General features: G+C 40.7%; 2 protein-coding genes across 3 annotated transcripts; one reads left to right on the top strand and one right to left on the bottom strand.

Annotated features, from left to right (window-relative positions):
- Positions 1-31987: 31987 nt before the first annotated feature.
- Positions 31988-42416, bottom strand: ZNF330 (zinc finger protein 330). 2 transcript variants are annotated; one of them, XM_058803168.1, is made up of 10 exons: positions 42396-42416; positions 39552-39678; positions 39271-39290; positions 39075-39145; positions 38521-38600; positions 37094-37220; positions 36251-36355; positions 34210-34256; positions 33016-33133; positions 31988-32681 (listed from the first exon to the last, which is right to left on the bottom strand). In XM_058803168.1, exons 2-10 carry the CDS (start codon positions 39669-39671, stop codon positions 32404-32406), a joined length of 966 nt encoding a protein of 321 aa, XP_058659151.1. In that variant the 5' UTR covers positions 39672-39678; positions 42396-42416; the 3' UTR covers positions 31988-32403. The 2 variants fall into 2 exon arrangements, with proteins under 2 accessions (XP_058659151.1, XP_058659150.1); XM_058803167.1 differs by lacking the exon at positions 42396-42416 and having other exon boundaries at positions 39552-39804.
- A 16339-nt stretch (positions 42417-58755) lies between these two features.
- Positions 58756-130018, top strand: RNF150 (ring finger protein 150). The gene is made up of 7 exons (XM_058803621.1): positions 58756-59221; positions 100623-100873; positions 106283-106354; positions 106759-106841; positions 111601-111697; positions 115407-115617; positions 127952-130018. The coding sequence occupies exons 1-7, from the start codon at positions 58756-58758 to the stop codon at positions 128068-128070; spliced, it is 1299 nt and encodes a 432-aa protein (XP_058659604.1). The 3' UTR covers positions 128071-130018.
- The last annotated feature ends 2263 nt before the right edge of the window (positions 130019-132281 follow it).

The following is a 132281-nucleotide window of genomic DNA, read 5'->3' as shown; positions in this document are numbered from 1 at the left end:
ATGACATGGAGCTGGTCTGTAAAATGTTTACTTTGTTTATTTGTTTCATTTCTGGGTGCCTGTATGAAATCAATTCTAACCTACTCTCATACACCTGTCAATAGAAGCTTAGACCTAAGAATCAGATAAACACAGTCTTCTGGCATTCCAGAGGAGCAAGAGATCCATTTTCTCTTTGGCAAGGGGGAAGAACTGTGTCTTTGCACTGAATGTAGAAAAAGTGAACTGAAACGGATGATGGTGTGAGTTCTCATTTTCCTAAACTGCAAGGGCTTGGCGGCCTTTTTCACTGCCAGTCATCTCAATTAACAAATCATTATTCAGCAACTTTAAATCAAATCCTCTGTGCTCTGGCTGAAGTAGGAAGTTTAGCTTAAAATGAGGCTAATTTTTACATTTCTCAGGAGCAAGGTGAATATATGAGACTAGTGAACTTCTCAAGGCTTCTTCAGAGATATAAATGGCCACTGTGTGATTCCTGAGGGACAGGTAGCATAACTTGAGGTGTTAAAAGTACATATTAATATATTTTATCTGATAATTTAAAAATAACTATTTCCCCACTTAATAAAGAGAAAAGCTGGTTTTATGGCCATCATTGTGATTTTGTGTTGTGTTTATATGGAGTTTTCTCCCGTTGTACGTACAATACAATTTGGGAGTTACCTTTGTTCAAATAGATCAAAAACTGAGTTGTAAAGGATTTTTGACAATGTCTAGTCCGTCCTTCTGCCCTAAAGTGTGAGCACACGTGCCTAAACCATACCTAGTGGATATTTTATTAATGTTCTCTTCAAAATGTCCAGTGTGCTGAAAACCTTTCAGGAATGTGGCATAGGACGTGCAAGGAAGGTGCACAGCAAAGGGAAATGCACGAAAAAGTTTTTCAATGTTATTTTGTGGTCTGCTTTTCCCTTCCAGAACATTTCCTTCCTTCTGTTTAGTACTGCCTCAGGTTTAGTGGGCAGAGTTTTCATTTGATAGCTGCATCAGAAGTGAAGCTGCTTGAACAATCCCGACTGACCTACCCATTTTCCTTTCTTTAATTACACAAGTTCCTCTCTGTGCAGCGCTCCTGAGTCCCCCTCACAGGTGCACAGATTGTGCCCCCTTTATGCTGACTGAGTTCTTGCTTGCTTATATTAATTTTACAGGACAGGATGTGAAAAACATTACTGAAGTCGGGATGATGTAACAGCTACTGCTTCTCCTGTCTAATTTAGACTTTTTATCTTGTCACAAAAGGAATAATTTGTCAGAATTTGTCCACAATGAAATGTGTGGGCTTATTCCTCCTCCAATTTTCATTTTGTCCCAGCGCTCCTGGGACATTTCATTTACCCTCATGTCTTCAGTCATTTGTTCCTATGGTCTGTTGTGACTACCATTCTCCCTCCTTACCATTAGGGAGAATTTAGAAATTTTCACTTTTAGGAAAGCCACTTTTCTACCTGAAACAAAATGTTACATTACTAATTTCTCTGTTTTTATAATGGCTCATATTGTTGCAACAAATAAACAAAAGGATTCTTCTTAGCATGCATGGATTAGATGTTTATAGAAAAGGGTAAGTTTTCTAAGGTAATTTTTCACTTGGAAAAATTCACTTCTGTATTGCTGTCGTGTAGAAAGATGAAGGTACTTTTAAAGTGTGAATGTCAAGATTAAAGATCATAATTCAGCGGGTGAAAATATTAACACAGGCTTCTTGAGGAGGATTTATGGAAGATCTTCGCATCTGGGAATCACAACAACAGGAGAAAGCGCTGCCTGTAAAAGAACAGACAATTCCATAAGGTTGATTAACAAGATATGCACATGATATCTTAAAGCTTTGAAAACATTTGTGTTCCAAGAGTCACAACCAACTCAATTGATTCTGTTCTGTGAGAAATATGAAGCATGAAATAATAGAACATGCTAGTAAAACACAGGAGCATTATTGCAAAAAGGAAGAGAGATCCAAAGGACATGTTGAAAACAAGTAGGAAAATAATATTTCCAAGTTGAAAAAAGGGTAAATGTTGAGAAGAGCTTGGTGATTTAATGTTTTGGGATAATTCACTAAATTTTGTAAGTTTTTAGACAAGTTCCAGTTCAGTAAAAGTATCTTAACTATTCTTAGGCTAGTGAAGACATACAATGAATTTTTAGATAGGATGCTGGTTAGGATTTTTAGCTGTTTAGATAGCTGTTTATTTTTCTCATCTTTTTATGTTTTCTCCCACCACCTTAGAAGATGAGTAGATGGAGTGACTTGTTTCTTAACCTTTTGAATGAAAAATTAATTTGTTATGGCCATGGAAAATCTCCATCATAAATCAATTATTCTGTGGTTTGTGAGCAAATCTCAGCTTTGTCAAGATTACTTTATTTTATGCACTTGAAGTTAGCACTGCAAATTCAGTTGTTAGCTGTGTTTTACATGTAAGTGAAAATTACTGTATAAAAGCTAGGAATTACTATTTATTTACTGTATGATATTCACAGTGAGCAGTATGTGAAATTATGTGGTAATGTCTCCTCTTTACATAAGCTGACCTTTATAAGCTTCCCCTTCTCGACTAAATAAATCTTAAAATTCAGTTTTCCTTTGCACACCTGCAAATGAAACCACTGTCAGGTGGGGAGTATTAATGAATACTAAACCAAAAAAGTACATAGCTGAAGAATTCACTGCTTGCTCACTTACATCCATACCCTGAATGAATATTCTAGAATGAATATTAATTCTAGAATGAATTCATGAGGATTCTCAAAGGCCATATTTCACACTAGCATGAATGTAGTTTTTTATAATACTTCCATCAACAACCAAAAAGTGTGTTATGTAAGTGTGAACATATCATAACAACTTTCATGTTAATCCATGTAAGAGCTTCTCCTCACAGAACAATTTAGAAGAACTTGGGCAGAGCAAAGAGAGTGATATAGGAACAGTATAGTATATAGGAATAAGTATAAGGGAGCAGTTTTAACATTTCTATTGTGTTGCCTTCATTTGGGAATAAAGCAGCTAAAAATAACCCTAAAAATAAAGGTATACCTTTCTCTTCCAAAGGATTACAGGTAAAAATGTCTATGCCAGCCAAAGATTTTCATCTTTTGATACTATGTCATTTTGGTAACTGCTGAAATAATCCACCTCTTACCTTGCAAGATGCAGTCCCTTTGCAGGGTTCAATATGATCAATTTTACTGATGTTTTAAAAGTTTCATTCTGTCCAAATAACTGAGTATGGCTTGGAGCTTACTGGCTCTGTCAAGTACTGTGAAGCAAGGATTACATAAGGAGTTGTTTTTAAAGGAGGTTAATTATTTTAATCTTGGCAAAAGAGAAGTTGATGAAAAATTTTCTTTGGTTCCCAATAGTTACTGTGAAGAAAAGAATCTTGGCTTCCAAGGAATTTTAATTTTTGAGTCAAGGGATATGAGATCAATCTTTAGTTTATTTAGATCATCTCTTCCTACAAATTATCATTGTGCTTGTTCATATGTTGTCTCCTCCAGATGTTTTTAGCTATCCACAAAATAGTTTTGAGATTTATTCAATGCACTTTATTTTGTTTACATGCCCCAATTAAGGATGAAATATGTGTTTATCAAGATATTTTTATGTAGTGGCAAAGGAAGTTGTGTAACATTTCATGTGTATATTCAATAGTTTCTTGTTTATGCTACTGTGTTAGATTCTAGCTTAGGAGCCTGAATCTTCAGATTTGAGTGCTCAAAATTCTTTTTCATGACAAAATTTGAACCTTCCTGGCCCGTGAAAATGCTTATTAACAGAAGTTTGCAAGAAAATCAATCTGGTACAATTGCAGTAATGTGCTTCTCATCACTTTCTCCCTTCCATTTTTTACTCTCATGTTTTTCCTTGTAGAATATTTTCTCATCTCGCAGTTGCTAGTTAAGTAAATTCCTTCTGTAAAATTCTGCTTTTAAGTTTTTATTCATCACTTTTTCCCTCTTAGATTTCTTAAAAACTCCTGCAGTTTTGGCATATGTGCCACTATAACCCAAATTCAGGAATTTTGGTTGTCCTGTGGCTTACTCTTGTATTTTTTTTCAGGCCCTTATGTTTGCCCTTTTGCAGCCTCTGGGAAAATAACATTCACTTATTTGAACATGATAGGCCATTTAAGGTTATATTTGTCTGTCAGATAGCTCTTTTTGCTCTGCCCTTCACATAAGCAAATTTCACAGAAGACAAACCCATCCTGCTATGAACATCTTGTAAAATGCATATACGAATAACAACGTTGCAGAAACTAACCAGAGGCAAAGATCTGTCACAAGCCTGCTTAATTACTCCCTTACTCACCAATGCTCTTTGCATTATTGAAAGGCCTATAAAATCAAAACACTGCCTTCTAGAGCCTGAGCTCCTGACTAAAAGTAATGATAGCAGTTGTAAAGAATTAGACTCAGGACAAGCAAGATCCAAACTTGCAAATGTGGTTTTAATGGGCAAAGAAATTGTGACACATTCTTCAGCAACAGAATGAAGCCTAAACCATTCTCAGTGAGAAGAGCTTGCTATATCTAATACTTCTTCAGCTATAACATCTTCTTGTGAGAGTATCTCAATCCAGGAGGAACACCACCAGGATCCTTATAGCGCTGCGAGCACAGCCAAGGTCTTTGGACAAGAAATCTTAAACCACCATCAGGCTCTTCTGCCATTTATGGTTTATTGTAGTGCTCTCCTCACCAAGAGCCCTCATCATTCCCGCTCTGTCCTTGGGGTTTCACTGCAAGCACTGAAATGGTGACAAAGTGGCACACCAAGGACAGTCTCCTCCATCTGAGCCAGCACTGCTCCATCTGCTGAGCAGCAGCAGCGCATGGAAAAGGAGCGGCCCAAATGCTCCTATTAAAGGTGAAAATAATTTCATTTATGCATAGAACCACATTAGCCTTATCTAGCAGAACCATTGCTCCTCAGTGTGTGGGGAATGTGTATTTGTGCAGCAGTGGATCCCAGCAATGCCTTGTTTTTAGCCTCAGGCCATAGGCTGCAGTAACCATTGGCCTTCTCCCAGCTTTGATCAAACAATGCTACTTCCATGAGCTCTATGCACAGCTTTAGTATGGCAAAATTTCTCAAAACACGCATTTTATAGCTACTCTGTGATAATTATAACTTAATTTGGAGAAGAGGAGGGTGAGAGGGCAAAAGGTTTAATTGCTGCTACATGGCTGGAGCTCCGTACCATCGTCTGATGAAGTGCTGTATAATTTGCAGACTTTTACCTTGTAATATGTCTAATGTGCGATATTCCTAAATAGTTTTCCATGAATGTTTGCAAATTTCATTGTTAATAACAATCATTATCTGGTATTCATTAGCCTGTTAATTATACTGTCATTTAGAAATCCTTGCTTCCAATTAGCTTTAATGACAACATCAGAATACTTTTTCTGTGCTGCCATTTTTGTGCTACACTTTCCCATTTAAACTGCCTGCTGCTCTATATTAATTAAATTTAATAACAGTAGTGGTAGTTTATTGGGGACTTTTAACCTCATTTAATGTCAGACCATCTATACTGGTTTGAAGTAGGCACTGAAAAAGTTTGCATTAATCCAATTACTTTTAAAAGAAGCAAACTTCGCTTTTCAAAAGATTTTAATTAAGGCAAAATCCCTATGAAAGGTCAAACTCCCTACCTGTGCAAATGTGAGGAAACATTAAGGAGTTTTCTAGGTACAATGAAGATACATTAAAAAATCAACAATATCAAGAAACACTAAAGCACTAATAGAAAGAAGGAAGCTATAATTCTTTGTTTTAATAGAGGAGAAAAGGGTGGAAAAGCTGTCAGTGTCATTAGTGGCTCAGTATTGCCATTCAGAGCAAACTTAGGTAGGGAATAGTTGCAGCATTTTTTATCTTGGGAAAGCTCCACAGGGCCTGAATAATGTGCTTAGCATTATGCACCACCCTTGAAGCTGCACCATGAGACTAAAAGCATGGTTCTCATTAAAAATAATTATCTTTTTAGCCCATGCAAATTTAAAGCCCTTTGGAGAATCTTTCCAGGGGATTACAGAAAATCACAGAAAAGTAGATTGAAAGAGATGCTGGAGGTCACCTAGTCCATCCTCCTCCTCGAGCAGTCTGTCTAAACTGATACCATTCCTGAATAAAAGTTTGCTGGACCTTACAGTCCTGTTGGGATAAGAATTTGTGTGTTTATTACACACCACAAAGGTGGCACAGGCTGCTTCTGCTCAGCTTTACTCACTCATCTAAAGCTTGCTCTTAGGACCATGAGCCACCATTAGATCTGGGCAAGGGTTTCATGGTATAATGGAATCATTCAGGTTGGAAAAGATCATTAAAGCATCGAGTCCAACCATTAATCTAACACTGCCAAATCCATCCCTGAACCAGGGCCCCAGGTGCCACATCAATACATCCTTTAAACCCCTACAAGGATGGTGATTTAACCACTTCCCTGGGCAGCCTGTTCTTCCCTGTTGCAATGCTTGACCACCTTTGAAGTGAAAAAATTTCCTTACCATGCAGTCTAAATCTTCCCTGGTGCAACCTGAGGCTGGTTCTACTTCTCTTACAAGTGTACCTAATTTCTGGGCAGATATCCAGTCTTATTTACTTTCAGCTAGTAACTTCTCTTTGATTCTATATATCATATAGTATAAAAGTATAAAAAAGGCTGCCCATGTTGGTATAAATTCTGAAAATCAGAGGATTTTTTTTTATCTATGTGTTTTCCTTGTTTTGGTTTCTTGGGCATGAACATATAAGGTACTAACCAGGAATTTTAAGATTCTGTCCTCCTCAACATCTGTCTCTGTTCAAGTCCACAGCCTAGAACCCTCCACAGTTTAATTATATCCTCCTTTTCAATAAAAATCACAGTGTCCAATAAAAACCATCTTGCTATTAGAAGGGAAACAGTGTAAGAAGACTTTTTTGCAATTTTTTTCCTGCTTAACAAAAGAGCTCTTCCACTTTCCTAGTAGGTCTACTATGTCCTCAACCACTTTACAATTTGATAATGATGTAGGGACTGATGTCTCAGTGAGAAGTCATCCCTAAAGGGAAAACTATCAAAGGAAAAACAATAGAGAAAAACCACATGTAGCATTCATTGACTCACAACAACAGCTTTTGAGTCCTGTGAATCCTAATTTCATTCCAGGCAAAAATTGGCTTTCAAAAATGGATGTTAAAAGTCTTGTACATTAGGATAGAATTTATGTTGCCATTCAGTGGGAAAAAGGGCAATGAACTAAATGCTGTATAATTTTCCTGAACTGGGTTGTTCTAAGTCCACTCTCCTGCATATTGAAATGTTTTATAAGCTCCTTTACAAGGCATCTCTACTTTCAGGCAGTGCTGCCTACTCCAAGGGAGGCCCTGCCATGTATGTGCTTAAAACTCTGGCTTTCCCCCAAAAAGGAATTTTCATTTTAAGATAACCTTCAAAAAAACCAGTAGCAGTCTAAGATGTATAAGAGGAATAGAGACACTGAAGATAACAAATTCTGGCAATCCTGAGTCTCTTTTTTGCCCTTTGAAAATTAAGGTTACCAGAGAGGGAGCTTTTTGCCTAAGGCCTTTCCTTAATGTTTTCCAAATGTTGCTTCATGAGAGACAAATGGTCAGAGCCACTGAAGAATCCTATTAAAGATGCAGATTTTTTTTCATTTTTAAATATCTTTCCATGGTTAGCTGCATTCCTGAAGCTGTAACTGAGATAAAGCATGTATAAATGCTTTGCTTATAGAGTCCTCCACAGCTCAAAATCAAACCATTTTCCTTCAAGATGCATTAGAAGCAAGATGCTTCCAAGTGTGAGAGTGGCTGCTTTGCATAATAAGCTCTGAATCTGGTTCATGTAAAATATTAAGAAAACCTGTTCTTCTGTGACTAGCCTGGCAACAGCAGGGACCAGTGGCAAATTTAGGTGAGCCCCTACTGAAACACAAATTGAGAAATGCAGAAAATCAGTCTAAGTTTTCTGATCATAATTATCTGATTCTCTTCTTTTACAGCAACAGATCAGTTGGTAATATCAGATGATACCATATTAAACAGAGAAAGAAAAATGAGTTGGAACCTCTCCAACCATAAGCTTTATAATATTAAACCAAATTTCCTAGTGTGCAATAGGTTAATGTTTCCAACATACAAACAGGAGTCAGTTGGCTCAATAACATCTTTCTAAGCAAAACCAGAAAAACAAAACAAAGGAGATGACCGGGATAAATGCTTAATTTATGAAATGTGGTTAGTTAATTTTTTTCATGATTTGGAGAAACCCACAAAGGCAGCTGTAGTATCCATACACCACTCTCCAAGTCTATTGCACATGTAGTCAATATGTATTTAATCACTAGAGTATGCAGAGGGTAATGTCTTTGCCACTTGAAATATTTTAAGCACCAATTCAGCAACTTTAGGCTTTTTGAAGAGATACTAATACTGCAGCACATTCTCCTAAGGACTCTTCAAAAATGAGTCTCTAGTTTGGCCATAGGTGCTTTGCTCTGATTTAAAGTGAAGGACTGCCAAAAACATCTAAGCAAAAAAAATTGTCTCTCCTTAACATTTCATCAGGCCCTTTCATTCATGTCTCCTCAGCATCACTGCAAAGCCCTCTGCAGAGGATGGGGGAGGCTCTGCTCCAGATGTCTCCAGTGTAAAGAGTTTTCCCTTCCCTTTTGGCCTCAGGCACTGATCTCAAATAAGGCTGCTATTGCCAGAAGTGGTGGAGATTAATATCAAACATAAAACTTCCCTGGGAGACTGTTAAATCAGTGTTGACCTGATTTTATTAGCACATCGTATTTCCATGGATTTCAAGCAAGTAAACAAGCAAGTAAGCAAACACCTTGCATAAATGGACTTTGAAACAGAAAAGACTGTTAAAAATCAGTAAGGATACAGAGACTATTTTCTGAGGGGGAAAAAAAAGGAATTTTTTGTAGAACAGCACTTTGCTGATTTAGAAACTTCTTGTATTACTAATGTGCAGTTTCTTGTCTTGGACAGCTCTTAGCCATGAAATGCTATTGGAAAAGTTTCTTAAAAACATTAGTGTCATGTCTTGCTGGGATCCACTGGGAAAAATGTACTTCAAATGTATTTCAAAAATGTACTTCAAAAATCATGTAAGGAACCTGAAAGATCAGATGAAAGTTTGTCTGGGATTTAGTCCTCCTTTGGATTACACACATACCAACAGCTGCTAAAATTGAGATATTCTGTGTTAAGCTTTTGATGATTCTTCACGTGAATTACAGGAGGCAAATGGATTGCCTCTTCAGGTAAATTGTATTTGGAATCATGTGAACTTCAAAGCTGCTCCTCAGACTCCTGTTGGGACACAGAACTGTCACTGCTCATGTTGCAAAGTATGGAGTGTTTCAAAATCAATGTCTTGCTCATAGCATGCTTTTTAAGCTTTGTTTTACATATTCCAGTTTTGAGTCTATCCTCACATTACAGCCTCTGTTGGGAACCAATTGTTTTAAAAGCCTTACAAGTTGTGAGAGCCTTATGCAGTAGCTGGTCTTGTGGGTGTATAAATAATGGTTTCAATTTCTTCAATTTACCTTCTTACCTCTAACTAGTAGGCAGCTCAGTGGCTTTGGTTTGACAGCAGCTTTGGAGAAGAAGTTTTGGTGCACTGTCTCTGCAGCTCTGCCTGGCCTTGGCCAGACTCCATGTCATGAATCCTGTGCTTGGTCAGCTGGAATTGACAGACACAGAGGGCACTGCTTCTAAACTTAGTCTACTGTCCAGGAAATTCTCTCCTTAAAACTATAGAGGCTCTTTAGACCAATTCTTTTTGGGAGAAAATGGAGACTTCCTGATTAATGTTCTCTTCCCCCCCTGTATTTCAAATGAAATCTGGTGCTTAATTCATTGTGCAAGCCTGTGGCATCCTGCCCTGCTGGTCAGCCACAACGGACATTCTGTACATCATCCATAACGTGTTCTCAGTGATACGTTACTTGCTTTGCTTAGTTCTTTTATTGGCAGCCACACTTGCTGTTCAGCCTCAAAATGAAGCTAATTCTTCCATGTGCTTATCCAGCCTAGTCCTGCTGCTTTCCCAGTGAGTTTCCCATTCTCCTGAGACTGAGTGTCAGCTGCAATCAGCTGTCCATTGTTTATCCACCCGGGCTGCAGGAACAGCAGAAGGCTTCTGCATTCTGGCTGCCTGTGAGCCAGCATTGCTCACACCAGCAGCAACCTCCCCTTCCTATTATTGCTTTATAACATGGAGAACTCTTTTCTTTTCTTGAGGTGGTTGTGGTCCCAGAATTGCTGTTTCCCATAACTCTTACAAAACTGCCTCTCAGCTGCGTATTTATCTTCCTAGGAGGCATAGAATATTTCCTGGCCCTTGAGACAAGCATCCTCAGTATGAGTTCTTCCTCTTGTCCACTGAATCTCTTTTAGCTTTAGCCTGTGTACATGTTCCATCTCAGTGGTCCTTGCTGGGAAAAAGAGAAGGTGCATCACAAAATGCATTTTAACAAGCCCAGGGACAGAAGTTAAATACTATAAGAAAAACAGTAAAGGATTTAGCCATATGCTCATCCCTTTTCACCGTACTGGGATTAGGTCTTCCGCTGCAGCAAGAGGGAGAGCGACTATGGAAATTCCAGCTGTCATTGAAACATGCTTCTCTACTGATGTACTTAACAGAAGCGTGCCAGGTGGCTTGCAGTGCATTGAGCAGATTCATTTTCAAGAGTTCAGCTGAGGCTGAACTATATCTATTGATTATATAGTAAATAGAACACTCAAGCTTCTAAATTGGGATTGGAGAGCTTCTAGTTGCATGAAACACAGCAGTGATCCAGTGTAAATTCCCTCTGAAGATTCAGATTTGTTCAAATATGTTTAACTTGTAATACTGTTGTATTACACCATTGTATTAGCATGTTGTCAGATCAAGCATTGTTTGTTCACACCAAACCAGCATTAAGAGCACTCTGGACTCTGTACTCCGGCTGATCTGAAAGCACCTGATTTGTGTGAAATGGCAGCTGCTGGGTAGATGTTGGTAAAGAGGGAAACTCCATAGCAGCTTAATGTAGATATTACCAAATTCACTGCTATAGAGGTATGCTTGAACCCATATTTTCTAAGCATGTCACATCATAAGGTCCTTGTGCTTCCTCAGTATCTACACATATAGCCTTGCAAATTTTCCTGATCAGCTTTCTCATAGTTACTTTCTCTGTGACTATTTTCTATTAAACCTTTACTTGTGTTATTTACAGGCACACCTGTGTTATTCCCAAGGAGTTTTTCATGTTGACTTCTTTATTTGTAGTAGTTTATATTTTTCTTTCATGGCTGGCTATAGGTTTTCCTGAAATGACATTCCAATTTTAACATTGCCATATAATGCCAGCATTAAAATGTTTCTAAGAAAGAAATACACAGTGATAATTTAAGCCACAGAAGGAGATTGAGCAATTTGTCAACGCTTGTTGAGAAGTGGCCTTTGCTGCTTGATGTCCAGCTCCTTTCTTGCTGTCTTTTCTTCTCTTGCTTTTGAACCTCTTTTTCATTTCTGAATTGATGTTTGGCTGCATCCCTTCTCCTGCCTTTTTCTGCTATTTTCTGTTCTCTGCTTAACTCCTTCCTTCTTTACAGGCTTTACATATTTGCTCATGTACACAAACACACACAGAATTTAATAAACAGACAAATCTATTTCCAACAGACACCTACAGATCTACTTTTTTCTCTACGATTTCACAGTGTTGTATGGTCTATGGTTGGTCCCTGACTAATTATTATTAATTTTATGATCATGGCGAAACTTTTACAGCATCTTCTTTGCTGGAATCAGATGGGGTACACCTCTCCATTAAGGGCAAAAGGATTTTAGCTCATGAACTGGCAGACCTCATTGAGCGAGCTTTAAACTAAGCTTGAAGGGGGAAGGGGAACCAGCTGAGCTAACTGGAAACAGGCCCAAGAATTGTAAGCGTAAGATAGGGGTGAACTCAGTTGCCCAGATGAGGTGCATGTATACCAATGCACGCAGTTTGGGCAATAAACAAGAAGAGCTGGAGGCCATGGTACAAATACAAAGCTATGATGTAGTTGCCATCACGGAAACGTGGTGGGATGACTCATATAACTGGAGTACTACATTGGCTGGATACAGACTCTTCAGGAGAGATAGAAAAGGAAGAAGAGGAGGTGGCGTAGCTCTCTCTTTATGTTAAGCCAACCTTCGATGCCATTGAAATTGAAACAAAGGAAGAAGGTGTTGAATGTTTATGGATAAGAATTAAGGGGAAGGCCAACAACGCCGACATCATATTGGGAGTCTGTTATCGTCCACCCGATCAAGAAGAAGAAGTAGACGATTTATTCTATAAGCAGTTGTGCAATGTTTCTAGATCATCAACCCTTGTTCTTGTTGGTGATTTTAATCTACCAGATATCTGCTGGGAACTTAATACAGCAGTAAAGAGGCAATCCAGAAAATTCTTAGAATCTATTGAAGATAACTTCTTGTTACAGCTGGTAGATGAACCCACCAGGGAAGGGACTACATTAGATCTGTTATTTACAAATAGGGATGGGCTGGTGGGAGATGTGATGGTTGGAGATCGTTTGGGGCAGAGTGACCATGAATTAATAGAGTTTTCAATACTTGGCGATATTAGGAAGAGCACCAGTATAACTCGTACATTGGATGTACGGAGGGCGGACTTTGGCCTGTTTAAGAGATTAATTCAGAGCGTCCCTTGGGAAGCTGCCCTTAAAAATAAAGGAGTTCAGGAAGGGTGGGCTTACTTCAAGGCAGAGATCTTGAGGGCGCAGGAACAAACCATTCCTGTATCCCGAAAGATCAGTCAACGGGGCAAACGTCCAGCCTGGCTGGGAAAGGAGATCTTGGAGGAACTTAGGAATAAAAAGAGGACGTATCAGAGTTGGAAAAAGGGTCAGGTCTCCAAGGAAGTATTCAAGAGGGCTGCTAGAGTATGCAGGAAAAAAATTAGGGAGGCCAAAGCTCTGAACTCAGGATAGCGACTGTTGTTAAGGATAATAAAAAATGTTTTTATAAATATATTAATAGTAGGAAGAAAGGTAGGACCAGCCTTTGTTCCTTACTGGACAAAGGTGGGAAGTTAGTATTTGCAGACGAGGAGAAGGCAGAAGTGTTCAATGCCTATTTTGCCTCGGTTTTTAATGGGAAGATGACTTGCCCTCAAGACTCTCGTCCGTCTAGGCTGGTCGTTGGTTTTAGGGAACAGAATGGTCCCCACATTATCCAAGAGGAGGCTGTTATAGAACTATTGAAATCCTTGGATATTCATAAATCTATGGGACCAGACGGGATCCACCCTAGGGTAATGAGAGAGCTGGCAAATGACATTGCAAAGCCACTCTCTATCATTTACCAACAGTCATGGATCACTGGTGAGGTTCTGGATGACTGGAAGCTGGCCAATGTGATACCCATTCACAAAAAGGGTGCAAAGGAAGATCCTGGCAATTATAGACCAGTCAGCCTGACCTCTATACCTGGCAAAATAATGGAACAGTTTATATTACGTGCCATCATGCAAAATTTGCAGGACGGCCAGGGTATCAGACCCAGCCAGCACGGATTTAGGAGGGGTAAATCATGTCTGACTAACCTGATCACCTTTTATGATCAGGTAACCCGGCTATTGGATGCAGGGAAGGCTGTAGGTGTTGTTTTTCTGGATTTCAGCAAGGCCTTTGACACTGTTTCCCATAGCATACTCCTAGACAAACTCGCTGGCCGTGGTCTGGATAGGAATACCCTTTGCTGGGTTCAGAACTGGCTGGATGGCCGGGCCCAGAGAGTGGTGGTGAATGGTGTCACATCCAACTGGCGACCAGTCACCAGTGGTGTCCCTCAGGGGTCTGTGTTGGGGCCAGTTTTGTTCAACATTTTTATTGACGATATGGATGAGGGCTTAGAGTCTTTTATTAGTAAATTCGCTGATGACACTAAATTGGGAAAGAATGTAGATCTGCTAGAGGGGTGTAGGGCTCTCCAGAGAGATGATTTGGAAAGGTTAGATGCATGGGCAGAATCAAACAGGATGAACTTCAATAAGTCCAAGTGCCGAGTACTGCACTTCGGCCACAATAACCCCCTGTACCGATATAAGCTGGGGACGGAATGGCTGGATAGTGCCCAGGTGGAAAGGGACCTGGGGATGCTGGTTGACAGTCGATTAAATATGAGCCAGCAGTGTGCCCAGGTAGCCAAGAGGGCCAATGCCATCCTGGCCAGTATCAGAAATGGAGTGGCCAGCAGGAGCAGAGAGGTCATTCTTCCCCTGTACTCGGCACTGGTGAGGCCTCACTTGGAGTATTGTATCCAGTTCTGGGCCCCTCACTTTAGGAGGGACATCGAGTTACTTGAGCGTGTCCAGAGGAGGGCAACGAGACTAATAAGGGGCTTGGAACACAAGCCATACGAAGAGCGACTGAGGGAGCTGGGGTTGTTCAGCCTGCAGAAAAGGAGACTAAGGGGCGACCTCATCGCTCTCTACAACTTCCTGAAGGGTGGCTGTGGTGAGCTGGGGGTCGGTCTCTTTCTCCGGGCGATAACAGATAGAACAAGAGGACACAGTCTCAAGTTGCGTCAAGCGAGATGTAAGTTAGAATTAAGAAGGAAATATTTCACAGTAAGAGTGGTCAGATACTGGAATAATTTACCCAGTGAGGTGGTGGAGTCATCATCCCTTGAAGAATTCAAAAAAAGACTGGATGTGGCACTTGCTGCCATGATCTAGTTGAACAGTTAGAACATCGACTGGACTTGATGATCTTATAGGTCTCTTCCAGTCTTGAACTTTTGTGATTCTGTGATTCTGTAATTAAAATTATCATGACAACAAAGCAGCATGCACATGCTCATGCAATTATTTTTTATTTAGTTGCAGGTATTTGTTATTTCCTTTCTAAACCTTATGAGAGCACCTTCTGAGGGACTGTTTCTTTGAAAACTGTTGATGTCAGAGGACAATGGATGAGTGGTGGTTTGCTGTGCAGCTGCACTGCGTCCTCTACAAATAATAGTGAGAATACTTAAATTAAAAATCTTCACTTTTATTAGGAAATTTGCCTTGGTCACATGAGAACTATCATGTGGTGACAAATTCTATTCAGCCCCTTTTCCTGGATTTTTAAGGCAGTTTGCAGGTAGAATGAACGTGATTTGTGTTGAACGGGTTGCCTCTTCTCTTGCCAGCTGTGTGCATTAAAGAGAAGAATGCTTTTGCCATTCACAAGTTACTCTTCTTACAAAATTACTGAAAATTTCCATGCCCGTTGTTATTTAGAAACAGTTGCAATTAAGGAAATCCAATTATTTCAGTTCCCTCTGTTTTAGTTCCTCTTATTGCTGAAATTAGTTCCTCTGCTAGGATCTGCAAGCTTTTGCAACTTCTGTTTCACTCTATTCCCAATGTAACCATTATGTCAGCATAAAAATCCTCCCAGTTTGCACAGTGCTTTTATATAGTTCTGAAATCCTGAGAGAAGATTTTTGTTCATGAACCTAAAACTTTAAGGCTGTGTTTCTGAATTTTTATCTTCTTTTTTGTTGTGTCACTACTAAAAGAAAAAGCAAAGATGTGTAGAAAGGCTGCTCTTCCTTAAGTGCGAATTCAAGACACTTTCACTTTGCTTCTTCATGTTAAGTCAGTGTTTCTGGAATTACTCATATTAATCATATAAAATCTGAAAGTATCTATAGCCAAGACTGTGATGAGGATACCCCAAATAACCATCCTCAGGAAAACCTGCTTCAGTCCATAATAAGTCACTCCCCTCCTCCTGAGCTTTCTTGGATGAAATATCTAGAAGTAAAATGGAATCTTGCTGACTGCACTTTTCCCCCAGCTTCTCAGAAATAGTTCCACTAGAAGGCAATGATTGCAGCAATTTAAAACCTATATTTAGAGGATGCTGGAGGATTTGTTTGTTCTCCATGAGAATGTGCTTCAGGTTTCGCATGCAGAAATGGAAGTAAAAAGTCACTCTGGCTCATAGTCTGCTAATTGAGCAAATGCTGGGGAGACAGGCAAGTGTTTTGTGTTTTCTGGCTGTTTAACTGCCAAAAGAATAATCAGTCAAGTAAATAACACTAGAATTTTTTTATCTTTCTTAGATTTGGGTTTGGTAGAGACTACATAAATGTGTCCAAAACCATACTTCAATTTAATCACCTATAAAACTGTATTCTATAAAAGAGGAGGGAAAAAACGCCATTACTTTCCTTAAATAGATTGAATTTCAGTAATAATCCTGAAAATTCCTTTACCTTTGATTTAACAAATGCAGGAAGGGCCTGGGCAGTCACTAAATCAGCTCTGCACTGGTAGAAGGAACTTGGTACAGCAGCAGAGATGCAGTGCTCTAATTAAAAAGTCTCAGGCTATTGGAGTTTTCCATTATCAGAACACAATGTTTGCCTGCCTCACAATTATGATGCTATCTTGACTTGCCTCATACATCACAGACATGTAGAAAATAATTTTGGGGTAATTTAGAATGTCTTCTTTACAGCACTCTCTTTTAGGAAGCTTGGAAAAAATGTGCTGTCCATTTAAAGGCCCTAAAATTTGTTTCTAGTGTTCCTATATTGCATTCTGATACCAGACCTTTTTTTTTTGTTGTTATTTTCCCATGAGGAAAAAAAAAGGGGGGAAGAAAAAAAATCTGGGTTTCTCATCTTCTTAGTGGAGCAATTGTGTAGGAGCTTCTAAAACTTTTCTTATGCTACAAATTCTTCCAGTTTTCTGGGTGTAGTGCATTGTAGCACTGCCTGTAATTCTTCTAAGCAACCTATACCAGGTTAGTTTCCATTTCAAAAGAACCTGCTCCATTTAAAAGCACAGTTTCTTTTGCTTCTTTCTAAATATTTCATGGAGATCACATTCTTAAATTATGCAGGAAAGACTCCACAAAAAAAAAAGTTCTATCACAATCAAAACCGTAGAAATGGTTCAGTGGTATCTGGTCCTGTTCCTATTTAACATAAAGGCAAGAAGGTAATGCAGTTCCAAGTATTTAGGAAGTCCAGTGGAGAACAGGAGAACTGAAGAACAGAGAACATATTTGATGATTGTTTTCAGGGCAATCACAGCACAGAACTGTCCTACTGCAGTAATTGGTGCAGGGTTATTGGCAATAACAGTGTGCATGTTGAGACAAACTCTAAAAACAAACATTCCTGAAGCAGGCACTGCTTTTTGTAAAGCTCATTTCACAGTTCATTTCAGCTGATATCACCTTTTTCATATCTCCTGTGTGGCTGTTTCAGAACAGAGTTGTATCTGAATGGCAGCCTTGGCCGTGGTCCTGCGCTCCCAGGATGTGTGTACATCCAGTCCCACCCCAATACAGAGGTTAGATCCTAGTGCAGGATTTGTGGCAAGGTTATGATTTGAGAATAAATCTAATACTTTCAGTCTGAAACAACCTTGTCTGCATTTGCAAATTCACAAGGAAATTATAATTCTCTTATTATTAAATGCGAAGATTTAATATCAATGTAAGTATTTTCTTGCATTTTTTTTTTTGGTTTTTTTCTTTCTTGTTAAATATATACAACTTCTATTTTATCTGTTCTAAATTTTTTGTTTGGAAGAAACAATTTCCAAACAAATTCTCTGCCGCTGAATTTTCATCATGTCGCAGACATCTTTTTATGAAAATCCTTTTCTTGGGATTTCTTCTTCCTGAGAAGCTGAGAGGTCAATCCACCCTATTCCTTTGGATTTCACCTTTGGCTAAACACATTTCTCTTTGCTACATGGATGGTGTTTCTCCCCCTGGATGTAGTGTGGCTTTATCTTGGATGAGACAGTTATTTCTACAGCATTGTTTTCTAAACTGGTTTTGCAAGAAAGATGTGATCTTTTGTGCTGCTGAATGATGACAAAATTTTGTCTGCACACATGCTTATTAGATGGCAATAAAATATTACTTTTATGCCTGTGAGAATTAATTTCCATAATGAAATGTCATTATTAATATTTCAAAGGAAGTTGTGTTGCTATGTTTATATAATGTGGTGTTTAATCACATAAGAATCTAAATCAGAGCTTTCTGATGTAACCCATTACATAAGAATAACTCTGGAGATTTCACAAAGAATCAGGAGTTAATTCAAAATTAAATGAAGAGGAATAATGCTGCTATTATAAGTTTTTCCTTAGTTAATAGTAAAAAACATCCGAGATCATAAAAAAGAAAAAAATGCAACAAACTCCCAAAGTGAAAAATAAAAAATCTGCCTGTCAAAGTGAAATGTGGCCTAGTTACACTGTGGCATGGGCTTGATTTACTGGAATCCAGACAGTGTCTGTGGGTAACTGGAATTTTCCCAAAGAAATTCTTGCGTGTTTTATTTTTAGATCATTTGAATGCTTATGAATATGGACACCCTATAAACCAAAATACATGAAAAATGCTTCATGGGAAACAGCAGCACAGGCTTTCACACACCATCTTCACAACAGTGTCCATCTGGATTTAGTCAGAAGGAAAAGACAAGGGAAATGTTGTTCCTTGTCCTGCCAGAGGTAAGTTTCTGGGAACCTCTGTTCCTTCTGCCTGTTTAATTTTTGCAATTAGTTTTATATTAGCACACACTATCTTGGTATAGTAACTCCTAACTCTAGGCAATAAGGTGATTTTTGTTTTTTTGATTTCTCACTCTATTTAATAAATTTTCTTGTTTTTCAATGGAAAAGCTTGCCTGTCAGGGATAACAGAACATGTGGGCTCCCTTTGTAGCAGAGAAGGGAGCATTAAACAAGGGCCTCCCTCACTTTTTCTTTGCCTCTCTGTCCTGTTGGTCTCACCTTGCAGCTGATAATTTACAGGTTCTGGTTTTCTCATCTGTTGGGAAGTGTCTGTCATACCACGATGATAAATGGGGTGTTTAATCCTGAGAAAGTTAATTCTTGCAGCTAGACCTTTTTACCAAATCCTTTCTGTATTACTGCAGGTCAGAACAAACGTCCTCAAACTTCTAAGAAGTGTCTTATACCTCTACAGTAATTGAGGACTGGCAAAGAACAACTATCTGCCACTGAGGGGTTCAAGTGCAAGGCCAACAGGATCATTTGTGCCTTTGTGCAGTCAAAGCAAATAAGTCCATTGAATTTCCTGAGAAATAATGTGTAAATTTATGGCTGTTTTAAAATGAATTGCTTTTCACAGAAATAAAACCAGCAAATATATTGCTCCTCTGGATACAGCATCATTTTCCCTCTTAGTACAAGATGGATGCAGGGAAGTGAATGGGATGTGACCTGCTAATGCATCGCTTAGTTTCTAGTAATGCCTTCAATGATAAGGCATTAGTCTTGCAAGCCATTGTAAAGCTGAGCAAAAAGTTTCAGTGAAAAGGGGGGAAAGAGAATAAATAATTCCTGTGTTTGGGAAAATTTGTAATGTGAGAATTTCTTTCAGGCACAATGTGACCAAAAGTTACCACGCAGAGCCAACCCCTCCATCTTCCCAGCCCAATAGTGGTTCCCTCACATCCCAGAGGCACTGACCCACTGTTCTATCTGAAAACTTCAAGCTGAAGTTATAGTCTGATAAAATGAGCATTCCTTTCCTTAGGGGTATGTATTTCCCCCTGCACTTCTCATCGCAGCCTGATCTGTTTAAACATCAAAAGTGCTTGTGTAAATATATACAATGAGGCTAAGTGATTAGAATAATCTAATGCAAATTTCAAAGACTCTGAGGAGATCTGAGAAATCAACACTGTCATGAATTTCATTTCCACAGCATGAATGGAAATAATATTAGTAAAATACAGTCTGTATTTTATCAAAGAAAAGTGGTGTTGAAATGCTAATAAGTGAGAGGATTGCTGGAAGGTGGGGAGGGGAACATGGCAGGTGTGGGGTAAGCTCTTTCTCTAGCTGTAGATGTACTTTCTTTGTTCATAAATGCCTTAGAAATGTAATAACCTCTCTGTGAGCAATGAGGCATTATTTTCCATTAACTTTGCCACATACTTTTTTCATGCATCCTCATTCGTCTCCTGAGCCTGACTTGAACTCCACAGGCTGGCACTGCCCAGGGCATGGCCCTGGCCTCTCTTGGCAGCACCAGTGACAGCCACCACCAGGGCTGAAAATAAGAGCCATACAAAGATATGCCAGGGAAAGGAAGCCTTCTCGATGGCAGCACCCAGCCTCAGCCATCCTCTGCCTAGAGGCAAGGATGCCTTCCTCTTGGACAAAGGGGAACCTAGCAGGAAAGCAAAACACTCTGCTGTCCTAGGGTGATGTTGTGATGCTTGCATCCCCATTCATGTGTTCTGTTTATGCTGGATATCATGTTCTGTGCCTTTAAGGTGGTTCTGAAGAGTGAAAGTTTTGTTTGGGTTTTCTTATCAGCCTGATGGGACACAGAGACAGGGCAGTACATGGTGCGGCTTTTGGGTTTTTTGCTTTTTCTTTTCGCTTTGCTCTCTCTCTTGCTCTTGCTTCTGCTTTGTTTCTGCTTGCTTTTGCTTCTGCTCATTAGCTAGTATAGCTAGTTTAGCTAAACAGTCCAAATTTTTTTCCTGGAATGTTTCTCCTTTCCCTTTTTTGGACCTACTCAAACCTGCTCTGGGCTGGGCCTGGCAAACACCAAGAGTTTGCACCTTGTGGCCTAGCGGGGCCTGCTCTGGGCAGCAGCTGCCCCAGAGCCGGAGGGACTGATAACAGAGCTACCACCCCCAGGAGAGACTTTCTGAATTTGCCATCTTTTTCAGAGTGGTGTCATCTGGTATTGTTCATTCTGTGTCAACCCCATTGTTCAACACTGGGGTTGCTGTGCCTGTTAAATAAACAGGTTACACTTCTCTCCGAGGAATCCTCCCCAAACTGGTTGTGGGGAGGGGGCTGTGTGGGTTTGCTTTCTGGAGATTCTGTACCAAATTTGCCCTAAACCAGGACATCTGCCCAGATGATTCAGGCAAGAAAATGCAGTGGAGGTACAGCCCCTACAGGTGCCACCAGTCCGATATCTGCAGTTCTTGTTCAAAGTCTGAGCATATGCTCTGTCCCCATCCTGTCCCAAAATGGCAACGTGTCAGCCCTGGTGTGGGGGCATGGTGTCTCCTGTCTGATGGGGATGTGGGAGAGTCTCATCTGAACATCCCCTCCAGACTGAAACCCAGACTCTGCCAAGGCTGCACAGCTTTGCCTGCCAGCAGCCAGTTCATAAACAGCTCCTGGAGCTGACAGAACAAGAGCAGCCTCCTTCCTGAGACAGGGAGTGCCCATCTGGTCCCTGTCCTTTCCCTCCTTCTCCCTCCTCTTTATTCACTGGGTCCTAGTGCAGCTCCACTGCCCAAAGTGCCCATTCCTCCATCACCATCACTTGCACTGGAAGTGCCATGGGCAGCTCCTCAGGGATGGAGGCGCTCATGGAGAGGTGGCACATCAAGGCTAGGAATATGTCTTGTTTTTTTAATTCTGAGGACAGGCATTTTCATAAGAAAAAAAAAAAAAAGGTGCATTTTTAGATCAATAAGAGGTGAACAGTTCAGAAATAAAAGCTTTTCCTTCAGAAATGCAAATCATTTGGATTGCTATAACATGTCCAGGGCTCTAATGATCTAAAGCACTGTCTTTTTTCCTGTCTGCAAAGCAGCCATAACTTGACCTGTGAAGGACAATTTCATTTCAAGTGATCTTGGGAAGCAATAAAAATGAAAAGACAAAATGGAAAGGAATATTTATTTCTTCACTCATGGCACTATTTTTATTTGCATCACAGAGATCATAGACCAGTTCTGTGTGATGTTTCCATTCCAAATTGCAATGGCCCACTATAGCAAATCATAAAACAGCTACAAGTACAATTGAAGCCTTTGCAATTACCAGCAAAACAAGAGAAAAGGTACTTTTGTCTGGAAGACCTTTTTTTGCTGTGAAAATACAGTAATAAATTCGAGGGTTAAGGCTGTAAGGATCTAGAAATATGCATTCATTCACTGAGATGCTTTAAAAAGAGTACAAAGCTAAGCAAGTGGAAATAAAGTAGGTCTGATTTATACAGTAATACAGTAAAAAGGCTGTGCAGGAAAAAAAGCAAACAATCATTTTATGTATGTTTATGCACATTAACTTTCTAAGTGATTATACAGTCTCTAACATCTAGATTTTCATGGGGTTTTGTAATGCTTCAAAGGAATATAGCTACAAACAGACAAGTATAAGTTAAATTTCCTTCATTTCAGTAACAGCAAATGCGTATATTTTTCTTTCAGACACTGCCTCCTCTGTCAGTAGTACTTACATTTTTGTCTACTTTTCTGCTGATAAAATTCCACTGCTGTCAACTATAGCAAACATTCATGCTTGCTAAATGTGTGAACAAGGAGGGAATAAGGGCCACACTAAACAAACAAAAGTCAATCCTCAAGGAATAAATGGGGTTTTAGCCTGCTCGAAGAAAAGGTAGGTGGAAGGGCCTTTCTACAACTCTTCCTGCATGCTCAAAGGTAATACATAGGTGCTGCAATTTAAATAAAAGCTTATTTTTTGCCTTCTTTTTTCCTTGTGTGCTCTCAGAAGAAATTATTTTGAAAAGGCTAAAGCCACTGACATTTTGGTGTTGTGAAAGAGTGAGAATGTAAGCTTGGAATTAGTGCGAGTGGATCCCTAAGTATGTGATCTATTAAATTATGTTGCAACCCTGAGAAATGAAGCATGGAGCATTTTCTTAAAATCAATATCCTACAGGGGTGAAAGCAATATTAGGATCTTTTAATGCAATAGCCCAGTAAGTACCTAGGTATAAATACAAAAAGGGACTGCCCTGAATAAGCACCAGTGCAGCTGACCACAGCCCAGGGCCTCTAATCCCCCTGGATGTCCAGACCAAGAGAAACCTCTCAGCCATGTACATCTTTATAGCCAAAAGCTTTGCAAACATTAAAAGAAGTCAGTATGCTGCTGAAAAGAAAGTGAACTCAATCCTCAAATACTCTTTTCACGGTATTCTGTCTTCAGGTTCTGTGAGTGGCAGGTGAGATGAAACACATTTGAAGAACACAGGAGCTTCTCCATCATTCCCTCTGCATTTGGCACACTGGGATCTAAAAGCAGCAGCATTATGAAGCCACAACTGCCCAGCATAAGGGCTCTCTGCCCTCTGTCAGTTCCAGCAAAGACAGAATCACACAGTCACAGAATGGGTCAGGAAGGGACCACAGTGGTCATCTGGTCCCAGGGTCATCTCAGAGCACACGGCACAGGATTGTGTCCAGACAGTTCTGGAATATCTCCCGTGAAGGAGACTCCTCACCCTGTCTGGGCAGCCTGTTCCAGTGCTCAGAGCTCAGCAAAGAAGCTTTTTCTGGTGTTTCAGGTAGAACATCCTGCCCATCAGTTTTTCCCTTGCTCTGGGGCAGCAGGTCCATCTCAGACACACCCAGAGCAGCTTCAACCCACCTGGCTCAGGTGCTACATCCTCCTGCGCTGCTTTGGGCTGGCTTTTACCACTGCCACATTGACACCAGGCTCCTCAGCTGAGTTAAACCCACCCATGTGAACCACACTGACACACTCCAGTTTGCACCTCTTGGGCACTACAGGAGTTAAGCTGTAATTAGCAGGACTCTGGTGTGACTGGCAATGATGTGCAGGAAGGAGAAGGGTCAGAGTGTGTGTAATGTCACACACTTTAACTAACTCTGTCTTTCCAGCTCTGTCATACCCTCTTTGAAGCAATGATTATTAATTTTTCTTCTGGAAGTAAAACAGATGCTTTTAATAAGCAAGCAGAGCCCTTGGGTGCTGCATCTTTTTAACCAGATGACAGTGTCACCAGAAGCCATCTCTCAGTGTGATAACTTTTGCCTTATCTCTAAAGTAATACATTTGCCTGATCAATCAAATATAAAAAATATAATTTAGAGCAGCTGCATTTTGGATTTCTGAAATTCATCACATCTTTAGACTTACTGTTATCCCCTAAGCTGCAATATCATTTTAGTTAATAACCTCCTCCTTCACCTTACCTTCTCCTCCACTTCACAGTACAGCCCCATTTCATCCCTCACCTTTAAAAGCAATTTATTTGATTTTTATGGTGGCTGGGGAGGCAGGGGATGGGGGACAGGATGGCAGTGGGGAGAAGGAAAAGCTGAGTTTGTAGGGGAAACAGGATTGTTTTTCTGCCTTGCTTTTCTTTTTGCACATATAAATTTTAGGCAACAAGTAAACCTTGCCCATCTGTGACTGTGCAGAAGTAGGTTACACTGCCTAAAGCAATTGCAGTAACTCACTTGTCACTTTTATAGAACTCTCTGCTTTATTAGTTTTATGCTGATAACTTGGCTTTCCAGGCATATAAAAGGCAGGTAATTGAAATCACATAGGCAGTTTAATACCTGAGCTATCATATCATCAGCTGGATGGATCTGAAACCAGATAAACACTGTGTGCATTCCTTCAGCTGTGCAATAGTTTATGTGTCACATAACTGAGTGCTCTCTGTGTAAAAGGACAAGTGACAGAAGGACCTTTGCTCCTGACAGTGCAAGTTCTGAGATATTTAGAAGCACTAATTTAAGACCATCTGGTCGGAAGCTGCTCCTATACTAATAACGGCACAATGGGATACAAATGTTTGGAGTAGTGGCATTAGTAAAGCAGAAAATTTTACAAACTTTCTGGATCTTTGAAGTGTTATAGAACTCAGATTTATTCATATGAAAAACTAGTGCTTTTGTGGCTTACAGGCACAGATGGAGAAACAGCTTTCACCATTTCAGCCATGGTTAAATATTTCATGGTGGCTATCAAAATGCAAGAGCGAAGACTTCTCTTGCCATGGCAGAAATAAGAATGATGACCACAGACATCTGATGCTACCAGACCTCAGGATCAATCTGAACTGACTGATAGCATGCAATTAATTCCAACCCCTCAGAATATATTGCAGTGTACAGTGGACCTGGCAATTCCACCTCGTGCACTTCTACTTCACTACTGCATCTTCCACACCTCTAAAAGGTTTTCCTTCAGCCAGTCAAGCATGATCTTGGTTTCCTCTTCCCTGCAGAGTGTGCCTGTAGCAGCAAACAGTTGATCCAGTGTGCCAAAAATTCCCAATTAAGATGGCAGCCCCCTTTTCCCCCTTGGAGAAAAGGGGGCTCACAGGGGACCTTATCACTCTCTAAAAACTCCCTCACAGGAGGTTGTGGCCAGCTGGGGTCAGTCTCCTCTCCCAGGCAACAAGCCAAAGGTCAAGAGGAAACGGCATCCAGCTGTGCCAGCAATGGTTCATCAGGCAGCCGTGCCAGGTTGGACATCGGGAAGAATTTCTTCACAGAAAGTGTTGTCAAACATTGGAAGGAGCTGCCCAGGGAGGTGGTGCAATCACCATTCACGCATTGACACATTCACACCATTCACATTTCACACATTCACACAGCTCACTCAGTGCCATAGTCTGGCTGACAAGGTCAAAAATTTCATTAGATAATCCCAGAGGTCTTTTCCAACCTAATTAATTCTGTGATTCTGTGATTGCCAGTGGATACTTGTTATCCCAGCACATTTCTAGCTTTCTTTCCCAAGATCAATTGCACAACTCTTGTAATTTAAATTACAGGAAATTATTGTTTGCTGATTTCCTGCACTTAACACAGGCAATTTGAGCTAAGTCTTCAGTGAGGGCTTTTTAAACTGCAGCCACTAATGCCAAATGTGTATTCATTAATTTTGAATCTCAAAACTTGAGATTCCTGTTGTCTGCAGAAAGCCAAAGCACCCAAACAGCTTTCTGTGCTGGTCTTTCTGTTCAGCTTCAGAATGAAATGTTGTGTGGGTTTGCCAGGCTCTCAGCAGAGGCATCACCTGAGGGAGCATGAACTCTGCAAGCAGCTGGAGCTTGTGCTCTTTGCCTTGGTCCTTGATCAGGCTTGATTCCTTAGGCAGAAATGGCTCCCTGGAAACAGCAAGTGGTGCTGGTTGGGATTCCTGAGACAAGGATTGCCTCCTGCTGTTCCCCTCTGCCAGTTCTCAGTAAACAGAAGCGGGTTGTGCTTGGGCTCTCCATCACTTACCATGCTGCAAAAGCAGCTTCCAAGGCTTCACAGGTTTAATCTCACACACCAAATGGTCACTATTAGTGACAGGAGGAACGTTAATATTGGGAGAAGGGCAACACAATGGTGCAGACCCTGCCACAGCTGCAGGTGTGTCTGAAAGGGCTGTCTCAGGTCCCACAGGCTCAGAACACGTGGGAAGTTATCCAAGGACAGTCCACAGGCTGCATTCCACTGGCACCCAACCCATCCCAAGTCATGGTTTACTGAACTAGACATCAGCTCCTGCAGCTCAGCTAAACCTAAAGGGGAGTGGGCAACAGTGGGGCTTTGGCAGGAGGGAAGAGTATTGAAATTATTCTGAGCAAAGGAGCACAACCATAGAGCACTGCTCAGCACCTGGGAGCTGAAGGACTACAAGTGACAAGTACAGGAAAAACTATCCTCAAGTTTATTAGTAATGTAGTTTGGCAGTATTCCATATATCAGAACAAAATGCAATGCTAGACTTAGTCCAGCAAAGAACATGACAGATATTTTGGCTGTTGTTCTCACCTTAGGGTATTTCACCAAAGAACCTGAGCTTAGCTGGAAACAAAACACCGTGTCCTGCAACTTCACGGGTCAGATCACTGCTTGGGCTGAGCTAATTCTCTGTCACTGCAGCAGTGCCTGTCACCCCAGGGTAGGGCACACTCTCCTGCTGGGCTGCAGCTTGTGACAGCAGCCATGGAGCAAGGGGAAGACCTCTGTACTTTCTGTATAAAGCTGGAAGCAAGTCATTATCTGAGAACCAAACATCTCCAAAAGGACAAAGACTTTCAGATATTTTTAAATGGTACTTTAGGGACTCTGGCTCATTTTCAATGTTAATAATCTGATATAGCTGTAATATATTTTTTTTAATATCCAAGAAAAGATTACAGCACATAAAAGACCATGAGGTCATATTTTAGTTTTCTAGAAGCTGAGATAGTCATATTAATATATTATGAAGGCATTGTAGCAAGAGATTTTAAGATAAAACCTTCAGGGTCAGCAGCAAATATATATCATCATCTCCAAATTCATTTTAGATATAATAAAATAGCATAGCATAGGAGATCTGCCACATCTTAAATAGGATAAATGTTATTTATACTTACACAGGTTCTGACAGCCGAGGCAATGCTGGGAATCCAAACTCCAGCACCAGCAGGATGCTGGGCACATGGGAATCCATACTCCAGCACCAGCAGGATGCTGGGCACATGGCAATGGTGGGAATCCAAACTCCAGCACCAGCAGGATGCTGGGCACATGGCAATGGTGGGAATCCATACTCCAGCACCAGCAGGATGCTGGGCACATGCGAATCCATACTCCAGCACCAGCAGGATGTTGGGCACAGGTCTGCCCTTGGTTGACCAAAACTGCTGACTTAAAGCAAGGTCAGAAATGGTGCTTACAGGAAAGGATTGTTAAGCTGTTGATTTGCTGGTGACTTTGTGAAGTGTTGAACAGAAGAGCAGTATTTTTCTGAAGGTGCATCTATGCTTAGATGGAATATGCTACGTTTTATGTTGGCCCTGTCTGCTCAGAAATGCTTTTGACAGTAGATCACAGCAGTGTTCTTGTGCAGTACTAGCAGGTAAATGTCAAGAGGGAATCTTTGAAATGCATGTAACATCAAGAAAGCATGGAGAATGTGGAAGGAATGCAATTTATTGTCTAACTTCCGAATTATTTTAATGTTCCAAATCTGGCAGCACTGGTTGTATGTGCGAAATGCCTGGTAAGGAATTGCACAGTGCTCCACAGGAACTGTGAGTGCTTTGGCAAAAAAAAGCCCATCCTTGCCTCTGCCATCAAAACAAGGGGCTGAGTTTAAATCAGACAGGAAGCAGCCCAAGGGTTTGTGACCCTGACTAGCAGGGATTCGCTTTCAAAATAATCAACCTCTTACTCTATGCCAAAAATAAAACAGTAGGAACAGCAACAGGCAATTATAGTAGTAAAATACTTGTATTATCAGTTAAGGAACTTGTGGGGGGATTGGCATTTTTACACTCTAATAATTCTTTTTTTTAATTAGTGTTTTTGTAATGTGAAAATCTACAATAGATGTGATGTAACATCAAGATGAAGTTAAAACATTACTTGGGCCCTGAGGCACTCAGTATTTCTCATTTCAGAAGGAAACCAAAGTGAATTTCAAATTCCATTTAAGCTGGGAAACACTTTGGGAGAATCACAGGCTGTAGAAATGAGGTTTAAAATAATGCAACAAACACTTTAGCATACTTTAGTGTGAGAAAATAGTAGGAGCTACAATTGGGATAGCTACAATAGGTTTTCTCATGCTGAGCAGTTGTTTCTTAGCAAATGTGCTTATCTGTAGTAGCTTAATTTGGTGAGACACAGAAATGCAATTTATTTTCTCCCCGTTCCATATTGAAGTACAGGCTTGTGAACCTACTGTTTGTTTAGCAAAGGGAAACTAGTGGCTTTTCTATGGGTTATTCCTCACATCTCTGACATTGTCTTGCTGATCTTTGTCTAAACTGCTTATGGAAGCTAAAAACTAGGCTTTGCTTCAAATTTCCCATGTGTAGTAGCCAATTACAGCACACATAATCTTAATAAAGGAGAGTCATAAAATATGTTTAGTCTGGAGCTTCATGGGTAGGAATGAAGATCCGAGCTGCAGAGGGCTGCTGCCAGCTGGACAGGCTGTGATTTTGTCAACTACTGTGTTTTCTATTTATGTACCTAAAAAAGAGATGATAACATTTGTCTATGTCCTAAGTGCTTTGAGCTTTTAGAAAATATTTATTAATTGCATGAAGTCTTTTGGGAGATGACTAATTACATTTCTGCATCTTGTAGAATTGGATCTCTTCCTGCTTTAAGCAGCTTCATCTTTCAGTCTTGAGAGCACTTTCCTGTGCAACTGTTGAAATTTAGAACTAATATTTTCATGCTAATGGTTAACATATTGACCTCATGTTAAAAGCTTTGCTTCATCTTCCCCACTTCTGCTTAGGCTCATGTTGTGTTCCTTAACACCTCCTGACATTAAAGATGAACTGTAGATCCTGAAGATTATTGAATTGTTTCCACTTGGATAAAAAGGAACTTTGCCATTGGCTCCTCTGGAAATAGAATCAGGACCTGGAGAGATGCATGTAATGTCTTGCAAGACACACTAACACCTTTCTGCCTGAACAAAGAGGACTCTGAGCACCTCTAAGTTTGGCCTGTAACTATCTGTGACATGCCTGCTACTACTTTTTCAGCTGCTCAGTACATTTTAATGATCTTCCCATTCACTTTCTGGAAAGAGAATGAGCAATACTGGATTGATCAAAAGACTCCCAGTCACAGGTGCTAAATTACACCTGAGTTTAAAGGAAAATGCATTAAATCTACAGGAGCACCCAATGAATTCATAATGAGCTGGTGCTGTCACCATAATAAAGAAATGCAAGAGCTTACAGAGGTGACCACAGCTTTTTTTGTTTTTCAGGTTCTATAGGCACAATAAATGCTGCTGTGATTTTAATTCAAGTCCTACTTAAGCTTTGTTAAAATGATCATCACAGAGGTTAAAAAACTTCAAGTGTAAGATTTTATCAAGGTCTTAGCTTCCTGGAGTACAACACATAACTCATGGGTATCAGTGGTTACATGTTAGAACTGTCCCACTCTCAAATCAAAATGTCTTTTAACCAGGGACAGTATTCCTAAAGGAAATGTAAGCAATGAAGAAAAATTGAGCCAATATGATTTTGTACCTGACCTGCTTTTCAATGAAGTCAGAATACATGTTCATGTTCTGTTCCATCCTGTTCCTTCCATTTACCTTAGATAAGATAACCAAAGTTATGCACTTTCTCTGAAAGCAAGCCTATCCCAAACAGAGCAGCTGCTTTCAGCTGTACTGGATAAGCAAAGAAAACCCGACACATCCCATCCTATGTGGCCTGTGTTGCCACAGATTGACATGTTTGTCTGCTCCAGCCTGAGTCCACCAGATTACTTTAAAGCAGCTTAAACCTGCCTGTTCTGAGCCCTGGAAGGCCAGGCATTGCAGGGGTAATTCCTGATCCCAGTTTCCAGACAGGCTGACAGCACAGGCGTTTGCAATGGTCAGAACAGCAGTACAAATAAATGTCAACTGAGAAGTGACCTTGCTAAATTACAGCAGGTACCTTGAGCATCTGCTGCAGGCCCTGCTGTGACTCTCACTGCCAGTGTGCCACAGGAGCTCACATGAGCTCTGGAGTATTGATCTAGCAAGGATCAGTGCAAGGGCACTTCAATGAGAAAATGAATAATTCTTTATCCTGATTATGGTGATTAATTATGTTATGTCAGCAGCCTTTGGCACAGCCAGTGACAGCAGTAGATTTCAGAGGGGAAAAATCTAATTCAAGAGCCAAGAACCTTAAAGAGGGGTTTTGTGTGGCTAATATTAATAAATGACATACAAGCAGCCATGATTTTACATATATGGATAACCACGTGTATTTTCCTCAGTTCTGTATAGTACTTGCTACTGATGTAAAGGTGTTTTGTATTTGAAACATCAGCCAAGATTTAAAACCTGGCATTGTTGCTGGAATTGACCAGTCACAGATGGACTCAATGTGGAAGTTTTTGGACCACATGAAGCTGAGCAGAAATTCTCTCTCACATGCCAATTTCACAAATAAATAATCAGTGTTGAACTGGCAGGCGTCCCACTCCATTACTTCAAGTTTGGTTATGACAAAGACTAATGAAGACATCTCCCAGGTACATCATTTAAGATAGGCCTTTGCACACAATGTTGGATGTTTCAATGTTTGAAGGGGATTTGGCTTTCAGAAGTGCACTGACTTGTTTCCTCTCCAGTTCTCAAGGCATGCACTCACCAGCTGTGCCCCTCTCTCCTGCAGAGTCTCTCCCTCAGCTGCCATAACCAATTGTACTCTCTGGCAGTTTGCCTTTGTCCTGCATGGGCCCCAGCTCTTAGTAGGAGATGCATTTAGGAAGAAAGTATCAAGACCAGGTTTTCCAATCCTGTTTTGCTACAAAATGTTTATCTGGCAATCTTAACATCATTAAAAATGAGTCTCAACGGGGTATGCTCTGCTAAAACATGACCTTTAGCTGTTCAGAAAGGGTAGAGAAACACCACAAAAGGAAGTAATGGTATCATCAGTTCAGGTATTTGACAGATAACAAAAAGGGCTCTCTTGCATTAAGGCATGGCATTTACAAAGCTGAAGCAACACTTTAGGTTGGCTGCCCTTGTATCATGATCTGTCTGCTGTAAAACATTCCCCTACAGAGGGAAAATAAATGCCATCACTTAGATCTGTAGATGGGCAATCAACATGTTCACTTTCCAATCAGAACACTGCAAACACTTCTGCAGGTGTCACCATCTCAGCTCAGAGTGCCTTGAACTGGCAGCCTTGCACAGAACAGGATTTGCACCCAGCATTTTGAACCCCCCATGGTTTCTCACCTTCTCAATTCACATACAGAGTTGTTTCCTATCTAATTGTTTTTTTATCATATGCAAGGAAAAGAGTTGAAAGCTAGATACAGAAGAAACCAGTCTTCTTTTCATCTAATGGCAAACTGCCTTACAGATTTTTGTGGCAGAGAGGATACCAATATTTTACTTCCATAAAAGTTTTCATTATCTGGGGTGCTCTTATAGTGACTACATAGAGCCCCACCAATTAATATCTAATAATAAAAATACTGAAAAGGTGATGTGCAAATACACAAAGAACTACCTTGATCTGCCATACTGACATAAACAAGGAAGTAATTTCAGTGTCAATTTACACTTTGTACACAACCTGCTTTCCAGCTATTCAAGGGAGATCAATAATTATGACAGTTCATTAGGTAATGCAGTTGACTTTTATTGTGCAGACCAAAAAAAAATGCAGTCACCAACCCACCACTGCATAAAATCAGTTAATAAAATTATTGTAAAAAATAGCTTAGTTTCTGATGGGCAAATGGAAGCAACAGCTACAGCTTTCCCACATTCCTGTGTTGATAGGAGGAAATGGTATTGAACCATTATACTCAGTAACTCAAGGACAAAACCATTCTGTTGTTTAGGGGGATAAAAATATCTTGATTTTCTCCCCCCAATCCCCAACCTAACATCAGTTCATCTACAGGAAAAGTGTCCTTTGGAGTTACTGCAGAAGTCCCACATTCTTTGCTCTCTAACTCTGATACCTAAGTACCTGATAGAGCTATCCTACTAGCATGTACACAATTCAGTGAAGCATTGCTTGGCTCCTCCAAAGCCAGCACACTAAGCCTAATCTTCTGATTCCTCATAATGTGCATAGCCACTAGCATAGGTCCTTCCTAAATTCAAATTGCTGAATACATCCGTGGCCTCAGAATCTGAATCCTTCCCTCGCTCATCATTGTCATCTTCATCATCATCCTCTGCTTCATACTCATCATATTCATCCTCACGGTCACCTGCCTCCCCAGCCTTGCTGGAGGAAAGGTTTTTCCAGTAGGCATCATAACCAGAAGCTCCATCTGCATCTTCTCCTCCAGTCTGTCGGCCAAATTTCAATGAACGTGCTGCAGGCAAAGAAAAATCATCATGCTCCCACTAATCCAACATTTCATTTCTTTTTTTCACTACCTGAAGAGTAGTTTAAATGGCAATTATTTTTCATTTATCCACAACTAAAATCTCAAACCAGACAAAAGCTTTCATTTTCTTGGAATGAATGAATTGTTGAGAATGAGACTGCTCAGTTCCAGAACTCAGAAACACAAAGTTTTGCTCAAAACAAATGAAGCAAAACTGTGCAAAACAATTGAACATAGCCAGACGCTACTCAGTGCTCCTAGGTAGAAATGAATCACTGATGGCACTTGTATGGCTTGTTAGCTAGAGAAACTGGCTTACTTGACATGCTCAGATCCTTTGTCTGCTGAGTTTCATGGCCACACTTAGGGCAAGGAGGCTTTTTCCCCTTTTCCTGCTTGAAAACCTTACTTCGCACGTGATCGTCACAAAAACAAGCCTGTGTGGTGAAGGGAGAGTACAAAGGCCAAATGTTTTAATCACAGAAGCACATTCTTCAACAACAAGCAAGCCAAAATGTGTCCAGCAGCAGCAGGGTTTTCTGGCTGGCATTACAATTTAATGAGGTCTCTCTGCAGTGTACATGGGGTCTGTGCACAGAGGAAGCACTCTGTGTTCAGTGTGGTTCAAGGGTTTCTGGGGAAGAGGCTGAACACAAGTGCCAATAACCATGCAGAGATAGTGACATAATCCAGGGCTGGATTGCAGGGCTGCCCACAAGGAGCCTGGCAAGCTTGGGTTTGTGCTGACAAGCTTAAATAAACACAATGAGATGTATGCCAGAACAAAACTATGCAGGAGCCTGGAGGAAAGACTTAGAGATGGGAAGTTCACAGGCTGAGCACCAGGGTGCAGTGAAAATACCTGGAAAAAGGAACTGTTTGGAACAGGCCACCAATGCCATGGGAGAGTGCAGGGAAAACATATGGAAGGTAAGAAGAGCAAGAGCAGGCAATGAACCAGCACCTGGAGAAATGTGGACAATGCTGATGGTGCAGAAGGTGGAACTCTTTATACAAAATTACTTCTGAGTGTGTAAAAATGTAAGCCCAATGCCAACAAATCAGCCTGTTCATATGGATAACTGGATTAGCTGTGGGGATTACTCCTTTGGATGCAGCGGTTTCTAGTCAGATAATCACCTGACTGTTTAAAAGAACAACTTTCCTAATGGCTGCAGTTCCACACTGGATCAAAGCATTTTCCAAAGCCTTGGATTCTGTTCACCACCAAGGCTTTATTTTGTTGTCTTGGTTGTTTTTTAAAGCCCCAACACGTTGCAGGCCCAACTCAAAGAGAGCTGGGCGAAGAACACCTCACTCTGCCTTGTGGCTAACAGGCAAGCACAGGTATAAGACCTTCTGTACCCCACAGGTTTGACCCCAGGCTACAGGAACTAATACAAAAGTATGAATTTCCTTTTAATCATGGAGAGGAAGATGTGGCAAGGCCTGATACCAGCCTTGGAGGCCAAGGAGAATAAGCCTAAAATCAGCTCCTAACAAGTGTCTTTACCTTGCAACGCAGGCAGGAATGCTGCCCCAGCCTGTTACAGGAGACACCTGTTGGAGAAAAGCAGAATGACAAATTCAGTGCTAGGAAACTGCAGACCTGTCATGTTTTTAAAACCTTGTAAAAGTACGCAGTACCATAATTGAGGCATTTATTTTTAATTCCCTGACACATCTCTACTCTGGCAATGTGAATCAGTCATTTTACCCCACAGCACCATTTTACTACATTTTCTTAACTCTTAACCTCACTTTGACACAAAAAGTGAAATTTCAAGAAGGGAGAAGCATTTAACTATTTCTTGAGCTTCTAAACTTTTAAAACCTGAGGTTTCAGAACCAATTTAATTAGAGGTCTCATCTTGCTTTTCCTTTTCTCACAGCATTCATATGAAGGAGTGTTAGAGATATAAGAACACTTTAAGCTTGCCAACTTCCAAACCTAGAGAAGTTGTTAGATTCTGTATTTTCTGTCATATCCTCTGGAAATGTACTTGACTGCACAAACTTCATAAGAGAATCTACCTGTGTTAAAGAACTGGAGCTGGCACACAAGCTGTAAGGAGCAGAATCAGTGGCCAAAATTTAACTTGTCTTGAGCTCCAAATTGTTTTTATTATTCCACTAGAGGGAGTACAGTAAAGGCAAACACTCAGGAATTGGCAGGAACACGAAGCCTGGTCAATAGTTACTCCTCAAGAAACAGTAACACATTCCAGTTTCTGTGCAAGTACTCATTCCTTTCCTCCTTGTTTAACCCCTACAACAGCAGTTTTTCAATCTGAAGTAATAAATATTATGAGTTCTCCACATGAGCAGGACAGACATGGGATTTAGAGCTATGGCATTGTTAAAGATGGAACTGGAAATGCTGATGCTGAATATATATGCATTGTTTTTTGAGTACCTGAGAAAGGTTCAAAAACCTCTCTCAGATAGTGATGGAAAGTAACAGCACCATTTCCACAGCTCAAATGGATTTATACTACAATTGCACAACCACATTTGAAGTTCATGTCTTCTGTAAAAATACAAGTCTTATAATCTTGTTACCTCACTGACAAAAATCTTGTCTCTACGAAGTCTGCTCTGTGCCACAAAACACAGTGAAAACCCTCAAAAAAATTCTCCCTCTATTTAGGGTGTGATACCACATGTGTGAATTGAGAGCTTCCAACAATCACTGAAGAAACATTCTTATGGAACAGCTGTTGCTGCCTCAATATTGCTGTGCAGGAAGAAAATGTATTCTGGCAGAATACATCTAGGGAATTCTGGCAGAATACATCAAGACAAGCTAAGCAAGGCTCAAAAAATAGCTGGCTAGGAACAGAAGTATGGAAGATGAAAAGAAGATAAGAGATGTCTAAAGACACTGATTAAAATATTGAAATCACAAATATTCTGGACCAGGAGAAATCAATTAGGACAAGAGATTAGTCAGTTCAAAGGAAAACAGCATTATGATAAAGATACCTGCAATTTCTACACTAAGAATTGAAAATGTTGCAATAGTCAAGATACATGCATGCAAGTTTTGGGAAGGCAAACAAATGCTTGTATTGCAATAAATCCAATCCTATTTAATGGTGGGTAGGCAAGAAATGCTGCTAGAAAAATTTAGTTATTTCAAATATGCAAAGTCTTGGCTTGTTTTGTTTTATTGTTGTTCTTTTTTTTAACTTCCCTTGAAGACACCTTGTTTCAGCCAGAGATGAGTAATGGGTGAGCAGTGTCAGGCATGGCTATCATGTCCTCTTACAAACAGCAGTTCTGTCCTGTAAGAGCCTGGCAGGAAAACAACTGCCAGGTAAGCTCTGGCATGGAGGAAGGGCCATGAAAGAGAAACAAGTTCCAGTCTGGATAACTGGATACCAAAAGCCAGTACATAGAAAATAGACCCTTCCCTCCAGGGGTGGCAAAATCTACTTGGGAAAGGTGATGGAGAGTATTCTGGAGCACAGAGGAAACAAAGAGTATTCTGAAGCACAGAGGAAACATAATCCCTTTGCTGTGGTGAAAGGGATTATGAATAACTAACTTACATTTAAATGTCTCTGCTTCCAGAACTTGGCAGCTGGCTTGATGTTCAAACTGATCATCTTCACAGAGGAAATCATGGCAAAAAGAGCAGGCGAATATTCTGCCTCCTGAAAGATTTATCAAGGCAAAATAATCAACAATGGACAGAGGCATCAAGTCCTGCTCTGCAAACAATTTAGGACGTAGTTTTGACTGAAGACCAGTTCTCCCTTCTGTGACAAATGCTTCAAGATCCTAAATTAGACACCGCTATCCATTTTTACAATGAAAAATACCTCCTATGCTACAATATAAGACAGTATAACTATAAAGCAAGCATTACTTCTAGTACTTTTCTTCATTTTAATTTGACTGTAGCATAAACTACTTTTTTAAAATCAGATCACACTCTCATCCAGTCTTCTCTGCTCAGCTCTGATACACACTTGAAATAAACATTTTAAAAGATTCAGAAAAGGAGATCAGTATGGTTTCCTAAGCAACTGGAAATCCAAATACCAGTGCTAGTGCAGAAGCACGGAGTAAGAATGGCAGAAACCTGTGTTGGCAATTTGACGCAGTGCTTAATTATGTGAATAATTAAGCTGATAAAACCATCATAATTTAGATTACGTAACCATCCCTGAATTGAGCACCGTATGTTCTTGAGCAGGTAATTTACTTTCCCCACTGTAAAATGACTATTTTTAAAACAGGGAGAATCCTTGCTTTGAACAAACATACAGCAAGGACTAATTTAATGAAGACTAAAAAGGCTATATAAAGAATACAGGTGCACTCACTTAAGCAATGCAAGGAGAGCAGTGTAATGTATATGTTCTTATTTTTAAATGTGAGCAACCTACCATGGTCCCAGACACTTCTTTCACACTCAACGCATTCTGCATCTGCCAGAGGGCACATGCACGCGTGGGTGCTGAGACACTTCCTCCCGTGACACACCCAGGCTTCACAGAAATCACAGATTGCACCCTGCAATCACAGCGAGATACCATCTCAGCACTTCTGCAACACCAACAGAGACTTACCCCATAATCCTCAATGTATCCTGGTATCCCTTCTCTCCATGGGCTCACTTTGGCTGAGTGAGATATTGAACCAAACCTGCTTTCCGAGTGCTCCGACCAAGCTGCTCCACAGTTCATGTTTGTTTGTTATTCATTTCTGCAGGATTACATATGATGCAAAATAATTTGGTTCCCTATCTCAGTCCTGGTTTTTACATTTCTTATCACACACTTGGCACATGGAAAATTGTGTCCTCCAGTTGAAACCTGGGATCCATAAACGATAACAATGTTCTGGCAAAAATGAAATTTCAAAGACCTGAAAAATGCCTTTAGACTCTTAAAGCTGAAATCACTCACTTGGATTTTAAACTCTACTATATTAGAGCTCTGCAGAGAGCAAAGAACAAATAAGTCATTAGAAGTAAGTTAGACTATTTAGCTTTTATTTTGATTAAATTGTAAGATCTCTGCTTCAGCTATCCTTAACTGTAGCATTTAAGAAGCCTCTCAGACCATAGGTAACTGATTACTATGTGCATTACATGCACACAAAGCTAAGAAAACAATGGTGAATCCAAATTTAAGTGGTGATGTGTTCACTCCTGCATCAGTGAGTGCATGGGATAACACCAGCATGTAAAGGCTGGCTGTGTTACTGAGAACAGCTGATGGCCAGCTGCAGGCAGCAACAGGACAGAGGGTTAGATCATTAATCCAGAGGCTGTGACACTCACACCTTGCTTTCCAGAAACTAACTTGTCCTTCTAAGAACAAACCTTCAAAGGCCTGAAGCTCTGATTATCTCTGATTAAGAGCCCAAAAGAGGGGATTTGTTCATTAAAATTGCCCTCCAGTGGAACAGATTCCTCTCTGTGTTACTGACAAGCTCTGCAGTACTAAGACAACAGCAACAAAAGTCTGCAGGTTTCTGCAAAATAATCCTACATTTTAATGAAGGCTGGGAATTGTCTGTGGTGCATGTAAGGTCCAGTGCTCCTCGTGCATGTGCTTAGGGCCTGCCACCAACACAGATCCATTAGCATCCAGGACATGTGCTGGAGTCTGCAGGAGTTGAATCTAAAACTTCAAAATTTGGAGGTTTCAGTATAAGGTAAAAATCTGTTTGTTACAGAAAAGCAAGGAAAAAACCAAATTTGCCATGGTACATGCTATCATCCCACAAATCTGTTTTATCATTTTTCCAGAAGATTTGCACAGAATATTCTCACAGTGCAAAGAGGGCTGTAATTTTGTATACATACCACCATAGCTAGTCCAGTACTGTACACACCAGCATGTTTTATAACACAGTCAGAAGACTTCATCATGCATTTGGTTTTTCCTGTTTAAAATAAAAAGGCAAGCAACCATAAGAAAACTATGTAAAAATAAAATAATAATATATTGATGCTTTAATTGATATTGATCAGAAATTATATAATCCCTTAAAAAAGCAGTATTTATTAGTGCCTTGCTAGCAGTCAGAGCTTTTGTAGTTTTGCTGCTGTTATGAAACAATGCTCCACATGGTCAATCTATGGAAACAGTCAGATTTCTCAAACCTAAAAGGAAGTGAGACAATTGTTTCCAAAGAAGACAAGCCATGATCCAGGCTTGCAAACCTCTGGGGGTTAGAGGCATATATACTGATCAAAGAAGATCAATTCCCAAGGTGGATATTCACAGCAGATTCGCAAGAACCTGCTCCACATCACAGAGGTACTTTAAGATAAAGCTACTGTAACATAGATACTGAGAGTTTAACATCACAAACAGGACTGAGGACAGCTTGTTTTCATTCATCACTTCTACTCACCACATTGTGCACAAATGGGCAATTTCTGAACAGAATTACAGAAGTAACAAAAAGCTCTATTCTTCTGTCGTCTAGGCACATGGAGGTGAAAAAACAAAAATAAAGTATTACGCTTTAAAAGAAAGCATTAAAAATAACTGTAAAATGTCTGAAGCAAATACTAAACTATTGGTTTTAGAAGGGTAAAAATTCTTACCTTTGGCACTTATCGCATTCCTAAAAAGAAAAAATAAAACACTGGTTAATTATTTTCATACTAGGAAAAATATATAAAATTTGCAGACCTCCACAGGGAGTTACAATTAGGATTCAAACATTTTAATCAATATTCTGTCTGGTGCAAAGGTAACCTTAAATAGGAAGGATAGCAGGAAGAATGACATTCTAGTGGCATTAAATGCATTCAAGGTGTTATCACTGGGTTTACACAATCAAAAATTAGGTACTTTAATAAGGAATACTTAAAGGTCACTTTACCATTGAAGCATTGCAAGGGTGTTTGGCCAGGTCTATGTTGGCTCGAGAAGCCCTGATCTGCTTCTCACGCTCCCGACGGTTCTCGGCTTTCTTACGAGCACCCGTCTTCTTTTTAGGCATGTTTACTCTGTGGGGGGAAAAACACATTTTCTGTACTTACATAAAACATGTAAGTACATACATGGACACACATGACACATCCAGCACTAAACCTGGATTAGACAGTTCCTGCATTAACTGTGCTTCATCTCCATTCACCTCCTTGCCTGAAAGTTTCTTCTGAAATGCAGAATAAGGGGACAATCCACAAGGAAGAGCCATGTGATGAACCACAAAGAATCTTGTGATCTAGAAAACTTTGCTAGCCTGAACTTCGTGTTTAACTCTCTTTGAAGGGTTTTGCCTTAAAAAAATGAAACCATTACTATCTGCAGGTTTATTGGTTTGCCTTGCCCGTTTAATAAGCCACTGTAAGGACAGCTGCAGCATCAACAGGCAGTCAATTCTAGCAGCTTCAACTTGGAAGAAAAATTAGTATCTTCATTCAAAAGGTCTTATAAACCAAAGAATCCTAACTTTCCTGAACATAGAAATATATTGTCCTGACCAGATACTAAAATTTGCTTTTGATAGCACACATAAATCAGTTTTCCTGCACTGTTGCATTTTGCACTATGTTTAAATTGTATTAGTGTCATATTTTGTAGTCAAAATTATATTGCTGTGCTGCCTGCTGGCAACTGTCATTTTTCTAGAGTGTGACATTTCTGACACTGGGAGTCAGGCTCCACACTAATTTCCAAACCACTCAAATGCTGATTTAATGACAGAATCTAATGGTTAGTATTTATACCTTGACTTCTTCACATTCCCTCATAATGGAAAGCACCAAAATGACAAACTGTTTTCATGAAAAGCACCGCCCTAGCACCTCCTGAGGACACAGGCTATGGGAAATTTCAGATGGCAGTTTTCGGAAAGTTGCACTGAACTAAGTGACAGCAGAACTGCAATGTCAGGTCCCTTTAGCAAAGCTGTTGAGTGAATCAATGCTTTCAAACACCATGCAATAATAACAACATCCTGTAGATCAATATTCTTATCACTCTTTCCCTCTGAGCTTTCATTTAGGCTGTTTGTTGTCTTTGTCCTGGGATCAAATTTTTAAAGAAATTTACCGTATTTGTAATTTTTGGACTAGAGCTTAGTAATGCTATGATTCCAAAAATTATTACAGCATAAACCCTGTCTGCCTTCAATTCCTTTCAAAGCAGAGTATCACCTTTTGAAATCACTAATTAGTATTCAAATGCCTCTGCAGAGTGTTCTACCTTCACTTTTGGCACACTGTTACCAAATGCTCAGGCAGGAAAGACCCAGTGGATTCTGTCTGCAGCCCACACCCCTGAGGGAGAGAAAAGTGCATCTGAAGGATCTAAAATAAGAGGTTGTAGGTCCATGCCTGGTTCCCCCCTCAGCCCCAGAGGATACAACTGTGCTGCCCTACAGAGCACTGGAGCTCCTGCACGGGAAGCATTCTACACAAAGGCTGTTTCACCATTTGAAGCTTCCTCCTCAGAGTGAAATGCTGTGCCTGGGTCACAGCAGCAGCCGTGGGAGTAAGCATGGCTCTCCTGCTCAATGGCTGATGCTGTGGCACAAGGAGCAGAGCTCAGATATCGGGAGGCTATGCAGGAATGGGGTGAATAGTTCAAAGGATAAAATGCGGTATGTGAGAGTTGGGTTGCCAGCACTGTGTTCCCCCCTGTAAATTTTCACCTCCTGTTACTCTCCTGCTGCATTATTTGCTAAGGCAACCAGGGGCAAAGACTATGGATTTCCCACCACACCTCCAAAGAATGGTGGTTGGGCTGTGAGGTGCATTAACAACGTCCAGCATCCAAGTTCTGGTGAAGTCACGGGTTCTTGTCCTTGGTGAGGTTGCAAAGACACAGCCTGACTGCACCTGAACTGCAGGTTCCTGCATCGTCTGTGCCTTGCCTCATTGTCTGGTGGAACAGTGCCCACCCTGCTGTCACAGACACGGGGAACAGCTGGGATGGGCTGCTCACTGAGGGAAACAGTATTAACAGCACTTCATACTTAAAAGGATCATGAACTGAACGTCCTAATAACGCAAAAATTATTTTCCAGGTACCATGACTTACTCCACCTTTTAAAAGCAAGGTGGCTAAAAGCTGTGGGCCCGCAGCCCCGGTGGCTGCTGTGCTGTCGGTGCCCAGGTGTGCGGGGCTTTCCTCAGGCGCCCCCTGCCCGGCTGCCCCCTCAGGACCGGCCCTGGCACCGCCGGGAGCCGGGCCAGACCCGCTCCGAGGCTGTGGGTGAAGCTGTGGGGGTTGCCCTTGCCGTCGGCACTGCCGGTGCTCAGCTTTAGCGCTTTCCCTCAGCCTCGGTGCTCGGGTGCCCCGACCCTGCCACATCAGCCTTTGGCGCTTTCCCTCAGCCTCGGTGCTCGGCTGCCCCGACCCTGCCGGTGCTCAGCCCTTAGCGCTTTCCCTCATCCTCGGTGCTCGGGTGCCCGACCCTGCCGCATCCCGCTGCCGACCCGGACCGCCGCGCTCCGCGCTCCCCGGCACTGGGTTATGGGGGAGCCGGACACCGCTTCGCTTGCTCGGGCACGGAAGCCGTAAGGGCCCGGAACCGAGACCCTCAGCGCCTCTAGCCCGGCCCCTCTGAGGCACCATCGCCCTTCAGCGCCCCGGGCCTGGGCCTGCCCCTCCATTCCCATTCCCATTCCCATTCCCATTCCCATTCCCATTCCCATTCCCATAGCCGTTCCCATTCCCATTGCCGTTCCCATTCCCGCCCTCGCCCCGCTCCAACCTGGCTCGGCGGCCGCGCGGAAGCCGGAAGCGGCGGTGCGCCGCGGTGCGCTGCCCGCCCGGCCCGCGCCGCCCGGCGGGAACGTTCTGAGCAGCGGCCTGCCCCTCTCCCCTTTCTAACACAACACATATAACGTTCATTTTAATATCCGCGAAAAGCCATTCATATAATACATGCATTTTTTCACAGTGTGTATTTGTGATTGTGATATGTGTGGAGACCAACAATGGGACAGTTGCCAATTCTAATAATAACTGAGGAAAGTAAAGCATGGAAGAAGGCCTTTGAACCTATCTTTTATTGCAATTAACCCTGGTTGATTTAGGAGCATTGGAATTAAAGCGTTAAGGATGTTGCTCTTTGCTTGTAGTTAATCCTTAAAGAGTTCTGCAATAATAACCTTTTGAGGTATGATTTTAGAATATTGCTTGCATCCTTGAAACTATAGCTTTGGAATTATATAAAGGAAATATGCTTGTCTCATGCCTTAACAAAGCAGAGAAAAACAGCTTGAGAAAGGAAGATGAACATCAACTCAAGAATTTATAGTTTCGACCAAGGGAAGCTGGACATCACTGTTATGAGATTTATAGTCTCTGCAATTAAAAGGTGGACACACATCTGGGGAGCTGGACCCCACCAGATGGGATTCGTCTTTCTTCTTTCGGAAACTGGACCGTCACCATCTGGGGATACTCCTTTGAGATACATCCCGAGAAAAACTAAATCAAAATAGTGTATAGAATTGTGATGTAAAAATTGGGAATAGAAATTCTGAGAAAGCTGATGAGTACTCCTATAAATACCTGTAACCCTCAACTATCGGTGCACAGTTGGAGGGAAAACTTCCCCCACTGTACCCAGCGCTGTATTGTTCGTACTTTACCATATTAATTAATAAATTGATTGCTGCTTGAATATTGGCCGAGCCAAGCTTCTTATTCATAACAGTTGTAAGGGGCATCTGAAAAGTTATCTCTGAAATCTTTCGTCTGTGGCTTGAGCTGTTTTTAAAATGAAGTATTGATTAATCTGAAAGGCACAACTTTGCCAGGCATAATCCTGGTGAAGGCTGTGAGAAGTTCAGAGAAAAGAATGATAAACAATTCCCATCTTCACTTGCTGCCGTGTTGTTGTGAACATGTGGAATGTGTTATGGAGATTTCTCTTGTGTGACTGGGCATTTTTACACAAACTCATGATTGAAAAATAAGAACTCTAGAAAAACCCCAAGGAGATATGTAAATGCTAATATTTTTATCTTAGTTTTATTTTATCCTGTGAAACATTACCTGCCTCAAATATGTTTCAGCAACCACCTTCTAGATGGCAGGAGTTTGTCACTTCTCTCGTGAACAGAAAAACATCTTATTTTCCAAACCAATAGAGTGGCCTAAGGCTGTAATTTAAAAAAAAAAAAGGATGAGAATAGCCAATTTAGAGCTTACAGAACTTCCATTAGCAGTACTGGAGCAGTCTCTGGGGAGTTGTTGCAGACTTGTTTCAAGAAAAATGCAGAAAGTAATGAGAGTCAGCCTCATTTTTAGAGGTGTTTTCAGTGAGAAGCAGTGGAAGGACAGTGAGTGTGTCTCTGAATGGTTATCATTCCATATTTCCTGTCAGAGCATCAGAACTGTCACGTCTTCACTTAATGCCTGCTGTCTGGCTGGCCAAGATAACAGATGAGGGCCACGCCACACTGCCTGGAAAAGGTATTTGTCTAGTCAAGAGCTTTCAAAACAGCACATTGGTGACTGTCTTAACCCTCAGCTGAGCTGCCTGCAGAGGTCACTCGAGAGAAAAGTGAAAGTCACTTCTGTGAGCTAAGTGATGCAATGACAGCAGAGCTGCTGGTCTCCTCACGCTAAAGGCATAGCCCTGGAGCAGCATGCACTGATTCCCTCTTCTGTTCCACTCATGCATCTCATAAAGTTAGTTTTACATATACAAAGGGCCAGAGGATGCTAATGAAGCAGAATCTCTCAAAAATAAATGGATCTCCTGGACACAGAACTTTGAGCAGTATCTTTCCACCTCGCTCTCTTTTTTGTTCACCTTTCAGAGTCATGCGGCAAGTCAGAGGAGTGACACTCGGGATTGCATGGTGATTGCTGGTCAGGTACATATTTTCAAGGCAGTAAATTCACATTTCAGATGGGAATAATTCAGCAAAGAGGTGTCTGAGGGAAGTGGGCTTGCTTTTTCTAAGGTCAGAGCTGAGTAGTGCCATAGCAGCGCCGCATACCAGCTCACATGGACGCTAAACATCTTCAGGGCTGTTCTGCTCACTTCTTCCTCTGCTCATCTCTTAAAAATTCTTCCTTTACTGTGAGAGCACGTTTCAGGAATGGACATTTACTTATTCCTTACATTACTCGTGTAATAATAAAGGATTCGTGCCTTCTCACTTTTACTGCTGAAAATTATGGAGATCAGAAAGGAAAATCAGGAAATGAGATGTGTGCACAGCCTCTATCAGAATGGCAATATTCTGGGGCAGATAAGACCTTCATATGCAGTGACATCAGACTTTGCTGGATGAAAATGAAATATTTTTACTGCCTCTTGCTGTGATATCTCAGTCCTTTTAAAGATACAAGAAAGCATAGTATCTCTCAACTTGAAATAAGTACTAAGTTGTTGTCATTTACTTCTAATTTAATGAACTGAAATTTCTTTTTTCTCTTAGTAATATGTTCTGATCTATTTAAGCCCCTATTGCCTACCTGCCTATTACCATAATTATCTTCATTATTGCAATGTCTACTTGCAGCATTCAATATGTTTGCCTCCCTGGGGATTGCATTGTAAAATAGGTGCACCATACACCTTTCCAAGTGACCTTTGAAAAGGCATACTTCAAATTTAATTTGTTTTTAAATCCTGACCTTGCAGCAACAGACTTTAAAAGTCATGTCAATATTTGTTTGATGTAAGATAATTTTGTCTGACGACATTTATACTTGCTGATTTAACTACATAAAGAAACGGGAAACAAAGAAAATAACTTGAGGCAAAAATCTTCCGTGACGTCTATTGAATTGGAATGTTCAAATATAATATTTTAAAATAAGCATCCTCGAATTAGATGTAGAGATCTTTTGTGTGTATGTTTTCTTTTCCCCCTGCTATTATACCTGCTGCTTGCAGTCATTAATCTTAGCCCTGGAAAGTCATGCCCCAAGAAGTTTCTAGATGGTTATTTTGTCTGGTCAATGTTTGTATCAAGAGGGAAAAGAAGAAAGATAAGAGATAAAACAAAAAGAGAAATTTTGCTGTTAAGTGATTAGAGTCTTGATTCAGGGAGCTCACTCAGTTGTCAACTTCTTTATTAAAATCTATTAATCTTTCCTATGATATTCAAGTTGTGTTTTTTCACATTTCTTCCATGACTTCAACAAAATACTGAACAGCATTTTTATCATGGTATCTTACTGGGGCTTTTTATTTTGGTTTTTGAGATGAAAGATATGCAGTAAAGCTAATACTGCAATTTATGTGCACAATTAATGTGCCATCATATGTTAATTACCATATATTAATTAAGATTGCTGAGGTGAGAGGATAGTGCAGGACTAATCAGTTACTCATTTTGTAACATAAGGGGGAAGCTATAATTTTTTGTTATGGAGAAATAAGTTGCTGTCTGCTGGCAAGTTATTAGTATTGTTTTTCCATTATGAGATAGCAATATCATAAATTACCTTGTTTCTCTCCTCTCTGATCCCATCAAAAGGCTGGCACACAATGATATATTTGCTGCATAGGTGACACTAGGAGGCTTTGTTTGCGAAGAAGAGCAGGGAGATGTTTGATGAATGGCAGCACCTGTGTGACAGAAATGAAAAAGGTAAAAAGAAAAAAAATCAAGGTCAGACAGAGGATGACTGATGACAAGAACTTCTGTCTCAGTGCTGGAGGCTTGTCAGGTGGATGTGGCAGAGGAGAATGAAAAACGTGAACGTTTTAATTGGTCACAGAACATGGGAGTAATTCACAAAAGTGATCAGGAGATGCCAAGATGATCAGGAGATGCCAAGGTGATCAGGAAGCTGAGAAGCCAGTCCCATAGGAGGAGGCCAAAGGCCTCCATGTTTTCTTCTATTATCAAGCTGTGTGACATGTTCCTCTTTGGTGTCACTTCTTATCTAGAGAGCAATTTTTCTCCTTTAATTATGGCTTTTCCTTGTTTAGTAGAATTCTTTTGTAGAAATCTTAAGCAAATATGAAGTGAATGGTCTTCCTGTCTAATTACAGCTCCATTTAGATGACATTAATATGACATAATGCACTGAGCACTGGCTGAATTAAATAGTGAATTTATTCAGCTAATGAAAGCTGAAGGACAGATCATTTGTTTTATGACATACAACATGGGTGGCTTAGCTGTTGATTCAGAGGACTGAAAGAGAATTTTTGCATCAAGTGTTCACTTCCCTGACATTGTAAGGAGTTCTGTCTTATAATCTCTTTCACAAAATTACCAAGCTCCCATCTTGCTTGCCCTCAGCGTGTTTTTGAAAAGCACTGTGGACAAAGAAGTGCATTGCACCCAATGTAGCATAGCATCATACAGCAATCCATCATATATTGAATTTCACAGTGTAGGAGATGTAATACCTGTATTATAATAAATAAGATGTTTGAATGCAGGTAATCGAGTGTCAAATCAGATGCTTATGGCACTATGAAAAATTACACTTGGAACCATTTCTAGGCATGGGTATCAGTCCTCAGTATTCTGATTGCTTTAGAAAACCCATTTGTTTATGTTCCACTACTGTTTGTTGGTATTCTGAAAATAGTTTCTATTCATTCTCATTTGTGTTTTATTAGATTTCATTTATAGTCCAAAGTTGTAATAACAGTTCTATTGCTTCTCAAGTACCTGTACATTTAGACTTTTTGAAATTCCATTCTAAATAGTCATGTGCTCACTATGTGAATAATCATGTTCACTAAACTCCTTATTTATATTTATGGTGGAGTAATGAATCTCTAGTCCTACTCTGAGCTAGAGCTTATCCACTGGTGATATATTGTGAAAGACATTTCCATTTTTATAGTAGGTGTTTGAAGCATAGTGCTGTTAAAAAGCTGAGCAAAAGCCTTTTTGATGGATTATAAAGGGGAATGGAAGAGTTTGCTCCAATTGTTTGATTGTATTTAAATATTATTTAAAACACTAACAAAAGCTGCAACACTGTTGACAAGACACAAAGCAGGACAAAAGCAAGCAGTTTCTGAAAACAGCATTCTGGGCTGTGAGCTGGTTTCTTTGCTCATTTTTACTAGGTTATATCTCTTTTTGACAAGACAGAGTTCTGCAATCTCTGCACTGAGTGTGTGTCTGATGGGTCCGGGACGTATCAAGGTGTTTGAAGGTTGTTTGTTTGTTTTCCTGTGTTTCTTGTTGGTGTCATGTCTCTGGGCAGGCTGTTGCCATCTGCAGCTAGGACGTGGCTATGTATTTTATGTGAAGTTAAATATTTGTCTGCAAGGGCTTTGAGGATATGAATTTGTGATTTGCATTGTGATGAGTGAAGTTAGAAAGGAATAACTTTTGGCCACTGCCTGCTTCTCGTGGTCTGACCCACTCTGAGCTTGAAGACCTTCCAGGCATCCCACAAAAGCTAGTTGTGTAACAGATTTGGGCTGGAAAATGGATGGGATGCCCCTGGCAGCCAGTATGTTTTCCCAGCATTTTCATTTGTATCGTTACCCAGCTGAAGTAAAATGTTGCTTGCTTTTTTTTTTTTTTTTTTTTTTTTGCAAGTGGCTGCTTATTTGCAAGTGGAGTTTATTTGCATAGTAATGTTTTTGTCACTGGTCAGTTAATTTTAAATCTAATTCATTTCAGAAAGCTCAGACCTTTTAAATGAGCTCACTGTTTTCCTATGTTAAATCCAGCTAAAACAGCCTAGAATGAACTGGAGTACTGGCCTAGAAAGGAAAAGCTTCACAGCCCATTACTCATCCCCTGAGCCATCTCATCCCCTTTGCTGTCATGTAATGTTTGTTTAATGTAAAATTTCCATAGAAGCCAAACAAAATAAAAGCCAGAATGCAGAACAGCAGCTCTTTGCCATTCAGATATTAAAATGGGAAGGCAGAGACAATGAGATTTCCTTTCACAAATGCATCAGTGACCTTAGGGAGACCCTCACCAGGGAAATGCCGTGGTGCTGAGAGAAGGCTCAGCTCAGAGGAGGAGGTGGACAAGCCTCTTTTGGCACCACGGGCTGCAGTCATGGGGAGCTTTGCTTTCAGCAAGGATTTCCAAAATCAGTGCCCTGGGCCAGGCTGCCACTGTGCGTGCTGCCAAGTAAATCTGGGCAGGAGTGTGTCACTGTGTGACTGACTGAGGAAGCACATCATTCCACGAGTCACTGCAGATTTCTGTGCATGAGTGACTGTTGCTCTGCTCAAATATGAATAAATATCATTCAGAGCCCCCAGTCATTCCAAAAAGATTTAATCAAGGCTATCAAGTAACTGGATTGTCAAAAAACATTCCTTGCTGAATTTATTCATGAGGTTTCAGGGGCTAAAGTAAATTCAGCATCCCAGCAGTTTCTCCTGGGTCATTTAAAGTTCCCAGGAAGATCAAAGGAAGGCCTCGAATTAAGATCTTTGAAAATCTGAAGCCCAAATGGGATCACTTGTGTGAAAGGTGGAAATGATGTGTTCAGAGCCCTGTGCACATATCCCCTCTTGTGGGATGCTCTCCAGCTCAACAAGTGCCTCTGCAGCCACTGGTGCATCTGTCAAATTTTGCACAGCATTGGGTGTTGACTGCAGCATTCATCCATTGGTGAGCTGGGGATTGAAGTACTTGGCAACGAGGGGAGAGCTGTAAAATGGGAAAGGCAGCCTGAAAATACTTGCTGAAGGGAGTGAATTTCAGAGCTCCCTTGCTGAGCATAAGGTACAGGTACCTGTTTTCACATGGACCTGCTGAGTCTGGCGCTTAGAGCAGGACCCTCACCTGGCTTTCTGTCCTGAGCTTGTGGGACCTGGCCATTGCCTTGTTTCTGGTCCTCAGAGACATGGCCCTGCTCCAGCCCTTGGCCCTAACAAGTGCACAGGGACCTTGAGATGAGCCAAGATTGGTTGCACAGTTTAAGGTCACCATTTCAATCCCCTCTCAGCCCACATATCACAGGGCTGGAGTCCCTGGTCCCTTGTTGGTCAGACTTGTTGGCCTGTACACCTAATAATTTTTCTATGTTTTTGGCACTTGCCTTTCCTGATGCAGTTTTTCATATCTTTCATGCTGCAATTTCCATGGGAAATACAATAGAGATGTAAAACAATCAGAGTTGGTGTTTTTCCTCTACAGAAAGTAGCCATAATAAGTTTGAAAATTTTAGATGGCATATTTTTATCACTTTCCTCTATATACAACATAAAAATGGATTTTGTCAGGCCTTGTAATATAGCTCAAATATTCAGAATAGTTGAATGTTCAACTATAATTCATGTAGTATAAAAAAAAACTTTCTACATGAGCAGGACTATTTGGTAGGGCTACTCAGTATATTGCAGTGTCCAAGTGTAAGCCACAGTACAGTGATTTCCTTATGCATTGTGTGTATGCAATTATTAAGAATATTTAACATATTTTGTCTTTATTCCCCCAATGTAAAAATTAAAACGTTAAAAAATTTTAAAAACACTAAAAATTAAAGTACAGTGACAAATATTCTCTATAGCTTGAAAATTGGCATGTAATATATCCATGAAATCACTGAATTGGATTTCTTTCCTTTTGCAGTATTTGCCCCGCAAACGTTTAGTGTTTCAATAAATTGTAGCCACTTATGAGGATGGTCTGTCACTGGTGCTAATTGAATGTTCCTGGATGGTTAGGTTTGGTGTGTGATGAGGTTTCCATGCTGATATCCACAAATGATACTATGGCCACTACAACAATTTCTTTGTGCTGAACAATAAGGAAAAGCTAGTGGATGAATGTTAAAAAAGGAAGGAAAAGGGCCAAGATAAGATGATGATCTCATTTTAACACTACTCTGAATTGCCCTAAAAATGGCAAGTGCCCAGACAAGACCTAAGGAAGCTGATGAGATGGGCAAAGGAAGCTACACAGGCTGGGTGAAGTTCCTGCTATGACATGAGATGGGTTCCTAGATAAGACTTATAATGTACAAGTGTGGTTAAGAAAGCCTTAACCCAAATCATTTTCAAGAGATTTTGTGAAAAAGAATAGCAAGTTTTAGAAGTAATCAGGGTAAGAGAATCTTTGGAGTATAGAACAGTTTCCAAGCTTTTCTACCTCCTAATTCCAGTGAGACAGTCTTGGATCAGATAACAATAGAAAGGAAGCGTTTTTGTAATATTTCAACTTTTTTTTTTTAAGTTGAGAACTGGGCAAGGGGCAAGATCGATTGTTGAAGGTCAAAGGATCTCTTAAGGAAATATATGAGCTGTGATTTTTATTATCTCTTCTTTTGGATTGATAAGTAGCTGTTTCTCCTAGGAAGAAAAATGTCCCAGATAATATCCCCTTCCTTGGTCCTTGTGTTAAAGTTGAACTATGAGCATGTGGAAAGGTTCAAGAAAGAAATTTAAGGAAAGTGATTAAAATGTATTAAAGGCACATATTTTTAAAAACCACTTTGAATTTACTACAGAAACTTTTTTTTTTTTTTTAAATGACGAAAGCAGAACAATCTCAGTTGTGTCAGTTTTATGTTCTGTTCTGTAACTCCTGAAAGTACTGAGTAAATTCAGCACACTTGTGAAGACAGTTTTCCTCCTAGACTGCAGAGAAAGGCTTCTCATGGACCAAGGATGACCTCTTGTGGTTGGTTCTCCAGCAGAGATTCAGGCTTGGCCCATGTCTAAAAGGGGATGGACATTTATTAAGTGAGGGAGAGCCACAACATACACTATTCCTGTAGCAATCCTTTATTTAAGTGGGGAGTATGAACATTCTCCCTCCTTGCTGGAACTTCACTCATGTTGAGGTTAATGTTCCAAGCTGAAATGGCTTTTTTAAAAATAATCCATAAAGGTTAAACAAAAAAGCAAGTAAACTTTGTGCAATTAAAGCCTTCCAGGTAAATGTTCCTATCAGTCTAAATGGGTACAATGCAGAAGTTGTGGCACTGTGCTGGTATACAGGAAAGTACCATACTTTCATTGTTTATGCTGACTGAGGTAGAGACTAAATATTCTGCATCAGCTGGAGAAAATTGTATTTCTAATATATCTTGCTTGTAAGTAATCTAATTTTGGCTGTCCTAAAAGTTTAAATATAAATAATGATGTAAATAGCAAACTAAATAATTAAAGTTTTTCATATGCTTACAGAGGAGGGTAGAGCATTTTCTTTTTGGTGTGCTTCCCGTTCTGCTTTAAAAAAAGAGATGGAAGACACAGGTGATAGCTGCTCCAAGAGATGCCACTTTTCTAGAAGGCCTTTCAGCAACGTGAAAGGTGCCCAGTTCATCTCCCATTCTTCAAAGATGATTATGATGATGATAAAAAAAATATTTGCTATTATAATTATTAAAAACAGAAGATTAGCAGAAAACCACAAGTATGTCTGTCTGTCTATCTATCTATCTATCATTCATCTATCTCTGTAAAAAGAAAAAACTTTGGGGAATAAACTTCTGTAGCTTAGAAGTCAACTAATGAATTTCTACAAACCTTCTTTGAAAATCAAAAATTAGTTTCTAAAGTTTGAGAAGCATAATGAAATATAAACCTCTATGTACATTATTGAAATACAAACAAGTTGAAAATTTACCTTTTTTTTTTTTCAAATTTCCTATGAAACATGGAGCTAGGAATGAAAGCTGATATTAAAAACAAGGTTAACAATTGAAATGTTAATACTGTCATTAGCGTTGTAGGAAATCAGAGTAGGTGATTATAATGGACTGCCTTACAGGAACACTAATTAGTCTTGGCTATCTGTAGCAAAAACAAACAAACCCTTACTGGCTCCAGAAAAGCCTTTTCTTCTCCCAAGACGATGTTGTAATGAACCATTACATTGACAACAAAACTTTTAGTCTCTTCACAAAAAGCAGCTTTTAGACAACATGTTGACTGAGGCATATGCCAAATAAAGGTGTAATGTAACAAAGGGATTTCAGCAATTTAACTCTGTCACACAAACAGCAATGTCATTGCAAACTGCTGGGCTAAATCCTTTATTTAAAAAAAGTCTGCAAAAGAGATTAGAACTACAACTTGATGAACAAACTTTCTTGAATCATTTTTTGGCTGAAAGTGTACTTATAAGTCTCATCAGTTCTTCCCCCGCATGGGCCATTTCTCTGTCCCTCCAGCACGGCCATTTCTTTGTCACTGTAATTGTAGTGACAAACAGTTTATAAATGTACGAGGTAACAGCAATGCAAAGGATAGGGCTGTTACCTAAACCCTAATGCAATGTCTGAAGTACTGAGTGATGAGTTCAGAACACTTATTTTTGAAAACTAACCTTACAGGAGAACAGAAATCTAAAGCACAAAGGGGATGAGAAGAGGTAATAGCCCAACATTTAAAATCTGAGCTCTATCAATTTTTAAAGTAAACACTTTGCACACTTTTTCCTTTAATTCAGTTCAAAGTCTCAATAGGCTGTAGCCTGTGCTGCAGTCCAGCTAACAAATACCCTTCCACTTGATCCAAGGAAGGAAATAAGAAAATGAGACAGCAAAATCCTAGGCTCTCATTTTTTTACACGGGCTTGGCATTCGTAGGATTCATTGCAATTTTCATTCAAACTGGTGGTAAAAATACCAGTTGAAGTGGAATTTTAATATCTGCTTATGAAAGTGCTTCCCTGAGCAGTAGCACCTCTTCTGAGAACCTGTTCAGTCCCAGTTTTCAGCAGCAAACAATGTTAAGAAGTATATGTGGGAACATCCTAAACTGTGCTTAATGTGCCACAGCATTTTGGCTGTAACCTGCAGATATGAAAGTCTGGAAGTGCAGAGCTTGTGAATCTGTCTGTGACAGCACGTCTGGTGCCTTCTACTAATGCTATTTGTGCTATTTTTAGTGGAAGGAAAGGAAAGAAATATCCTGGCAACCTTTAAAGCTAATTTTGGATATGGACAAAGGGGATTTCCTGGATCATCCAGTCCAAACCTTGCTATTGCATGCCATCATTTAATAATTCCTTCACATCAGTTTATCATGTTTTCTTTAATTCCAGTTAGGCAATTAGAAAATTACACAGTTCTGTTAATGAAAAGCTTTTCTCTTTTTATTTTCTTTCATATTCATTTACGTATGATCAACTTACACTCTTTTTTTTAAGGTCCAAATCCTAAATTGCTGTTTTCCTTCCACTGCATTTAGCTTTCCTGATATACCTACAGAGACCACCAAATCCTGTTTGGTTCTCCCCTTGTTGCCAGGCTTTTAACTTTCTCATAAATAATTCTTTACCCCCTCAGTCTCCTCGATGCCCTTCCCTGCATCTTCTACAAGGGCAGTTCCAGGTGGGCTTTCTTGAAAAGATGAAAGAAAATATTTGTATGCTCCCCATCACTGCTGATCCTACCTGCTAATGCATTTTGGGGCCATATTTGAATGGGGCAGGGGATGTTAATGGGATCTTTGTGACACTGTCATCCTCATGAACCACTCTCCCAACCAAGAGGCTTCCAGTTAGGAGCAGAAATGTGTGTTTCAGTTCTGCTCTTCCAGTCAGGGGCAGAAATGTGTGTTTCAGCCTGTAAATTCATGACCTGGCATTGTGCACTATTGAATTCCATCACATCTCTCTTGGCTGGGTCAATAAGATTTTGCTGTATTCCACACATGCCTTTCCCTCCATTGCCAATGGCACCTTATTTTATGTTGTCAGTTAATTTCCCATTTTGTTTGTATGCACAGTGGTCATTTATGCTCCTGTTAACAGTGATCAATCCCAGGAATCTCTCTTGGGAAATTTCTTTTAGTAACCTCACCCATCTGTTTTAAGCAGAACGTATTGCTGCCTTCATTTGGCCAAGCATCTGTGGCACTGCTTACATCCTCTGTTTAAGGTCATCAGCAAGGTGTGCTAGTACAGAATGCCCAATTAATTCAGGTATATGCTTCCCATCTCTCAAGCAAGACCAGGAATCTCTGCATATGTTTGAATTGCCCAAAAAAATCCCTCTCATCATTATCCTGGACACATCTATTTTTCATTATTGCATTCAGAGGCTCGTTGGTGATTGCTGAAGGAGCAAGATGCAGGATGTCTGTTGAGCAAGTAACTTTGTGTGATTACTGCCTGTTCTACAGCATACTCACTGATATGTTTCAACTAAAATATTGCAAAGCAGAATTCTGCCACTAATTAGAGAACTGCAGTAATGGTTTTTATATATTGTCCACAATATACAGGGGGTTTTTTTTTCTGCACAGAGATTCAACTCTGTGTTTCTTTTAGTGCCCCCTTGGCTGCCCTGCAGACCTGGGACTGGGTTTTGCCTGATCTCTTTTTCTGTGAGACATCTGAACACCTCCCTTTATAGGAGAGCAAGGGAAATAACCTAATATCAGGAGAAAATTAACATTTTTATATTTTTACATTGCAAAGGAAAAGCCAATATTCTGACTAAGGGCTGACTAAATATCTAGATAAGATTATTGAGAAATGTGGAAAATGGTGAAAGTTTAAGGGGGCTGAGTGAGCTATTATGAAAAGAAAGAAATTACAGAAAGGGGACTCTTTCTTTCAACATATTTTTAGGAAGCTATAATAGCATAAGAAACAGGCAGAAAAGGGTTCATCAGTAGCCATCTCCTGGGGTGTACTTTACCAAAAAAAACCTCTAATGAGAGACACTAAACAAATATGATGAGACATGGCAGGTTTTGCCTTTGGAACACAGGGAGCACTATCTCACTATGAAAACTAAATAGAGATCAAAGAAGGTAAGGCTCCTTTCAACTATTTTCATAGTTTTTAAATTAAAATATCACTTTCCCTATAAATTCTATTGAACTTGTCCTTTAGCTCCAGTGAGCAATTTATTTTGGCTGTAACACAGATCCCTTTTTGTCTGGGACTTGGCTCAGAAACTTTCTTTAAAGTGTCAAAGTATTCTCAAGAACATTTCAAATTTACCTAAGTAAAGGAAACCAGAACTACAGTGGCAACTGTAGTGATACAGAGAATTTGTCTCACTGGTGTTTCAAGCAGAGCAAAAATCTGCTATTTCCTACGACTTGTTGCTCCTCTGAAATATCCAGGGACAGCTATATCCTTTTTATAGCTATATCCTTTTCCCTAGGAATAAGGACAATTCTTCCCTGCTCTGGCCCCACACTCTTCCCTGTGTGCACAGTAAGCCACACACTGCCCCAGCGTGGTTGGCATTTTGTCACCTGCAGATGGGTTTTCGCATTAAGCTCCATTAAAGCACATTCTGTTTCAGCTGAGTTCATCTTATCTGGTCCCTGATAGGCTACAGTGCAATGAGAATGTCATGTATCATTGAATAGCACACTTGTCAAAAGCCTGGTGTGGACATGGCTGTGTAACTTTACTAACCACACTGATAACTTCCTCACAAAAACAGGAATCCTGTTTGCCTGGCAGGCCACTTCCCATAAAAACACTCTGTCCATACACTGGATTTTTGTCTCTCTTGTTTCTCTCAGGTTGGTTAATGTCAGCCTGATCAGCCTGTCACTAACTGCTCACTGTAATTAGCTTTTCTGGACCTTATCAGGAAACTGAACACTATATCTCTCCAGATTTTCCTGTTATGCCAAGATTTACTTCAAGTGTTAGACAGATAGTTGCTCTCTCTCTCTTCTGTCCATTCTTTTGGTATTTTATTGGTACATATATGCCATTTTTCTGGGTCTGCTGGTTTTCATATGTTCTTAGAAGATACTTCTTCTTTTGTGAGTCCATAATCTGGCAAATATGTCCTCCCTTTCTTTCCAAATACAACCCTGAAGTATTTATTTTAAAATGGATATATTTTTCTTAGCCTTCTCTTCTAATAATACTCTTACACTTCTGAAATGCTTTGTTGCCCATAGCCCCTCCAGGCATGGATTTTCTCCTTAGGGCTTTTGCTTCCCTGATGAAATCTCAACACCTTCTAATTAGTGTTGATTGCCATCTACTTCTGCAGTTCAATGTTAGGTCTACACAGTAATTTTTTTTCTTCTCATTTGCTGACTTTGCTTATTTAAGAATGGACTCTCAACAAAACTTTTCCTATTGCTTAATGGTGGACTTCTTGGTAAATTACCATATTTCCCTGCAAACTTCTCTATTTTATTCCCCCTATTCACATTTTCCTCCCAAATGCAGGGAGGAAAATGTGAATAGGGGAATAAAACAAAGAAGTTTACAGGGAAACATGGTAATTTTTGTTCAGCTTTAGGGAATTGACTTTTTTGAAGCAGCACGTGTGTGTGTATACAGCATGGTTAAGGGTTGTTTGTTTGGATCATGGGCAGCTATGAACTGGAAAGAGGCGAATATTGACACGAGTGAGACACTGAGGCACTCAGTGAGTGAAAGTGAATGATATTCCAGCACAGGGGCTACAAAAGGCACTACCTATAAATCACGTAAGACTTTCGTTTGTTACTGAATACAGCCATAGAAAAGTGGAATTTTGGCCATCATTTGCACTACTATAGACAGACACAGAGCCCAGCTGGGTTTTGATCCTTTTGAAATGTGTCAGTCATGGCCAAAATTCTTTCGGGGTGTTTCATACACTGAAAATCCCCAAAATTTCGCCGAGCCAAAATTAAGCACATGTGCCTCCAGAGAGCAGCTCCACCATTCTTTGAGGCTTTCTGTGCTCCTGTCAGCCACATCTGATTTCGGTAAACTCGTCCGTCCTTCCCATTCCGGAAAGTACGGCCGGAAACGAATGCGGCGTGTACTTAAAATCCCCTGTACAAGCGACCGTGCCACCGCTACACTGTAACCCTGACACACGCGAGCTTGTTATGGTCTCCGGCAGCAGTCGGGGAAAGGGGGAAGCCAGAGAGCGCTGGATTTGTATCGGGCGCTCGGGGGTGCCGGGCTGCGCTCCCGGGCCGCGCCCGGATCCCGCACGGCTGCCCCGCTCCCGCATCACCGCCAGGTGGCGCCGCCGCGCCGCGCCCGCCGCCAGCGCTTCCCCTCCGCCGGGAAGCCCCTGTGCCAGGAGCCCTCTGACAGGACCCCCCTCTGGGGGAGCCCCCTGTGCCAGGAGCCCTTTGGAGGAGCCCCCTGTGCCAGGAGCCCTCTGACAGGACCCCCCTCTGGGGGAGCCCCCTGTGCCAGGAGCCCTTTGGGGGAGCCCCCTGTGCCAGGAGCCCTCTGACAGGAGCCCCCTGTGCCAGGAGCCCTTTGGGGGAGCCCCCTGTGCCAGGAGCCCTCTGACAGGACCCCCCTTTGGGGGAGCCCCCTGTGCCAGGAGCCCTCTGACAGGAGCCCCCTTTGCCAGGAGCCCTCTCTGACAGGAGCCACCTTTTCCAGGAGTTCTTCTGGAGGAGCCCCCTACGCCGGGAGCCCTTTGGAGGAGCCCCCTGTGCCAGGAGCCCCCTACGCCGGGAACCCCTCGACAGGAGCCCCTTCCGCCTGGAAACCCTTGTCCAGGAGCCCCTCTGGAGGAGCCCCCTTTGCCAGGAGCCCCCTTCGCCGGGAGCCCCCTCCGCCGGGAGCTCCTCCTGCAGGAGCCTTCTTTGCCAGGAGCTCACTCCGCCGGGAAACCCTCTGGAGGAGCCCCTCTGGCAGGAGCCCCCTCCGCCGGGAACCCTTTGCCAGGAGCCCCCTTTGGCAGGAGCCCCTCGGGCAGGAGCCCGTCTGGCGAGAGCCCTCTCCGCCGGGAGTCCCTCCGCGGGTCGGGCAGCGCAGCCCCTCTGCCCGGAGCCCCCACGGCCGGCAGGATCCCCTCCTGCAGGATCCCCTCCGGCAGGATCCCCTCCTGCAGGATCCCCTCCGCTCCGCCGGCCGCGGGGCCGGGCCGGGCCGGGGCGGCACCGGGAGCTGCGGCGCTCGCCGTGTGCGCGTCTGGAGCTCCCCCCGCGCCGCGCCGCCCCCTCCGCGCCGCGCCGTGCCGTGCCGTGCCGTGCCGTGCCGTGCCCGCCCGCGCTGCCAGCAGCGGGGGAGGCAGCGTGCGGGCAGGGCCGAGGAACGGAGCGAGGGAGGAGGAAGAGGGGACGGCAGAGGCGAGGCCAGCCCGAGGAAATCCAGCGGCCCCGACATGAATTAGGCTGCCAGGGCAGGGAGGGCCCCCTCCCCCGCTGGCGGGTCCGCTCGGCGCCGGGGGAGCAGCGCCGCCCGCTCGGAGCAGCGCACGCACACACGGAGCGGAGCGGGGCCGGCAGGGCGGGCGGGAGGGCGGGGGGCCGGCAGATGAGGATGGCAATGTCTGTGATCCAAGCGTGCCGCAGCCTGGCGCTCTCAACATGGCTGCTGTCCTTTTGTTTCGTGCATCTGCTGTGCCTGGACTTCACCGTGGCCGAGAAGGAGGAGTGGTACACGGCCTTCGTCAACATCACCTACGCCGACCCGGCGGGCGGCGGCGCCGAGCTCCGCAGCGAGAAGAGCGAGTGCGGGCGCTACGGCGAGCAGTCGCCCAAGCAGGACGCCCGCGGGCAGGTGGCCCTGTCCGCCTCGCCCGCCGACCGCTACGCCTGCGACCCCGGCACCCGCTTCAACGCCCCGGCGCCGGGCAAGAGCTGGGTGGCCCTGATCCCGCGGGGAAACTGCACCTACAAGGACAAGATCCGCCACGCCGCCGCCCAGAACGCCTCCGCCGTCGTCATCTATAACGTGGGCTCCAGCAACGCCAACGAGACCATCACCATGCCGCACGCAGGTGAGCCGGGCTGTGCCGAGGGCACGGAGCCCTTCTTGCAGCCCGCTGTGCCCTCCCGCATCCCTGCGGTGCGAGCTGCTGCGGGAAGGTGTTCTCGCACCTCCTGACAGGGAGCGGAATGGGCTCTGGGCATCGCTGGGTGCCCATCGTGGGGTCATGTCATCGTGCTGCCATGGCAAAGGATGGATGTGCTGGTAATGTATTCGCCGGTGCATCCAGGAGGGATGATGGAAAGTTTGGGACGTGCAAAGTTTGGGTGTAGCGGAGGAGTGGGCGCCGATCCCACCATGGGGCACCGGTGTGTCCTGAGAGTCCTGTGGCAGGATCCAGTGTGGTTGAGATTTCGGGAGAGGAGAAGTTGCAGTGATGTGGTGCAGGCTCATCAAGAGGTGCGGTGAAGTAGAGAACGCGGTGTCCACAGCCGTGGCTGCAACGATGTGAAAGCTGTGAGATCGAGTAGAAATGCCAAGTACCTGATTTGGTGAGAACGTGAGATGTGTTGTCCAGGACTGAGATGGGGAGAGTGTTTCCTCTCCCAGGTGAATGTTCTGGTGGAGTTTGTGCTTGCAAAGTCAGCACATGGGTGCCAAGGTTCCAACATGTGCTTGTCAACAAAACCCAGTCAAAATCCAGGCATTCCAAATAACCTAAAGCCCTTTTGTGGGCTTATGCCCACAAAAACACCCCCACTGTTTCCGTACCAGTGCTTGATCTGAAATAACGTCCTAGAAACTGTTCACCAGATTTCTATTTAGGGACAGTGTTTTCTGCCAGGGATCAGTTGTCTCTTACACCAGCTGCCTATGCCATGGAGATAAGATGCCGCCTATTGCGAAATCTCAGTGTGCTTTCCATCCAGTAACTAATCATGCCAGCTGTTTCATGCCAGCGGAGTCTTAGTAGAGTTGGAGTATATAGAAATACAGCAATGCTGCAAAACAGGATGTTATTCTAATGACATGTTACATTTCCACAGTAAACTAGCTAACTTGGATGTGCTGAAAAGCAATTTGTTGCCTAACCCTAGTGCTAGAACACTGCTGATGCAAAAGCAGAGATTTTGGAGCCTCTTGTGTCCAGCCTGTTTTGGAGATTAACCACTTGTATTGGGCAAATCAGTGTTTCTTTGGTAGGGTTGGTGAAAGATGGGGCTTTTTTGTGGTGTTTTCCTTTGGTTCTGTGAGTCAGGCAACTCATAACCTCTTGAGCTTCCTAAAACTATGTTTTATAACCTGCCCACGGTTTAGCAGCTGTTCAGATTGTACTTGTTGCTACTTTAAGTGTCACTGATTATATACTAAGAAGTATAAAGTAGTAGGAGCTTGGCATACTTATGCACCCTCACAGTAAAGCTCAAGCTGTTTTAAAACTTAGGATGCAGCATAGTTTATTATTCTCTAGTAAGTTTCTCCAAAACTGCCAACATGCTGGATTAATTAATGGTTTGCCTGTTTTTAAAGTATGCACTAAGCTCTTTTCCCACACAAATGGTGTTTTATTAAGAAATGGTGAGAGTAAAAAACGTGTGTAACCTTTTAGAATGTTAGAGCTTTGGTTTGTTTTAAAGTCTGAGATGAAGTAGGAAAGGAAACTTTCTTGCTGCGAGTGGCCTCAGATTTAAAAAATATGAACATAGTATCAATTGTCCTGGGAGCAGCTTCTTCTGTGTTCTATGATTCCACAGGATTTGTCCTGAGAATCCTTTTCGAGTACTGAATTGATGCTCAGCAGTGGGTTTGAAGGTTCCATTGATCCTCCAAGGTTATTGACTTCAGCACCAGTGGCTGAAATAAAAATAAACGTTCAGAAATCAACTTAGACTTGTGGGATATGATCAGTACTTTGCTCATAGATTTGATGAATTTGTCTTCCTTCTAAGGATTTTTGTTCAGCGAGGTTGAATCGTGGTTGTTGGGCTTACCTTAGAGAAAGCCTATCCTCTGCACGTGGTCAGAACTAAAAGGAGTTTTAGGCCACAGGTCTGATGGAACAGAAGAAAAAACAATTATTCTTAGGTATTTAGCAATCTAGCAGGAATTCAGGACTTTCCCTCTGGTACCGCTGTTACTCTGGGACAGAGTGAATGGCCAGGCTGTGTAAAATTGTGGCTCCTGCGAGTTTCTAACGTGGAGCCTTTGATATTTATTTGTTTGTTCTCAGTCTAGATGACAGCACAAGATTCAAGGGAAAAATGAATCAGTTTCTTGGTTTCTGAGTTCAGCAGCATCTGCAGTGCTCTGCCCACGCGAAATCCTGGAGTGAGGAGAAGAAAATTCCATCCTGGAAAATACTTGGAGGCTGAGAGGGAAGGGTGAAATATGACCTAAAGAGCAATTTTGAAGTCAAAAGAAATACGATGTTACTTCCTTATTATTTTCCATTTCTGTCTCACAGATTTTTTTATTTGAGGTTTCATAGAAGCTTACGATCTCTTCCTATACAGAAAAGTGCATCCTGTTGCATAACAAAGTGGCTTCTGCCCTATGTTCTGGAGCTATGACATCTGCATTCACAGGGAAAGGGGAGCTCTGGGATTCTCCTGCTGGAATGTCCTTAGCTTGGATATCATCTGCTACAAATGGCATCTTTATTGTTATTGGCTTTATATGGCATAGGAGCTGTGAGTGTGACTTTGTTTGCATTTTCACTAAGTAGCTCCAACCAGAGAAGGAAAAAAAAAAAGCATCTAGTATTTCTGAATGTCTATTTCAGGTGCTTTGCATTTCTTCTAGATCAACTTTCCTAGCAGGAAAGTACTCTGATAATATATAGGATGTTCTTTTTTTCTCCAGAAGAAATCCATGGTGTTGGCTGGAGTTTCTCACTGAAGTTTTTTCTTACTCAGACCAAATTAGCTGTTATCTAGGTTTGCATGAGGAGGGTATGGCCATCCCACTGCAGATTCACGTATCCCTCCAACACGTGCTGCTCAACCTGGGAGCATTCAGCTCAATAGCAGTCTCTTCCTTTGCGCTCAGATTTTTGTTCCTTGATCAATGACTAGTTGTACCTTTTGCATATTTTAAGATGTGTTGGTAATAGGCTGGGCTTTGGCCAGAGTGGTGAAGTATTGATTCACTGAAGATTCCATTGATCCTCCAAGGTTATTGACTTCAAAAGCAGTTGGATTTCTGCTTTGGTTATCTGCAGCATTTACATACAGTGGCATTCATACAAGTGCTGTCTCCAGATCTCTGCAGTAGGAAGTGACACAGCACGGAGAAAATCTTCCTCAGGAACAAAAGTGCATCCACATCCACACTAACTGCTGACTGGTAGTCTGGAGCAACTCCTTTTGCTATTTAGTCCTTAGGAGAATGGCTTGCTTTTGAGAAAGCAGAGGTTTGTCCTAGTCCCATCGATATTTTGTCTTTAGAATGGTATATCTTAGAATATACCATTTAGTTATTGGAATATTGTGGCAGTTTATGGCTTAGTGTAGCTCACTAATTGATGCAGATATATTTCTGTGCTGCCTCCCTTCACATCACAGAGGATGGGAACATTTTCAGCAGAAAGGGAGAGAAAACTAACTAGTTCAGTGTTGGCACTCTTAGGAGTCTTTTCCTGGTGAGAGAAGAGGACACTTTGTACTTTTCCCATGTAAGCAAGGGCCTAAAAGAGCCCGTTGTTTTGCAGCATTTGTCTGAAGGAGCTCCTGGTGCTTTGTTATGTGTTTCACTGAGTTTCCAGTGATGCCTGCCTCTGCACACCACCAGCCAGGCTGATGAAGGGTTAAGTCTTTATGAAGGGATAGCCCAACAGCTTCTCCACTTGCTGGTAGTTCCTGCATAGCTAACCTACACAGGAACAGCAGTCACTTCAAGACAAGCCCCACTTCTGCCCTTTCAGCTGCATTTGAGTAGCAGTCACTTGATGACTCCTTTGGTGCAGGAGGGAGTGAACAATGCAATCATTGACTCATAGAAATCAGATATGGAAAAGACTGAGTAGTCCATGAAATCTGCCACCTTACCAATGCAGGGCTGCTTCCCACAGTGTTACATCCACTGCCATCACAGTGCTTTCTTGCAAAGGAGAGGATTTTGTGCTGCTTCAGAAACAAACGCTGTCTGTGTAAGGAGAGCGGTTCTGAGGCAAGAGACACAAAGTGTACAAAGATGTTAATTAGGAATGCCATACCTTGCAGTGATATTAAATTCACATCACTTCCACAGAGGCACAGCAACTAAAGGAGAAGGCTAAAAGCCAGCTGTATCCATTGTATGTCACAGGGGAGTTATATGGCAGTTGTGAAGAAGAAAGAAGTGGCAAAATGTTTCACAGCTGGTTGTGTGCAGACAGGTTTTGCTGTGCTGTGTCTTTATTCTGCAGTGGGATGTGATCCCAGGCTTTGTTCATGGCCAGTGCTCTCCTCATTTCACTCCTCAGCATTTTGGTTTCTCTGGAACAGAAATCTGGGTGATTCAGCCTCAGGTCAGGCACTGCACAGCTTGACTGGGTCCTGAATGTGGATTAGCAGGGGTCAAGGATCCCTCAGAGTATCCTACCTTTCATTTGGATCTACTATCTCGTAATTCTCTTGAGAACTACAATTTCTCTTACCTGGAGAAGAAAACCCAAACCTCTTAGATGCAACCTTAACTTTAAAAATACACTGTATTAGATCTACCAGCTGTACATCTGCTATCTGATGCACTGGCCACACTAGTAGAGGTAATTCTTCAGCCAGATGAACATCTCTGAGTTGGGTTCTTACCAACTGCTGGGAACAATGTTTTTTAGTTCAAAAATGGATGGGGAAAGCACCTCTTCATTCACCAGTTCTAATGGACAGGTTGTGAATATTGTTTGCTTGTGAAACCTCAATACTATGCAGCTGTGTTTTACAGGAGAGGCCTATCAAGGGCATTCTTTACTTTCTGTCTCCTCTTCAATAAATTATTTGAAATAAACCTTAGAAAACTGAACTGAGGAGAAATGAAGGAGACAATGAAAAAATTTAACTGTTTTACTGCTGTTCCACACTGAAATATGAAAAGCTGGCATACTCTATTCTGTGCTACTTAAAGATAATAGCTTTTAAAAATAATTGTTTGTTTCTTTTCCCTCTCAAGAGTGGCCAATAAATAATGTCAATAAACTGAAGTGCTTGTTTATTTGCCTCTGACAGTATAATCATAGTGATATTCAATTATACTGCCAGACCTGAGAGTCTGTCAGAGTTTTGGTCTTGAATTTGATGTGTTTAACTGTGTTTATATACAGGATAGTCCTGCTGTAAATTGGAAAGGTATTTTCAGTTTGAGGCAAAATTAGAAGGAAAAAAAATTTTTCTTTTTATTTCTCAAACCCCAGAAACAGAAATTGCTGCTATGTAACTCCATAGAGTTCTGGCTTGAGAATGTCTTGTATATTTCTTAAACACAGATAGAAACATTGCATATGCACAGGAATGCAGTTGGGGTACATGGAACAGGGTGGGTGGCAAATGCTCCCTTGTGCTTAATAAGACCTGGCTTTTTACAAATAATTTGTATTCTGTGGTGTTGTGAGCCTTTATCATGAGAGAGGACCTCAGCAGTGGGGTGCTCCCTAACCAAGCAGGTTTTTTGTATGGTTTTCTGCCAAGACAGCCCTGCACTATTGACATATTTGTCTATGAGCCATCATCATTTGTCACAGAAATGAGTTTAATGATATAGGATTTTATTCTTCCTCATAATTTGTTTCAAATCTTAGCCTTCCTCCCTTCTTATGTGCTCTTTGGTTTGCTTCTTACTGTTCAAGTCTCTCCTTACAAGCCATCTCTTTTTTGCAAGTCATTGTAAGAATATCTCACCACATCCATGTTATTATATTATTAAGGGAATTAGACATCACATTAATCTCTGGCTTCCAGCTTTATAAATCACACATCACTAAATTGTGCTCCTCTATCTGCTGTTTCATTTTGCAGTCCTTGCCCAAAACCAATTTTTTTTTAGCATGGTCACTGTTATTTTTCATTGAATGTGCCTGACATTACACAGGCAGAGTATGGACACCCTAGCAGGTAATTTCATCTTTAATTAACACATATACCTAGCCTTAAGATTGCTGTAAGATGTGTCAGCATTAGTAGAATCTGTGTTGTGGGTTGCCTGGGTTCAGACCCAGCACAGTAAGCTCTATGCTTTTGTTGTTTTGGTTAAATTGACTTGTGGAGCACTGGAGAAGCTTTTGCACCTCATTGTTATTCACATAGTGGCAGAACATTTCCAGATCCTCAGGATCAGATCTCTGGGTGTCTAACAAGTTTCACTAGAAAAGATTTATTGCATTTTCCAATTATGCAAGGGTTCTCTATCAGTATCTGATAAAGATCTCTCCGGTTTTACATCCTGTGATGCTAGCTAAAATGTTCCTATTCTTCTTCCTTTGCCACTTTTCCATTTCAGTAGTTTCTGATAGAAGACAGAAATAATTTCTGCTTTTTCTTTGCCCTTTCAAAAACCCATGTCAGAGAATCTTAAATCTTTGGCCATATTTCTAGTACGTGTCTGTGTTTGTACTCAAAAATAAATCAGTCTTTAAAACAGGATGGTCTGATGCTGCAGACACATACATGATTGCCTCTTATACTTGCACAGAGATTGCTTTCCCCTCTTGTGCCTTTTTAAGCTTTTATTATGAGTTTATTGTCTCCTAGTTTTACCTGACATTATCATGTTCCTTGATGGAGGCAGCTTTTGTGAGATTCTGTAATCTCTGTGCCTGGTCTCTCACTGCTCTTCATGTGTCCCTGTGTTTGAAGTACCATCTGCTTGTGCATCAAATCCATACCTTTACTAAAGACTTCATCAAAATTTCTTATGCTGGAAAATGAGGAGCTGAGTAAAATGCATTATGTCTTTATTAATGCTGCCTTTGCCTTGCGTTATATTTCCTTCAATCCTATACCCCTTTATTTTCTACCTATTTTTTTCTCTCCTTTGGTTTGTTGGGGTTTTTTACATTATCATCCCTGCTTCCAGTAAATCTTTTCCTTGGACTTCTCACCCTTTTTTTTTTCTTGCCTTCCTTTATCCATTCTGCACCTGTTTTTCATCTCTACTATTTTGATTTTTTTTTCCTTTCTGCCTGCTCCTTCCCAGGTTGACAGAAGGAGCCAAAGGCTATTTGCTTTGCATAAGCACTGGCGGTAAGAGGAAGCAGAGCAGGATTACTAAAGCCCTTTTGGTGGCTTTTCCTTTGCAGCTGGCTCTGGGTTTAAGGAGCATCTGCTGTCAGGTAGGCTCAGAGGAGAGGGACACCAGAAATCCTCAGAAGAGTGACAGGCATAGCACATTTGCTGCTGAACACCCCTGAGTCTTTTCCATTAATTCTTAAAAGATTAAATTATGGCCTCCTCTCTTTCGTGCTTTTATGGAAGAAGATTTAGTTTCCCTGCACACTGGATGCTGGAAAAACTGATGGGAACTGTTTCTTATCACAACTGTTTTTCTTCTGTAGTGAAATGGATTTTCAACAGAAAACTGTTTTGGAAAGTTTTTGCTCTTTGGAAAAGTCTTACAGGTCTGGTTTGAATAAAAATTTTCTTTCAGTAAATATTCTGTGTGGCTGAATTTCAGTTTCAGAAGCAGTTTAGTTTCTCTTTTCCTTTTTTTGATGATATATTACATTTTAATCAGCTTCTGCCAGCTTTAGATACTAGCCCCCTTCCAGAGCACAGACCTGACTTTTTCCTGACTGGCTTTTCTCTGGTAATCTGTGCATGAATCTCATCATCATCATCATCATCATCAGTATTATTTGAAGGTACTGACCTGAGGTTTGCAGATTTCAGCACTGTGTTAGATACACATGGCAATGATACTCAGTGTGAGATTGCTCTCACAGAGCAGGGTGTAACAGGGATCTGTAGCTGCCCATGCAAGTGAAATAAATTCAGGCTTGTAGCATGAATTTCCTAAATGGTTGCCCATACCTTAATGTTATTTGCATGGGGCTTGATAGTCCCAAACCCTGGGGAAAATACCCCATTCTCTTTTCTCTACTGTATACCCAGGCAACCTTTCCCCCCCCTTTTTTTTTCTCCTGTCCTGGTCTAATGATCAGAACTTACTGAGGTGCAAGGTATGAGAGCCCACAGACAATTTTTAAAACAAAAATATGACTGCATAACTATTTATTTCCAAAATTATGGCTTCTAATGGTTGTTAGTGCAAGGAAATTTTTGATGCCAGAGAATTGGTGTTATCTGGTTTCTAAACATGCATGACATCACTTATTTCTGCAATAATTAAGAGCTTCATTCCCATTAACTAATTTATGTAACCATCTTTCTGCTATCAGACTTACAGAAAATGACAAAGCAAGCACTGAATTTTTAGTGGAAAATATCTCCTGTTGGGTACCTCGTACATTTGAAGTGTAGCATCTGTTCTTAGTTCTTGAGCAATGCTGTGTTGAATTAGCACAATGATTACTGTTGCCTTTCCATACTCTGGACACTCACCAGGATATTTTGGATATTTTTTGCCAATGCAAAGACAACTCTGCAAATTCCATCACAAAGCTGTTATCTTTGGCTCTCAGGAGCCAAATGTGCATTAGCCCACAAAACAGGAGGTACTGTGCATATGTAAAGCAATAGTATCCTTGTAGTAATGACAGCAGGGAGGCAATTTTGATGGGATCTTATCTGGACTAATACAGCAGCTCCTAAAATCTCTTCCTTGCAAATGAGACCAATACTTAAAAACCACTTCTCACATTAGTAAGCTAGTCATTTGGCTATCATCAGAATTGCTATATCAGAAGTTGGCTATATCAGAATTGGAGCCCATCCATGAGTGAATTATTGCAGGTTTGACTAATTTATAAATAAACCTGATGTCCATGCTGCTATCCAACAGTTCTCTCCATTGGTTGGCAAGAGTTTCAGGAGCTGAGAATGCATGAAGGCTTTATTCATAAAGTGCACGATATTCAGTCAACTTAAAAAAAAGTAATTCCAATTTCATTTTGGTTTCCATCTTTAATAATGGCAATGTCCCTGTCACTGAAATGGGTAACATTCACAGCATGTAAGCACCTCCAGGCTCTGGCAGTGAAGAGACTGGACCTTTTATTTCAGAAAGGATGCTGCTCTGTGCAGACTTGGTAGCATGAAAACTGAAAGAATGTATTAAGTTTTCAATAGGTGGGTGAATTTTAGGTCCACTTTTATAGCTACTTTGAAGAAGCACAATGGAATGTGACTGGAATGACTGGAAAAGTCACAGGAAGTTCATAGGAAAGAAAAACTTCTTTCACTATTTAAGGGTCTCCAAAGTTCCCATTTAATTTAATTATATTTTGCATGTTATGAAAAGAATTCCAGTAACTGTCCTGTAAATCCCAGCTCCCAAATCTTTCCTTTAGAAAAAGCATCCTGAGATTGCTGATTTCCACAAATGCACTTACCACTGATGCCACTGATTTGTAACCTCACTTCTGAAACCCTAGCCATGCTGAAGTCAATGGCAAAGCTTCCTAAGGATTTAATTGCCAAATAGTTAAATCAGGAAAATGAATACCTGAACTCGTTATATCTAGTTAAATCAGAAAAAATTAATAACTGAACTCATTATATCTTCTGCTGCCCTGTTAATATTTAACACTTTGTCAAGTGCAGAAGAGCCACCAAGAACCATAATAGCAGGCTTTCAGCAGCATTGGCCATGAGGCATCAGCAGTCAGCATTTCATATGAATTGTACACATCTGTTGGATTCAAGCAGAACATCAGACAGCACCAGAGCTTCATTAAGATAATTCTGTAACTGCATAAAATGATGGGTCAGCCTGTGAGTGCCTTGGGCCTGTAAATATCAACATTCAACAAAGGGTCCATCTGGCCTCAAGTGAATGTATAAAGTGTGTAGTCATTGTTACATTTATGATAGTGGAAGAAGTTAATTTTCTTGCCTTTTGAAGAGCTTGAGAATAACAGGTCCTGTCTTATGTGTATTTCTGACAGTGGGCTTCAAAACATCATTTTTTCTGAAATCTCCTGAGAGCTGAAATTTGGTTCCTGCAGGGCTTATGGCTTTTGTGTGAAGTGAGAGGAATTGGGTGCTGTTAGAGCTGTGTTAGGAAGGGGCTGAGAGGCTTGGTGTGCAGGATGCACATCCCTGCTAGCCTGTCTCCAAGGGCAGGCACAGAGGATGCTGCCTGACCAAAGCCACAGCTGAGATAAAATCCCCAGAATCTCAGCAGGTACTGGCTGGATGCACTGCAAAAATACCTGCTCTAAATTTGGAGAGACAGAGAGAGCAATGTGGCTTTCACACCTTTCTTCACTAGCTGGTACACTAAGGAGGAATGGCAATGATGACAGCCTCATCACAAGGGGAGTGCTTCCGTGGTGGTTGTTAGGAGAATGCTCAAAATTAGCATTCACTGTCTCCATGAAGGATGGGATCTGTGCTGTATGCCATCCATCTAGGTACCACATGGATGTGGACAGTTGTCATAGAAATGGCTACAGAGACAGTGCCTATCCACATAAAGCCTAGCAGAGGTCACTTCTAAACTGCTCCTAACATCTGACTAAGTTAAGATGCCATTTATTTAATATGGGCTGAATTTGCTCCAGACTGAGGTTTATTAGTTATGAGATCTTGAAATACATGGCTGGTTGGTGATCTTTTTTTCCTTTTTTTCATAATTTTTCTAGAAATACCATTCTGCTGAAGAGAGCACAGTGTAGGCAATACCACATGGTGGTTTCAGTGCCTTCCTCCTGACGTGCTAGTTGTGTTTTGAGTGATGCCATTCTGTTTTGAGAGCCTGTGGGATTTTCAAAACCACCATGTTAATCTCATTTGGGTTCTCTAACATACTTCGGATCACTCTCTCTTTTTCGGAGCCTGATTGCAGGGTGCTGAATGACGTTTTGTGGTGCAAATGGGCTGTTTTCAGGTTTTCACTGCACCATCCTTTTGGAACTCTTTAACTGTTTAACCTCTCTGTAAGCCTTCAGCGTGCCATATTGCAGTGAAATTCTCTGCTAATCAAGGTTGTTGCTAATGAGAGAATCGATGTCTCTCATTCAGCAGAGGCACTGCTGTATCCTGAAGACATCCTGCCTTTTGATCTCCTTGATCCAGATTAATTGTGGGAGGCTAAATCCAGACAGAAATATCAAATGCACAGCAGTGCTTAACAGAAATGTTACAATTACATACAAGCAGGAGAAATCAAAGGAGGGATCCAGGGAGGTGATGGAGCATGGAAATAACAGGGTAGCTGAAGTTCATGGTTTCAGCTTCCAGTTCTGATCTGCTCGTCCATAGACACTGAGTCATCAGAGGCAGGAAAGTAAAGAAGGAGAGAGAACATAAGCTGTCATACAAGAACCAAGGTAAAAAAAATTACCTGCCTTTTACGTCCTCAAACTCATGGGCTGAATTTGTCTCTGATGCAATCCAAAGACAGAAATACATGAGCAACACCAATATTACCAGCAGAGGAAAATTTTCAATAGTTATGACTGGTGTTCCTCCCTGGGAGCCAGTGTGTGTTATGTTTGTTGTTGGGTTTTGTTAGGGTTTTTTTGGGGTTTTTTGTTTGTTTTGGTTTGGGTTTTTTGGTTGTTTTTTTTTTTTTCTTTGGTTTGCTTTGCTTTGGTTTGGTTTGCTTTGGTTTTTTTAAGGGGAGAGGAAACAGGCATGTGAAATAGCATGTAAGTATCTGAAACTGCATGATACAAGATCTGAGTTCAATATTCAGGGGATAACTAGAAGCTACCATTGAAGATTGGCTTAAAGCAAACCTTGCTTTGGAATCAACTTAAGTACATCCCTTGACATCTTCAGCTCTTTCTTGTCTACTAAAGCTTGCACATTTGGGGCAAGATTTAGTTTCTGAACATCTTCAATCTGAAATGTTTCATATAAAGCTCTTGTTTCAAGTCATTTAAATAGCTATGAAATTCACATTCATACTCTGAACCTTCTGGCTGCAGTGCATGTTCAGATAATGACATTTCAGTAGGGAAATATAGCCTTTGCCCTATCTATTGCAGATAGATCCAGCATGGAAAACTCTTATAATCAGCAGGTACTGTAAAAAGATCTGCATGGGTATTCATTTGTGACTTAAAAAGAAAGAATCTAATTAGGAATGTACTGTGGTATCAGCATTATGTTAAGTGCTTTTGTTTTCATCATCCTCAAAGCATGCCTAAATCTCAGAGAGAAATGGGGAAAACCATATTATCAACCATACAAAATCAGTCACAGCTGTACAAAATGTAGTGTGGGCAAAAACATACCTTTTGGTGAAGCCTGAAAATGCTGACAGGTAACTCTGACAAAAGCTTTGTTTTATAGATGTGAACACGTGGAACACACACTGAGCATCAGCAGAGCATTGTGAATTTGCCTGAGAAGCATGTGCTTAGATAGAGGAATGTATTTCTGACTGAAGAGGAATTTAGTTCTGAATTTATTTCTGCATTGCCATGTTCTTGTCAAAGTACAGAGGAAGGACTCTGCCTGTTTAAACAGATTTGGGCCCATTTGTGCATATCACTCCCATGTAGGCGTAAATATCTTTATTTAGGGGTAGATGGCATGAATCTTTTGCCTGTGGGCACAGATGTGTCTGTGTGTTTTTATTCACATTCATGTATCTCGTAAAATGCTAACCTCCTCCAGGGAGGCCAGCTACAGCAGGTAACCCACACCTGGTATCAAACTCACAGAGGGGCAAGGATGTAGGGATCCCATGTCATTATTTGGCCAAGAATGATCTGCATAGACAAAACCAGCCCTATGTTTGATCTGCACGTGGCATGGTGATGGAACTTTTGCTGGTTTGCTTTGCAATTCGTTTCAATTGCAGTTCTGCAGGACATGGGGAAAAACAAAAATCTAGAGCTATTAAAAAAGTTAGAAAGTTCTAAGAAACCCCTCTTCTGTGTGCTTCTCTGATTCGGGGGGATTCAGGAGAGAGGTAGGGAAAACAAATTGTCTCAGCCAACCTGAGTCCTTAACCTTTCAGGTATTATAACGCAAGTAAAATGTGTTGTTCTGAAATGTGAGTAAAATGTGTTGTTTTGAAATGTAAATGGAATGTTTGACACAGGCAACTCATAATGCAATCCTGCAGCTTGTACATGCACAGGTGTAACAGAGTGGGGACAGGAATTTGCCTTCTATTTGTCAGCTTTTCAGAATGCTGAAAGCAAGAGATTCCATCTGGAGAAGAGTTTCTAAGTTTCTGAGATAAAAAGGAGATTAATGTTGTTCCTGTATTGTTCCAACTGCTTGATCAGAAATGAGTCAGAGAGTGATCTCCGTGTTCTTCTCCTTCTGGATATGTGTAGTCCCATATTTCAGATCTGAAATTAAAAATCCTGTTAGGAGTGTTCAGATCCTTAGGTAAAAGCTTTAACTAAAGAGACAAGGTTCCTTGTAGGAAAATGAGAGATCAGTTTTACAGTGCAGGCCCTCATGCTGAAAATACCCATGTAGGCATGTACTGGATGTAATTAACTTGTTTATCTATTTATAGTTTACTCAGGGTGTGTTTGTGCCCAGATGGTGCTCCTTAAATTTCACTGGGCTGTGTGTATGAGCAGCAGTTCACACTAAAGATCACAGTGCAGAACAGGAGGCCAGGTAGCAAACAAATATACTTAATTAAATAGACATTCGCAATTAATTAATACAATACTTATGACTTTTTTATGGTGCCTCTCTGCAAGAAGGATTTGTAACTTTCAAAATTGCTAGTAATTACTATCTTGTTTTTGTTTTGGATAGTTTTCTTTCCAAGGATAAATAAATAACACTCAGTTTTGAGAATGGAGAAATATCCAAAAAGGGTGGAGTAGCCAAACCTTACAGTGTGCCAGGAGTGGATTCCAGCCTACTACTGGATTATTCCTAACCCTACAGCACCTTCCTTCTCCAAACTTCCTATTTGATAGTTTGGGTTCCATATGTTCACTCTTTTCATATGCTTGAGCTCCTACCTACCACCAAGACTGATTTGCTTTCTTTTCCAGCAAGACTGAAATTTTCCTCCATTTTCAACTGAGGTCTATTTGTATTCACTTCTTTCATAAGGTACTCTTGTAATTATTTAATTTTTAAAATGTTATCATTTTCATATACATTCTGAAATTCTGCTTTAATCTACCAATTTGTAGTTTTGTAAATTAAAAAAAAAAAAAAGAAAAACGTGCCTGTAAAGGGAAATAATCCAGGCAATGACATTAAGCATGCTTACACCAAACTGTAGTTGGACCAAATGTCTTTCCCCATGTTCCTCCCCTCCTACTGAAATGATAGATTTCATGTTAAATACAATATTTGAATAAAACATATTTTTGGGTTTTTTTTTAACATCCCCAGCCACTGAAAGTTGTTTGATCCGCTGATGCCCTGATCCTTGTACAATGTATCTGGTACAGGCTGAAAGTACAGGAGGTTTTTGGTTTGGTTTTGTTTTGTTTTTCTCTGCAGCATGTGTCAGGAAACTGGCTTCCCTTGTTCTGTTTGTTACTTTAAAAGCATTTGAAAATACAAGTGCAATGATTTAATTGAGCTCAGTGATTGCCAAGTATTTTCTGTGACTTTTAACAGGTTCAATTACTAGATTGGGATCACATCAAAGGAACTGCAGTATTATTAGCATTACAAATCTGCTTCCTATCAGAACTACTCAGCACATTGAGTTTAAGGAGGGGAGATTAATGTATTTCTGTAAAATGAATGAAACCACCTCAAGTTCCAAAACAGCCTCCTGTGTACTCCATAAAAGTTCCCGCTGTAAAGAGCCAGGTTCTGTGAGGTATTGATTGTCAATTTTAAGCTAATGTTTCTAGCTTTGGAGGCTCTACAAAAAAAAAAAAAAGAGAAAAGCAGTGAATGTGGGAATAGTTCCCCATTCTCTCCTGTTCTCTTCCTTCCTTGTCCTCCTTCAGGCTGCTTGGTTCCCTCTCCCAAACTGTTGTTTGCTTCCCTTTTAGCTCTTCCAAAATGACTTGGGCTTCAAGAAGACTTTTTTAAGGTTAAAGAAGAAACTAGTCTTGTTTTTTTTTATGGACCCTATCAGACTTGATTCACCCTGCAGTCCCCTAGTTCCATGCTGGCCTCGCTGAAGGCTTGGTGCATGGCAGGGATGTGTTAGGAATGGCAGCCCATAACTCTGTAAAATGGCCTTGTTCCCCAAAAGCAGAGCATATGGATTAAGTCTCATGTTGAGCATCAAGTGCAGCTGTTTTTATTACACTGTCTGCAAAACAGAGCAAGTAGTGTGCAGGCAAAGCTCAAAAGCCCCTTAGCAGCTTCCTAATCTGAGATCAGTTGGGAAAGGATTCTCATCCCTGGATTCAACTTCCAGGGGAAGGCCCTGCATCTAAATCCTTTGTGCACTGAAATGTTGTTTGAGATGGTTTGGGCTGCAGAAAACCATTGGATGCCTTTGTTAGAGGAGCAAGGGTCTGGAATTGGTGTGAATAACTCACATGTGGAATGGAACTGTTGGTGTAATGTGTGTGCCCCAGCTTTCCACCCTCAGACTGCTGACATTATTGACATTATTGACATCCTGTATAGCCTTTGTTAGAGGAGCAAAGGTCTGGAATTGGTGTGAATAACTCACATGTGGAATGGGACTGTTGGTGTAATGTGTGTGCCCCAGCTTTCCAGCCTCACACTGCTGACACAGTCCTTTCCTGTCACACGTCCTTAGGCTGTTCATACTGTTGTTTGCCAGCATTTCTGTCACATCAGCTGCAGCTTCCCGCTCTCCAGGTCTTGGCATGCCCTGTGGGTTGGCTGGCTCGATGATATTCCCTGCTCCTGCAGAGCCATCTCTTCCTCTAGCTACCATATCCTTGATGACTCCTATCCCATTAGCAGTTCACCCCCACTTTGCCTCTTTCCTCTCTCTTTGGACTGTGATTTCAAGTCATGTCACAGCCACACTGTTCCAGGGCATGCATTTTCTCTTCCTTAGCCATGTGCTTGCCTGGTCATGTTTAATTAGTGGTTTTCCTAAGGGTGATCTCTGGTCTTCTTGCACAGTTTCAGTAACCACATCTTCTTGAAACTGCTTTAGTATTCTGTCATGTAGTGGAACTAAATGTAGAATGTCCATCTTCCTTTTGAAAATGTTGTGAGGGGCAGGGAAGATGCTCAAAGAAAGACAGCTGAGGTCAGGGAAGAGCAGTTACTTACACTGGGAAATCTGTGACTGCGTGTTGGGTAACTCTGCCTGTGGCTTCCTGGTGGTGGGGAGGATGTTCATAATTCCCAAGAGCACACACAAAGTTCATGCTCATCCTTCATGTGACTGCTGAATGACTGGTCATCTCATGTCAGATGTGAAGGAGCTAGAAGTGCAACTCTTCTCAAGGAAGCTTTTCTCATCAAGGCTAAGAGCAGCATCTTTCTCTCTATGCATTTCCCTTCTGTGCTTTATGACTTCAATAAAAAATTAGAAACAGGCTTTTTCTACATTTCTTTTGTGTACATATTGACCTACTTGGCCACTGTAGCTTCAAAGAGCCATTATGCTTTCCTGCTCTACCCTCCTATAGTCACAAGCCTCTCAGATCATCAGATGCTCTCCAGACCTAAGAGCAGAAACTGAACAATGCAAATCATGTCAAGGTTGTGAACAGCCTGAAACTCACAGTCCAGTTTAGTTGTTACCTGGAGTTATTGCTTTCTCCTCTGCAAAGACACAAACAGGTGTAGTTCAGTCTTTAAAATCAAGGTAGATCTTGTTTTATGGAATTGTAGTTCATGAGTACCCAGCTGCACATCTCTCAATGACAATGAATTAGTTAATTGAGTTAATTAATTTTTTATCTGTATTACACTGTCTAGGCTGTGGACAGCATCTTCTCCTTATTATTTTTCACATCTCTGTGTTTTCTTGTGCCTTGACAGAACTGAAATTAAATCCTTGCAAACAAATAGGATCTCAAACCTAAAGTAGTTATGCAACTTCGAATATGATTTCTTTGAATTAGACTTGGTGAATAAACCTGTCTGTGGTAAGGATTCTGGACTTTTTTTAATCCTGTGTTGTCTTCTTATCACAGATGTATTTTAATTCATTAATAGTTAATTATTTGTAGCAAACTGGCAAAGGTAGAGATTGTAGCATTTGAGAGATAAAATGTGAAGGGATTAATTGATTCCAGTAAGAATGGGAAAGCATTTTTCCCAGCACATGGGAAAAAAACCTTTTATATGAAAAGGTTTTTATTCTGTTTTGTAGATGGAGATTTTGGAGATGGAATATGCTAAAAATGGAACTTAATATGTTTCCACATCTCATTTGAACAGTCGTCAAGCAAAGCCGGTCTGTGTGGCATCAGAGTATTTGGTCACAGTACTGCATCAGCATGGATTGTCATTTCTTTGGCTGTTTGGGTCTCCCAGAGTACAGTACATACTTCACATTTAAAATGACTACTCACTTTGCATTTAAGAAGGGGCCTTTTATATTAGGAAAGCTTACACAAAGGTCTGTGATGGACAACAGACAATAGCAGCAGCCTTCATTAAATATTGCTTTTAATACATTGCTTTTAATACAATGCATGTTACAGAGTGGGATCAGATGCCTCTTAGGGCAGTGAAGATGGATGAGGAGTAAAAAAGCTGGCACTAGAGTCTAGTATCAGTATTGGTTTATTGTGAGGCTCTCCATCAGCAGCTGGAAAGCAATGTTAGGAAAAAACCATATTATCACAGAACCTTGTTAGGGAGCACATAGTCAGTCTGCAATTATTTTATGTTACTGCAAGAAAAATGCATTCTTTGTGTCTCTAGAAGAAAAACAATTAGTTACCACATTAATATCAAAGAGACAAGCATAATTAAATGGCTTTCTGTGTTCTTATTCTGCTTTCAGCATTAGTTTTCTGAGTGCCATATGTATCGAAGTTGTCATTTACAGCTCTGGTATCTCCTTGTCAGAGAGCAGTTCATGGCTCAAGCCAGTTATTTATTTTGTTTGTTTAAACTTACTGAGGAGTGCAGCTGACTGTCCAGTACACAGTAGAAAAGGAAAGCTGATGGTCTGGAGTCGCCGAAATAAAATTTGTGCTAAGTATTTGCTACAAGTATTTTAAGTGGCATTTTAATCAATATTTTGAAAAGAAGTACCTATTCATTCCCTAGACCTGTGGAATGAAGTTCTGCTCTGTATGTGCAGATGTTAGCTTTGGTGTGATCAGTACACAGTGACAAATCAGTGCTGAGCTTCCTCCCACAAGCCTGCTCAAGGAATACCACCCGGAAAACAGAGATGTAACACAAATAATGCCACTCATGCCTCAGGAGAATCTCATCTAGCTCCACTGAATTCTTCACTGAGGGCTGTGAATGCTGCAAGTTGCATTTCCATGAAGTGAAACAGAATCCTAAATAGCAGCTCCTCTGTGTGAAATATCAGAGTAGGGTAATCTCAAATGCCTCATTTTCTGCAGTGATTGTAAATACAACATCACACACATGTTAGTAAGAGGAAAATGAGATTGAATTTCCCTGTGAAATACGAAAATATGGCAATGACACAATAGTGCAGAGGTGGAGGGCTCTGAATGTGTTCTGACATTACAACTGTCAGGTTCCCTGTACATGCAGATGTCAGACTGTCAGAATTCAATAGGGTGAAATAGGTTTTCATTTTAGGTGAACAAGAACCCCAATTATAACCTCTTATAGTTCCAGTTTGTGCACTCTGTGAATGTGTTTAACATCCATTCAGCCTGTGGCACAAAATCCTTTGCATGTTGCCTGGAACTACAGTGCTAGGTGCAGCTCTCTGCTATCTGTACAACAGGGTGGAAAAGGAACTTCCCTTAATCCCCCTCTATTTGGGGTTTGTAACTTTTCAAATTGAGTGTTTCAAGCTTCAACTTGTCACTTACTGTCAGTCGAGGACTTAATTTCTCTTGATAATGGGTGAAAGTCCTACCTGGCCAATTGAGAGCTCTAGGGTTCTAAAAATGATTTCTAAAATTTCTAAACATTCTAAAAATCTAAAAAAATTATTTCTAAACATTTCTAAAAATGATGGTTTCTGATTAGCTGAAGAAAACAGTCTTGTTCCATGTATTAACATTTCTGAAATACACGAGATCAGAGTACTGAGTATTGTGGAGGAATTGTGGTAGCCCTAATTGTAGGAATAAAATTTTAGTTGGCATTTTTCTTGTATTTCTGAAGGCAAAGTTTTGCTGAAAAAATCACATGACTGGTGGCAAAGTCAATAAACTTTTCTATATATTATATGTGACCCTGAAAAAAATCTGTTTTGCAAATAGGTCCTCGCAAGAGAATGTTCATGCATTGAAGTTAAAAAAACCGCTGCCGTGTCTTATGTATCTGTTTTAATATTGAGATAAAAACACAGCTAAAGCTGTATATTAAACAATATAAAACTATATTTTAAATAATATAAAACTATATTTTAAACAATAGTTTCTAAAAAGAAAGTGTTTCCATTTAATTTCCTGTTGTAATTGCTGGGAATCACAATTGAGTTTCATTATCTTTTTATATTTATGACTTCATGCAACTTCCTGTATTACTTGTGCAAAAAACTTTGCTTTTTCAGCCAGATGCAATTATTTGTTACACTCAAATCTAGACATTTTAAAGATCTAAAGTTCTTATCCTGAAAGCTGTGCATTTAAATATACTAAGTTTCTACCTCAATTTAATCATAGTCCTGAGTATTAAGTTCACATGTGGCTTAAGCCCATGTCTATTATTGTGAAAGTGAACGGTTGTCCTTGGAAAAGATTAAGAAAATTTGATGTACAAGTTATTGAGAAGAACTAGTTAAAGCTTCCTCTGTCTCTTTTCTCTGAAATTTCTTGCAGAATAAAAAAGTCAGTAAAAAAAGAATCTGTCGCTGAAGCTGGAAATGTTAGTATTAGCGTTAGGATATATTTCAACTGTAATAGCCAGAAAAAACAGTTTGTTTTGAAATCTCATCTGCCTACTGTGGCATATGCATTTCTATAGCCCTGCAGCCTTGTTGTGTTCATGAAAGTATATGGTTTGCTGAGGATTTTCCACTTTAAAACATTTTAAAATATGTAGATTAAGTCAATATAATAGATAATTATAAAATAGAATATATTAACTCAATATAATAGATTAAATCAACCATATATCTGCATCTTTTGATTTACTATCTTTTTAAAAGACAGTAATAGCTACAAAATAATACATAGCTCTAACAGATTAAAGTATGTAAGAGTATTATTTATCAGACATTTTGTCAAATCCAGACCTGAACAAATAATCCATATCTGGGCTCTGTGATAAAAATAACAGTCGGATATATTTTGATCATGGACTAAAATGAAATTCAGCTGTCTGGCAGCCCTGTTGATCTTTTCCTGTGTGCCATTTAATCTGGTAATGAAAGATGTGCTATTTCCCTCCCCCATGTGTTTAACTGGAACAATTCTTTCAGGTTCTGATCACCTGTGGCTCCAAACCAAACCACACCAAAGCGAGTGCTTTCTGTGGCAAAAATGGAGAATTCTGTTTCACCCCAAAATGCCCCTCCACAAGTCAGTTTTATTGCTGAGATGACCGTCTGCCCTTGTAAGCTCTGGCCTGAGCTATTTTGGGATGGTTTCACTTGTTAGCTCTGGAATGGTCTGAACACATCTCAGCAGCAGCAACAAAACTGATGCTAAACAAGTGCACCTAGCTCTAGCTCTGACAGGCTGCTAGATGATTTAAAATCATATTATATTTGCTTCAGAGGAAAAACCTTTAGAGAAAATAAAGTGAATGAGCAGTGGAAGTGGCATTTGAGGCATGCTCGCAGAGTTTAATTCCAGATTAAGCTTTGCTGTCTGAATGCCAGTGTACTCACTCCCTTGCCATAAAAAGATCCTGTCTATATCTTCACCTCAGCTGATTGCTAGAATGTAGAGAAAATGCTCACTGATGGAGCGAGATACAAAAATAAGTGCTTCAGATTAGTGCAGGCAGAATTTGGAGTGCACGGTGACTTCTGTCTCTGATAAATGTTCCTTTCAGGCATTTAAAACAGGGCTTGGGGCAGAGAGGCTGTTTTTCCATTTTGTTTACTTAATGACAAATAGTATTTTATTGATAAAGAAATCTATTTGAGGGCCAGATATGTTTTTCACAAAATGAGTGTTTGACATGCCCCATAGTAATCAGTGCCTGGCTTGACTGTGTTATCTCACAGTCTAAAATTACTGGGAAAAATGCAAGTGAAGCTGAGGGCAGAACCTGCTGCAGATTTACCATCCTTCTTCCACCCCCAGCTGGAGCTCTCAAGAAATGAATATACTTGAAGAATTTGAACAAAAAATAATAAAGAAAGAGGCAGTCAAATGCAGAATGTGTCACAGAAAGTTACTGATGGTGTCTTTTTAGGAAAAGCTAAAATAACAGTGAGTTATGTCAGCACAGAGAGTTTAAGGAGAGAAATAAAATCCTCCCAAGCCTGTATCATATACTTCATGATATAAATGTGTGTTTTCTACCTACACTGTAGGTTCTTGTGTGTGCTGTTCCTCACCAAAACCCATGGAAGCAAGAATTTATTCTTGAGTATTTGGGCAGGGCCTGCTCTTCCCAATGGACACTGCAGTGCTCCTTGGGGATCCCACAGAAGGGGAAGTAAGATGCTTGTGGCACTGTTATCACCGCAGGTGATGAAATAGTACATTTTGGGGGCTAGCAATAAATGTTATTCTTGGTCAGTGCTGAACTGGGTCATCAATGACACTCTGTTTTGCTGAACTGCTCTGTCCTATGGAGCTGGAATCAAGTAATGAGGTGTCTGAATTACTTTGGTTTTGCTGTGGCCAAGTTCAGCTAAAAGTTTGGTCGTTTTCTCTATTTGTTCAATGCTGGTTTAAAAGAAAAACATGAATGCAACACACAACATTTTAAGCGCATGTCCTTTTGTATAGGTGGAAATCTTCATTTGCTTAGTTTAACCATGTTGTAAATTAGTTTTGTTCCATATTGCTGCTCCAGGTTGTGTCCCTTCTAGTGAGATTTACTTTATTATGCAAACTCTAATCCAATATGAAATGTTGCAAACAGTTAATGGCTACGGCCTTCAAGGATTTAACCTTGGTCTTTTCTGAGGGATGCTGAGCACCTGCAACTCTTCTATCAGCGGAAAGAGTGACTGCTCAGTGCCTTTGAAATGCAAATCCCAAATCTGCCTGTTTAAGAATAGCCCTCATCCTCAGAAGGCCATTTCTTGTTATTCCAGAGCTCTTAACAAATGTGTTTATTTCTGGTCAAATTAAGTATATAATTAAGGGCATAGTTTTGAGTGTTTCAACAATCAGAATGATTTTGACCCTGAAATATGCTATAGCATATCCCCAGGCTGCCTCAAGTTTACTAAAATCAAACCTTGAGCAACAAAAGCATTTTAAATTTGAAATTTTGAAGTTTTTCTAGCAGATCCTTTGTGCAGTTTGGATTGAATGTCACCTTTTCCCCATCCCTGTGTGTGTTTTCCCTTAGCACTATTTGTCTATAGAGATGTGCTCACTGATTCAGGCCTATTAAGCAGGTTGTTTTGCAGCAATGGAATAATTTTCACTGGAACCTACTGTCATGATTTGACGTAGAGGTGCCTGCCATGTCTTTTGTTTCGAAAGTAGAAGATGTATTTCTAACCAAGTCTGTGTTCTAAATTCTCATTAAGATGATTTTGGTCAAAAAAGATGTCGCATATTCCTTGGGAAGGCATCCACGTTGGGTGAGGGTTTAATCTGAATTGATGGAATTGAAGAGAGATTTCTTGGTACTGCTAAACAGGCAAAGATTGATTAGACAGGTTTAACAATACTCTTTCTCTGAAAGCCTGTTTCAGATTGAATTCCTGTTTCAGTGTCAAAGATAACTTGCTCAGCTTGTAGTGAGCTGTAGCTGAATTGTACAGTGAGAGAGATTTGTGTGATGGGAGCATCTGGATGTGCATGAGCAAGAGGGGAAAAAGGGATGGATTTCAGCTTGCTTAGAAAATAAAATGCATCATTAATCTAAATATGACAGCAGCATAAGCTGTGAGGACTGTCTATGCCATGAGTCTGCTTTTTGTGCTGCTCTGCCAGCTGCACTCACGGTTTAGGATCATCTTTAGAATGATCACCTTTCTATTTTTCTTCCCTTCTTCAAAAGCTAAATGCAAAGGGAGCTGTGGGAAAGAATATGAATACCTAATAATTTCATGTGTTTGTCACCACACTGCTTCTGCATACGTGGCAGTTTTCTCTCTTCCTTGAATAGACCTTTCTCCTTTAAACAATTTGCAAGGGTTTCTTTTTGTGGGATTCGTTGCTTGTTTTTTTTAAATAGCAAAAAGGTCACAGGCAAAAGCTAATAAGATAAAGTAAACAGCAATTATGAATAAGAAATGCATGGAAAAATATGCATGTGTGTACAGAAAGTTTTTACATAAACTGAATATAAATACAGTGGAAGCATAAGAGGCTGAGCTGCTGCCAGCAGGATAATTATATAATTGATGTGCTTGTCTATGAAACTGCTTTTTCTGTGCCTTGATATATAGCTCCACTAATGAGGTAGGCCTCAGTCCCAAAATTTGGTCTCTGTTCCTTGTGTAATGTTCATCACATATACAGCTGTGTGAGAAACATGCCTGCAGCCTTGTGGAAATTAAACACAGTCCTTCTAGGTAACACTCCTTGCATCTGACTGCTTTCTGGGCACACTTCTTGCCACTTCCCATCTGAGGGAAGATGGTGCTGGCAGTTGGAACAAACAGAAAATTAGAAAAATGTAGCACACACAGCAATTCACCTCTCCTTTCCCACAGCAGTCATTTAGTTTATTTAGATGTATTTTCCTGATTGCTTTTGTGACTGAGTTCTCCTTGCCCCTTCCTTTGCTAATTAATAATCCTCTTGTGCTTAAGCAGACACTGATCTTGTGGGCAGATGGATGTGCTGATGAATTCTGTGAAGGTCAGGAAAAAGGATGAGGCTGATGGATGTGTGACTGGAAGAACCAGGTTGTCTTGCTGTTGCTTCACACCAAAGTACTGGTGTTTTGAAAAACAACTGAGTCTAAGTTGAATATTGCATTACCTGGGACCAGGGAGATTATTCTGGGTGTAAATTTATTTTACTGTTTTGTTTCATTTGAAGATTAGATTGTGATGTACAATCTAAAACAGACTTTTTCTTTTCCTTGCTCTCTTTTAGTTTTCTGTCTGAGTTCTCATTTCTTTGAGCTGTCCTTGTAGCTTTGCTCCCTCCTCATGCATGCACATGCATGTTGAGAAGTAAGTTTCAGAGCTCCATTGTTTTCTTTCAGAAGGGCAAAAAGATGAGAGATCCTCAGGCTTTCTGTCCCCTCTCTCTTTCCATTTCTTGTGCCCTAAAAAGAATTCCACCAACCAATATTTTTTTGCTACTTTTGCTGAAGACATTGGTGTTGTAGAAACCTGCTGATGAGTGACTGTCTCTGCCCATATTCCATGTGTCTCCACCACAGCCCAGGGCTTAATGTAGATGGGCACGTTTGGAGGAGTTTTTCTCTATACTTCTTAAGAGAGTAATAATAATAATAATAATAATAATAATAATAATAATAATAATAATAATAATAATAGCAAGGCTCCAACATGCTCCTGTTTCCTAGCATTCTGCAGAGTCACTCCCTGTATATTTGTGCGGTACTGTGTTCTCGAGTGAAAATCTGGAAACACTGCATGTGAATAAGTAAGTTTAGAATAATTAAAAGTGTTTTGCTATTGGTATGCTCCAGATAAAGGCATGGAGAATAAAGGTATGGTCCAGAAGTTCCAGATGTGCATCACAGTCACACATGATTGTGCAATATGTACCCAGAAAAGAGATCCCAGTGAGATGGGGCAGCATCTGCTCACTGAACCAAGGGGACCTGCTCTTCTGCTCTGCCCAGCTTGGCTTTGCTGTTTATGCATCAAAACTGGCATTTAAACCTTTACCTTTTATGATTCCTCAGCTTTGAAAAGGCACAGATCTTGAAAATACAGGTGACAAGCATTTAAAGGACGTTGTAGTGCCAGAAAACATGGGATTTATGCACACAGCCTCAAATGGGAGCCATGTCACCAGGGTGTCATGTGTGTCTGTGCTGTAGCTGAAAAGTAGTTCAGGATTTGTCTTTCCATAGATCTTTTAATGTATAAATTACATCCATGTTCTGTAGGTTGGAGAGGAATTTTGTCCAGTCTAAAGGGTTCACATGATGCAAATTCACTTATTTGTCAATACTGTAGGTGACTAATATGAACCAAATTGATGGTTCACAACTTCTACAGTTAATAAAATGTATTTCTTAACACATTAAATATACATCCAGTCATGGTCCATAAATAGCTATATCACAAAACTTAACAAGATCACAGGAAAAAAAATATTTATTATTAAATAATATATGCCTGGGAATATAAAGGCGCTATGGCTGAATTTTATATCTTCCTTTCAAGGATAGCTTTGATATTGTTAAGTGCTGTTATTTCCTCACCAAAAGGTTTTTAGATAGTGTCTAATATTTGTGCATCAGTGGCATATGTGATATATAAATAAAATCTAGATCTGCTTAAGGTAATAACCTTTGAAAACGAAAACTATTTCCTTAAATTTGTTATATGGGATTTATGCACACAGCCTCAAATGGGAAGCTGGAATAAGGGGACTTTTTAAGAAACTACTGTCAATGTTACAGAGGCCAAAATTTTCCTCTGAATTTTTCCGTGTTGAATAATTTCCCAAAATGGAAGAAGTAGTGATGCTAATTAATCCTCCTTATAATATATTAAGAGCTCTGATTCCTGTGTAAATTTCTTTAAATAAAAAAAAATATAAGAGATACAATATTAATTAAATATGAGTAGGAGAAAAAAAATGGTGGTTTTACTAAAATATACCTATACTTTACATTACTGCAGAATGTGATTCTAATATAATTTAAGCTGATCTAAGGTAATTTGCTGTACTGTTTCATTGTATGCTGCCTGGAGCTTGTGTGTGGCAAAGAACCAAAACACCCAGAGGAAGTTGTATGTTTGTTTGTCTTTTTATTAATAAGCTGTTGGCTAAATAAATTTCCAGACTTCCAGAACCAGGTACCTCAGAAATATCTATGTGGATATCTCTTTGCTCTTTGCAGTGAAAATTAAGCAGAGTAAGGAAAAATTAAGTAAAAATTTAAGTAAATTTAAGTAAATTTAAGTAAAAATTAAGTAAAAATTTACTTAATTAAGTAAAAATTAAGCAGAGAATGCACAGGTCCTAATTTTGAAAAATCCCCAAGTGCTGGTCTGATTTTGTCAGCTTGTTGTTGTCCAGCTGCTCAGAAAAATCAGCAGCTGCTGTGTCTCACTGCCTGCTTCTCTCCTGGTCGGTGCTTTGTGATTTAAATCACTTCTTTGGGTGGAGAAAAGCACATCTCTCTAATTCAGCAACAGCCATTTACATTGACTTGACAGCAAGAAATAAAACCATTTGAAAAGGATCACTGCAAGGATGGAGTGGAATAGGCCTGACTGATAAAAAGCTGTTGGGAGCAAAAGAAAAGGAAGACATACTACTGGCGTTTAGCTCTCTACCTAGGAACATGAAAAACATGCATGCAATTTTATGCATTTAGAGGTAACTTGTTGTTAGATGAGGTTTATTTGTCATTTGAAAGGCAGGTTTTCATAATATGCACTGCTTATAGTTCTAGAATAATAGCTCAGACAGCAGCTTTCATGTTCTGTGGGGGCATTTTAAGCAAAGAGTAGGCTGTCTCCTCATTAAATCCTTTTGCCATTTTTGACTGGAGAAGAAATGCTTCCAAACTGTGCAAAGACAAGAGGAAGACCAGACTGTGCTGCTTAATATCTGTGACTCTGTGTGCCCTGTGCTCTTCGCGGAGTGTGGTGTGGCTGGTGGGGAGCTTCCCCCTCAAATCAGATTATCTAACAGTTAATCTGTTTTGTTGGAGCTCTGAACAGCAGCTCATCCAGGAGCAGACTGAGGGCAGAAGGGGGGAGCTCTTCTGAGAGCAAGCTGTTTCAACCAAGCATTTTCCTTTTAGTGATTCACAGGATTAAATTTCAGGCTGTTGCCTATGGAACCTGGCATTAACAGCCAGCACATCCATCACATTGGCTTTTCTCTTCAGCTTCCCTTATGGAAAAAAAAAAAAAATAGAGCCATAGTTTCATCATCAGTCTCCCTTGAACAGCTCCTAAGGCTGTGATTACATTTTTCATCACTTTTTAATACTGACCAGACCCTGGGTGGTTAAATTCACAATTCCATGATCTTTTACTAAAATCAATCTGTGCTAATGTTAGCCTCCTTCCTTTAGAGACAGACTATTATTATTTTTCAGCGTATGTGTGGGAACTATCCATATGTAGCAAGACTATTTCCTCTTCACCTAGAGCACAGATGGGGATGGGGATATGTTTATTTCACTGTCTTTTGCTTGTTTTGATCAAGCCCAGTAGAACTTGCTATGGCTGCTATAGAGTTCCAGTGCTTTATCTGCACAGATTACTGCAGTGTGCTCCTTCAGGGTGACTCTGGACTCTGCAGCTCCAGCTTCACAAAGCCTCTGAGCAGGGGAAAGCAATTTACACAGCATTTGCTAGGAGGTGAAAGCTTAATGGAATCAAAGAAATACGCGCCGTTCTCACAGGTTGCACTGAGTGCAGTGGGGATGCTGAGAAACAGCCAAAGCCTGGTAACAGGCACTAAAACTACAGGCAGCCTTGCCTTTTCAGGACTGCATTGTGCTTTGCTCTGTGAAAATGATGTAAGACCATGCTTTGACATCACAGAGTTGAGATTTCAGCCAGTGCAGACAGGGCTGAACTAATAATAGCCTAGGGGACAAGACAGAAACTAGAGGATTCCGTGCCTTCAGCTCAAAGCCTCCTCCTGCACAGCTTGCTCCCAGACAGGTTGAATGATGCAGGGACACTCACTTTTCAGTTCTGTGTCTTAGGGCAATATGTGTTTTTCACCTGTTTCTGTAAGCTCAGATGTGGATATCTCTGGTGTGTGTCTAGCTGTCATGCAATGAGGGCAGGAATAAGAGATTTTAAAAGTCTGTATTTTCCCTGGAGGTATTTAGAAGATGTGTAGATGTGGCACTTACAGCCATGTTTTAGTCTTGGACTTGGCAGTGCTGGTTAAATGGCAGGACTCAAAATCCTTTTCCAACCTAAGCATTTCTGTGATAACAGGAGAGCTCAGTGTGGAGTCACAGGGTCACAGTCTGTATGTATCTTTTGGGAATGTTGTTTGGGAATGTTTGCTTAGCTGGGCTTGCTAAACTTGAACTAACAGCTGCAGGGAAGCATCCTGTCTCATTATACACCCATGTTATTGCTACCTGGATATCTCTGTCCATGGGGAGTGTATAAATGTCACAGCAGGGCTGCGTGTTCTTTTTAATATAAAAAAAAATACTTTTGTAGGTAGTTAATGAATGAAACAACTACTGAAAGGCAAAAAGCATTGTATTATTGACTAGAAAGGTGAAGTGTCATGTATAATTCAAAACTTAAGTCCCTCAGGAAGAGTTCACGTAATGCACATGAACTGCTGAGCTGTTTAATAAACAAGGAAACCAAAAAGGGCAGCTGTAATCCAGACATCTATTTAATGCATACAGGTATTTGCAGCCAAGTAAAAAACAACATGGCTTTTAACATTGAGGTAGAAAGGAATGGATAATATCACTGTGGTTAAGCAGATTAGAGCAATACAGCTGTTTTCTTCTCTCAAAATGCAAGAAAATGTTATCAAACCTTTGAAACAGTGGGGGATTCATTTTTCCAGTCAGGGCTAGTGATACAGGAATTTCTAAACTGAACATCTGTGCTTGCTGCACTCTGGCAGTATGATGGGTTGGTAACTACTGAAGGAAGCCATTACCAATGTACAACCTGGCAGCATTTCCCTCATTTTCAACCAGTGTTTTAGTTAACTCAGTGATGTGAGAGCTTCAGTTCCTTCCATGGTTACCTTTGTCATGAGAACTCAACACTATGGTGATTGCTAAAAACCTGAAAGCTCAGGTGAACCAATCTTTTCTCAGAGTGTTGCCATTGATCCATTAAATTCACTTCGCATCATTTAGCCCAGATGCTACTTTTGTTTTTTAGAGCTAAATCTGAAATGGTAATTGCCATCCCAGCAAAAGCCACTGATGCCTGTCTCCAATGGGACACTGAACTGCTCTCTTTCCTTGAAGGGTCCTGCTGCCCTTTAGCATTTTGGGCAGCACTTCTGGTCAAACTAGCACCAGCTTGTGTGGGCTGCATGTCCCCATCATCAGCAGGATCCCTGCCTTGGAGTGACTGCAGTTCCTCTGGGGCCAGAGGGAAGTCAGCTTTTGTTTGTCTCTGTGTGCTCTGTTTGCTGCTGTCCAATCTGCCTGACACGTGAGAGCTGATGTGAAAGCTGCAAGCAGTATTTCCTACTAAAATGAAATCTGAAGAAATCAGACTGAAGAGAACCTTTTATTTTTGCATGCTATCTTTTTTTTTTCATGTGTTTCTGGATGGCTCATTCCCTCATGGGGAATGAGAATATCAAGAAGTGACAGATTTCAAAATTCCGAGTCAGTGCAGCCCGCTGTACTAATTGCCTAGTGACCTCCCTTTTGGATCCTTGGCAAAGCCTGTCTTTTTAACAACATGTGCCTCTGCTATGACCTCTGATTATGGATGTTTAAAAAGAATTCCTTGACTTTTCTCTTGCTTCTTGTAAAGAAATAGGTGTTGGTTTTCTTACTGTCCATTGTTCCCTGCGGGCTTTCTCCAGCCACGTTTCAGCTGGGATTAAACTGAGCTGAACAGATTTGTGGTTTGGGGCAGCCTTCAGGGTGTGGAATATAGTACTTTGGTCTCCTGCAGATGTTGTCCAATGGCAGGTGGTGGATTGCTTTGGAAGGCATTCATCCTGGAGTTTTTTTAGCCAAAGTTATCCTAAAGTGGCAGCACTAGTCTGAATGAGGCAGGTAAGATCCATTTATTGTTTTAATGAGCAAGGCCTCTGCAGAGGATGAATATCTCATCCTTTTAGACTGTAGAAAGAGCCTTAGGCATCCCATGTTCAAAGTGTTAGGTTTAATATGTCTGGGTTTTTTTCTTTTCTTTTTTATAACATTTGATTGCCGTATTTTGAGGTGAAGCTCACAACTGATCCACTGCAAAGTCTCAAACATTGTTTCAATGGGGCTTTCTTAATCTCCTTTTTTTTCTTTTCTCTTTCATGTAGATTTCTACCAAACATTTTTAGGAGCCACCATGATGTAGCATGTAAGTGCTACAAACTGGTAACAGAGAGAATCATGTCAAAATAGCATCAGAAGGGACCTTTAAAAGTCATTTAGGCCAGTGTTCTACTCTTCAGTAAAAACAACTGTTCCTACAGAGCACAAAGTTTTGGTTTGTATCTTTATTAACCTGAGTGCTCTTACTCTGCTCTTTCTGTACTGACTAAAATGTTTTCCACAATACTCCAGGATTCTTTATAAGGCCTGCATTTTATTAAGCTAGGTGCATTTTGTTCATTACACCTCTTGGGCAACAAATGGAAGAAAATCTATCTATCTATCTATCTATCTATCTATCTATCATCTATCTATCTATCTATCTATCTATCTATCTATCTATCTATCTATCATCTATCTATCTATCTATCTATCTATCTATCTATCTATCTATCTATCATCTATCTATCATCTATCTATCTATCATCTATCTATCATCTATCTATCTATCTATCTATCGATCTATCTATCTATCTATCTATCTACCGTTAAATAACTGTTATTCCTTTTCCCATATCTTTGCCTGAAAGCCACTTAATTTCTAAATGACAATAATTTGAAAGGAAAGGGATCATATTTTCCATTTCAAGGGAGGTTCACACCTTCCTTGGCAGGCATCAAATCTTTCCAACCATAACAAAGAATGTGGATTTTGTTTTTAATGCAAAGTTACTGCATTATGTACACATTGACAATGATAATGCTACTGTCTGTGTGCTTGGGTGTGTAAATCTCTTGTGTCTTCCCCACTAATTTTTCTGATTCTAGCTTTAAAGCAGTTAAACATCAGTTTCCTGATTCTTGTAGATGTTTTGGGGTTCCTATTCCTGAGGTCAAAGCCTCTAAATCCACTTGCTTGCATTAATGCCAGGTTTGAATAAATCTCTCACTTCCCTTTGTGTTGGTGGTCACACAGTCTCAAAGCAATTCATAGGCAAGGGTTCAGCAAGGTCAGTGTTTATGATATGAAATGAAGGAACTGCAGAAATAAAAGAGGGAAATACCAAAGACTTTAAAGGAATTTAGTCAAAAAGCAACACATTTTATGTGACACTTCAATTATGGAACATTTCCCCGGAAGGTGAGCCTGGAATCTCAAAGATTGGTACATTAAAAGTCAACACACAGAGGACTTCTATACCAAAAACATTCTTAAACCTGGACAGTCACTCCCAGGGGGCAAATCAGAAAGAACAAAAGAAAGGACCTAAAACTGAATGAAATTCTTCTCTTAACCAGAATTTTGGTGGTGATTTTTTAATGCTCTTCCTACAAAGAGACAAAGTATATCTTGAGAATGATTTCAAGTTTGTTAGTGCATTCTTTTAGATATTTTTTCCCTCCTGCAGAGCACAAGCACTTTGGTCTACAAAGCACTGTCTGGTTATTAACAATGCAAGATTCAGTACCAGGCAAATGGCAGGCATATTTCAGACAGCATTTATCCCATCCACGAACTTTGTTTTACATTTCCAGCTGAAGCATAGGTGAAACAGCTGTGACTTGTGTCTTTTCTTAAGTCATTTCCCATGTGGATACTTGAATGGCTGAGAAGCAATAAATGGAAGGATAAAGAAGATTTATTTCCCTGTGTCATTCAAATATGAAGTATATAGCTCTATCAAATTTGATAATGGTGATGTAAAAATAATGGCATCTTGAAAGAAATACAGTCCTTACATCTGAAAGTCACAGCAGAGCTACAACCCTTTTCTTATCATGCCCACATGCTTTTGACAGTGGGAAAATAATATGCTGAGCAGATGAAGAGGGATTTGGTGATCTGATCTGCAGGGGAATGTTATTCAATAATTATAACTTGTTTTAATTAATTATTTGGAAACCGCATCTCTGAAATAAAATTGTGACTTGTTTTAGCTGAAGCATATACCTGGCATTGATTGATTCAGATGCTGGGTAAAGTGGTGTTTCATGAAGTCTGCACTTCTGTTTTGCTGAAAATGACAACCTGTACAATGCTGGACTTACTTCAGGTTTTTAAGAAAACATTTAGCTCTTACACCTGCCAGGATATTTGGGGCCCTATTTCCTTTGCCTAGGATGTCTGTAACTTCCATACAGAATCCGTAAGAATTGCTCATATCCTATGCTGGGAAAATAAGGCCTGTGAGCCAGTCTATTAAAACCTATTGTCTAAAGCGCAGTGCATAAATAAAAATGACAGCTTTTTCAGTGGTGGTGGATGTGTTCCATCCCTTGAGTAACTCTTCCACAGCTGACTTTACACCCAAAGTGACCAGTTCTGCATTAGCCAATGGGGGATTTCACTTTCATTTCATTGTTGGGAGAATCAGCTTTGAGGAGAAAAGGTGTGTGACTTCTAACTGGAAGTACAGACCTTTCCTTCCTGATTTAGGTGAGAAAATAAGATTTATATGGCATTTACTTTTCATATTATATAAATGCCCCTTTGAGATGTTTCTATTACTGTCATAGCAAGGTGTGCATTAAAAGGATTTTTAAAAGAAGCTGTATATCCAAGCTCCACGTGGATTGCAGAACTATAAGGTTCCAGAGCATAGTTGTTTCCCTGTACTGCATTAGAAAGCATTCCAGTGACTTTCTCCTTGTGAAACCAGGAAAGACAAACAGTGTGCCTCTATAGAAATATAAATATTTTTCTCCAAGACATTTAGACTTTCACATGCTGTTGAAGACTGTTTTTATTTCTTTTTTATTTTTTTTCCGTCTGTAAGAGGGCCTGCATATTCCAAACCTTTTCAGGCTGGATGTGTAGTTTTAGCTTAGGGTGGGTGTATCTCGCAGAGCTTTGGTTTGGTGAGCACTGCCAGCTATTTCTGGGCTCACACGGTTCAGTCATCTCATTGAAGCCTGAAAAAATACTTGTGTTTCATTTGGGGAGTTTTTCTTTTTCTTTTCTTTTTTTTTTTTTTATTTTTTTCAGTATTTGTTCTGCTTCTTGTTTTGAATTAGGCTTTCTGCTCTTGAGCTCAAGTTGGACCATATGTGTTTGGTAACATGCAGATCAATGTGCACACACATATATGTAGATATATATCTGTATACACATGATGTGTGTACACATATTACCAATTATCATCTCCTGGTTCTGTTTTCAGTGAAGCTCCTCAAATTCTTCAGGTCTGTTATGGTTTTCAAACTAAGGTCTCTCCAAAAATCCCTCTCCACAGCCACAAGCATTTCCATTATTCTGTTTCTCTCAGTTCCCCTTTGCTTCTGCTCATTGTTTTCTGTTTATAAATCCCAGGATTGTACTTTTCTATGCCACTAGGTTACCTCTGAACTCTGCCTCTGATATGGCAGATTTTATTTTGATTGACTGTTCTGCCAGACTTTCCAGTTTTCAGTCTCCCTGATTTTTGTCTGATTCATACTGATTTTACTTTTTTATTTCAGTGTATGGAATAGGTTCCTGGTTTTAATGAGCTTTTTGACCATAATGCCTGAAAATTAAGGCCAAAGATTGAGCAGCTCTGCCCCATCCTCAAAATGGAATGTTTCCCTAACAGGGTTCCTAAGCAAACAAGATTTCTTCAACAAAATTCTATTTTTTGCATACATGCCTTCTTCTCTTTTTTTCCTGTTTTAATGGCTTGAAAATTTCCTGGTTCTCTGCTCTCCAGGGGAAAATGTTGTTTATGTAGCATATGCCACTAATATTTTCTTAATGTTATGGGTAAGTGGGCAGGATTGGTCAGTACATGAAAAAAACACACTATTCTGTGTCTTAAGTTTAGATTAGAAGCTTCATGATAATGCATGTAGTAAGAATAATTAATCTCTATAATAATGGCAGCATTTTTTTTCTGTGTAGAGAATATATATTTACACCCTTCTAAGAGCACCAGGCATGTTAACTGGTTCGTGTTTGCATTTTACTCTACCCTGACTACATAAGATGCCGTTTAAGGCATATTTTCTTTTGGCACAATTCCACTGGAAATAACAAAGCAGCTTCTGCTTTAGACAGTGGGTGTGTTTTGCCAGAACTCTGAAAAGGTTGCATTTTACTTATACATTATCTAATTTAATAATTTACTAATACAAATTATTAGTAGTAATTTACTAATACAAACCATCCCTGTAGCATATTTTGGTCTGAGTTGGAGCACAGCTGAGCTGTAAAGCCTGCATGAAGGAGCATTTCTGGCCCCTGATACATAAAGCTCCCATTTGTATCCCAGTGCAGATTCCAATACAGAAAACCAGTGGTATATGCCATTAGCAGTGTATATATGGTTTAGAAAAGGAGGAAAAATTCTGGGGAGGTCTCCAGTGCAAAGGCTTAGCAATTATAATGAAGTACCAACCTGGTTAAGGTAACAGAGTCTGACAATTTGTGCCTTAGGTGGGATCTAAGAAAGCCTCTTGAAGAACAGGCTGTTTTCTGTAATTAAATATGATTATGTATCACTGCACTGGTTCATTAGCACTGGTTAGTTCAGCAGACTGATACTGCAGGAAAGAGGCCCAGCAAAAATGCAGCTATCATGCTGGATTTGATTCTGTGAGCTTTGTAGCTGTTTACTTCTTTTTCCTTTGCTGCAGTTGCTGCATAACATTTAGAGAAAGTCAATATATCCTGAGCTCTTACAGCCTTGGCAGGATCAGCACTGATTGCAAAAACATGAGCAGAAATTTCTTTGTCCCTAAACAGCAATAAAGTGTCTGAAGCTGCTTTCCACAGGAAAGATCACAGTCAGAAGCATCTTGTCTCTCCTTGATTTAGCATCAAAAAGATGTTAACCAAGAGCAGCTCTGCTGGAGGTTGTTGTTGTCCAATTCAGGACAGAATAACAAACTTTTATATTCCTACTTAAATATTGTAGTCAATCATTTACATCAGTACATTTTTTTCCCCTATGTGTTACTTAATTATCTTAATAGATACTTGTGCTTCTGCAATGACAAGTGTTTCATAGCAATAAGATTATCTAAGGAAAAAAAATAGTTTGTGTAAAAGAATTTTGTTTTGCAATGCTGTAGGGAAAAGGTGTCACTGCTCTCTCCATGGCTGCTGCATTTGCCTTTTAAAGGAAACCTGATTTATAGTTAAATGTTTGGGAAGATGGGTAAAGGACCAAGGTGAGTGCTAGCAGTGCCAAGGAGAAGTGGGAAATTTGTGAGAGGGTAAGCTGAAGGAAATTTCTCCGTGCTTTGTAACATACAAGGAAAACAAGTTGGAAGTGTTGGTGGGAGGAGATGAAACACCTGGATCCTGTGTTTTAGCCCCTCATGTTCTCATGTGAGCCCCTTCCTCTTTTATTCAGAACTGCCCTTTTGGCTTAGGAGTCTTGGGTGAGGAATCTCACTGAATAACTTTGGCCAAGCAGGTCTGTAGCTGCCCACATCTGTTATGAAACCTCATCAGAAATTGGTGTCCTTTGCAGTCCTCTGGCACTGAGACAGTTTATGTAAGAGATTATAGATGACAGTCTGTAGCCATTCACCTGTGACACACGGTGTGTTGACTGTGTATTACTGCCACTTGCTGTATATTGCTCTTCTCCTGCCAATGTTTTTCCTATAGTATCATTTATTAATACTTCAATTTGAGGCCAATGCCTTGAATGCCCAGTAGGGAAAGGTTCCTGCAGGGAACAGTCCTGTGGGCAAAAACCCACTTTGATTTCTTACCAGCAATGTAATGTTTCCCTGTTTGCCTACATAAGTGTCTAAGACATTGTTTAAACAATATTATGCTTCTTCTTCTCCAAATTGAGTGAAGCTCAGAGAATCAGATTTTTTAAAATATTGCTTTGATTTTCAAATGTTCACAAAAACATAATGTAAGGCTAAGTTGTTGGTTTTTTCTAAGAAAAACGGGTATCTATCAGCTGTTATTCTGATCAATTTATAATTGCACCATGCAGAATATCAGAACTGAACTTGAGCTCTCAGTGGATGGTCACAAAGACTTGGAACCCTTGTTGCAATTATGAAGATAGTAGTTCAAGGGCACATTTTGCAGCTGAGGTTCAAGGCCAGCTTGGATGGGGCCCTGAGCAACCTGATCTAATGAATGGCATCCCTAGCCATGGCAGGGAGGTTGGGTGCTAAACTTTTCTGTGATTCTGTGATATTAGGGCAATTCATATGGGCATTCTCATTAACCTATACACCATTTCTCATGAAACTCCATTGGAAAGATACCAAACACAAATATAAAGCAATACTCTTCAAAGAGAGCAAGATCTGCAGCAGAAGGTAGTATCTTCTGATGGCCAAACAGGCTGTTCTTGGCTGTAGCTTAGACAATCACCACAGCACCATCACCATGGAGTCCTCTTCGTTCTCTTCAGTGGTAATTGTCCAGCTGAGTTGCTGTTCTGGAGAGGAAAAAAATAGTATTTTTTTAACAAATGTCTGTTCTTTGCTCCAAATTTGCTTTAAAATATTGCCCCTTATCCAGACCATAGCATAAAATCCATTCCCAGGGAAGTGGGCAGCAGCACAAGCTGTGGCAGGAGAGCTCAGTGAGTCCTTATGCAGAGGGAGCCCTGCTGAGCCCCCAGAAAACACCACCACCAGCAGCACTGAACTCCCTGACACTGCTGAAATGGATTCCTAAAAACAAAATCATTTCTTCAAGGGGTAAGGAAGAGTTTCTCAGGCTCTTGCACCTTCCTCTAAAGCTTCTATTCCTGGGCTTGGAGTCAGATTGAGCACTGGGCAATGTCAGGGCAATTTCTGAATTCAAAATAGTGTTTGGATTTTCACTTACAAAATCTTTACTTCTTGATTTTGATCTACAATATAAGACAAATCTTTATTTATATCTTGATAGGATATCTTGGAGAGAAGACTCTATATGCTTCCCCAATTGAAATTCTATTCAAATAGTTCAATTAACTTCTCTGACTGACTTCTAGCTGTTGCCAAGCATGAAGAATTAAACTGCCTCTTGTAAAATGTGTCAGAAAGACCACAATTTAGAGTCTCCATCAAAAACCAACAAAGCATTAAAAGAGCAGCTGGGCCTGACTGCTAATGAGAGGAGAGGACTGTGTTCAGTGTCACCTCTGAGAGCTCCCAGAGCAAAATAAGGAATGTCACAGGTTTGTGAGCACAGCCTGCAGCTAAGGTGTGCATTTATGTACATCTCCTGGGTGTAAAACTTGTTCATTTCTGCTAAAAAGCCACTGTTCCTGCACTGAAGTCTTTCATTTCCTCTGTCACTAGTGAACAGATGGTTGCCCTTGAAGTTTGCAGGTTTTGCATGAGGCCATACCTGCTGAAATGTATTTCCATGGAGAGGGTGGTTTGGAGAGGGTCGTATGGATCTTTTCCCAAAGCATGCATTTTCTCCACCCAGAAATATTTGATTAGGCAGGTATGCTTCAGCAAGGTAAAATTACTTAAATCACCCCCAATGCCTGTAATTTCTGCCTTACTTGTTTCGTTAGAACACTGATATGTTAAATGTTTCCTAGCCCAAAAAAGAAGAATAAAATCCATTCACTGCAGCCTAAATGCCTTTGATTTATGGATCTCTGATTCATCCTGACAGCTGCTTAAAAATTCATGTCAAATTCTGCATTAATGTTGGCCAGAAAAAGAAATGTGTTAGGGAACAAGAGTGCCACAAAATGCAGTTCCCACTGTGGGTGTGTTTAATGAAAGGCAGGGGTAGCATTTAACTTGCCAGGGAAGCATCAGTACATGTTACGAGATCCTGTCTCTTTTTTAAATCTGTTGAGGAAATGTGTACTGGGGCATAAAAATGCACCTCTAACACATAATGATGTCTCATTATGTTATTTCCTTTCTTTAATTTGCATACTTTTTACATATGTTGCAGCTTATGTGAAACTGAGATAATACAAATATTTTGTTTAAAAAGGGATAAAAGAAAAATAAATTATAAGTTACTTTATTTTCCTTTTATTTTCTTCCTAATGTGAACATATTTGAGATTTAAAACATAGCTTAATAGCATGATTGATAAATATCATTCTCTATAATGTCTTGGAGAAATTATCATAAAATCAGTAAAACGTAAAAAAAAATATGATTGTTATTTGTCACTGCTCTGGTTATTTTTTCCAACAATGCTTCATTACAAGTGGTAATATTTTCCAAGAAAATAACCAGATAGTCTGAAATTTTAAATATATTAAGGGTTTGAATAAATAAAAGCATCTGTTTTCCTCTTGGAATAACAGTGTCTTCTACATTGCATTTCAAAAAAGTTTTATTTATTATACATCCATGGCAATTTGCTTAGTGTCCTGTGCCCAGAAATATACTAAAGCTATATTAAACTATAATATAATTGAACATGATTAAACTACATTGTTAAAGTTTTTTAAGACGTGCAAGATTCAAGATGATTAAATTGTTAGGATAGTACCTGTGTTTTCTGCTGGGTTTGTCTCTGTCTCCATTTTCATGGAGATGTCCATGCAGTGTCCTGGGTTGCACTGACCATGATGTTAAAGGTCAGTGCTGGATAAGTCACTTGGACAGAGTGGTGGTTTTTGAGAGCAGTTGATTAAATTCAGTAATATTGGCTGTGGAATTTTTCACTGTGGGGTTTTTTTTGGCTATGCATGAGATTGGTGTTTCAGTTTTCCTGTAGAATGATTTTTTTTTTTTTTTTTAAGGTGGGGAAAAGAACAAAGGAAGTCATTTGGACAGCTAAGCCCTGCTCCAGACAATTTTTCTTTTTGACTGCAGGAAAATTACTGGCGTGGCACCAGTGCCCTTCTCAGCCACTTTGAGACTTGGCAAATTTTCCCTAGGCCATTAGGGTAATGTTTGCATTAGCCTTTTGTACTAAATAAGTGTCAGAAGAGTTGCAAGGCTAGATTTGTCTTGACTGCTGATGGTAGACTCTTGCTAGGAAAAAATCAAGGGGAATAGCTGAAAAACAGCAATGCTTTATAGTATCAGCAGGAAGGTTAAGTTTCCAGTCATGAATATCTGAAACTCCTGACTCAGCCAAACGTTTGATCCTCTCTATCCACTGAGTGACCTGTTCATAATCAGGGAAGTGTTATGATGGAAAGCCTCTTGAGAGAAAGAGGGTGGTGTTTGCACTTGTGCTCTGCGCCTTGAGAGACCAGGGCTCAGTTCCCAGCCTCATGGCACATTTCTCTGTCTGCCACGGCTATTTCAGTGCCTCCAGCTGATGCAGGCACCCAGCAGAATTTTATAAAATTTCCACCACAATTAGGGTTTTCTGCTGAGCACCATCCCCATCCAAAGGCCTGCCAAACACTTTGTGGCCTTCAGCATCCAAATCCATTTGAAAACCTGGGCTATACCTCCCAGGATTTCTTAGTGGAGAAACGTCTGAGCTGGACTTTGAGGAGCAGGATGCAGTGCTGAACTGGTGAGGCTCACATTGGGTAGCAGTTTGGAGGGAGAGGGATGCTGCTGAAAATACAAGTCACCCTCCCACACCTCCATTTGTGGCCGAGGGATCCCTTCCATCTCCATGAGTGCCCCATGGCTGCAGTGCTTTCTCCTCCTGCCACAGTAAAAGGACAGATAGCCATGGGATTAACAGCATCAGCCAGTCTCCTGGGATTTCATGTCAAATTCTGAGGCCCCACCCCAGCACAGCTCTTTGAGTTCAGACACTCCCAGTTTTACCTCTCTAAATGCCAGTTTGTGACCATTTCATTTGCTGCTGCTCCTAGCACATTTTTACATTACAATACACCGTCTGCCCTTAGCTGCTTAGAGCAATTGCTATTGCAAAACATAGTTTAGGTGTAAAAATTGTCTACGTGCTTGTTTCATGAAGTGAAAGAACAGAATATCCCTAATAATAAACTGTAAAGCAGTGATGATTTATTTGTGAAGCCATTAAAGGCATTAAAGGCATTTAACAACCTGGTGATTCCCAGATAATTTCAGACCACATATATTTCATGTACAAAGGGGATTTAAAATTAAAAGGAAAATACTTTCAGCAATGTCTGATGCAGATAACATCAAAAAGTGCTGGACAGAGAGGAAAACGGGTGTAAAGTTGAAGATAGCTGGATCAGTGGAGGGCCCAGTTCACAGGGTCACGGCAGAATGCCTGGCAGCACTGTAGGAAGTCCCTGCTTCATCCCATTAGTGGGATTTTGCTGCCTCACCAGTGCTGACCGTGCGTTTTTGTGGAATTGATCAGTGATCTTGACTGTAAATGTTATCAGTTGGAGAGCCCAGCTCCCAGCAAGGAGTCACAAATTGCTGCATGGCTTTGGGCTGTGGGCGCCACTGGGAGCATGTGGAGCTGTTCTCTGGGTGCCAGCCTGGTGCAAGAGCAGTGATGCTTTGGTGAGTTCTGGTTGTGAAACCATGTGGGAATCTGTGATTGAAAGTGTTTCTGATCCGAATGCAGAGTTTGGAGGAGCTTCTCTGACAGACTCATGGCCCTGCAAAACAGACTGTCATAAATGTGTATGGGGTGTTGGGTGCAGTGCACCTCTCTTTTTGCAGTGTTTGCAGCAATGTCATCCAGATAAGCCTCAGTAAAATAGACATGGAGCCATTAGAGAGGGTCCAAAGGAGGCCACGAGGATGGTGAAGGGCCTGGAGGGGAAGTTGTGTGAGGAGGGGCTGAGGTCACTTGGTCTGTTCAGCCCAGAGAGGAGGAGACTGAGGGGAGACCTCAGTGCGGTTATAACTTCATCAGGAGGGGAAGCAGCAGGGCAGGCACTGATCTCTTCTCTCAAGTGAGCAGTTATGGGACCTGAAGAAATGGCATGAAGCTGTGTCCGGGGAGGTTTAGGTTGGATGCTGAGAAAAGATTTTTCACCCAAAGGATAGCTGGGCCCTGGAACAGCCTCCGGAGAGAAGTGGTCACAGCACCAAGCCTCACAGAGTTCAAGAAGCATTTGGACAAAGTTCTCAGGCACAGGGTGGAATTCTTGGGATGTCCTGTGCAGGGCCAGGAGTTGGACTTCAGTGATCTTTGTGAGTCCCTTCCAACTCAGGATAATCTGTAATCCTATGATTGCCTTTTGGTTCCTTCCAACTCAGGATAATCTGTGATTCTAAGATTGCCTTTTGGTGATCATTTGATTTACCTAAGGTTCCTTCTCTCTCTCTGTCTGCTAGGCCTAGAAGACGTGGTAGCAATAATGATTCCCGAGCCCAAAGGCAAGGAGATAGTGAGCCTGCTGGAGAGGAACATCACGGTGATGATGTACATCACCATCGGGACGCGCAACCTGCAGAAGTACGTCAGCCGCACCTCGGTGGTGTTCGTCTCCATCTCCTTCATCGTGCTGATGATCATCTCCCTGGCATGGCTGGTCTTCTACTACATCCAGAGGTTCCGCTACGCCAACGCCAGAGACAGAAATCAGGTCAGCAGGGCTGGAGAGACTGCTTGTGTTTCCAAAACATCACCACGGGGTTTGTTGTAGGAGTAAAAGTTAAAGAAATTGTCTGTGTGTAGTAAAAACAGGCAAAGCCCAATAAAGGTGAAAAGAATAGGAGCATTAAAATGACTGGGAAAATCCAAAACTTAAGCCAGTATAGATGGGACTCAAGGAAAAACAGAAATTAATAGTGTATGTATATTATGGGTTTTTTTCCTTATGCAAAACACAAAAAAATAGACAGAAAGGTGATGTTTATTTGTGAAAATATTGTTGTGGTACATATAGCCAAATGTCATAGCAATGTGTACAACTAAAGACCCTTGAGATCAAAGTGCATTGTGAGGTATGTGTGTGTCAAGCAGTGTTCTTGATGAGTGAAGAAAGGGGGAAAAAAAACCTATTCTCACTTTAATGCTTCCTTAGAAGGATCTTGGGCTAGAAAGAGAAGTGTTGCTCTTCATTTGACAATGATCACTGAACAGGACTGTAGTGATAGCCACTAATGTTATTAAACCACTGTTATTGGTTTTGGCATCTTGTCCAAAGCCCTTGAAAGAGATAAAAAGCCTATAGAGCTGAAGAGACGTCAGTGGCAGTGGTTTTGTAAAGCACTGCCCATCTTTATGGTAGTTCAGCAGTGAATAATAATAGCAACAATAATAATAAATGTAATATTTTCTTGGCCAGATGCAGCTATCTCAGCAGAACTGGGAAGCTGAGACTTGTACATTTCAAGCTAATGGTACAGTAGAAAATGTTATCAACGCATGAAATTTGAAGAGATAACCATTTTACTGTACTGTAAAAAGTGCACTGTAATTCGGAGAGCTTTCTGAACCCTCAATAAATTACTGTCAGGGCCAGGAGGGTTACCTAGCTTATTCTGCAGAAAAGGTAAAACTCAGAGTATGAACTATCATTTGGTAGAGGAAAGCCCTGCTACACACTCTGTAACAAATACTTGACATGTAGGAATCCCTCGCCTTCCCCCACTGAAATTCAGGCATCCTCTGAGATGGAGAGCAGCTGCTCTGTATTTACAGACAGAAAGAATGTATTTTCCATTTAAATGTACAGTCTGGAATTTTGGATAGCAAGAACGAGACTATCCCAGCTGGAATTGGAACATCATTGGCAGCAGATTCGCTGTGACTGCAGCGTCTGGGGTAATTTTTAGATGCTTTGTCTGCAGAAGCACATGCGTGCCTAATTTGTGTGTGTGAGTAAGTGTGCTTTCAGTCAAGTAATTATACAGGCAGCTTAGCAGTGTAAATAGACATACATAAACATGAAACTCAGCAAAATAGGAAGCTCATTCAGGTAATATGTTGTAGTTTGAAACAGATGTCTTTATATGTTCAAACATATTTCCTTTTCAGTATTTTCTTTACAAAGTTTGAATGAGACCTACATGTGCACAAGCAGTTGTCCTATGGAGGGGTTTCTGTTCTTTAGAAGAATTAGAAAGGATGCCTCCTAAGTAATTACATATTATTAATTATTAATATTATTATTTTGAAGGGATAAACTGGGCAATTATAAGGGGCAACCTAAAAAGTCTTCATGCAGTTTTCTTCATACAGTTTTGTCTGACATCTAGTCTCTTTGTTAGCTCTTTTCATATGAAAACAGTAGCAATATGCAAACAAAACTCTGTTATTTGTGTTAATGGGTTGCTGTGGCTTTTTAGTCTTGTTTCTTTTAGTCCAGGCTACAGAATATAATGATGTAGATAGTTCAGAAGAGCTCAGCTTGCTCTTGCCCTTCCCATGAGTTTCCTCTTTGTTTTCCATCAGGTTCTGGGTTTTCTTTTTCTTTGACACATTCTGTTGTAGTTCAAGGATGGGATCACAAATTTCTGATCAAAATCATGCTGTCCTTTTGTCAGGCCTCATAAACACTTTTGTGTAGTCCCTCTTTATCTGGTGACTCTCCAAGTTCACTTCCTTTCTTTCACTAGGTGTAAGTTTCTGAGCAAGCAGTAAATCCAAAACAAAGTGATTTGGTTACTATCAAGAAAGCAGTGAGTCCAGCTGTTGAGAGAGGAAGCCAGAGAGACTGAAAAATCTCCTGGAATCATTTGCTGTGACTCCACAGTGAGATGAAACTTGGACATAGTCCATCTACATCCTCAGCCACCACTCTTACTCATCATGTGTGCAAAATCTAAGTTCACATGCCAGGAGGAAGACACAGCTTACTCCAATTAGGTGCCTGATTTTGATGAGTGGAGAATCAGGATTTCAGAGATTCTTGCTGAATGCCAGGGTCTATTCATCCCCACTTGGCTGAGGATCAGTGCAGTAGAGCGCAGAATTGTCTTCCACCATGGGCTTGTGCACCTACAGCCAGGGTGTCAGCTACAAACGTGGTGAGATATCTATTTTTATTTTAATTTTCTATTTTAATACATTTAATTTTTGAGAGTACCTCTGGCACAGACAACTGTACATTACATATGGAAGTAGAAGATAGGTAGTAATATTCACATTGATTGAACCTTTTTTCCCATCTAACGAGATGTCCAGGAGGTTGGTGGTTGCCTTGTTGATGAATCCTTTCGACATGAAGAGAATAAATTTGTGTAAGAAAATCTGTTTCCTCAGCAGCTTGCTCCTGGAGGGCTCCTGAAGATGAGAGAGTTGAGAGATTTTGTAAAAGGCTGCGGAAATTGTTTAAATCAAGAAATATCACATTGTAGAGCTAATTGGAAGCAGAATTAGAATTACATGACAAGTTAAGTTCCAGAGACAATTCAGCATTGCCATCTCCTCAAGACCACTGCATCTGACATGCTTAACTCCTTCCAGTCCAGCACTGAATGTTGCAGCATTGCTAATGAGATTATGAGATTTATGACTGTAAATCTCTAAGCCTCACTTTAAACCCTTAAACTGCTGTAATGCCTCTTATCTTTTGGGAAAAATAATTGGTTATTGATAGCATACCTTGCATTCAAATGGGAGAATCCTTTGAAGTTACGACTTTAGACCAAGAAATTCCTGTTCTTCCAGAAACTAAATTATTCTTATTTATGTGTAAGTTATGAACTTATCTATATTTACGATAGATAAGAGAAAGAAAACATGAAAGCAATCAAATCAAAGATGTAGAGGGGTTTTTAATCTTGTCCTTTCCCCTTCAAGAATGTGCAAAAAAGAACTGAGACATTTCATTCATTAAAGTAATAGTAATGATAAAAAGGGATCACAAGCACTTTCTGAAGCATGACATAATGGCTCTTGTCTGGCTGCATGTTATCAGTCTGTCTTTGATTCACATTAAAGAACCAAATAGCTGACAAGAAATGTTTCCAACTCTCATTGATTCTTTTATTTAAGGGAGACTCTGAGAAAGATGGACCACAGAAAGAGATGTTGTCTAACTACAAGATACTCCTTCATGTGCAATAATTAAGTTGCTGGAAAGCTCATATGTAAATCTCCTTTATAGCCAAGATTGTCTTCACCTCTTTAGCCAGATCTGAAATTGCAGTCTGCTGTCAATGTTGTGTGTGTTTTGTCAGCCTTTCCAATCCAACAAACTTACTGTCTAAATTTAATCTAGTGATTTTAATTGAATGTGAAGACCAAAGTGGCAGTTTAGTGGTCACATCTGTGTGGTGATTAGGTCTCAGCTTATGAATTACCTCAAACTTTCTTCTGTTTTTGGCCGCGTGCTCTCAGCCCCTCCAGCTGGAAACCCTTGCTGCTGACAGGCCCCTCTGAACTCTGCAGTTTCCCAGCTCAGAAAGTTGAATGTCTTCTGGATCACCAAAGGCCCTAAGTGTCTCTCCTCTCTAGCATCACATGGCTGGAAATGTGTTTGGGGAAAGGAGGCGAAGGGAAGGGTTCAGGTCATTTATTGGTGGCAAATTGGAATGTGCTGTGTCATGAACTGTTTTAAAGAAAACATTGGAGTGGGCATTGCTGCATGAAACCATGTGAGAGAGGCATGGAAAAACGAGGAATGCCCAGAGCAGGGTCGCAGGATGGTCTGGGGGCAGAAGCACGTGGCAGCTGTGCTTCCAGCTGCAGAAAGGGTGGCCAGAGAGGAGTCGGGATCAGCCTCTTCCTGGAAGTGCACAGGCTAATGGTCACAAATTACCAGAAAGGGAAATTCCATTAGTGTGTTTAGACAAGAAAAGAGGCCGAGATTGGTCAAGCACTGGAACAAATTATCCACAGAGGTTGTGAAATCTCCTTTCTTGGAGATAGTCAAAACTTGACTAACGCAGCTCTGACTTTGAAGTTGATCCAGCCTTGAGCAGGGGGTGGGAATGCATGACCTCCCAAAGGCTTTTCCAGCCTGTGAGGCTGTCTCCAGACTGCCTTGTGGCTGGATTAGCACAAGTGAGCAGCCAGGTCCTTTAGCACTGACACAGGACAAGCTCCATGGCTGGCCAGTGACTGTGTGAGCTGCCCTGTGATGCTCCCAGCCTCTTGCAAGGAGCACACATGTCCATTTGCTGTGTCTGAGCACAGGGTGCTTTGTGTCAGGCTTTAATCCATGTGGCTGTGACCCTGTGATGCTCTCAGCCTCTTGCAAGGAGCATACATGTCCTTTTGCAGAGTCTGAGCACAGGGTGGTTTGTGTCAGGCTGTAATTACATGCTTTAACCCTGGTGGCTGTGACCCTGCGATGCTCCCAGCCTCTTGCAAGGAGCACACACGTCCTTTTGCAGTGTCTGAGCACAGGGTGCTTTGTGTCAGGCTTTAACCCTGGTGGCTGTGACCCTGCCAGCACAGTAACAGTGTTTAGGAAATGTGGGGGAACAGTCAGAAACATCACGTGGTAATCACTTTATGGTCCACTGGAGGAAATGATAGAAAGGCAAAGAATGAGTAAATGGTTATGTATGGACAGGATGTTACTGCTGGGCTATATAGTGCTGTACCTGTAAGAAACTGCAGATGCTTCCACCTCATTTTTATGAAATAGGCAACTCTGTATTGCGGGAAAAAAGACAGGAGAGATTATTCAGAGTTTTTGTAGTTAAAAAATTTAACAGCTCACTTTCAGAAGTTGTATCCTGCTGAAGATCATGAACTAGTTATGGAACATGTAAGAATAAAGTTCAGCCTTCACTCTGCTAACTGACCAGTATTTTTTTTTACATTTAACAAGTGTCATTAAAAAAAGAGAGGGAAGAAGTAGGATAACCAAATAATGGACTTGTTACCTGCATTGGTACGCACTGCTGCAGCGTCGAACACCTATTGTTCACCCTATTGTTGAACACCTATTGCCCTTTTTATGAATTATTATGTTTATATCTATACACTCTCCTGTTGTTCCATGTAGTTAAAATTTTTAAGAAGCCTAGGGAGGAAAAGGTTTGATTTGTGCATGATGAGATGCTCTTTGCTTAGAGCCACTTTTGTGTTGCAGCGGCGCCTTGGAGATGCTGCGAAGAAAGCAATCAGCAAGCTGCAAGTCAGGACTATCAGGAAAGGTGACAAGGTAATTTTTCAAAATGCTTGTTACTAAATTAAACTCTGTGCTGGGGATTCCTGCAGACCTCTGGAACAACGAGGCAGAACAGAAATGCCAATTGCTTGTTTAGCTGCTGTGTCCTTCAGCGCTGGTAAGCAAGTTATGGGTGAAGCTGAGTGTGGAGAGGGGGTGATTCGGTTAAAGATGCAAAAAATTCTGAAAGTTAAAACATACCAACTAAATCTGCATGCTTCCCAGTGCAAGTTTCCAGCTGGAAACGTGTCAGAAAATCTGACTTGCTGCTTTTGAAATGCATTACTGGATTTGCAATGTGCTTCAGTGACTGTTTTACTTTGTCACATAGTCTCGTGTATGAAGAGATTAGCTAACAAACTAAGAAATAAATATGATGAATATTCTCTTTTCCATAGGAAACTGAGCCAGACTTTGATAACTGTGCTGTTTGTATCGAAGGCTACAAGCCCAATGATGTTGTCAGGATATTGCCTTGCAGGTAAATTGAATGTGCTTTTAGTTCTAATGATCTCTACTTCAAGACAGTCTCTGCTCTCAGTTTCACAGTGGTGAGATTACCTGAGAACTCAGGGAGGGAAAGGTGAATTTATTATTTTGGCCTGTTTTGAATCTCTTGGTAAAGATATCTGAAATGCCTCTTTATTTAACGTGAAGTGAAACTAGTGATTGGTGGTGAGACCCTGAGGGTTTCGTGTGGTAGTCAGAAATTTTGTCTGACCTGAGCCTATAATAAAGTCTTTAGTAGGATTTTTAAACTGAAGTTTTGATTTATCTGTTTTCCTCACTGTTTTTTTTTAAATTAGAATGAATGCCTTAGGAGAATTTGCCTCTGACTTGTCATGTTCACTGGCTTGAGAAACCGAAATACTTGTTTATTTTCCTGCTGTAGTAGATATTTGAATGTTACAAGCTGTCCATTTCTGTTAGTTCATGTGATTCATTAAATCTGTTTACTGCCATCACTAAATGGCTAACACAAAGCAACAGATTAATCACAAATTTGACCTACTGTAGATTCCCCGCAATGACAAATTGCATGTGAACTCTTTTTTTTTTTCTATAAGCAGACACAAACACATCACTTCATGAAGCAGAAATATGGAAAAATGAGAAACTACCAGAAAATGTGGACCTTGGTTTGGCATCAAGCCTGTTAGTACAGAAGGAGAATAAAGCTTGGAAATTTTGCATGATAGAGACAGGCAATGTTTTGAGGTAGATCTACAACAGCTTAAATATATGTCCAAGCTTTAGCTTTCACTGTGTCCTACCTCATAATTCAATGAGCACTTGTCACCCAGGGCGTTGTGTCAGGCAGAGGGAATAGGAAACACAGAGTTAACAGGTGGTGTTTAGTTCTGGCTGGCTTGAAAGGTCACCCAGAAAGTGACTCATGCTAAAAGGGCAGCAGCAGCAGAACTGCCTTGTAAAATACCCATAGTTTGAGCCTTAGCAGGCTGGAGTTACACAAACCCAAAGGTGTTTCTCAAGCAGCTCTTTCACCAACCCTGGCTTTCCTGCTGCGCAAACTGCATGGGCAGTCAGTGTTTTACATACCTGCACGGGTTTGAACTTCTGAAACATGAAATGGTACTCATGACTCTTTCTGCTCTTTTCAATCTCATCTCCTCATCCAAAACAAAGAGTCGATTCATTTCTGTTTCTTTGAAGTGAGTAGGAGAGTGTTATATCTTGATAAAGACCTACAGACTCTGTAGTTTTCCTGCTCCAGTATCCTCAGTTGAGCCATGTGCATTTTCTAGCATGGGAACCTCATTAAACCTCCAGTATAGCAGTGGATGAGCTCTGAAGTAAAAAACAATACATGTTTACTAGTCTTGTTTTCCTAGCTGTCCTCTCTTTGCTGCTGGCTCTGGATAGCTGTTCTTGTGTACCCCACTCTGGAGAGCTCGGAGGAGAATTTCCAGTGAACTTGTGCTTCTTCCCCTCTGTCTTCGTCAGGTAGCTCCCACAGCTGACTGAATAATAAACTTCACTCTACAGAGTGTATTAAACAAACAAGGAATGACACTTGATAGCAGTAAAAAGTGCTGACTTGCAGCTGGTTTTAAGTTTAATGGTAGCAAACATCCCTGAAGTTGTCTTTAAGGGCACTGACACCAGATCAAACGTAGCCAAGTTCACTGTTCCTGGAGTGGCATCTCTTGTCACAGCCTTACTTCATTCTGCTTGTCTTCCATCTCCAGTTTCAGAACACCACTGCCTTTTCTGCTCCAGCTTTGGAGAAGGTGCTGGTCCTGCTGCTCCCAGTGTGTGCCTGTTACTAAACTTTTACTAACTAAACTTCTGTAGGGAGGTGAGACATTTCTTCCAGCCCTAATCTCTGCTGAGTGCCTCATAGGTTCTTGTTTTTGCCATTTCATTTCTTTCACTGATAAACACATTCTCTGACCTTGTTCCAACTCATTCTTTTTCCCTGAACCTTCACTCCACGAACAGCTGTGATTTCAGTTTTCACTCCTGCTTTCTCTTTTTATTATCTTCCTGTGAAAACTATTTCGTCACACGCATTCTTCCCTTTTATTCCTTCCTCTCACCCTCATCATCTTCTTTTGTCCTCCTCAGAAGAAAATAATGCTGTACATGCACCCCCCAAAATCTCACACCTTCTTGTTGGATGCTACTCAGCCTCTCACAAAAATTCTAAATCCTTTACTTCAGCCCTAGGTCTAATCCAGGCAACTGATGATCTTACTTGGGGTTATCAGGGATGTACCTCTCTTTCTGCATAGGAGTGGAAGCTGAGAGGAGAATAGTTTCCCTTCATCTGGAAAAAAAGCCTCTCAAAATTGTTGGCAAGCTGAACACTTTACAATAGCTGTACTAAAAAAAAAAAAAAAAAAAGATAATAATATTATTTAATTTATATTTATATAAATATTTATATTATATAAATAATTATATATAATTAATATATATAATTTATATATAATTATAATTAACAATTTATATTTATATTTATATTTGTCTATATATCTATATATCTTTCATTTGTTATTGTTATTGCTATTGTTATTGTTATTATTATTACTACTATTATTATTATTATTATCTGGACTGAGTGCAACATGATTTTTTTTTCTTGTATGATTAAAATTGCATCTTTAAAAAAGCCACAAGTACATTTCAAACAAAAGCAGGGGTCCCAGGAAGGCAGCCCTCTGGAGCAGCACAGGGCACTGGCACGCACACACATCGTTCTTGGCAGCTTTTTCCAACACACTCTGCAGTCTCCTGGGATGAAGGCTGCAAACCCCCTGGCAATTTATTGAAGTGCTTCATTACCTTGGCTGTGGTGAAGCCTTTCTTGTTGTGTAACCTGATCTCACTTGCTGCAGTTTAAACAACATCATTGTGCTGCTTGTCCCTGGGAGAGGTGGGGAACAGTTGTTTCCTTTCCGTCATAAAAATCCTTTTGAGGCTCTGACAACATCTCGCCTTCCTCTCTGTCAGCCCCTCAATTGCAGTTCTTTTGAAAAACTTTTCAAATCGACATCAACATCATTTTGTAATGAATGTGGTTGCACACAATAGGGAAAAAATCTGTATTTTTTTCTAGCTTTGACTTTGATTGTCAAAGCCATGTCCTGAGCCTGAGCTTGAAACATCTCTCACTGTTTTCCTGTTTGGGTCATTACTTCTGAAATCACCCATGGTGACTCCATCACCTCCTTCCATTTAAAACCTGCCTCAGTCAGAACTGGAAAGGGAGGGATCTTTGGTGCAGTTGATCTTTTTACATCTTTGTCTTACCGTGGGACAGTGAAATGCTGCAGTTCTCTCATCATATTTTATGCTGACATTTCTTTTTCTTGAATTTGAAACAATTGATAATTAGTTGAATGCCATTAGCATGTACATAGCACTATACCCAATAAACTTTCAAATCCAAATTGGCAAAGCCTGCCACCTTGCTTTGCTGCACAAATGTTTACATGTTCAAAATAGATATTGTAAGAGCTCTAATCGTATAATGCAGTAAAAGTTTTTTAAAGGGCAAATCTTCATCTGATTTTCAGTAGCATTCCATTATTCTGTGGATTTCTGTCAATAATCAGGTTCCCTCTGTAGTACATATTAAATCTGAAATTAACGGAGTCATAATACAGTGTGCTAAATTAGTATTGAGATGTGCAAAGTGACAAGATCTGTCATGTTTTTAAATTACTTGGCGTTGTTAGGATTTCTTTTAGAATATTGTTTTTGAAGCCAACTTTAGGAACACTGAACTTCAGATTTTAAAGTCTTTAAGGCATGAAAGTGTTCCAAGCTTTTAGTGATGAACAAACATCATGAAATTCTCTAATATGAATCCCAGTTTGACTGAGGCTTTCAAAGCTGGAAATTGAAAACAAAAGGGAATTTTCTGGCCTATGGTAAAATGTCTTGGTGGAAACTATGTATTTTTTATTCAAAACAGATTTTGGAAATCTGTTTTGTTTTCTGAGAGATTCATAAATATCTCAGGTTTTGTAAATGGACTGATTATTTTGGCACAAACATGCTTCAAATATTTGCCAATAAGAATATTGATGGGTTTGATTATATAATTAAAGAAACCAATCACTAATAACAATTTCATGTAGCTGAAAGGTAAGACATAATGAATTAACACTGAACTAACAAAGTCAAGAAAATCTGTTGGTTAGACTTCTAAATGTAAAATTACACATGCCTAAGAACTGTATCTTAATGCTTTCACCTGTTCAGAGTGCTTGTCTGATGATGTGCTGAACATGCCTCTCCTAAGATAGGTTGGTTTTTTTCTAATTCAGTTTATTTCTTTATGCCTCTATCCTGAAAAATACTAGACCCTCAATGGCTTCACATTTAAATTATGTATAATCAGGTTTGTCTGTAGAAGTTTAAGAAAAACTAACATGATTGTTACCTTTTCCCACAAGCAGCTTTTGTTTACTGGCAGCCTTTAACATTTAAAGAGAATTGGGTTTGCTAATGCATTTTGTGTATTTTCCCTAAGTCTCTGAGTATGTACATCATCCATTCCCAGCACACTGAAATGTGCACACGTGCTTGAGTTGTTCAGGAACCATTTTAGCCTTATGTGCATAGGACCTGGTTCTGCAGTCCTTGAATAGGTCACAAACTGCACCAGTTGAAATACTCTCACTTAAAGGAATTCAGAATCATGTGGTACTAAGTGGTAAGTTGTGCTGTGGTGCATTTGAATTAAGATATCCTGGTTTTCATTGCAGGCATCTGTTCCACAAGTCCTGTGTGGACCCCTGGCTGCTGGACCATCGCACCTGCCCGATGTGCAAAATGAATATTCTAAAAGCTCTGGGGATTCCGGTAAGCACTGTGCAGAGCAGCCCATCAGGGCACAGGGGAAACACCAGCCACCTGTCTGTCCCCATCTTCCTCTTTTTGCCATATTATTGAACAATTGATTGATTTACTAAGGGAAGTACAGTCGGAAATGTCTGACCCTACCTCTGTCCTGCACCCCACTGGTATTAGCAAGGCAGAGCATGTGCGTGGGCATTGGTTGGGTGCTGGATTTGTGTGTCTGTGCCTGCCTGCTTGGTGAAGCAGAAATTGGTCACTGGTGTTTTGGTGGATCTATAGAATCTTTCACAGAGCTTTCAGGACTGGCTTTATGTTTTTTTAATCATGCCCTCGGTTCAAATCTGAAAGTAGAAAGTCTGCAAATAAAGTTTTGTCTGCTATACTCATCAAGGACAGCTAATTGCTCATTCTGGGGAAGCAAGTCCTTTTTCTGTCAGATTTCTCCTAAAGTCCATCTGAAGTAAGGTCTGTACTCCTAATTCCAGTTAAGGGCCATTTCTCCCAGCTACTAAGCATGTGGTGGAGCACATGACATACAAGAAATTGTTAAGCTCTTTGTTATTTGGAGCATTCAGATGTGGTTAGAGGCTGCCAGAGTGATTGATCTTTGTCGTTGTGTGTTTGCATTCAGATGGTGTGTGTCCTGTCTGCCATACACATTCCCAACTGGAGCTATCACAGAGCTCAGGGAAGGAGTGAGTCACTCTCCCCCCTGTGCAAGGCTCCTGAAGTTCAATACTGAAACACCTCCAGGTGCTGTAAATAGCCCCCCAAGTTCCAGTCAGTGATGCACCAGCTCACATTTGAAAGAGCTCTATAAAATAAAATAGCTCACTGAATGTGTTGGCGAGCTGCTATAGCCATTCTCAGAGAAACCAGTTCCATGGAGATAGGAAGCAGGTAGCAGGCAGATATGTTAATAAACCTAATATAATCCAAACTGAAAACATGCAAGTGGGAAAAAAGAAGGAGGGCATTGTAGCTAGGGTAATGCATCCAAACAGAGTGGCTACTTTTTCTGCTAAATGTGTATATTGTCTTTCATATGTTTAGTGGTGATACAGCTATTAAATCGGGGTCTAAGATGAAAAGCCCAGATGAAGGCTAGTTCTGCCATTCACCATCTCCACTGATGGCTCAAATTCAGAAATGAAGGCTTAAATACAGAAATGAAGGCTAGCTCTGCCATTCACCATCTCCACTGGTAGCTTAAATACAGAAATGAAAGCTTAAATACACAAATGAAGGCTTAAATACATGAATGAAGGCTAGCTCTGCCATTCAGCATCTCTGCTGATGGCCTAAATACATCTCTGACCTAGGCTTAAATACAGAAATATTTCCTTAGGTTCTATCTCAGATAGATAATTGTACTGAGCATACCATTAAAGATGCTGCTGTAACTTACACGAACAACTGGTTCAAATTAAGATTTCCAAATCAGCTTTGGTGTCGGTGTGTCTTGACACTAAAAACAAAGCACTTGGATGTTTATGTTCCACTAGCAAAGGTTTTTTTGGGGGGATTTTATTCTGTAAAAATTTCCTGCACAGATTTCACGCTGTCCGCCCCCTTCTCCCTGCCCAGCACAGCTGAGGACAGCCCAGGGTGGCTGTCATTCCTAAGGAATGCTTTCTGGAGCTCCCATGAGCCAAAAAAGCCACCAGCACACATGAACTGGTGTTTTCAGAGGCTCGTCACTTAGCCAGGTGTCCACAGGCTGCTGTCCATTGGGAAAAGATGTTGCCCTCAAAGAACCTGTAAAGTTCTAGGGCTTCTCAGTGAAAGGTGGCAGACGTTGCTGTAGAGTGGATAAAGCAAAATGTCATTCCCCAACCACGTTCTTGAGTCCTGCTGAGCCCTCTTAGCTGAAATTTCCACACACAAAAGAAGAAAAAAGCCTTAGGCAGGCATCAGCCTCTGGTGGGAGACTTGGGTGCAAATTTGCCAAAGCCCTTTTGCAGGCTTTTACAATGGGATGAATGAGAAAATCTTGCCCCAGACAGGCTGTGGGGTTTTTTCCTGCCAGCTGCATGTTTGTCCTGTGGTTGTTATTAAAGACCTGGCTTGCATGTCTGTGGATATATTGTGCTTCATTTAGCAGGAAGACTTTGGGTTTTCCAGGAAAGGATCGGTTAAACCCCAAATATCTAAATGTTTCAATTCAATTCACAGCTAAACTCTGCATTTGCTTTGTAATAGAGACTTCAAATATGATGTGCCCCAAGCTCAGATTCCCCAGGCAGCTGTGGGGAACCAATGGGGGAATCTATAAAAATTTGTGTCTGTATATAAACTGCTGGTGTCAACCAAAACTCCTCCACTCATTTTCACAGTGGCTGAGCACCCCAACACCTCCACTTCTGCAGCTCCAGGACATTATTAACCATCTACCAGCAAATGGTTGGCCTTTATCTGATCAGAATTTAATATAAATCATTTTATAGCATGCTGCTTAGTTTTGGGCATTTTTTCGATTAAAATTATTCAGGAGTAAACAGGAAATAATATTGCTTAATTATCTCAAGCAATATTATTTTTGTATCTTTAATGTTTGGTTTGACTTTCAGTTATAATCCCCTCTTTAAAAGGTTTAAAAGTTTGTGATAAAACCCCATTCTAGGAATAAATGGAATCAGAGCAAAGGACAGACAACTGGTCCCCTGAAAAATTGAAATAATGTTTTCCTGTAGGAGAAAGGAAAATAGGCCTTTTGTTTTTAATATACTCTGCCATCAAAGGTAAATTAAATTAAAAATGAAATTCTGAAAACATTGTTTTATAATAGTTAAGAGAGAGGGAAAGAGTAATGGATCTAAGGGATAGGTTTGGGTCCTACATATAAGTGATTGTACTTCACTTGCAAAAGTACAGATTCACTGAGTTTCGTTAACATCTGGTATAGCTGAATGTCCCTTTTTTATCCCAAATCTGAGGTATTCTTGCTGCCTGTGGATAACACTGGAGCCAGACAACAGCAATTCTAGTTTCCATTCCAAACTTCAGTTTGTGGATACAAGACTGCTTAAATCGCTTGTCTTTTTCCTTAGGAACACGTCTTGCTGTGTCCCTCTGTCACTGGTGTTGTTTCACATAGCAAGAAAGACTGTGAATCAAAAAATGCTCTTCAGCTTCCCATTCTTGTCTGCTTGTTTCTTTTCTCATAATTGTGTTTTATAGGAAATACAGTATTAGCAAAGATGATGTTTTGGTGTTTAGAAACTTGTCTTACAAGCAGTTTTAGCTTCTAGTTTTGCACCACACACATAGATGCATCCACAGGGCATTCTTATTGAATTCTTATTCCTGTAAGCTCTGTAATAATACTGGCTCTGTAAAATGTATATTAAAAAATAATAATAATCATTAGAAAAGATAATTGTTCCCCCTCAGCTCCTGTTTCTGTTTACATTTGTGATTGAGCAGATCATACCAAAAAGTGAGTTACCTTTTCAATGTGCACATTCCCAAACCCTTTTAAAAGCATACATAAGAATGTTTAGCAATTGTAGGTGACACAGTTTAATACTCAATATTTCCATGGCATACTTTGGGTCTCTCCCAACAGACTGTTTTAAGCACATGGAGACAAACCCTGTGTGCTTATTCATTGTATGTTGTCATTTTTCAAAGCCATAAAGTCTGAAGAAGAGGTAATAAGTGAATGGAATATTTAGGTAGGAGCTGGATTTTCTCCTTTTCTTCCCATTAGCCCAATGCAGACTGCATGGATGACATACCGCCGGACCTGGAGGCGTCCATCGGGGGCCCCCCGACGAACCAGATCACGGGGGCCAGCGACACCACGGTGAACGAGAGCTCCGTGGCCCTGGACCCCCCTGCCCGGAGCGTGGGAGCGCTGCAGGTCATCCAGGACGGGCCCTCCTTCCCCCAGCCCGCCGAGGGCACCTTCATTGCCACCAGTAAGTGACACATTCTGGCAGCATTTGCGCCGAAATGCATGTCCAGGAACCCCCGCCACACACCCGTCTCTAGTGAGCGGCCTTTGAGGGCTTTCCATTTGCCTGAGGATAAGTAAACTTAATTATGGTGTATTCTGCTGTACTGATGGTCAGAGTTGCTGTACTTGAAAGCCTGAGTGCAGTTAAGCAACGCCGATGATCTGTACAAAACCAAATCATTACATGTTTTCAATGCCTTCAGTTTTCACTGTGTAAGGTGTGTCAGCGGTACCATTGGAACAGGTAATTCTCAAAATGCTTGCATGTCTCTCTGTTCCTAAAAATTATGTTCTCTCTCAAATATCTGCTTCTGACAGTTTAAAAGAAATGTTGTCAGCTATTTTGAATGAGGACTGTGCTAGTCTAAAATTCTCATTTTTAGGCAAAACAGCAGATCAGTAGAAAATACCTATCTGTTTGATACCGGTTGGTGTATCAAACACCAATAGTGCCTTGTCACCAATAGTGACAAGACTGTTATAGAAAATCATCAGATATGCTTGAAGGGAGGTAGAAGAATGTGATAAAATGCAGTTTTGTCTAAGTTCTGGGAAAAATATGCATATTCAATGATTTCTAGGTACTGCTATGGGCCTGGGCATGAAAAAGAAGGTAAGTAATAATATTATGTGTAAAAGGTAGGAGACAGAAGATGGCACTAGGCTGAAATGATTTTACATTACTCTTCTTACTCTGCGGAGAGACTTGATAATCCCATTTTCTCTCATGTTGTCATGCCAGTGTCATTGAAGTGAAAATAACTTCTAGAAAGACTAGACTTGTGACCATAGATACTGGTGACCCAGATTTTTACATTCTGTTTTGTGGATTTCAGGTTTCAGATTTGGTCTAAGTTCTGGATTCAGCAAGGGGTGAGCAGCAAGGTTTTAATCCCAGCCATCTTCCATGCTGCCATCTGGGGGCATTCAGTTTTCTCAAGTCTCCCTGAGTGCTGGCAAGAGCTGTTCAGAACAAGATGGGATTCTGTTCCTTCCAATAATTGTTTTGAAATGCATTTAAGGCTGGTTCTCAGAGCCAGCAGAATACTGTGAGGCTACAGAAATGCCTGATTTTGCCTTGGTGCCCTTTGTTTTCCACCTTACCCTCCATTTGCCCCCTTAGCTTTGACAATATTGGACAACAGACAATCCTTAGGGCTGGCCGCAGAGCCCACGGACAAGGACCTTGCACCAAGAGCAGGCAAACCACAGAGCATCAGGAGAGCATCATCACCTGGAGATCCTGGCCAGGCCAGGAAAGGGCTGTGAAAAGAGGCTTTTCACAGGTAGAACTGGGCATTGTAGGCAACCTGAACTCTTAAGGGAGTGAGAGGGGAACATCCAGGACCTTATGTATAGTTATGGTATGAATCCAAATGCTAACTAAATCAGAGGGTAGCTGTAGGCTAAATAACTGGGTGATAGCTGTCAGAGTGGATGGACTTTATAGGCATTATGGCTGTTTATTGTATTTCTCATATTCAGAATGCTCAGCTACACAGCACAGGGCTTGCTGAGCGTGCCCTTGCTGTGAGCTGGCCTGCCTGGCAGTTTGTAAGTGATGGCACTGACTGCTGCCAGGAATCTTTGCTGAAGCTGTGGGTTCTGCCCTCTCTGTACAGCACTACTGATGCCAGCCTGCTCCAAGGCTGAATCTGCACTCCAAGGTTTTCCCCTTGTTATTGAATCTGTGCAGACTCCAAGACTCCAGTGCAGCCTTGACCTGGCCTGCTGCACCCAGCTCCACCAGTCCTTGCACCATCCCTTGCTCCTCACAAAAGTTCAGTGGTCCAGGAGGTAAAGGACTTGCCATCTTCTTTCCTCCCACTCCTGCAACACCTCCCACTTCGTTGTTGCTGCATTCTTTTTTGTCTGTTGATTAATCACTCTAGTATTGTTGTCTTGGTTTGGGTTTAATTTCCCTTCCTGTGTTTCCAGTGATGGTTCAGAACCAGAAGACCTCCCACAGTGTGTCTGGAGGGAGGGTATTCCCAGAATACTGCTCACATGGGGTAAAATTCTGTCTCCATGGTGGCAAAGCTCCTGCCTGCTTCAGTGGGGCCAGATTTATAATGTCTGGAGCTCAGCCAGTGCTTTTCTTTTTACTTCTGTGGGTATGCTCAGCAGACATCCTGCCTTCTCTCTCTCCCTTTGGCTCCTCATGCTCCTGATACCTGTGGGACCCTCAGAAATGTGGTGTACTGTGAACATCTGGACAGGAGTCATAATAAAAAGAGTGGGGAGAGTAGATGGGGGAAATAGTGTGAAATACATAAGAGTTCACCCCAGCTGAGTTTACTGCTCTGACCTTTTCAGCTCTCCAGAGCATGTGACAGATGACAACCTAAGGACCTTTTTCTACAATCATGCATCATGGCAATCTGTGGTGCCCAATTTTAGTGAGTTATGCAAAATGCTGACATTTTTGGAAATCTCAGTGCATGTGGCATTTCCTGCTCTACATGTGATATGAGTGTGAGCTGGGCTTGGCTAAGATCTGAACCTGAAGGAGCTCTGAGCTGCACCAGCTTCAGAGGGTGGATCTGAGATTTGAGGAGACCATGGCAAGATTCTTTGGGTCAGGCTTAGCTGGGATTGAATGATATGGTTAAAAAGGTAGTTTTCTGGGAAAGTAGCATCTAGGTATTCTAAAGGTATGGTGACACTGGCAGGTGAAAAGTAGTTATTAGATTTTATTCTTTTATGGCATCCATGGTCATTTATCTCCCTGAAGCACTTACTAATTTCTGCAGTAAATAATGTGCACTGTCTTTGCCAGTAGAGTTTATCTCTTCATAAATACTTCCCGTTTTTCAGTTTAGACAAGCTTTTAGGTTCCATCCATCAGGATATCTCATCCCACCACATAGGGCCTCAGAAATCCCACTGGCACTATCTCTGTAGCTGGAGGGAGATCCCTAAATAATTCTAATGCACACATGAGCAGGATTTTTAGTGTGAAAACCCACAAACTTTCCTCCAAGGTGTCATACCACCTGCAAAGTGCACAGAGTTTGGCACAGTGTACAGCAGTGTGGGCAGTCTAGACAATATCAGTGGTTCCTTTTCTGCCTCTCATTTTGTTCTTCCCATAAAACCCTGCCAACCTACAGCTCATCATGACTGTTAGGACCCTTTCAAATCTCTCTGATAGCTCTTCATTACATCTATTAATATAACTTTTAGGCAATTATTTTCATCTGTGTGTGTCTAAAATATCTTTGTGAAGAATAGTCAGCCTCTGGAAGTGGATGAAAGTGCATGATGAGAACCTGATCCACTGTTGTCGTGTAACCACTTGACTGTTCCTCCTTGCTGTGAATAGTGGGGTTTTTATAGGTGGAATGTAAAGGGGGAGGAAAAGGTGGAAAATTCCCTAGGTACTAGTTAATGCAGCAGGTTATTAGCACTCGCATTAGCAGGTTGTGATGCTGTCCCAGAGAGAGGATCCTGATGGGACCTAGTTGAAGGCTGAGCTGATGGGGTCCCACGTGCCTGGCGTGTGACACGAGTCCTGGTGGCTCTGCTGAAATCCTGTGGGGGTATTGCACTGAGTAATTGTCATGGACCAAAGCTGAGTTCCTGGATTGCTTTGGGACCAACACTGATGCCAACATGGTGGCTTCGAAGAGCCACCAAGTGAAGCACACCTGGCACTAAAAATGTGCTCTGGATTATCACATACACCACAAGACTCCTGCCAGGCTCTGAAGGCACAGGGAAGTTTTCCTGTTATAAGACTGCTCCTTCTTTCCATATGTTGAGGAGTGAAATACAAAGAGTTTCTGCACAGAAAATTGCGAAAAGGGATGTACAAAACTGCTGTGAAGCAAGGAGGAAATTTAAATTCTAATTTATTTTTTGTTTTCTCTTTCACATCTCCTGTGTCCATTGGCACTGTGTACAGAGTAAGGATGAACACATCAGATCAATAAGGTCCCTTTTCCCCACGGAGCTGTGACAGGGCTCAGTCAGAGGGCATGGTAAAAACAGCACAGTGCACACTAGCATCAGAGTTGCATTAATGAGCATCCACCCAAACTGGCTTTTCATTGTGACTGTCTTCTGCAAGTGCCAATGCATTTGACTGTTCTTTTCATTGTAACTCATGGTAACATATCTGAGGCACTCAGGGAGTAGGCAAGAACATAGGCTCTGCTGGGTGGCAATAATTAAGCCATGAATTAATATACACAATGTATAAAACAACTTTCCTGGAGATCTCTGTGAATGTTTGCTCTATTTTCCCTCTTGAGGTAGCATAGTGCTATAAATCAATGAAAAAAATGCTCCTAAAGGACAAGTGCACAGCAAATGTATAGAACAAGGGTGCCACTGGCAGTCAGAATATGAAAAGCACTTAGCTGAAATAGCTTTACTAAATTTATTAAATTGTGGCATCTCAGTGGGGGGAGAAAAATCACACAAAGGGGGTTTAAAATCTGCCAGTTCCTTGCCCAGTAATTAAATACACAGTGTTCTTATAAAAGTGTATTCAGCTGCTGAGGTTTCTTTGGGAGACAGCCACCAATCATGGTGTGTCAGGTATGCATGAGAAACCTGACTTCAGATTTTGCCCCCAGGTGCTCAGGATATTGAATTCAGCTAAGGTGTTGCTGAACTTCATTGCTTCCCTATAATTGCATTTTGAAAAGGCACCAGCAAACTGTCTTTCTGCACATGAATAAATGTCAATCTGAAAGACCAAAATAGCCTTAAAGAAGGGAATTTTAGAAGAATGACCCTCTACCAACCTGCTGTAAATGTATATTCCAAAGGGCAGAAACAATTGCATGTGTTTGCAGTAGTTCCCTTTGTCTCTCTTCTATTCCTGAATTAATCCTTCAGTTCTTGGTTGATTTTGACTGACAGATACAAGGCCACTTCCCTTGTTAAAACTTAAAATGTATATATGTACTATAAAGTGGTACTCAGCTTCTAAAAGCCCTTTTTCCAGACTAGATAAAAAATATACCAATATTTTATTCTTGGAGTTTTTGTTATTTTATTTTATTATTTTATCTTGTGTTTTCTAAAGGCTCCTGGGGTCCAACTTGTTCTGGAACTGCCTGGGAACCTCTTGGCCATGGCCACTTTTCAATGAGAGGAGTGAAAAGTGAAGGAACTTGAATAAAAAAGGAATGGCCAAAGGGGTTAAAACTGAACTTAATGCCACAGAGTTTTGACTCTACAGTAGTGTAACAAAGGGAAATAATAACAAGCAGTGCAAAGGCATTTAGGTTTTTTGAAGTTACATGGTTGGTTACAGTGGTTTTGTTACTTTTATTTTTCTAGGGAGGTATCATTATATGGGGTAAAAACTCTTTCTTCTGCCTCCCCAAGCAGTGTTAATGCTCAGAACACAAAAAAAGGAGGAACAGGACTATATAATAACTTTAAAAATTGAAACAAAGGTTTTTCATGCAGAGAAACAGTGATTTTAAGTTACTCTGTTCCAATTTGAGTTTCACATGTAGAATGTTAGGAAGGTCTTGGTGCTAGTGGTGGTGGCCAAGTGACCTATTGAACATATTTTCTAGTGAAATTCCAGCTGCAGTTTGTTGAAACTTCAATTGACCTTTCCCATCCACCGCTCTAAGAAGAAATTCAGAAAATGGATGTCTTGGGTTTGGCCTTTGTTGTGTTCCCATGAGCATTTCAGCAAGCATCCCTGATAAAAGCTGGGCTTTGGAGGGGATTTTCCCATGCCAGAAGCTGCTCAGTTGGAATTACACTGTGACTGGAGGCTGATTTGTAGGGAAATGCTAAATGCCCCTAGATTTATATACCCCAAAACTGTTTCTGTGGGTGTCCCTGCAGGATTCCATACCAGCCAGCTATTTTCATAATTTTTTTCAGACAATATTTGAGTGTAGCAGGCCAGGCCTGGCACTTCAGATTTATTTTTAATGGGAAAAAAAAATGTTGAGCTATTGCATGATTGTCAGACAAATGTTCCAGTTAAAAGGAGATTGGCATCAACTGATTTAAATTTTCCAAAATTAACATACAGGATAAACAGCTGACCTCTTCCTTTCTGAGAGCTTTTCTGGATTGTTGTTCTGTACTTATGTGTTCTCTGTGAGTGCATTAATGTACTCAGACAAGCTTGTTAGAATTTTATTTGGTGCACTAGCCCTACCACAAGACACAAGAAACATTTTGGACATCTCTGTTCCAAACAAACCTCCTGGTCATATTTTAATCCTCATCTCATGTGCTCATGATGGGGTTTATATGTGCTCATTTTTCTTTCCTGTGGAATGCTTTTGATTAGATAAAAAATATTGCTTAATCCTCTAAGTAAACAGTGAAAGCAATCTAAAGAAGATGCAGAGGACATTAAAAAGGTTTACTTTTCCAAAAGGAAAGGTTTTGCTGTAATCTCAAAATTTAGGGTTTTTTTATTGTTTCTAAACTAATGAAAAGAGAATGTGTTGCAGGGTTTGATGGGCTTGTGATGGGGTTTTAAGGAAAGGAGAGTTAGGAGCTGAACTCATCTGTCACTGCCAGGGGGCCCTAAATTTTAAGTGTGTTTTCCATTAGGATCAAAACTTTCCACTGTTTTCCATTAGGATTAAAACTTCCTTCTGTAAGGATTCTGTGAGAGTGGATGTTAAAGAAAGGTTCCTTGCAGAATTTTTAATTAGGAACTACAAAAGAGGAAGAGTATGGGTACTATAGAAGCCCATAGGGAGGAGATTTAAATTGTAGAATGCTCTGAAAGCACCTACAATCTATTTTTAAAAACTACTGCAATTCTCATAAAATTGAGAGGCGACACTTCAGCTTGTCATGTTGTTTTCCTTCCTTGCTAACAGACATCTAAACAGCAGAAATTGTTCGAGAGGCTGGATGCCCTGCTGTGAAGGAAGCAGAGTGATTCTTGTCTGTCAGTGAAACAAGGGACGAGAGTGCTGAGGGACTGAGGTGTGGGGTCAAAGATGGAACAAAACACTTTGCAGTGAATAAAATCTCATGGGTGGTATCTCTGTCTGTGGCATGGGGGTGGAACTGGGTGATCTTTAGGGTTCCTCCCAACCCAAGTGTCTTTGTGATTCCCTGAAGACCAGACGGGCAGATAACCTGTGAAGGGCCTGGCATGTGGGGATGAGCTGATCCAAGAGCATAGAGTGCAAGAGGCAGTGTCACGGCTCCACTGGCTGTTCTGGCAATCCTTGTGACCAATTTTTGACTGAGTTTCCAGTGGGAAAAAGGAAGGTCCACTCATGTAAAAAGAAAATGATGTTGCAGCGTGTGGGCCACAGAAGGAGTTTCCCTGCTGGTCCCAGGAACATGATGAGCATGATCTGGTAAGAGTAAGAACAAAGAGGAAATTAAACTGAAAGCAAAAATATTCTAATTTCTTGTGTCATACCAGGCAGAGGCATGTTTGCTGTATCACAGAGAGGATTGGCAGCTGATCAAAAGTTCCCAAAATGTCAACTAGTCTCTCACAGAGAGGAGACTGATTTCCAAAGTGTTGGCTACTAAAATAATGTTAATATGGGCTGTGCATTTCAAAGGCTGAGTGTTCTGATTCGTGGGTAAAATCCCAAAGACTTAGTATATGTTCATTAAAGGTAGATATACGTATATATACAATGGGAAAAAATAAGTTTTACTTTTCTAGCCAGTTGGGCCCAACTACTTCCATACAATAACATCTGGTATGTGTTCTGCCCCTTTTTTTGCTCAGTCTTTTGCAAATGTGTTTGCTGTCTGCTCTTTGTGTTATTTCCCCTTATTTGGACAATTTTTTCTTACTTTCTTTTGAAGAAAGCGTTTGGCTGCTGGTACTTTCTGCACTCTCTCTGAAAATGAGTTTATTGGTCTTGCCAAAGCCCAAAAGGTCTTCTCAGGTAACTGGTGTTAAAGTTATTGCTTAAGTACAACATGCTCCAAATTTAGGTTTCAGAAAATTAGTTATATTACTAATAAATTTTCAATTTGCCATTTATAGGCATTTTTAAACATGTATTTTATTTAATGTTATGTTAGTGCAGTTATGGCCCATTCTAAAGTGTTACAATTCTCAAGATGATATGGTAGGAATTTGAAACTTATAAAATGATCCAAGGAGAACTGTGAGATGATTAACTTGAGAGTAATTTTAACAATCAGTAGTAATTTTAAAAGAAGGGATCTCAGTGATAAATTTAATTGGTATTGTTGTGAAATAGTTGCCATTTGAGGTAATAATTTAATAAGATGCTCTTCCTCTTAGACTAGAAACAGCCAAGGGATGAAATGGCAAGGCCACAGTAGGAGGTAACAATAAACTCTGTAATGGTAAAGTGCTTTCTTAGACAGACAGAGAAAAATAGAGGACTCTAGGTATGTCTCTCTCATAAATCAAATGTGATTAATTGTATCCTGGTTGTTCTTATACTGGAAACAAAATCTGAATGGTGCTGCTTGCATTGGCATTCCTCTGTGGCTTCAAGCTGAGCAGAATGTGTTTTGATTGTTTTGATAAAGATCCCATATCAATGCCTCCAGTACTCTGGATATTATTTCTGATCAGGTCCTCAAAGCTCTAGGAGATGGCCACATTCCTGGTTTCTTATGAAGCAAAGTCCTTCTAGGCACATCTGAATGTTTTCTTCAGAAGTGAGCCCTAGACTGAAACAAGGTTCATGGTATTCCATGGGTTTTAGATACTTGTCTAGATCTGGGAGCATAACTAACACCAGGGGTTTCATGGCTTTGTTTAAATCTGTCTTCACAAACTGAAGAGTTGTGAAATAAGGTATATTTCACTACAATGAGGATGTGAAATGAGTAGTGGTACTTCTCTGCTTACTGCCAGTGGGTGCAATAGCAGAGAGCTACCCAAAAGTCAGGAGAAGGAAAGAAGTGCCACCATCAGCTTGTTTCTCACCCCTGGGTGGGTCATTGCCCATCTCTGGTGCCCATGCCTGCATGCTTGGCAGAGCAATGGGTTTGTGAATGCACTTTTCACTCACTGTTCAGTGCTTAGCTCCCTCCCAAGCCTCCTGAAGCAGTATCAAATTCTTAGAAACCCATTGTCTGACCTCTTCCTTTTGGAATATTTATTAGTGTACAACAGCTACAGACTTACACCAATGGTCTTGAATAGCAGCAGCAGTAGGTAACTATGACTAGTGTGCAATCTTACTGTTTTCATCACACCAGAGCAATTAGCTATTTTCATCTTGGTCTGATTGCACTAATATTCAAATATAAGCATCACTTGATGCACTTTTCAAGAAGCAAGAGCTGTGCCACCCTTGTGTAGGCCCCTTCCAAATCTACGTGGTGATATTCCTCCCATGCTGCTGTGATTGATCTAAAATAACATTGGCTAGAGAAGGAGTTTGGTGCATTTCACCTCTCAAGCAAATGTGTGTCAGGAAATACAAGTGAGTGGAAAAAGTCTGTCTGGAGAGGCAGCGTGCTGTGGTGTATTGTGTTTCTCTGACATGAGAGGAATGTGGCAGGGAGGTCTACAGTTCCCTGCTGCAGGCACTGACACTCTGGCTGGAAAGCAGCTTGAGATGTGCCTTTAGCTTCATTAAACAAAATGCTTTCTGCCCCTGGCAAGAAGTGCTGTAAAGCACAGTGGAAGTATTATAGTGTGTGTGGTTAGGCAGGGTTGCCAATTTCAAGCAGCTAAAATCACAAGTCAGGTATTCCAGCATAAAATCGGTCTAGAAAATAGAGATTTAATTTTTAAAACACTTCGTTTCCTTTTTGCCTCTTAAGCTTCATTTATTTTTAAGTGAAAGCTGAGATCTTCACTGAAGTTGAGATCCTCATCTGATTTCAGGGCTTTAAGAAAAACAGCAAATTACAAAAACCTTGCAGAAGAGCCACAAAGGTTGTTAACAGCGAGCCAGACATCTCCTGCAGAAGCTGTGTGATTGAATAAGCTTTGTCATTGCAAATGGGATCTGAAAGGCAGGGATGCAAAATGCAGGCTAAGCTCCTGGCACTGGCAATGTAGCTGAGGTTTGCTTACCTTTAACAAATAGCAGTAACTGTGCTGGCTTGTGTCACTGAGCAGCCAGCCAAAAATCCCAACAAACAAAGCAGCAGGGTCTGGCAAGGCTGTGTTGTGTGGGGCAGCTTGCAATACAGACCTTGCAGCAGGGTTACCTACAGCTGATCGTGTCTGTGTGACTTCTGCAGCCTCCCAGAGCTTCAGAAAGGTTTTAAACTGTGTGCTGGGGTCCCAGCAGGACTCCTGTGTGCACAGCCAGCAGGGGATGCTGAGGGATGCACTGATTCCTTGTGGAATGCACTGCAGCTTCCAAGGAAATGGCAGGTGAAAGGGAAGGTGTAAGGATGGTGATGTCCAAGGTGCTCTCCCCACTCTGCCAAAGCTGTATCTTTAGGATTGGTAGCAAACAAGGAAGGTGGAGTGCTTCTGTTTCCAGGCACTGTCACAGTGCTGGAAAATCAATGCCAGAGCATAGCCATAGGCATTTTTAGGATCACTCCTTGTTCCTGCCAACCTGCACTTCAGTTCCAAAGGAGACCACAAAAGCCCACAGTGCAAAGACTGAGATCCAAGAATGTGAATAATTGTATAGGATTTGTAAAGGAAAGCTCGAGTTTACTGGCTTGCAGAGTGACCTGCTATACCTCCATCGGGTATGAGGTGTGTGAGCTGCAAATCTGGCCCTGTTCTATTGCCTCTCTTGAACTCTTGGTGGTGATTCTGGTGTTGGAGGTGTATGAGATGCTCCAGGACCCAGCAGCTCACCTGAAGGTTCAGCGTCATTTAAAACCACTAAATCTGAAGGATATATCATTCAGCTTGTAAATACTTCCTCCACCTCTGGTGGAAGCATTTATAGTCAGAAGCAATGCCTTGAAATGTTTACTAATGTCATATGGAAGGGCAAAAAAAAAGGATAGAGATATAAACATGTTGTGTGCATTAATTATTTATCTTGCAATCAAGAAAGCACAAAAGCAATCCAGGGTGCAAACTGGGCAGAGTTGCGAAGGAGAACACTGGCTCTCAGTTTGAATAATGCACACCCCATTCAAGATTTCTCTGCAGAACATGAGGTCTAATCCCAGCACATGTGGGGGGTTTAAAATCTAAAATTTTTTAAAATCATGCTGCTGTTGAGAGGTGATTAACTGTGCTCACTTAGCTTCAAGTGAATAATTAAACTGTGAGGAGTTATTATTTTCCTGGCTCCTTTGTCGTGTTTCTTACTTATTAATTCTTAGATATTCAATTTCTAGATTTTTTAGCATCAATCAGGCCCTGCTTCTAATGTCTAAAAAATAGAATATGTAAAGGAAAAACTGTCACAGATTTAAATACATTGTATTGTTACAGTATAAATACCATCTCTGTAATTAAACCACTTGAAAATATGAACCATCAAATTTTTGTCTCAGAGACTCAGCCACCTATGAGGGTTTTGTGCCTTTGAAAATCTCCCTAGTGTGCTTTGCTTCTCCTGATTGTTCTCGGAAGAAAATTAGCTTTTAGTGGTTTAAAATCTGTTGGCTTTATTTGCTGCTAAATATGCACATGGTAAGTGCTGTGGGATCAAAACAAAAACAAGCTGCTCTTCCAAGGATGTGATTTGCAGATTGGCAGAAGTCAGCAATACAACTCTTGGAGTATTTGGGGTCGTGGTGCATTAGGGTAGATCCCTTTGGCCTGCATCAAGAACCTGCAAGGTGTCTTCAAATCAGAGGAAAGAGAGAATTTAAAGAGACTAGAAAAGGATGAGAGAAGCCACTTGGGAAAGCAGGTAGCCTGGTCCAAAGTCCTGGATTTGTTTCATCCTTGTCCAATGCCAGTGTTCCTACATTAGAGTAGTGCGCTCTTAAAAATGTCCTCTGGGATTCCATCACTTATTGAGGGTTTGGGCAGGTTTTTTCCTCTGGGAAATGTTTTCCTGATGATTCAGTAGCTCCACCAGGTGCCTGTGGCTTTGTCATTAGCTTGCTGTGTTTGTGGGGAGAGTAGGATGAGGCCAGGTTGAGAAGGTGAAAGGGGACGGGGAGGGAAATTCTCACATGGGGGCCGGAAGTTCATGAAGGACCTGGATGAAAAGCCCTGAGAGGATTAAGAGAAGAAAATGTTACCCATCCAGGCTCCTTTCATCATGCTTTTCACTGTGAATGTCTTGAATTCTGGGGTATTTTGGAAGTGTTGTAGACAGATATTAAATAAGAGCAAAGTTTGTAATCTAATCACAATCTCAGTGGTGGAGGGCCCTCTGGATTCCACCTGCAGAACTAAAAATCAGTAATGCATTAACAGAAAGACCTGACCCTTTCCTTTTGTGCCCTGACAGATGAGCAGGAGCCAGCAGTCAGCAGTGATTCAGATATCTCATTGATCATGGCCATGGAGGTTGGACTCTCCGACGTGGAGCTTTCCACGGATCAGGACTGCGAGGAGGTGAAATCCTGAAAACAGAGCTCCAGCACCAAACCACAGGGCAGGGCCACAGGTAGGGACCCAGCCAGCTCTCTGGGGTTTGGAGCAGTCACGCCAATGCCTCCAGAGCACTGTCATCCTGCACACTCCATGCTGAGGTGGTGAAAAGCAATAGCAGCTGCTGTGTCTGCCTGGATGCGGTTCCATCGCCTGCACACCTGTCTGGCTCACCTGGGACATGGACACGTCCAGATTGTGCTCGAGAGTACCCATGGGGCTCTCCAGGGGCTCCTCAACGTGCAACTGAAATGACAGCTTGAGTGTTTTTTACACTTGTTCAGTCCAGTTTCTGTTGTGTTTTTTGAAAAGGCATATGTTTATTTTGTTTGTTTGTTTATGGTTTGTTATGGACAATGTTTCTATTGACTGACCCCAGCTTTTTCAAGAGTTCAGTCCAGACACCCGAATTCCCGTTCATTGGTCACGTCATGATCTGAGCAGGATTCATCCCTGCCCTTGTTGTTTCTGCATGAATTACATGTGGCTGGCTCCAGAAGGATCATGCACCAGCACCCTGCATTAAGTAACACCTGCCTTCATTAGGTGGCAGGCTTGGAAATGGTGCATTCTGAAGGCTTTCATTTGTAATTTGCTTGTATTTCTGAATTAGCAGAAATCTGGGTTAAAATGGCATTAATTTGTGTCTTAAAGTTCTGTTCTAGACAGGTATTGTACAGTGTGAAGGAGAGAAAGAGCTTGAAGCATCACTCCATCCATGTGCTCCTGTCCTGTATTTTATGCTATTCACAGGTGTCAGTACATTTGTGTCCTTCCTCCAAGTGACAATTCCGTAGCTGGAAAAAAAGATCTAGCATAACATCACTTCTTAATTTTACAGACCAAAACCAGATCAGTGGGCTGAGGGAACATCTGAGAGGTTTCCAGAGGCTGCTTATTAACAGTTCTGCATAGAGCAGGTGACAGTATTCTTACAAAGGGTCTGGAGATGGTGCTGTCAGTGTCAGAAATTGCCAAGGGAGCAAGAGGCAGCCATTTGAAATGTTTAATTCCTGGTTTGCTTTGGGTCTTTTCACTCAGCGTGTTTCATTTCTTACATTTTGACAGCAGTTTTTGTCTGCTGGTTATCTAACAAGAGTTCAGGTGGTTTGTTGCCCTCCAGAATCCCTGTCTTTGTTTGCAGAAGAATATTTGCAATTTGTATACAGGTACATACACCAAAATATACTGGGGAGGGAATTTGAAAATAAAAGAACTAATACAAATCAAAACACCTAAATAATAATGACCTGACCTAATAATTTATTTCATCCTGAGCTCTGCTTTCCAGGTAAGAGCTCACTGTTAATTGTGCAGTGTGTGATTTGGTTTTTCAGTGTAAATACTCAGCTGTGAAGAAGCTTACTGTTACACAAGAATTCATAGTTTCTGCTGAGAGTCAGATGATTTGAATCACATTGCTGCCTCTTGAGTCAGTCCACAGAATCAACAATTCATCTTACATTGAAATTTCATGCAGAGGTCAAACATTTTGACTTGGCAGTGTCATGATGGCATCTCAAAATGCAACTGCTGGGGCTCACTGCATTTAATCTCCTCGTGGATTTACTTGTTAAATGTGAAAACCAGCTTCCAGTCAAAATTTGTGTTTGTCAGATTTTATTCAGGAACACGTGTGTTTATCCCTAAAACTTTGGCTGACTTGCTTCTTCAGTACAGAAAGAAGGAAAAAATATTCCCCATGCTTTTCTGTCCATTTAGAACTAATTGAACATTTAGTTTAATTCTGTTTTATGTTCTTAGTCCCTAAATTTCAGGGTAATCTTGAGGTGAAGCTGAGTTACACATCACTGAAGCCTGAACTTAGGAAAGCACTTAAGTAAATGTTTTATTCCATCCTTCTTAAAAAAAAAAAAAAAAAAAAAAAAAAAAAAAAAAAAAAAAAAAAAAAAAAAAACCAAAACCCACAATTAATTTTGGACTTGCACTAAAATTTAATTATTCTCAACAGGTCTTCTATGAGCATACATAAGCCCCTGTGTCAGTTGTCATTTTTAGGCCTTTTATTTAAGGGAGATTGAGGCACAAAGGAAAAAGGCTTTATAGATGCAGTTTTGAAAGAGAAATTATTGAAATCACATATGATAAGCGGTCCCTTGGATTTCACTGATGACCTCTGGATCAAATCCCAAGGAAGTCATTGCAAGAAGAGCATTGATGTTGGAGTGCATCCATTTCACAGGATTAATCTTGTCTCTCTCCAACATTTTAATTGTGGATTGGTGGAAGTTACTTCTGTCTGTAGTGAATGGAAAAAGAAATGAGAGGAAAAAAAAAAAAAGGAGTAATAGTGTTTTCCCTTTCTTGTGTTTTTCTTGATTCTTGGTTCTGAGTAGCATTAAACACAATAGCCAGATCAAGATGCTTGTTTTCTCTGAATGTATACAGTTATTTCCGATGTCAAATATCCAAATGTTTTGTATATGTATGTAATGCCATCCACAACACTTGTTTCATGTTAGAAACCTGAAATGACTGTACCATTTTATAATTAGACATGTAAAGAGGGGACAGTGGGTGGGAGGGTCTGTTATTTTTATACCAAGATGTTCCTTGTATTTAGTGAACATTTCAAACAGTTTTGTACTTGTCAAATTATATACATTCCATCCATTTCCAGAAGAGAATTATTTCTATTTAGAGTAGTTTATAAGCAAACCAAAAAAAAAAAAAAAACAAAGAAAAAAGGTAGCATCCCTCTTATCAGCAGTATCCTGGTTTTCAGTGATGGCTACAGAGCTTTTTCCAGCCGTGTCTCTTCTCACATGCAGCACAGCCATAGCAGCAAATGCCAGTGTTGTAAAGGGAATTAAAATCCCAAATGAAATAAATACCACATGAAATAAATACCACATGGACCACATTTTGTTAAGCTATAAGTGCACAGCTTAACAAAATGACTTCATTAAGTTCAGAGACAATGGCCTGTCCCAGAGAAATTCTCCAAAGCACTCATTCCTGCATCTCTACTTTGAGAAACACCCACTAAAAGGCCATGGCACAATCATCCTGTGGCATTTGCATGGGCCATCCTCTTTCTTGTATTTGGCTTTTTCATCCCTTTCCCTGCTACCTGTGACGTGCTGCCAAAGCTGGGCAGTAGCAGTTTGCGAAGATTTTTTTTTTTTTGCCTTTTTTCCCTTCTGTAAAGTCTTGCAAATAAACTTTTAACTCTTTGCTGACATTTTATAAGGTATACATCTTCCTCTCCAATGCACTTTATCTCTCTTGAAAAATGTGGGAGTCAGAGAAATACCATCTTAAAGGGATTTGCCTGACATCATGAGACACATACTTTCTATTATTTTGTGTCCTTTTTGCTTTGTTAAATACTGTAAATGCTAAAGAGCATAGACAGTGACTCAGCTGGGGGAAATACCGAAATGTTGAGGCTAATACTTGGAAGCATTAATCAGTAGTCCAACATGGCTATTTTTGCTATATAGAGGATTATAATGTAAATATGTGAGACTGTGTTATTATGTACTAGTAAAATATTGCAACTCTCAAAGTTGAGATGGTGAATTCCAAGGAATTTTATTGCAGGTTTTTTTAATAAAACAAATCTGATGATTGTGTTGTATGTGCTTTCTGACAGCCTGTGTAAACCTGGAGTTTCCTGCACAGCAAACCTGGATAAATTCCATGCAGGGTCCCGTGATATCCAAACCATGCCAAGAAAGAAAATGCACTTTTAGGGTGCCCATAAAGGAGATGCATTCACCTGTCCTGGGTCTCATACCTGGATCAGGTTTGGGGGCATCCCTGAGGGAATAGGACTTCATGGCCCAAAATAAATCTAATGAGCCAATGCATTTATCAGAATTCAGCTATGAGAAATCAGTGGTGATAGGTGAGGCTATAATTTTGCAAAAGGCTCATTCCTCAGCTTCAATCTCTGTGCAAACTGAGCAGACACCCACAAAGGAGTAACACCAGGACAAGGATTCCATAATGTAGTAAACCTTTTAAAAACCAGGTGCAGCATGAAAGGAGGTGTCCTTTCATACTTTCAGCTTTAAAAAGGTCTACTATACTATGGGATCATAGAATTCTTCAGGTTCAAAAACACCTCTAGGATCACCAAGTTGAACTGCTGAAGTGTAAGTGTGAGTGTGCCTGGCTGCAGGGGCTGAGCTCAGAGTCCTGCTTTGTGGGCTGTTCCA

The sequence above is a fragment of the Ammospiza caudacuta genome, chromosome 4 (genome assembly GCF_027887145.1).
Source record: "Ammospiza caudacuta isolate bAmmCau1 chromosome 4, bAmmCau1.pri, whole genome shotgun sequence".
NCBI lineage: Eukaryota > Metazoa > Chordata > Aves > Passeriformes > Passerellidae > Ammospiza > Ammospiza caudacuta.
The sequence above is the reverse complement of the archived record's forward strand: the minus strand, read 5'-3'. Positions and strand labels throughout refer to the sequence as shown.

Coding starts and splice junctions, on each gene's coding strand:
- RNF150 (XM_058803621.1), top strand. CDS start 58,756: ATGAGGATGGCAATGTCTGTGATCCAAGCGTGCCGCAGCCTGGCGCTC. Junction 100,874..106,282: donor ACGCCAGAGACAGAAATCAG/GTCAGCAGGGCT, acceptor TTTGTGTTGCAG/CGGCGCCTTGGAGATGCTGC. Junction 106,355..106,758: donor CTATCAGGAAAGGTGACAAG/GTAATTTTTCAA, acceptor TCTTTTCCATAG/GAAACTGAGCCAGACTTTGA.
- ZNF330 (XM_058803167.1), bottom strand. CDS start 39,698: ATGTGTTTTTCCCCCCACAGAGTAAACATGCCTAAAAAGAAGACGGGT. Junction 38,601..39,074: donor GCCCATTTGTGCACAATGTG/GTGAGTAGAAGT, acceptor TATTTTAAACAG/GAAAAACCAAATGCATGATG. Junction 37,221..38,520: donor GTACTGGACTAGCTATGGTG/GTATGTATACAA, acceptor CTGTGATTGCAG/GGTGCAATCTGTGATTTCTG.